We start from the raw sequence: 144,179 nt of genomic DNA, 5'->3' as shown, positions 1-144,179 counted from the left end.
TAACTACTAACTACTAACCAGTAACTACTAACTACTAACTACTAACAATAACTATTAACTACTACTTACTAACTACTAACCAGTAACTACTAACTACTAACTACTGACTACTGACTACAAGCTACAAACTACTAACTACTAACTACTATCTACTAACTACTAACTACTATCTACTATCTAAAAACTACTAACTACTAACTACTGGCTACTAACTACTAACTACTCACTACAATCTACTTTCTACTAACTACTAACTACTAACTGCTTACTACTAACTACTAAATACTAACTACTAACTACTAACTACTAACTAATAACTACTAACTACCAACTACTAACTACTAACTACTAACTACTAACTACTAACTACCAACTACCAACTACTAACTACTAACTACTAACTACAAACTACTAATTACTAACTATTATCTACTAACTACTATCTACTATCTAAAAACTACTAACTACTAACTACCAACTACTGACTACTAACTACCAACTACTAACTAATAACTACTAACTACTAACTACTAACCATAACTTATAACTACTAACTACTAACTACTAACTACTAACTACTAACCAGTAACTACTAACTACTAACTACTAACAATAACTATTAACTACTACTTACTAACTACTAACCAGTAACTACTAACTACTAACTACTGACTACTAACTACAAACTACTAACTACCAACTACTATCTACTAACTACTAACTACTATCTACTATCTAAAAACTACTAACTACTAACTACTGGCTACTAACTACTAACTACTCACTACAATCTACTTTCTACTAACTACTAACTACTAACTGCTTACTACTAACAAATAACTACTAACTACCAACTACTAACTACTAACTACTAACTACTAACTACTAACTACTAACTACTAACTACTAACTACCAACTACTAACTACTAACTACTAACTACAAACTACTAACTACTAACTATTATCTACTAACTACTATCTACTATCTAAAAACTACTAACTACTAACTACCAACTACTGACTACTAACTACCAACTACTAACTACCAACTACTAACTACTAACCATAACTAATAACTACTAACTACTAACTACTAACCAGTAACTACAAACTACTAACTACTAACTACAAACTACAAACTACTAACTACTAACTACTAACTACTAACTACTAACTACCAACTACTAACTACTAACTACTAACTACCAACTACTAACTACTAACTACTAACCATAACTAATAACTACTAACTACTAACTACTAACCAGTAACTACTAACTACTAACTACTAACTACTAACCATAACTAATAACTATTAACTACTAACTACTAACCAGTAACTACTAACTACTAACTACCAACTACTAACTACTAACTACAAACTACAAACTACTAACTACTAACTACTATCTACTAACTACTAACTACTATCTACTATCTAAAAACTACTAACTACTAACTACTGGCTACTAACTACTAACTACTAACTACTCACTACAATCTACTTTCCACTAACTACTAACTACTAACTACTTACTACTAACTACTAAATACTAACTACTAACTACTAACTAATAACTACTAACTACCAACTACTAACTACTAACTAATAACTACTAACTACTCGCTACCAATTACTAACTACTAACTACTAACTACAATCTACTAACTACTAACTACTATCTACTAACTACTAACTACTATCTACTATCTAAAAACTACTAACTACTAACTACTAACTACTAACTACTCACTACAATCTACTTTCTACTAACTACTAACTACTAACTAATAACTACTAACTACCAACTACTAACTACTAACTACTAACTACTAACTACAAACTACCAACTACTAACTACTAACTACTAACTACAAACTACTAACTACTAACTATTATCTACTAACTACTATCTACTATCTAAAAACTACTAACTACTAACTACCAACTACTGACTACTAACTACCAACTACTAACTACCAACTACTAACTACTAACCATAACTAATAACTACTAACTACTAACTACTAACCAGTAACTACAAACTACTAACTACTAACTACAAACTACAAACTACTAACTACTAACTACTAACTACTAACTACTAACTACCAACTACTAACTACCAACTACTAACTACTAACTACTAACCATAACTAATAACTACTAACTACTAACTACTAACCAGTAACTACTAACTACTAACTACTAACCAAAACTAATAACTACTAACTACTAACTACTAACCAGTAACTACTAACTACTAACTACTAACTACTAACTACAAACTACAAACTACTAACTACTAACTACTATCTACTAAGTACTAACTACTATCTACTATCTGAAAACTACTAACTACTAACTACTGGCTACTAACTACTAACTACTAACAACTCACTACAATCTACTTTCCACTAAATACTAACTACTAACTACTTACTACTAACTACTAAATACTAACTACTAACTACTAACTAATAACTACTAACTACCAACTACTAACTACTAACTACTAACTACTAACTACTCGCTACCAATTACTAACTACTAACTACTAACTACAAACTACTAACTACTAACTACTATCTACTAACTACTAACTACTATCTACTATCTAAAAACTACTAACTACTAACTACTGGCTACTAACTACTAACTACTAACTACTCACTACAATCTACTTTCTACTAACTACTAACTACTAACTACTTACTACTAACTACTAAATACTAACTACTAACTACTAACTAATAACTACTAACTACTAACTACTAACTAATATCTACTAACTACTAATTTCTAACTACTGTTTAGTAACTAATCACTACTAACTATTAACTGCTATCTACAAACTACTAACTACTAACTACTAACTAATTACTACTAACTACTAACTACCAACTACAAACTAAAAACTACTGGCTACTAATTAGTAACTACCAACTGCTAACTACTTACTAGTCACTACTAACTACTAACTACTAACTACTAACTACAATCTACTAACTACTAACTAATAACTACTAACTACTTACTTATATCTTCTAACTACTAACAACTAACTACTAAATACCAACTACTAACTACTAACTACTAACCATAACTAATAACTACTAACTACTAACCAGTAACTACTAACTACTAACTACTCACTACTAACTACTAAATACTAACTACTAACTACTAAATAATAACTACTAACTACTAACTACTAACTAATATCTACTAACTACTAATTTCTAACTACTGTTTAGTAACTAATCACTACTAACTATTAACTGCTATCTACAAACTACTAACTACTAACTACTAACTAATTACTACTAACTACTAACTACCAACTACAAACTAATAACTACTGGCTACTAACTAGTAACTACCAACTGCTAACTACTTACTAGTCACTACTAACTACTAACTACTAACTACTAACTACAATCTACTAACTACTAACTAATAACTACTAACTACTTACTCATATCTTCTAACTACTAACTACTAACTACTAAATACCAACTACTAACTACTAACTACTAACCATAACTAATAACTACTAACTACTAACTACTAAACAGTAACTACCAACTACTAACTACTAACTACTAACTACCAATTACTAACTACTAACCATAACTAATAACTACTAACTACTAACTACTAACCAGTAACTACTAACTACTAACTACTAACTACCAACTACTAACCATAACTAATAACTACTAACTACTAACTACTAACCAGTAACTACAAACTACTAACTACTAACTACAAACTACAAACTACTAACTACTAACTACTAACTACTAACTACCAACTACTAACTACTAACTACTAACTACCAACTACTAACTACTAACTACTAACCATAACTAATAACTACTAACTACTAACTACTAACCAGTAACTACTAACTACTAACTACTAACCATAACTAATAACTACTAACTACTAACTACTAACCAGTAACTACTAACTACTAACTACTAACTACAAACTACAAACTACTAACTACTAACTACTATCTACTAACTACTAACTACTATCTACTATCTAAAAACTACTAACTACTAACTACTGGCTACTAACTACTAACTACTAACTACTCACTACAATCTACTTTCTACTAACTACTAACTACTAACTACTTACTACTAACTACTAAATACTAACTACTAACTACTAACTAATAACTACTAACTACCAACTACTAACTACTAACTACTAACTACTAGCTACCAACTACTAACTACTAACTACTAACTACAAACTACTAACTACTAACTACTATCTACTAACTACTAACTACTATCTACTATCTAAAACTACTAACTACTAACTACTGGCTACTAACTACTAACTACTAACTACTCACTACAATCTACTTTCTACTAACTACTAACTACTTACTACTAACTACTAAATACTAACTACTAACTACTAACTAAATAGAAATGCTTGAGCAACGATCACTACAAGGGGGATCTGTGAAAGTGGACCTCCTCAGTGCTCCAAATGTTCGACAGACGTGAATGAGACTGACAACTCAATTCTTTGTGACAAGTGTGGATGCTGGATTCATGTGAGTTGTGCAAACATACCTGCCCAAACACTGAACATCCTTGAACTAGAAGGCGTCTTCTGGTTTTGTGAGCTATGCAGCAGGACTATGAAGAAACTGACAAAACTGAAGAACACATCAGACGCTGAATTTCGAGCAGACGTGGAAGCGGGCCTTGCCGAGATAAAGACTGCAATTGTCGAGTTAAAAGCTAAGTCACCTTCTTTACCTTTAGCCCCAGATAAAAATTAAGGTAATCAGTTAAACACTGATATGAATAGCAAATTGGATATGGAAATTACTATATCTGGAGTAAGTGAATTTACTAATCCCGACTCGAGTAAAAAGCCTAAATCAGATGATATTGTGACACAAGAAATTAGAAACGTAGCTTACATACTCAATTGCCTAGATGAAGATGATTCCTGCGTAACAAATATTCGTCGCCTAGGGAAATTCAATGCCGACAACAACAAACCACGATCTTTACTAGTTACATTCAATAATCCATGGGTCGTTCGAAAAACTTTAGCACGCACCTATCGATTGAAAAGACACAACGAGGAAAACAACACAAACATCTTTGTGAATCGCTCCTTGTCGAAAGAAGAGCAACAGAAGAGAAAAGGTTGTCTCACAAAAAGGTGGAAAATGATCTCCGAAGAGAATTACGACAAGACAAAATTCAAAATTATAAATCTGAAGTTATTCTACAACGGTAATGAAATCTCGACAAAAAACGATTCCCACGTCCTATGACTAAATAATTTAAAGTCAGACAATATAACATTCCTCGCATTTAACATTCGGAGCCTATTGAGTCGTGAGAGAAGGACTACATTTGCTAGCCACATAAATCTACTTGCACTCACTTTCTTTATGATTACAGAAACTTGGCTCTACAGCAATATTCTAGACACGGAACTATTTCTACCAAGGTTCACAACTTATCGATCAGAAAGAGACCCCAGTCACGGGAAATCAAAACATGGAGGTGTTTTGATTGGCGTACGATCTGATCTGGTATCTGAACAAATTTTTTTGGATGGTATACCTGCAGGTATGCTCGTAGCTTGTATAGTCACAATGGGAGAACACCGTGTTCTGATAGTCTGCTTATACAATCCGCCCAATGATAGCCCTTAGTTCATGGCACAGTCATTTTTGAATATTTTGCTTGAAGACGTTCTCAAACATTCATCTCAGGTTACTTCTATTATTATCTATGGTGACTTCAATTTACCTGACATTGATTGGAAAAGCTACTCCTCCGCTACTCCAGACAACCAAGCTTTTATTGATCTCATGTTGGATAACGATTTGATACAGATAATCGACTTTCCTACTGCAGCATCAGGTATCCTAGATCTTTTTTTATCAGCAAAGACCTCGATGTATCCTCCTGCAAAATCGGTGATGAGTCGTTTAACTTGCTGTCTAATCATTTCAGTAATTTAACTCAACTATCAATTCCCAATTTTAAGTCATTATACATGCGACCCGGAAAACCAAATGCTAGTTTAGTTATTGCAACGCCGATTTTGATAAACTCAATGCACTCATAGTAACTAAACCATTCTCAGGAATTTGTTGGAGCAACGTAAATGTTCTAATTGAACAATGGTATAATTGGATAAGACTATTCATATTTCAGACAGTTCCACGGAGAAAAAGGCACAGATCTCAATTATCACCTTGGGTAACCCAAGCTACTTCGAACCTGATCAAAAAACTTTATACTGTAAAACGCAATCAGCCTGCTAACTACGAGAAGATTAAATTAATGCAAAGATCTTGCGAACGAAGTACCGAACAAGACCGTGCTAACTTTGAAAGTCGGCTAGCAAATACAAGATCTACAAGCAAGCTTTTCAAATACTTTAGAACTTTCAAGTCAACATGTATTCCTGCTTCTGTCTCTTATATAAATGAAATTGCCACTGATTCGAAGTCGCAATGTCGTTTGTTCTCAAAATTCTTCGCATCTATATTCACTGTATCTAGCGATTTTGTACCTGTGGAAGAGTTCGAAGTTGAAAACCCCTTGCTTGATTTTGACGTATCTCAAAGTAAAATTCGTTCTATTTGTGAAAATCTTGATGTTACGAAAGCCGTGGGCCCAGACGGAATACCTCCAATCCTTTTTAAAATGTGTGCTAAAACCATCATTAAGTCCATGGCATCAGTGCTCTACAAAATAAAGCAAACGGGTGTTTTTCCTGTATGCTGGAAAAGCTCTATTGTCAGTCCAACTTTTAGAAAAGGTTCTAAAGCGAATGTAGAAAACTACAGGCAAATATCACTCCTTTGTATTATATCAAAAATTTTCGAGCGAACTTTGTTTGATTCTCTTTATAGATACGCATCACCCTATTTCAGTGATTCTCAATTCGGATTCTGGAAGCAACGCTCTTGTATCACTCAACTACTAATATATCTTGAGAAAATCTACAACTCCCTAGATTCTGACGACGAAATTCACGTCATTTACACTGACTACGAAAAAGCTTTCGACAATGTCGATCACGGGATTTTGTTACAGAAACTATATCAAATTGGGATTCGTGGCAGAGTTTTTAAATTGCTGCAATCATACTTAGCAAACAGAACTCAACGTGTGCGAATCAACGGAACCTTTTCCGAAGGAATTCCGGTTACCAGTGGGGTCCCACAAGGCTCAATCCTCGCCAGCCTTCTCTTTCTTCTTTATATAAATGACTTGCCTCTCAACTGTAAGAATTGCCAACCCCTGCTATGTGCCGACGATGCGAAATTCATCTCAATCAACAGCTCCTCATTGCTCTTTCAGCTGGACTTATCAAGAATTAAAAAGTGGAGTGATCATAGCAAACTACCACTTAACGTTAAGAAATGCACCCATCTTGACTTCGGCAATACAACCAAGGCGTTTTTCTTTTCAGGCAACGAGATACAAAAACATATTGTGCAAAAAGACTTGGGTTTGTTGATATCCCGAGATCTTAAATGGGCTGATCACATTAGAGCAGCATGTAATAAAGCGATAAGTGTTTTATGCCTGTTGAAAAGGAGCTCACCCCTTCTTACCATGTCTGTTAAACTGAATCTTTTCAAATCCATGATAATCCCTGATCTTATTTAAGGCAGTAGTTGCTGGTATGCCAATATCGACAATTTGAAACCATTAGAAAATGTCCAAAAACGGGCTCTTAAATGGGTTTGCTCGGACCGAATTAGTACTTACAAAGAGCTCCTGTTAAAAGCTGGAATACTTCCCCTGTCATTATACATGCAATTACAAGATCTGCTCACTCTATCCAAATGTATGACGGGATATTTTGATATCGATTTTAATCCATACTTTTGTTTGATGAAATGCAATCGTGACATCCGATCTTCACACGACGTTAGATTTGACCACCGCAAACCACGTAAAAGCCAAAGCGAGCAGAGTATTTTCTTCCGTACCGGTGCCCTCGTCAACAGACTGCCAGCAACGATCGACATCAATAACCCCCCTGGCCTAAAACAACGACTACTACGTGTTCTCTGGACTTTCTTCAACGCAAATTACAACGAAATTGTCAGTGCGACGTGGAGAGTGTAATTTGCCATCATTCACCATCACGAAAGAAAAAGGGAGACGATCCCCGTGCCAGCAGATGAAGATATCTCCTGGCCGAATCCCAATTACTACTACTACTACTACTACTACTACTACTACTACTACTACTACTACTACTACTACTACTACTACTACTACTACTACTACTACTACTACTACTACGACTACTACTACTACTACTACTACTACTACTACTACTACTACTACTACTACTACTACTACTACTACTACTACTAATAACTACTAACTACTAACTACTAACTAATATCTACTAACTACTAATTTCTAACTACTGTTTAGTAACTAATCACTACTAACTATTAACTACTATCTACAAACTACTAACTACTAACTACTAACTAATTACTACTAACTACTAACTACCAACTACAAACTATTAACTACTGGCTACTAACTAGTAACTACCAACTGCGAACTACTTACTACTCACTACTAACTACTAACTACTAACTACTAACTACAATCTACTAACTACTAACTACTAACTACTAAATACCAACTACTAACTACTAACTACTAACCATAACTAATAACTACTAACTACTAACTACTAACCAGTAACTACTAACTACTAACTACTAACTACAAACTACAAACTACAAACTACTAACTACTAACTACTAACTACTAACTACTAACTACTAACCATAACTAATAACTACTAACTACTAACTACTAACTACTAACTACTAACCAGTAACTACAAACTACTTACTACTAACTACTAACTACCAACTACAAACTACTAACTACTGGCTACTAACTAGTAACTACCAACTGCTAACTACTAACTACTAACCATAACTAATAACTAATAACTACTAACTACTAACCAGTAACTACAAACTACTTACTACTAACTACTAACTACCAACTACAAACTACTAACTACTAACTACTAACTACAATCTACTAACTACTAACTAATAACTACTAACTACTTACTTATATCTTCTAACTACTAACTACTAACTACTAAATACCAACTACTAACTACTAACTACAAACTACAAACTACTAACTACTAACTACTAACTACTAACTACTAACTACTAACTACTAACTACTAACTACTAACTACTAACCATAACTAATAATTACTAACTACTAACTACTAACCAGTAACTACAAACTACTTACTGCTAACTACTAACTACCAACTACAAACTACTAACTACTGGCTACTAACTAGTAACTACCAACTGCTAACTATTTACTACTAACTACTAACTAGTAACTACTCACTACTTATTACAATCTACTAACTACTAACTATTTACTTATATCTACTAACTACTAAATACTAACTACTATCTACTAACTACTAAATACCAACTACTAACTACTAACTACTAACTACTAACCATAACTATTAACTACTAACTACGAACTACTAACCAGTAACTACTAATTACTAACTAATAAATACAAACAACAAACTACTAACTACTAACTACTAACTACTAACTACTAACTACTAACTACTAACCATAACTAATAACTACTAACTACTAACTACTAACCAGTAACTACAAACTCTTAACTAATAACTACAAACTACTAACTACTAACTACTAACTACTAACTACTAACTACTAACCAGTAATTACAAACTACTAACTACTAACAATAAAAAAAACTACAAACTACTAACTACTAACCACAAACTACTAACTACCAACTACTAACTACTAACTACTAACTACCAACTACTAACTATAAACTACTAACCATAACTAATAACTACTAAATACTAACTACTAACCAGTAACTACTAACTACTAACTACTAACCATAACTAATAACTACTAACTACTAACCACTAACCAGTAACTACTAACTACTAACTACTAACTACTAACTACAAACTACTAACTACTAACTACTAACTACTAACTACTAACTACTAACTACTGAATACTAACTACTAACTACTAACTACTATCTACCAACTACTAACTACTAACTACTGGCTACTAACTACTAACTACTAACTACTAACTACTCACTACAATCTACTTACTACTAACTACAAACTACTAACTACTTACTACTAACTACTAAATACTAACTACTAACTACTAACTAATAACTACTAACTACCAACTACTAACTCCTAATTACTAACTACTAACTACTAACTACCAACTACTAATAACAACTACTAACTAATATCTACTAACTACTAATTTCTAACTACTGTTTAGTAACTGATCACTACTAACTATTAACTACTATCTACTAACTACTAACTACTAAATAATAACTAGTAACTACTAACTACTAGCTACTAACTACTAACTACTAACTACTTACTACAATCTACTAACTACTAACTACTAACCAGTAACTACTAACCACTAACTACTAACTACAAACTACAAACTACTAACTACTAACTACTAACTACTAACTACTAACTACTAACTACTAACTACTAACCATAACTAATAACTACTAAATACTAACTACTAACCAGTAACTACAAACTACTAACTACTAACTACTAACTACCAACTACTAACTACTAACTACTAATAACAACTACTGAATACTAACTACTAACTAATATCTACTAACTACTAATCTCTAACTACTGTTTAGTAACTAATCATTACTAACTATTAACTACTATCTACTAACTACTAACTACTAAATAATAACTACTAACTACTGGCTACTAACTACTAACTACTAACTACTAACTACTCACTACAATCTACTTACTACTAACTACAAACTACTAACTACTTACTACTAACTACTAAATACTAACTACTAACTACTAACTACTAACTAATAACTACTAACTACCAACTACTAACTCCTAATTACTAACTACTAACTACTAACTACCAACTACTAATAACAATTACTAACTAATATCTACTAACTACTAATTTCTAACTACTGTTTAGTAACTGATCACTACTAACTATTAACTACTATCTACTAACTACTAACTACTAAATAATAACTAGTAACTACTAACTACTAGCTACTAACTACTAACTACTAACTACTTACTACAATCTACTAACTACTAACTACTAACCAGTAACTACTAACCACTAACTACTAACTACAAACTACAAACTACTAACTACTAACTACTAACTACTAACTACTAACTACTAACTACTAACTACTAACCATAACTAATAACTACTAAATACTAACTACTAACCAGTAACTACAAACTACTAACTACTAACTACTAACTACCAACTACTAACTACTAACTACTAATAACAACTACTGAATACTAACTACTAACTAATATCTACTAACTACTAATCTCTAACTACTGTTTAGTAACTGATCACTACTAACTATTAACTACTATCTACTAACTACTAACTACTAAATAATAACTACTAACTACTAACTACTAGCTACTAACTACTAACTGCTAACTACTTACTACAATCTACTAACTACTAACTACTAACTACTAACCAGTAACTACTAACAACTAACTACTAACTACAAACTACAAACTACAAACTACTAACTACTAACTACTAACTACTAACTACTAACCACAACTAATAACTACTAACTACTAACTACTAACCAGTAACTACAAACTACTAACTACTAACTACAAACTACAAACTACTAATTACTAACTACTAACTACTAACTACCAACTACTGACTACTAACTACTAACTACTAACTACTAACTACCAACTACTAACTACTAACCAGTAACTACAAACTACTAACTACTAACTATAAAAAAAACTACAAACTACTACTTACTAACTACTAACTACCAAGTACTAACTACAAACTACTAACTACTAACTACCAACTACTAACTACTAATTACTAACCATAACTAATAACTACTAACTACTAACTACTAACCATAACCAATAACTACTAACTACTAACCAGTAACTACTAACTACTAACTACTAACTACAAACTACAAACTACCAACTACTAACTCCAAATTACTAACTACTAACTACTAACTACCAACTACTAATAACAACTACTAACTAATATCTACTAACTACTAATTTCTAACTACTGTTTAGTAACTGATCACTACTAACTATTAACTACTATCTACTAACTACTAACTACTAAATAATAACTACTAACTACTAACTACTAGCTACTAACTACTAACTGCTAACTACTTACTACAATCTACTAACTACTAACTACTAACCAGTAACTACTAACTACTAACTACTAACTACAAACTACAAACTACAAACTACTAACTACTAACTACTAACTACTAACTACTAACCACAACTAATAACTACTAACTACTAACTACTAACCAGTAACTACAAACTACTAACTACTAACTACAAACTACAAACTACTAATTACTAACTACTAACTACTAACTACCAACTACTGACTACTAACTACTAACTACTAAGTACTAACTACCAACTACTAACTACTAACCAGTAACTACAAACTACTAACTACTAACTATAAAAAAAACTACAAACTACTACTTACTAACTACTAACTACCAAGTACTAACTACTAACTACTAACTACTAACTACCAACTACTAACTACTAATTACTAACCATAACTAATAACTACTAACTACTAACTACTAACCATAACCAATAACTACTAACTACTAACCAGTAACTACTAACTACTAACTACTAACTACAAACTACAAACTACTAACTACTAACTACTATCTACTAACTACTAAATACTAACTACTAACTACTAACTACTATCTACCAACTACTAACTACTAACTACTGGCTACTAACTACTAACTACTAACTACTCACTACAATCTACTTTCTACTAACTACTAACTACTAACTACTTACTACTAACTACTAAATATTAACTACTAACTACTAACTACCAACTACTAACTACTAACTACTAACTAACAACTACTAACTACTAACTACTAACTACTAACTACTTACTACTAACTACTAAATACTAACTACTAACTACTAACTACCAACTACTAACTATTAACTACTAACTAAAAACTACTAACTACTAACTACTAACTACTATCTACTAACTACTAAATACTAACTACTAACTACTAACTACTATCTACCAACTACTAACTACTAACTACTGGCTACTAACTACTAACTACTAACTACTCACTACAATCTACTTTCTACTAACTACTAACTACTAACTACTTACTACTAACTACTAAATACTAACTACTAACTACTAACTACCAACTACTAACTACTAAATACTAACTACTAACTACTAACTACTATCTACCAACTACTAACTACTAACTACTGGCTACTAACTACTAACTACTAACTACTCACTACAATCTACTTTCTACTAACTACTAACTACAAACTACAAACTACTAACTACTAACTACTATCTACTAACTACTAAATACTAACTACTAACTACTAACTACTATCTACCAACTACTAACTACTAACTACTGGCTACTAACTACTAACTACTAACTACTCACTACAATCTACTTTCTACTAACTACTAACTACTAACTACTTACTACTAACTACTAAATACTAACTACTAAATACTAACTACTAACTACTAACTACCAACTACTAACTACTAACTACTAACTACCAACTACTAACTACTAACTACTAACTAACAACTACTAACTACTATCTACCAACTACTAACTACTAACTACTGGCTACTAACTACTAACTACTAACTACTTACTACAATCTACTTTCTACTAACTACTAACTACTAACTACTTACTACTAACTACTAAATACTAACTACTAACTACCAACTACTAACTAGTAACTACTAACTACTAACTACTAACTACTAACTACTAACTACTAACTACTAACTACTAACTACCAACTACTAACTACTAACTACTAACTAACAACTGCTAACTACTAACTACTAACTAATATCTACTAACTACTAATTTCTAACTACTGTTTAGTAACTAATGACTACTAATTATTAACTACTATCTACTAACTACAAACTACTAAATAGTAACTACTAACTACTAACTACTAGCTACTAACTACTAACTACTGACTACTTACTACAATCTACTAACCACTAACTACTAACTACCAACTACTAACTACTAACTACTAACTACTAACTACCAACTACTAACTACTAACTACTAACCATAACTAATAACTACTAACATCTAACTACTAACCAGTAACTACTAACTACTAACTACTAACCATAACTAATAACTACTAACTACTAACTACTAGCTACTAACTACCATCTACTAACTACTAACTACTAACTACCAACTCTAACTACTAACTACTGGCTACTAACTACTGACTACTAACTAATAACTACTAACTAGTAACTACTAACTACTAACTACTAACTACTAACTACTAACTACTAACTACTAACTACTAACTACTAACTACTAACTACTAACTACCAACTACTAACTACTAACTACTAACTAACAACTACTAACTACTAACTACTAACTACTAATTTCTAACTACTGTTTAGTAACTAATCACTACTAATTATTAACTACTATCTACTAACTACAAACTACTAAATAGTAACTACTAACTACTAACTACTAGCTACTAACTACTAACTACTACCTACTAACTACTAACTACTAACTACCAACTCTAACTACTAACTACTGGCTACTAACTACTGACTACTAACTAATAACTACTAACTAGTAACTACTATTTACTAACTACTAACTACTAACTACTAACTACTAACTACTAACTACTAACTACTAACTACCAACTACTAACTACTAACTACTAACTAACAACTACTAACTACTAACTACTAACTAATATCTACTAACTACTAATTTCTAACTACTGTTTAGTAACTAATCACTACTAATTATTAACTACTATCTACTAACTACAAACTACTAAATAGTAACAACTAACTACTAACTACTAACTACTAACTACTACCTACTAACTACTAACTACTAACTACCAACTCTAACTACTAACTACTGGCTACTAACTACTGACTACTAACTAATAACTACTAACTAGTAACTACTAACTACTAACTACTAACTACTAACTACTAACTACTAACTACTAACTACTAACTACTAACTACCAACTACTAACTACTAACTACTAACTAAGAACTACTAACTACTAACTACTAACTAATATCTACTAACTACTAATTTCTAACTACTGTTTAGTAACTAATCACTACTAATTATTAACTACTATCTACTAACTACAAACTACTAAATAGTAACTACTAACTACTAACTACTAGCTACTAACTACTAACTACTGACTACTTACTACAATCTACTAACTACTAACTACTAACTACCAACTACTAACTACTAACTACTAACTACCAACTACTAACTACTAACTACTAACCATAACTAATAACTACTAACTACTAACTACTAACCAGTAACTACTAACTACTAACTACTAACCATAACTAATAACTACTAACTACAAACCAGTAACTACTAACTGCTAACTATTAACTACTAACTACAAACTACAAACTACTAACTACTAACTACTATCTACTAAATACTAACTACTAACTACCAACTACTAACTACTAACTACTATCTACCAACTACTAACTACTAACTACCAACTACTAACTACTAACTACTAACTACTAACTAATATCTACTAACTACTAATTTCTAACTACTGTTTAGTAACTAATCACTACTAACTATTAACTACGATCTACTAACTACTAACTAACAAATAATAACTACTAACTACTAACTATTAGCTACTAACTACTAACTACCAACTACTAACTACTAACAACTAACTACTAACTACCAACTACTAACTACTAACTACTAACCATAACTAATAACTACTAACTACTAACTACTAACCAGTAACTACTAACTACTAACAACTAACCATAACTAATAACTACTAACTACTAACTACTAACTACTAACTACTAACTACTAACTACTAACTACTAACTACTAACTACCAACTACTAACTACTAACTACTAACTAACAACTACTAACTACTAACTACTAACTAATATCTACTAACTACTAATTTCTAACTACTGTTTAGTAACTAATCACTACTAATTATTAACTACTATCTACTAACTACAAACTACTAAATAGTAACTATTAACTACTAACTACTAGCTACTAACTACTAACTACTACCTACTAACTACTAACTACTAACTACCAACTCTAACTACTAACTACTGGCTACTAACTACTGACTACTAACTAATAACTACTAACTAGTAACTACTAACTACTAACTACTAACTACTAACTACTAACTACTAACTACTAACTACTAACTACTAACTACCAACTACTAACTACTAACTACTAACTAACAACTACTAACTACTAACTACTAACTAATATCTACTAACTACTAATTTCTAACTACTGTTTAGTAACTAATCACTACTAATTATTAACTACTATCTACTAACTACAAAGTACTAAATAGTAACTACTAACTACTAACTACTAACTACTAACTACTACCTACTAACTACTAACTACTAACTACCAACTCTAACTACTAACTACTGGCTACTAACTACTGACTACTAACTAATAACTACTAACTAGTAACTACTAACTACTAACTACTAACTACTAACTACTAACTACTAACTACTAACTACTAACTTCTAACTACCAACTACTAACTACTAACTACTAACTAACAACTACTAACTACTAACTACTAACTAATATCTACTAACTACTAATTTCTAACTACTGTTTAGTAACTAATCACTACTAATTATTAACTACTATCTACTAACTACAAACTACTAAATAGTAACTACTAACTACTAACTACTAGCTACTAACTACTAACTACTGACTACTTACTACAATCTACTAACTACTAACTACTAACTACCAACTACTAACTACTAACTACTAACTACTAACTACCAACTACTAACTACTAACTACTAACCATAACTAATAACTACTAACTACTAACTACTAACCAGTAACTACTAACTACTAACTACTAACCATAACTAATAACTACTAACTACAAACCAGTAACTACTAACTGCTAACTATTAACTACTAACTACAAACTACAAACTACTAACTACTAACTACTATCTACTAAATACTAACTACTAACTACCAACTACTAACTACTAACTACTATCTACCAACTACCAACTACTAACTACCAACTACTAACTACTAACTACTAACTACTAACTAATATCTACTAACTACTAATTTCTAACTACTGTTTAGTAACTAATCACTACTAACTATTAACTACGATCTACTAACTACTAACTAAAAAATACTAACTACTAACTACTAACTATTAGCTACTAACTACTAACTACTAACTACTTTCTACAATCTACTAACTACTAACTACTAACTACTAACTACTTACTATTAACTACTAACTACTAAATTCTAACTACAATCTACTAACTACTAACTACTCACTACTAACTACTAACTACTAAATAAAAACTACTAACTACTAACTACTAATTACTAAATACTAACTTGCACTGGAGCAATTGGACAGGGCAGAGCCCAGACGAAGGACAGGAGCAAGGAGTGTTCCGCATTTTTTGGAGAAATCATCCCATCTTGCAGCGACTGAGAGTGACTATGCGGAACCCAAAACACTCAACAAAGCCACATCATTCCGTAACGTCATACCGATTGAGAACAATGGCACCGGCCAATGAAGGACGAGATCAAGTCACTCCAAGACAACGAGACTTGCGATCTAGTGCTATTACCCACAAAAAGAACGCCATACCGGGCAAATGGGTCTACAAAGTGTTATAGGGAACCAGCTGTCATATCTACAGATAATAAACACGCAATGTGGCAAAGGGCTTCAAACAAGTTGCAGTATTGGACTATTTTGAGAATTTTGCGCCTATCTGTAAGCCAGAGACATTCAGGATTCATGAGAAATTAAGACAGGGATGTCAGCAAACTTGAACCCAAAGCACTGGAAGGAGACTTTGTGGGTTAGATTGAGGGTGCAAATGAAAACATTGTGTCCATACCCAGCGCAATCAAAGTGATGGCAGTTCGAGATGTCATCATATAGGAGTCTGAAGTGGGATTGAACTCTGACAACACACAGATGTCTGACCTACTGGATGAGGTGTCACAGCAACCTGCGATCTTGCATGCAGCTGTTGGTCATAAGGCCCATGGCAGCAAAGAGAGTTAGTGCACATCAACTGCAACAAAAAAGGACTGGCACGAAGCAGTGAGCGTGAAGACTCACATTAGGGCAGTGATACGACATGCTTCATATGTTGAGGAATCAGCACAAGATGAAAAATTTAGTGCAGCAGGAAGGAGATGAAGAATTTTTTGAAGTATGACGGATAACATCCAGTCACTCCAAGAGAACGAGACTTGGGACCTAGTGGGATCAACCACAGAAACGAACGTCACACCGGTCAAATGGGTCTACAAAGTGCTATCCGGACCCAGCTGCTAAATCTACAGATAATAAACACGCAATGTGGCAAAAGACTTCCAACAAGTGGAAGAACTGGACTATTTTGACAATTTTGCGCCTAACTGTAAGCCAGAGACATTCCGGATTCCACTTCTACTATCCGCAAAGCAGAGCCATGTGATGCAACAGTTTGATGTCAAGAGGGTTTTTCTGCACTCACAAAAAGAGTATGTGGAACAGTCAAAGGAGTCTGCGAAGCGAAAATCAGATAGAGAGAAGTAAGTATACCCATTGGTTAAATCAATTTACTGTGTGAGACAGGCTGCTAACAACTGGTACAAGGAATTGGTGAGCTTCCAACTGAGAAACTGAGACCGGGATTCACCAGAAGCATTTCCTGTTCACCAGAGCAGAGAAGAAAGGTCATACCTTCATTTTGGCCTCTCTTGACGACACCATAGCACCATCAAAAGGCATGACAGTAATCACCAATGTCAAGAGAGCACTGGAGACAATATTCCACATCCAAGCGCCTGCAGCTCAAGGACCCCTCAAGGACTGCAGCTGATTCAAACTTCTAACAGCATAGAACAGAGACTAAGAAGTGGATCAGAAGGTTTACAGACGCTTGCTTGGATCATGTTCAAAGTCAGTATTCTGTCACAACACAAAAATGCACCTACAAAGCAACACTGGTTATGCGGAAAACGACTTCTTAGACCTCTTGAATGTTAAAAAGTTGTAAAATGTTCTCACGCAAAAGATGTTAAATACTATATAGGGGGAAAGTGGTGCAGAATGCTCTAATGATGTAAACGACAGAAAATTAATGACAGGCTACTGATAGCAACTGCCGCTCCACTTTCAAAAGATTTAGATGCAACACAGCTGCAGATAAAAACGTTGTTATGCAAAGCTGACTATGTTCAAATAATCAAACAATAACATGAATCAACGGAATACTCAATAAATTCTATTCGGGCATTGGGTTATTCCATTAACCAGCAATAATTTTAGAATTGACTTCAACTAGGATAAATATATAACTGAAAACATCAATATTTATGAAGTGCAAATAGCGATTAAAAAAGCATGAAAACTTGAGCTTAGGAAGAACAAAGATGTGGACAAATGTAAAACCATCAAAAAGCGCCTAAAAAAACTAATGATGGTCTGAGGATGATGGAATTTTGATTCATCCTAACTAAAGTCATTAGCTTAGTTAGGATTAGAAAATTTAACTAATCATTCAAGTCATCATTCAACTAGTCATTCAAAATTCATTCAAGTCACCCAATTGATATAAATAATTCTTCGAGAAATGATGCTGTGAATCAATACTCGAATCAAGTTGGCGATTCTAGATAAAGTTATTAGTAGAGTTAGATTATGTGATGTAAAACTTTCACCACATATTGAAAGATTGTGATGCCACCGGAAGTGTGAAAGAAATCTTAGAAAAGTACAAATGCATTCTATATATGGTATCACTTGCGACTGATTTCTAGAAATTTTCGCAGAAGTAAACCATTTTGGGTAACTGTTGCGAGCCTCACTATTAATTTTGGTTCTAAGATAAGTTTTGTATCTTAACTTTTTCGCATTTATAATGGGTATATTTACAGCTGACTTTTGGGTCATTTTTATTCCAAAAACCAAATCACCAACTTGATCTATTTATCAGATCTCTCCTCTAATTCTCTCAACTCTACTGTAAAATATGTTTTGGCTATTCTCTGTTTTTGAGAATCTACTTCATTACTCTGTTAAATTTGATTTCTAAAACAAAAATAATTTGTTGACGACAGTCATAATCATTTTTTGCTTAATACTTTTTTGGTTTCACAACTATTTTCCTGCTCATTGTACGATGGATCAACAGACACTGAAGCTGCTGACCTAAAAAGAAAGGGCACATGACTTTTCAATCTGGAGCGCAAGATTTGTGGTGATGACGCATAAAAAGGGGCTCTACAAATAAATACTGGGAACCGAGGAGCAACCCATTGAGCCTGGCCAATGGGCAGGCAATGATGCGAAGAAGAACTACAAGGTGCTAAAGGATACAAATGCGAAGGAAGTTGCTGACATCAAGGAGAAGCGAAACATGATGTGGTCTCATCTGGCACTGACTCTAGATGCAACAACATTCATGCTGATGAAGCATGTCACTGTGGGAGATGACGGCATAGGAGATTGAGCAACGGCTTGGAAGTTTTTGCAAGAGAAGTTTAAGAGTGTGAAACACCGCCAATGGCGACTTTGGTGGCACAGCTGGCTCAATCGCCTTCGAGGATTTTGAGAGTTAAGAGACAGTTGGACAGCCCGTTCATCAGAGGACAGGAGCTGCTCACATGACTACAAGGAGCAGGGGGATCAATATCAGCAAACCTTTTCAACGCATTCGTCCTCAATGGCCTGCCAATGAGGTGAGAAAGTTCTGTTATACAGGAAAGCTTCAACCGGAACAAACTTCACAGAGTTGAGGAAAAGGCTACAAAAGGTTCAAGAACTTCCGCGAGAGCACAGCCCAGAAGCACAAGGGAAAAAGTGGCTCGGGTGCACTATCAATGAAACGTGACTTCAGGAAGGGACCCAGGAGAACAGAACCACCCATGCGGTTAGAAGGATCACCTAGAGAGCTCATGCGAGAGACAAAGAAGTGGAGGCAAACGTGACTCATTTCCAGATGGCTAATATTGGCCAGCTCATTCCTAATGGAAGACAGCAGGCATGCTAGTGAACAATGGTTGTACAGACCACACAGCGGCAAATAAATAAATCCAATTGAAGGATAACCCAAGCTTCAAAAATAGAAATTTTATTGATGAAAAGATCTCATAAAAATCAATTAAGGAAAAATTTAACAAGAAAATTTTGTCAAGTATGACAAAAATGGTTCAGGTGCTTCAGTGCAACATGAAACAAAAAATAGTACCTTTCCTATTAAAATACCAATTTTAAAAGGAAAAGATCAATGAAAAACAATTCATAAACCTCTGCCTTGTTGCTGGTCCACTGTATTGTCTCTTCACACTTGGCGTAATTTCTCTGCAAACAAACATGAATCTAACCAAGAATCTAGTGCAGGCGAGAAAAAAACTTTTGGCGTCATTTAGAGAATTCATGAGTTTCAATAAATTTTACGCTGTTCCATCAATTGAAACACATGAAACTCCCGAAAGTTTTTTATCATTTCTGACAGTTTCTGAGGCTTGCACATTTGAGGATGATTGACATCACTTCGTCAATTTTTTTGCCATCTGGCGCATAGCGTTCTACGTAAAGAATACGTCTACATTACTTTTGTAACTGAACGTTAAATTCAACATTGATGCTTTCTTATTTTTTTATTAACGTCAGATATTTTCTTTTCAACCATAAAATAGCAAATATTTTGAAAAACTCCAGTTGAAGGATAACCCAAGCTTCGGAAATAGAAGCTTTAATGATGAAAAGCTTTGATAAAGATGAATTAAGAAAAAAATTCAACGAAAAAATATTGTCAATTGCAACTTAGAACAAAATATAGTACCTTTCCTATTAAAAGACCAACTTTCAATAAGGAAAAGATCAATGAAAAACAGTTCATAAACTTCCTTACTTTTGCTGTTTGGCTGGTACACTGTATTGTCCTTTTACGCTTGGTATATTTTCTCTGCTGCAAACAAACTTGAATCTAAACATCAATCTAGTGTTTTTTATTCATTTTTGTCAACAAAGGTGCCATTTCATTTAGTTGTTTTTTGTCTGGTAGTAAGCAGGTATCTGCATTTTTCATTTTTTTACTGTCTGGAGGAGTTTAGGTTTTAGTGCAAAAAGCTCTATCAGAACTGCTTCAAAGGAAAAAACAGAAACTCCACAACGCAATTCAATCTTATTTAAGTAGCTCAACAATTGGGCAAGTAGACCGCTTCAGTAGATAGCGCGTATCAGGATGGGGCCACTAAAGACAATCGCTTTTCTTTTAGAATCTTTTGACTGTTTCAAGATCAGGCTTTTAAAGCGAATTTATATTCTCCTGTCAGCCATCATTGAAGTCTTTGACTGAATTGAAAGTTGTTAAAACTTTCGTAATACGGTTATTAAAAGAGGGATTGTACCTGGTTTCCCGGTAATCGAACCTATTTTGTTGTTTTTTGTTTGCCTGTTTGTAAGCAGTTATCTGTTGTTTTCCAGTTTTAGCATTTTTCTGTCAAATATTATTTCCGGAACGATTAGCCTGATGATTTGTTGGACATTGGCAACTTTTATTCTTAAAATATTTAAGCGAAAACATTCGTGCGTAAAAGCAAAAATGAAACACCCTAGTGAGTGTCGTGAAGATGTATTGGAAAAGGTCTCAAGGATTTCAATCCATGCGTCATGATACTCTGAGTAACTAATTTTCTTTTATTATGAACTTTTTTCCTATAATTCATCCTGAAAAAAAAATTCTACGTACTCATTAATCTATGCTTTTGAATTTAATCTTTTCTGCAACCAAAAAATGACGCCAACCCACGCAATCTCTTTTTGAGAAACCGAAAGATTTCATTGGCGTCAAACTCAGCAGGAAAAAAAACACAAAACTAGCGCAAACCATTCTAATTGTTTTGATTTTTGGTAAAGATCAATTGAGGAAAACGATCAAAGAAAAATATTGTCAAAATGGCAAGAAAAAAAGGCTCAGGTGCTTGAGAGCAGCATAAAACAAAATATTTTACCTTTCTCGTTGAAATACCAATTTTAAATAAGGAAGAGGTCAATGAAAAAAAATCCATAAACTTCAGCAGTTATTCCGTTGGTCGCATCCATTGTATTATAATTTTGCGCTGGCATATTTTCTCTGCAAACAGACATGGATCTAACCATCAATCTGGTGAAAGAGAGACCGCAACTTTTGGTATCATTTAATGATTTTCTGAGTTTCTATAAACTTTACGTTGATCCATCAATTGAAACACATGAGACTCCAAACGTAACTATGATCAATACTGATTGCTTCTGTGGCTGTAGATCGTTGTTTCTGGGACCATATTTGAGGATGATTGACATCACTTCGTCAAAACATTTTTGCCATCTGGCGCATCGCGTTCTACGTAAATAGTGCCTCTACTTTACTTTTGTAACTGACCTTTAAAATCAAGATCAGAACGACGCAATGATGCATTCTAGTTCTTTTGCTTACCGTCGGATATTTCCTTTGCAATCATTAATTCAATTAAAATTTTGAAAAACAAACCAATTGAAGGATAACCCAAGTTTCGAAAATAGGATCATTAATGATGAAAAGTTTTGGTAAAGATCAATTAAGGAAAAAAATCAAAGACAAATATTGTCAATATGACAAGAAAAAAGGCTCAGAGCAACATAAAATAAAATATATTACCTTTCTTATTGAAATACCAATTTTCAAAAAGGAAAAGATCAATGAAAAACAACTTCCGTACTCTTGCCGTTTGACTGGTCCACTGTATTGTCCTTTTACACTTGGCATATTTTCTCTGCAAACAAACATGGATCTAACCATCAATCTGGTGAAGGAGAGACCGCAACTTTTGGCATCATTTAATGATTTTCTGAGTTTCTATAAACTTTACGTTGATCCATCAATTGAAACACACGAGACTCCAAAACGTTACTATGATCAATATTGATTGCTTCTGTGGCTGTAGATTGTTGTTTCTGGGACAATATTTGAGGATGAGCGACACCAGTCTGTCAAAACCTTTTTTGCCATCCTTTACTTGCCATCTACATTACTTTTGTAACTGGACGTCAAATTTAGGTTCAGAACGAAGCAAGGATGAATTCTAATTCTTTTGATTATTGTAAACCTTTGCAACCATTAATTTAACTAATATTTTGAAATAAAATCCAATTGAAGGATTACCCAAGTTTCAAAAATAGGATCCTTAATAAAGAAAAGCTATGATAAATTATAGTTTATAATTTATGAAGTTTCAAATCAAACATATTTCATGTTCTGTTAATGGTAGAAGCAATTTGTTCAGCGCCTAAAACTTAGGTTTCAAATATTTGTTTTTTTGTATTGTTTTGATAAGTTGAATGGCATGTGTTGTAATTCTGTCCTTATTCTAATAGTGGGGTGAAGTGATAGCCCACTGGATGTAGTTCTCCCTGTAGTGAAGGTAGATCCTGAACATGGACCCGTCTGAGAAGGGAGGTGTGAACTCACTCACCCGGGCACATTTCGTCTCCCACTGTGACAGACGGGTTCCTTTGAACACTGCCCGACTGAACACCTGAGACCTGGATTTCACAAACAAACCTGGATTTCTTTCACAAATATTTACAGGTGTTTTGTTTCTTTCATTTTAGCGCTGGACGCCGGTAGAGCCGAACGGGCGTAGAGCAGAATGGCATATAATAAGATTTGAAGCCAAATATTTACCGAGCTTTAATTAGTTGATCCTAAACCGCGCATAACTTTCAAATCAAACAGTCGCTTTAAATTACGTCATCCAACGCAAATTCATGCATCATTCATGCATAAAGGTGTTCAACGACGAAAGAAAAAATCAATGTTCTTAACAGCACAAACAACAAAAGATCACAACACAATACAATATGGTACAAATAAGTATTTGAAAATAGAAAAACCTTCTAAAGAAAAAGCCAGCAAGCACGATAACTTAGCGCAACCGTGCATTGAAAATTTAATTGGGACAATATTGTTCTATGTTATATTCCACCTTTGCTGATCTAAACACCGAAAACACAGCAAAAAAATGAAAAAAAATCGACGAATTTAATAATACTGAACAACAACTATTCTAGTTCCAACGATAGCATATTTTCTGTCTTAAAACTGAATGAAATAATGAAAAAGAAAAAAAAGAGTGACCTCTTGTATCATGACAATAGTGTGATGAGTAATGTGTAGATAGAAAAATATTGAAAATTTTTCAAATTTTGCCATTTTTCAAATTTATCATTTGAGATTTTAAAAAAATATTGAAAGTTTTTCAAATTTTTGCCATTTTTTATGTTTTTATAAAACAAAATGTTACTAATTTTCTTATAAAAAATGAACTATGGTCTAGGACATGAACCTGGACGGTCTTGCATGATAACCTGTGACAGAGACGAGTGCTGCTGAACCAAGAGGGAACATGGGGGGAATCCACAGTGGGATGTTGCAACTTCCATGCCAGCTCACACCCCCCTCTTCTGCTGTCAGAGTGATCATGGTAGTAGGGCGTGAACTCATTCAGACCCACACACAACTCAGTGTAGCTCCCGTTGCCACACTGGAACTCGACTCCAGTTGGGAAGTATTTGAAGCAGAACTTGGTCTCTCGGAACCACTTGTCATCATCCGTCCACAACACATCCGATCCCTCGTCAACAAGTGTCAATACTTTTATCACACTGTTTCTTTTCAAACAACTTACAACTCAGCGCAAAAATTTAACATCACTTCAATTCATAATTAGAGTCCCAGTTGCCGCTCGTTGTATTTTTGTACAAGTATTTTGCTATTAATTTACTTCGAAACGAGTGACAGGGAAATTCGTCAAAACATTCACAGATCACTTTTAATAATTAAGTTTCTAATCCGGCTGTATCGGGTTAACATCTCCCCTCTCATGGGGCGAGAATGTTGTTGACGAGAGTATTGCCTCCACTTTGATAAGGTAAGAACACTTTTGGTATAGGTATACGAGAAGGAGATCTAAGCTGCGGTGAATGGGGAAAAGAAACAGGTGCCTTTTTGGTGTCCAACTGGTTCTGGTGGTTTGTAAACTTGTTCCCTTTTGGGTGTGAAGATTCCCCAAGATAACTGGCACCCTCCGGCACTTCTAGACCAGTCTTTGAATATTTGTGTGAAAGAGCCAATAGAAGCACAGGTAGGACTCTCCCCTGTACAGAATCTATCTTCTCTGTCAGGGATGAATTTGAAACAGAGTTCTGTTTTCTGCCACCAATTAGGAAGTTCTATGTGGAATTTAGCCAGGGACTCAAGTTCCGCCACTTTAGTTGCATTTGGGTACTCTTTGGATGTCTCCTGCTTGACCATTTTAAGCAAGTCCATTAGTTTCGCAGATTCACTTTGAAGCTCTGTCCCATTATCTGTAGTTTGTTCATTACTACTGTCCTCTGAAATTGGGATCGTCTTTATGACGTCAGCAACAATTGTTTCCAGCTCAGAGAGGTAAGCTTTGTCTAAGTATGACTGGACGGCTTTTTCAAGAGCCTCCCGCTTTGGGCTCTTTTTTTCTATCAAGTCAGAGAGAGTCCTGAGTTGCCCACTAAAGATCCAGGGGCTTTTAATAGCCTCATAAGCCCACGGAAAGAGGCCTTGTTCCATGAATGTTGATGTCTGTCCTCCGTAAATCAATTGCTCCTAAATAACGACAAAGGACCTGTAAATGCGACGACTAAACATTAGAAGAAAAACTGCCCAATAGAAACATAAAGATGCCTTTATTTACATTTTAGTGGCCCATATTTTTGACCCGTATTTTTAGGGAAGATGATTAAAAACGATCACGTCGTTCTTTTTGTTCTAAAATTACAAATGCAGTTAGGGAACAATATTATAGGCACAGAATCCTCATCCATCAGCAGAGAAACTTCGAATTCACCGAAGGAAACGAACTTTCTCAAAGACATCTAATTGAAAGTACAACTGCATGCACAATTTGTTAAATCCTTCAATCAGGAGTTTTTATTCTTACCTGACCAAAGTGGGGAGAATATAAAAGAACATTTCACGCGTGGAAATTTGAAATGGACTGTCGAATTTAGAATTATTGAACTGCTGACATGTTGAATTAATTACAATAGTTATGATAACCAAATTAAATATATTTTAAACGTCAAAATTGAAAAAAAATATTAAAGGCTCTATTTTTCTTCTCCGTCATAGAATCGATACATTTACTACGCATTCTAGAAAAATAAGATTGGCGCCATTTGAAAACTCATTAGAGGAACTTAAATCCATAAAAATATAAAATTCAACCTCCCTGTCACACACACACAAACACACACACACACACACACACACACACACGCACACCAAACACACACACACACACAAATGACCGCACACACGAACACATACACACACACGCAAGCACACACACAACACACACACACACACATACACACACACAAACACACACACACACACACACACACAAAAGCACACACACACACACACACACACGCACAAGCACACACAAGCACACGCAGGCAAAAACACACACGCACACGCACACAACCGCGCACACATACAAACACATACACACATAGAAAAACATACACACAAACACAGAGTAGTCACGCACACACACGAACACATACCCATACAAAAACACACACACACACAGGCACGCACGCACGTAGACACACACGCCCACACACACGGTTACACACACACACTCACACACACACACACCCACAGAAACACACACACTCACAAGTACACACGTACTTTCACACACACACACACACACACACACACACACACACACACACACACACACACACACACACGGTTACACACACGCGCACACACACACGCGCGCGCGCAAACACATATTTTTTGAGTAATTATTTTTGAGTAATTAATGTGTTTGTGAAATTTGAGTAATTACACAAACAAATTATTTTCTCAGTAATCTTGTTTGTAATTATTATTGAGATATTTGTATTGGTATTGGTGGTTGGTAAACTTAATAAAGAAAAGTTTTAGCAAACTTTGCAAAGATTTTTTTAATGTGAATTTTCGTGTTTTTTGAACTCAACGGACTTTTTAATCTTTTCCAAATCCTGCCAATGGCTTATTGACTTAATTTTATCAATACATTGGTGGTTTGGAAGACATTTTTACAAGAAATGTTATCTTTGAAAAAATTTTCCTAATTATTTTTAAGTTTTTAAGACTATATGTCCGATTTACATCTGTTTGTCTCCTATATGTAGCGAAAGGTTTGCGCTGGCATGCGATTTAGTTATTTCGTCGATTTTTAGCAGGAAGGAATGTGCTATGGCTTTCATTTATTAGCGGTTTGTTCTTTGTTTGGGCCTGAAGGGTTCACGAACATTTCTTGAGCTGCAAATTGTCTGTTGTCCAACATTAAATTGAGGTTTTGTCAATAGATTAAAACAACGCCAACAATTTTTTGGTAGTTTTCATTTTCTGTTCATTTTTCTATCTATTCTATTTATCTCTTTTTCTCACTCTTTGGTTATAACTGCTTGAAGCATGGATGTGACAGATGTCAAATGCTTCATTCTTTGCCCCTTTGATAAGACTAGTGTGCATTATTACAAAACGTTTCCTTGACTTAAATTTTATTACAGGAATGTAAAAATTTGCACATACATTCCTCGGTTTTTTTATTGTTTCCAGGTAATACATGAGGGAAAAATGCACTGAAAGCGTATGAAGGAAATTTTGTTTTTGGATCTAAAATTTTCTTTAATTATTGTTTTCTTTGTTATTTTTTCATTTCAGTGAAACAATGAAATATTTTGATTTTTACAGTTTGTTTAAGTTTGTTACTTTTTTTGTTAGCTACTGAAAATTAATACATTAGAAACAATGTTTACGGTATCCTTGAGAATAGTTATCTGCTGTTGCTGACAGATTCTTTCCTGTTTTTATCATTAAAATTTGTTGTTCTTCGGAAGTCGGAACTCAGTTGATTTGCTTTCCCAGGCGGAGATCTTTCAAATATTTCATTCATTTTATTCAATTTTATCTCAGGAATTATCCCGATATGTTTTTTGTAAATTGTATTTGGGCAATTTTCTGATTGCTTGGATTTCGAAACGAGACAAAAGCGATTGGATACCCTCAGCTAGCATTAGTGATCATGTAAATTTTTTGGAGCTAAAATTTTTGAGAGGGCTTAAATTTATGCTTTAAAGATAGTTATTTTACGTTTTGGCAGTGCGTTTCTTTGTTTCCAATTTTTGAGTTTTTAAAAAACTGGTGTTAAATTTACGTCAGTCACAGTTCAAAAAATATTTGTGCAGTTAAGATTTTAATTTTATAAAAGTATGTATATTTGTTGTATACAATATTTGTATGGCAATTGAGTATTCATAAAGAAATCAGTAAGTAGTACTGAATTTTCTTTTTTTGTGTTTCATATTTGACCATTTTTGAAGGCTTTTTGGATAAAAATATTGGAATATGCTGCGCTAATAATTAGACAAACTTGCAAGCTAGAAATACTGATTGATCCAACAGCACAAAATTAGGTTAAAATTTTGTGCCTGTCTAACAAAAACAGCAAACAAAATATTTCTTTTTTTCATTTCTAACAAAAAAATTAGCGGATACGATTTAAACTTTGCGATCAGTCAGATAAAATACAGAGGCGCGAATTATGAATTTTTGTAAACCAACCTTGAAAAAATAACTTGAAAATGCTAGAAAAGTTTGTTTGATTAGGAAAAAAAGAATTTAGCAACACTAAAAAGAGTTCGGGTTGTAGCAACGATTGTTAAAAACGAGCTGAGCTTAAGATGAACGAGTGCAAAAAATATAAGTAATGATGGTTTCTTGTTGACAATTTTTGCAAAAGTTGGAAAGTTGGCAAACAAGAAAAATGTTATCTGTAGAATTCGAAAAAGAATTGAAAATAGAAATTTCCGAACATGAGGTAGTTGAATTTCACGAATCGATTTCGAGAATCGACTTTTACAAGGACAAATTGAAAAATGTTTAACAATTGATAGAATGGCGCATTTTTCTATTGAGTAAAAACCAACACGTAAAAATCGAAAAAGAAAAATTTTTTTCAAAAAAATAAAAACTGGAGGAGCTGCATTTTGACGTACCCAAGAACATTATATAACACAAATGTGACTTTGGAGCTGTAAATTTTGTTAATAAGACCTAACCACATGGTTCATTATATATCCATAGCAAAAGTAAATGACAAATTGAAAAAAATATATATTTTCCAAGCCCTTTGATAAAACTGCAAAAATATGCTGACAGGAACAAAATCAACTGCGGTCAAAGGGACCTACTTAAGCTCTAATAGTTCTAAGATAAAAACTAGCACTACTATTTAATACATTGTACTACCATTTGGTAGATTTAAAAATTTTAGACAAAAACATGACCAAACGAGAAACGTACCATGTGGAAGAACGCTTATTATGTGATTCTGTCAATCTATCTTTGCAACTTCCTTCTAACTTTGGCGTTTAACAATTGTTTCTTTTTTTACAATTCAAAGAATTCGAATTGTATTGGTGCTCTCCCTTTTTTTAAGATCTATTTACATTTTTTTTAAATTTTTCTCGTCAATTGTCAAATTGGAGTAGTGATTTTATCACGCCGAAGTATTAAAAGGAGCAAATAACGAGTAGTTTTAAGGAGTGACTTCGTTTCGAACTGCTTTAAAGTTGATTGAGGAAAGGCTGTTTAAAAAATTTTTGGTTTTTGAAGAAAAAAATTTTACACTTGCGGCAATTCAATTTCTGGTTTTGCTGTTTTTTCGTCTTTTCGACTAATACTTTTGAAAGGCATAACATATGTTCTAATAGCGCATGGTTGAAGTTTTACCAAAGGCAACTAATTATTTTCAAGAGTTACACGCTATTTGTCTTCATATAATAAATGTGATTTTTTGTACTTTGCCAGTTTTTGTAGATCTCTTTGTTGTTTTGAATATATAATGAAGTGACCTGATGGCTCATTAATGAGGGGTCTCGATGAGTTTCGGTTCGGTTACTCAAACAAATTTAATGGCTTGAACAGAAATAGGACGGTTCTACCGAACTAGACACCATTTGCTTTCAAAAAAAACTAGTTTATTTGTGAGTTTTCCTCTTTATCGTTCCTTTTATTAGTCTATGACTCAGCCTCACTATGTAAAACTCTAAATCGCTCCTTTATGAGCCTCAAGTTGATCATTTTAATTGTTTTTAATGATATCTAATGGTTTTCACAACTTTGACACGACCTGCTGTCATAAAAAATTTCAAATTGATTTTGCCACTTTCTTCGTTTTATCTGTGTTCTATCAGTTGGTCTCATTAATGATACATCTCATTTACTTTTTTAAGGCAAAAAATCGTTAATTTCGAAGTTCTTAACGAATTTGACAATATTGGTTTCCAAAATCTATTCGTTATTTTTTAGATTTTGCAAGTTCTGGTTATTTTGTTACTTATTCTGATACTTATTCTGATACCTAAAGTCTTTAGGTTCTCTAGTTAGGCATACTTAGAATCCATCTAAGGGTTTAAGGTTAAGGCTAATAGTTTTTTTCACTTTGACAAAATTTGATTTGAAATATTTTTGAACTTCCGAATGTTGTTTGCATATGTTGATACTTTTGTTACGCCATCCCCAATTTCTTAATTGTTTAACTTCATATCGATAAATTCTTTCTGTCTAAAGATAGTGGGGGAAAAGTTGAAGAATTTAGTTTTTCTTGATTTATTTTCAATGACATTGTAAAAAAAAAATTTTTCTCCAAATGTCTGGTGTTCTTTTACTTCGTCTCTCATTGGTTTTCTACAAAGTTGGCCTTTTTATCACAGCTCTCATCGTATCGCAAATTTGATGATGTTGAACACAATAACTTCAATAACCCTGTTTTGCTTAAGAAAAATGAAAAAAATGCTGTCGAATTTTTTGCAGTGTTCTGTTTACTTTCATCAATGTTTTTTTTGTTCGTTATCGGAGGTTGTTCTTTTAGGGAGGCTGATAAAGTTGTCTTCTGCTGGTTCAACTCTTTGATATGTATTTCAGGACTGGTCCAGCTACGTTTTCTCATCTACTAGAAACACAGTCCTAAAATTGTCATATAAATTGTATATTTTTTACTGGTAGTTTTCACAATTCGGGAACGCTAGGAGTTCTAAGCAGTCGTAACTAATGTGTAAATGGAGCAAAACCTAATTTTAGAGTCCTTACGCACAGTTTTCTTAAAAATACACCAACTGGCCGTAAGTACTCGAACTTGGAATTCTTTTATAACCTATGGCTTCTATTGTTCCGACTCTATATGTGCGGAAGTGAACTACTCTTTTATTTTCAGTCAATTCTGGCCGATGAATAAATTTGTTGTAAAGTTGTGGGTGCTATCACTAGAAAGCCGATCCAGCGTAGAATGTTTTTTTTGAGCAGTTATTGATGTTTAAAGTATTTGGAAACATTTCACTGTACACAATGATTTTGTTCACATTTTTGGCATTTTTTTCAAACCTTTGATAGTTTTTGTCCAATTTATTACAATTGTCAAACTATGATTTTGCGAGCCTGGAAAGCTATTGAAGCTTTTTTTGTCTCAATGTCTTTTTTGGAAGAACACAAATTTGTAGATTTTCGGTTTTTAGATCCATTTTGTTGATTATTTTCTTCTGAACATTTCCCTTTTAAATTTTTTTCACAGAACTCCTGAAGAGATATAATAAATGCAAGGCATATGTTCCAATAAAGTATTAGTCCTTATTTAAAGTTGACTGTGGATGTTTACAGAATTTGTTGACTTTGGCACTAAATTTTTCGTTAAAAGTTTAGTAATAGTTTTTCTGTTCTTTATGTTGTATTGTTATTGGGCCTCAAAACTGACAGATCTTACACGAACTCTCAAAAAGTCTATTTCAATGTAAGTATTTCTCGCAGTTTATGGCTTGTGTAATTGATAACATTGATTAATTTGAAGCAAATTGATTCAGTAAAAGTTCGCTAAGTAGCTAAAATAGCTCATATTTAATAAGTCTCAAAACTCAGAAATCTCTTTGGTGTCTAATAAGTCTGAACAATGCCTCTCACTGAAAGCTTAAGCTATTAATTAATTTAACTAATTTTTTCAGTTAAAATTTTGAAATTTTTTCAGTTTCAAATTTGAATATTCTTTAGTAAATTTGTCACAATTTGAGCAATAAAAACTCTCATTGAAAAGTTTAATAAAATTGAATTTATCAACGATATCATTCCATGGTTTTCGGTTTTATCAATGACCACTAAGTGTTTTCAATAAATACAGGTTAATTTTGCGTTCTGAACGTTTTTAATTTTTTTCTGTCTTCTCATTCAATCTCATCTATTAAAGCCTTGATAAGTCAATGCGTAGGTACATCTGAATCCAAGTTTTTTTTCAATTGATATCTAATCATAGATATAAAAATGACGCTATTTGCTTTTGAAGATGTTTTGTAGAATTTTTTCTTTGTTTGGTTTTCCAATCTGTTGTTTTTTTGGTTGAATTTGATTGTTCTCAATGGCATTTATCAAGTGTTTGAAAGATCACTCGTCTTTCTCATGAAGTATTTATGAAACTTCTGAATGTGTCCATTTGACTGCGATTGGTTTTAAAATTATCCCAATTAACAAGAACTTCTTGCTGCTTCGTGTTTGGCTGTGTTGAGTTGGTTTTGTTTGGAAAATTTTAATCTATCTATTTTTTTTTCGTTAACTTAGGCACTACGCTTCTTCAAAAAAAAAACTTTTGTAAAATTAGTCTTTTTCTTTTGTTATAAATTACTATTACTCAATCCCAATACTGGGAGGCGTCTTCGATGTTTAATTAGCTCTGTGATAATCCTGAACAATTTCCCTTTGATAGTATAATGTATTAATAACTATTTAAATTAGAAACAAATTTTCTATGTTTTCGCGTTTTGATCCTTTGAAAAACTAGGTAATGGATTTCAGAGATTCCGTAAAAAATATTATGCGAATAGAGTTGATAACCCATAACTTTTAGGACATTTTTTTCTACAACTATTAGTGAAATTTGATTTCTGACCGTTTTTGTTGTTAATTTTATCGTCTGGCCCTTTAATCTTATTTATTAAAAGTTTCACAAGGCAACAATGAAGCAAATCTGAATTAAATTTTTCTTTTCAATTCGATTTTAACTTTTTTTTCAATCCTTTTCACTTCCCATTTCAGTAGATTTTTTTACGCAAATTATTTTATTACGCAAAAAGAAAAATGAACGTTTCCTTATTTTTTTTAAATATTTTTCTAATTTTTCTATTTTGGTTTCATTTTCTTGTTCTGGGTTTTTAGTAGTTTACACTTTGACTTCACTGTTAAACTGATTGCTAAAAAGTCCAATTAAAAATTCTGAGTGGCTTCATTTGACATCGCAGGGCTTATGACACAAATACACCAACAAGCAAATACAAAGGAAAACACCAAAAATCGTTTTATATAATTTTTTGACAACTTCTCAATACTAAAGGTTCGTGACTGTTCTTATTGATCTTCTTTATATTTTTCTTTACAAAACAAGATGTGGACTTTTTGGAGGCCATTTTGTCGGTGAATGTATTTTACACTCAACGTTGAAAGGTAAGGTTTCAAAGTTTTTTGTCAACTTCGATAATTCATGAGCACAATGTGATCATTAATTATTTCAACTCTCACAGATGTTTCATCAGCGAGTTTTAAAAAAGAACAATTTGATTTTGGACCTAGTTAAAAACGAAGTTGGCAGCAAATATAAAGTATTCTTTCTAATTTTGTCAGGTTTCCTGACACTCGGTGATTTCTGCTTCTATTTGTGTCTAACTTTTAAAAGAACCAACCCTTTCACACTCCACTCACAAACTAATTTTCTCTCCCTCTCTCTCACTCTCTTACAAACACATACCACACACACGTTGCACACACCCCCACACGCACATGCATACATTTACCCAAAAAGGCGACGGCACACACGCGCACACAAACATAAACACACAAATACAAAACCGACACCAAAAAAACTATGTTTTTCCGCATGATCTTTACTCAAGGTTGGTAACTATTCAATTTTCAATTTTGTCTAGATCGCTTTTTTTCTGGAAAACGTGGTGTGGACTTTTGAGGCAATTGCATCAGTAATCTTAAAAATGAAACTAAAATTGAGACAAACTTTTTGAGGTTTTTCCAAAAATTTTGTCAATCTGGAGATGGCATGAGTATAAGAGGACAATTAATTTTCAAAAATTCCTGCACACGTGTTACGACCACGTTGTAAACACACAGTTCCAGTATTAGAAGTCTTTAGAGCCTCATCTTGTTGCAAATTTTACTTACTTTAATGATTTCTGACTTCTTCTACACTCCTCTAACTAAGCCTCTAACATGATCTCCATCTTTCTACCTCTCGCATTTTTTCACACACAAACCAATTACAAACACGCACACCCATACGTACTCTAACTTAGGCGCTCACACAAACAAAAATACAAATATCGACACCAAAAAACATGTTTAAAGTTTTTTGTCATCTGATCTTACCTCAAAGTCTGCTACCGGTCATTTAAACCCTGACCGGTGTTTCTGGAAAAATATAGAAACTATATAGGCAATTTTACTGTTAATCGCAAATAAATTTGAATTTAGATTGCTGAAGTTTTTCGAATTATCTTGTCATTTTTGATCTTTCAAACGTATGATCGGTCTAGCCGTTTTTTGAGATCTCGCAGTTGTGTTACCAGCTAAACTTAATCTACATAACATGGTTTTGAATAAATTTAATGGCAAATATTAAGTTAGGTTTCTAATTTTTTTTTTAATTTGACAGTTTTTGCCTTTAATTGTGTCTAAAATCTGTTCTTAAATGTTCGTATTTAGTAGCATTTAAAAAATTGGCTATCAGTCCTTTTAACAGAAATGCTCAAAAAACCGTTTGTAAGGCCGTTCGAAGAGCACAAGTGATAACAAAATTCTGATTTCCGAAAAAATATCAATGATTGTATCAAATTTTCAATCTGGCCATCCTTAAACTAGCTAACTCAAATTTTTCTGTACTGCATTATACTAGAGAAGATTAGTTTGAACGATCGGCTCAAATGATAAAAAGAGTGCACATAAAATCAAAAAAAAAAAGATTTTACTTTTCCGAAATGAATAGTTGATTTGATGCCCATTTCATGAACCCGGCTTTCTACGCCTCCTGGTTTTTAAAAATCGTGAAATAGTTAGTTACAATCAAAGACATTAGAATAAATTTCTGCTAAAAACAACTTCTAGAATTTAGAAGAGAATACTTTTCTTCCGTTTTTTGCTTTACATTTTCATAGTTGTTTTTTACAGTTTTGTGAGCTCTAAAATGACAGAAACTTGTATTTTCTCCCAAAAAAATTTGGAACAGAGAAAGAGTAGTTCGTTCATTAGTTTTTAACTAGCAGAAGACAGAGATGGACAAAAATTTGTAAGCAAAACTTTGAGAAAAAAACGAGATGATTGATTTTTGTGGAAATTTGGTGTTAAATTTAATAAATTGTTATTCTTTGAGCTTGAAACCGAAAAGAAATACTAGTGAAATAACCTATTCATATTTAATTTTTATTATGAATTTTTTCTGTTGTTTTTTAACTTGAATGTCAACGCGATCTATGACCCTCCTTTTAATTTTATCGCTTGGGCATTTTCTTTTTCTTTTTTGTTCCTATCGGCTTCCGCTTTCTAGTAACTCAAGTCAACTTTTATGATGCACAATTTACATTAGTTGTTGTCTCTCAACTGTCTAACATGGAATCGTAATTTACAAGCTTGTCTTCCTGAGCTACTTATTAAAAAGCAGGTTCTGCACTAATAATTTGTATGAAAATTAGACAATAGCGTCATACCAATTTGAGGAAGCCCGTCGCACTGGTCACGTTTAGAAGAGAGAACCGTCTAATCGTAGTGTTGATATAGTAGTGTTGATAAGATTCAATACCCAATTGTAATCCTTTTAATAAATAAACGCATTTAATGAAAATAATATTAAAAATGAACATAGTTAACCAGCTTGGTAGTCCACCAATTAGGGGAAAATCAAGTTTCAGTAATTAAAGTTTCTCGAAAACTTTCCATCCTGAAGGGTAACTTTTATATTTTAATCTTTTCACTGCTTCCCCTTCCAAAAAATTTTTCACTTCTCTTCGAAACTGACTTGGATTTTTGTGTGGTGAATAGTTAGCAAAACTGTTAAGTTGAGACAATGAATTATTGAATCGGGCTACTCTGTTAGAGTAATTATCTTCAGAACAATTCCTTAAAGTTTTTTTGTCTTCAATAAAAAACTTTTCACTTGATCTGGTCTTTGCACAACCAGAAGTTATTGACCAGTCTGAGGCATTCATAGATGTTAAATGAAAAGGCCTGAAAGTGAAATTAAAATTGGTACTATGTTCTACCGACACCCCCCCCCCCTTTAGCAAATGTAATAATTAGGAAATTTTTTGAGTCTAAATATTTTAATAGCCAATTTTACCTACGAATGATTTACATCTACAGATGTACGCGATAACTCCCACTGTGAAATGTACCTGAGAAAGAGTGTACTTATTGAAGGCATCACTGGGACTCGCAACATCGAATGCACTGTCAGAGTCCATACTGCTGCGACTATAGTTGGCGTGGGTTCGAACCCAGGTGAGGAAACTCTTTTTTGCATCTTCTTTCAACTGTTCTTTTCCAAAGCGATCCATGTAAGGCCTTGAGGTGCGGTAGACGTGTTGTATAAATGGGCCCATTTTAGCAGATGTGAAATAGTGAGTGCCAAATGTCCGGATGAAGTCTGTGTACCTAGAAACAAACCAAAGGGATTTAAAGTTTCCACGCATCGGACAAATTTTTGAAAACATAATGCTTGTCAACACATACAACTGTTAGTTTTGAATAAACTGGATATCAAATATCATCATTTTCAGAGAACCTTTTTTGGAAGACCCAGCTTTAGTTGAGCGACTCAAGACCGCTCTGATCAGACCATTTCCCAGACTTTACCCTCTGATCAGACCATCGTGCTACCCAGATCCCCCTGATCAGACTATCGTGCGACACAAATTTTGCGCGACTTTCGAGCGACCCAAATTTTTGTCCAAATTTTGTGCGACCAAACATTTTATGCGACCTTCATTGCGATTTTCGTACGACAAACCATTGGAAATATATTAAACCGTAGGGAAGGGTTCGTGATGGGTGAAGCAAAGGACGAGCAAACAGCCTGAAAAATTTGGAGTAAAAGTTTGAATTGATTTGAACAACACTTTTAGACGCGATGCTTAAACTGTTTTTCAAAAGTGTTTTTTCGTTTATTTTTGAAAAAAAATCAAAATGGTTTAATCAAATAACTCGTTCCAAAACACCGAGAGACAAATTTTTTCCCAGACAAGCTAGACGAAACTTGCTGGGACGCTTCAAAACCTCTTACATGAAATAACTTTGGATAAGAGTTTGAAATGCATTAAACAACAATCCGAGTCGATGAAAAAAACTATTTGTCAGAAAAATTTATCCGCTTAATTCGTTCAAAAACAACTAGTGAATGATTTTTTTCTTGCTATACAAGCTAGTCCAAAAATCTACCATTGTCCAGACTTTTGTGCGACTTATTAAGCCAGTCCCTTGTTGGGCTACTTTCACAGCTTTAAAGTGTAAAGAGTTGTAGCTACTTATTTCTGCGCGAGAATTACCTAGTTCTCTCAGATGTACCGACTCTTTAAAACACTGAAGATAAACTTCAGTTTTTACAGTGAATTATATATATATATATATATATATATATATATATAAATATATATATATATATTAATAACAGCGGAATCAACATGGAAGATATAGACATAGTTTGTTCTGACGGTTCCATCACCTGGCTTTAAAGATCTCTGAAGAATTTGAGAAAGTCGTTGACTCGTGCCAAGCAAGCAGCAGGAGCCGGAAAAGATCAATCTGCATTGCAGTGTCCAGATCTCTTTATTCTCTTGAGGTGGCATCCTATTGGCCAAATTGTCCGTGATCCAGTCAAAATCGCGGATGTTTAAGGTATGGTCGTACTTATACTTCATGGCTCCTCCCTCTACATATTTGAGGTATTCGATTGGTGCCAATATCGGCCGGTGTGTCCTTGCGGAAAGTGGAATAAAGAGGTCATAGTTCCGAATAGGATCAAATTTCATAATGTTGCTTCGCTTGGGGTCGATCATATATGAGTTGTTTAAGTAAAATGGAAATGTTATCTTCGTATTCACGTTCTGGAGATGTAAGCTGACGTGCATTAGGCGGTTAGTTTTGTGAAATTGTTGTTGCTCAATGATATGGACTCCAAGTAAAAAAAAACTCTGATATCATTTTACTGTCACTGAAACAGAGCCTTACTGCAATAGGAATCCTGTAGACAAATTAGGGAGATGCGTTAAGTATTTTGAATCATGTCAGGACAGGCATGTGTTGTTTACTCCCCTTTCTTTCAGCGTTGATGACATGATGGCCTGAGAAACTAAAATTTTTCTGAGAAGACAAGCAGAAAGCTTGTCGTTAGTAAACCTAATGCAACATCAAAACCAGGCTTGGTTTGAAATAATATGTCACCCAATGAGAGGAGACTTTACTTTTTAATCGATTCTTTTAGAATCCCCAAGGAGCGATTGAAGAACAAATTGCTTGAGTTGACGGTAAAAAAGAAGGAAGGAATTGGTGAGATTATAAGGCAGACCCGATGTGGGCTCCTTTTACAGCATTAAGGTATAGAGAGCTAGGGCTACCTATTTCTGCGCGCGAAGTAGACTTACCTATATATCTCAGACTAACCGACTCTGTAAAACATGAGAGGTGTATAATGTTTATTATGGTGATTAATAAAAGTAGCACCGGAGTCAAAGGTATACACATGGTGTATCTAACTAAACTAATAGACTGATTATAGCAAGTTCAGTTCTCTTTATTTAAAAGAGAATAGTGTCTTCTCAGTCTCTGATTGGCTGAAGGTGTACGTTCAGTATTCCTACTGCTACATCCAGCCGGGGTTGAGAGTTTTCAGATCCGAAATTGTGGGTTGTAGTAGGAATATGCTGAACTAATTGTCCTTTGTTGATAGGTGGGTGATGTAAGTGTAGAGTTGTGTCCTCTCTGAAGTGGGTTGTGACTTGTGCCGTCGTCTGAAATCCCTGTCAGTGATAGTAGTGAATTGGGTCTTCAGTGAGTAGTTCGTCAAATGGAAGAACCAGTGAGAGTGCCAGTTACAGGGTGTGCTGGCCAGTAACTTCTGTACTGTTGAGAAGTATAGAGTATGCCCATTTGCTCTCACTGTCTTGTAGTGAGGATTTGTTCCCAGTTGGAGGATCGCTTGTAGTCTGCAGTCTCTGTTTGGTGGTACAAGGAGGTTTCTGATCATCTCCATCTGGTACGGGAGTTAATCCAGTCGGGGTTTACCAGCTTACCTTCTGGTGGAAAACCTACTTTTAGCTACTCTGTGAGCTACTATTCCCATTAATTTGGTTGTTTAAATTTAAAAACCTTTAGGTAGTTCCCGACCGGGGAGAAGGAAGAAAAGAACTGATCCTAATCTTCAGTTTTGTGGAAAAAAGTGACTGAATGTAGATTAAATTGTGAAGAGAAAAGAAAAAAGCAAATTAGAAAAGAAAAGGAAGAAAAGGAAAAATGAAACAGTTTATGGTGGAAGAAAGAACAGTGAGTCTTTATGAGTTTACAGAAGGACAGTGTGCCCGAATGGTGGTGTAGGTCTGTGGCCTACGTTCTATGTTCGAATTCGAAATCTGGGCCAGCATTGTCAGGTTGTTGGTTATGAACTATTGTAACCACGTTTTCTATTGATGATGCTTCCGGGGAGGTATTCGTATTCTCTGGAATATTTGTAGAAGTAAACGGACGTGTTTCCACGTTGTAATTTGTAGTTTCTACATTTTTGCGATTTAGTGATAGTGTCTGTATAGTTCCTGAAGGTACTTCTGTTATGTTCACAAAATTCTGTGGAAACCAGTTTTTATCATAATTATATTGTAGTGTTTCGGGTAATTTAGTTATTATTTGAGGGTAAACATCGGCAATTTGTTGCGTGGCTGTAAAAATGTGTCTTACTAGGTTTTTCCAAAATCTATGTATATACCAAGATAAAAGTGTAAGTGAATCAAGGAGGTCTTCTTCTGATAAATCTGCATCTTTTGCAGAGGTGATATAGACATCAAGGAGTTTATTAAATCCTTCAATTTCCTGTCTAGCGATTTTATGTACGCTTTCTTTACAAGATTGTAAGGCATTTGTGTTTAACGCCGGTGCAAGGCGTTTTAGGAATTTAAATGAAGCTTTCTTAAATAGTACCTCTCTGTCTAGAGGTTAAATTTCTGAGTATATTCCGCTAAGGAATTCAAACAACGTATCCGATAGTGGTTTAAATAGTGTATCATATATTGAAGAGGTATATTTGTTTGTAAGTGGGTCATAAATAAATAAAATTGAGCCTTTTGTGAGTTGTGCTCCGTGAATTTCTATCAAATATGAGAGAAAGGCGCTTCGTGAAACCTGTGATGCCTTCTCTGGTAAAGAGAGAAATGGTTGTTGTTCTAGTGCAAAATAGTGTGTTTTTAGTTGTTTTGCTATGTTTAATAGTATATTTAATTCGTCTTGGTGTTGGTAGTTTCCAACTGCAAAGGGTGAAATTTCTGGTATTAAGCGTCGGTTCTTTTATGTAAGAACTGCGAGCTGTAACTCTTCAGAGTGTGTCTGGTAGTTAGATGAAGATTGTTCAGGGTGTTGGTCCATGGTCGGTATTTCTATGTTTTGATGATTGTAATCCTACTTTTTGCGGAATAGTGTTTCCCTTTTTCTTATATTTTAAATAAAGAAGAATTAAGTAACTATTGAGTCTAATTCTAGGTTTCTTTCGAAGTAGAAAGAAGGGTGTTTTATGTGAGTTCTTTTTACAGTTAGAGTTTGTTAACTCACTGGTCGCACCAGTTAAGGCAAACCCGATGTGGGCTCCTTTTACAGCCTTAAGGTATAAAGAGCTAGGGCTACTTATTTCTGCGCGCGAAGTAGACTTACCTATATCTCTTAGACTAACCGACTCTGTAAAACATGAGAGGTGTTTAATGTTTATTACGGTGAGTAATACAAGTAGCACCGGAGTCAAAGGTATACACATGGTGTATCTAACTAAACTAATAGACTAACTATAGCAAGTTCAGTTCTCTCTATTTAAAATAGAATAGTGTCTTCTCAGTCTCTGATTGGCTGAAGGTGTACGTTCAGTATTCCTACTGCTACAATTAATGAAGAAGGAGGGATGCCAAGCTCAATTAGATGACTGTTGATATAAATTAGATGTAGTAGGAAAAAATTTCAAGCTGAGAAAAATTACTCCTGGTCTCAAAAAATTCAGCTTTACCTCTCTTTGTTTTGCTCGAAGCTATTTGGCAGATTGTTAAGTGCTGAAACAACTTCAGGGGTCAACTTTAGGTCTTCAGGGGAGGGAGAGAGATAGACTTGGGTGCTGTGGAGAAATGACGTCACAACTGTCACCACCTCCGATTTGTTCATCATCTCGGAGCCCAAAGACCTACAAGTTAACACATTGCATTGGTAGTAAATATTGAACTGTTTGAATGACAATTTGAACGTTTTGAACTTCAATATATCACCCCTGTCACAGAGGAAGTTAATTCTATTAGATAATATAATCATTACTACTTCCAATAGTTTATCCAAAGGAACCCAATTTGAACACGCAATGAGCATATTCGCCCTTCAGGTTTCCGCATTTGAAGGTAAGAAAGATGATTAAACTGAAAATCAGTATATGATCAAGTAGATTTAAGCAGAAACAGATAATCATAAAATTCCGAAAACCAAAAGCTCAAAATGTTCAAAACCACCATTATATTGTCTATGATCTCTGGGTATGCATCATAGATTTTTGCTAGATACACTTTCCTTAATGAAAAACTCGAATTTGGAATATTATAAGGAATCAAATTCAATTGTTTCAGCCAAGTGCATGTTTTCTTTAAAAATATGTGAAAACTCTCGTTGTCCTTCTCAGTTTAGAGGTCAAAGGTCAAACTAACAACATGTCGATAAAACAGATGACTTGGCTTACATGGGGAAAGTTTTGCATTCAATTGATCACATTGCTCAATTGTGACACTCATATGGCGTGATCAAAGTTATACCCCCTGTCAAATAATACATTTCTCTACTAAGCGCGGAAAACTGTTATAAGTTTTCGGAATTTTATGATTATCTGCTTTAAAAAAACAATTCCGATTGATTGTGCTGTACATCCATACAGGGGATCCACCACTAATGAAAAATTAAAGGTTGTAAGTGAGTATGAAGACAGAAAAATTGAGATGCTAATACTACAAGACGGCACGAACAATGTTCTTAAACATCATCAAAAAAGTGCGCAAGACCACTTTGCGGATCATGCCAAACTCGTTAAAAAATGTATTGAAAAGTTCCAACCAGAAGTATTTGTTATATGCGAAGTTCCTCCTCTAAAAAACTTACCGCAAAACATGGACAAAAACAATTGCATTGACGAGTTTAATGAGCTAATACATAGCACATACAGTAATCAAATTGGATTTAAAATCTTGAATGTGAACAAAAACATTAAAGAGGAAGGAACTAGTATCGATCAAACAGACGACAAAAACGTTGGATACAACTATTTATTCTTTGATAATGTGCACCATCGATTTGGAGTCCCATTGCTGAAAAATTGGATGCTCTCGCATTTGTTACTTAGCTCAAACGGTCGAATAGACAACAACGTTCCATCTAACAATAAAGTGCAAACACATTCACAGGGCCGTTCGAATGACGTGATATATGCAAAAGCAAACAAAATCCAATTCAACAGGCAACACCGATTTAATCCGTTATATGGCTCAAATGTTTGGCAACACCAATATAATCCAAATTATGCTTCAAATGCGTCACATGCTCAGTATTGCAACTCAAATGCCCGTAACCACTACAACTATTGATGACACTACGGAAATGAAAACAGTGTTTACGGAAGCGTAGTTAAAACAATTTCTTGTGATCATACTTATGCTGTATCTAGCCCAAAAAAAGTTTTTTGTCATCTTTCTTCTATTGACCTCAAGCTTTCCCGCGTCAATAGAGAAAGATAATTCAAAAAAATTGTGTTATAAAAAGACTGTATGCAAGGGCCTCTCTTTTAAATTTAATTATCGATTTTCTCAACTTGGCCAATACAAAGGACCGAAAGTTTACAGGTGACTTAGAGAGAAAAACAACCCTTCAAAACGATCATTCAGTTTCCGTTTTGTCACAGACAAGGAATTTCACGACGCCTTACGTCTTCTCAAGATAAGTAAACCACAAGGCCCTTCACCGATACCAGCATGGGCACTTAAAGATGCAGCGTCGGAACTTGTTCCACATCTGTCATTCATAATAAATCAATCCATCAAAGAACTAAGTTTTCCAAAATCTTTAAAGAAAGCCATTGAAATACCACTTTTCAAAATAGGAGACACAGAGGACCCAGACAACTTTAGACCAATTTCACTCGCACCATGTATATCAAAAAATTTTGAAAATTTCCTCAGAGACCAAATTGTAGATTACTTATGGAATGACAAGCTGATCACCAAAACTCAATATGGATTTACGAAAAGATTTTCAACCACAGATGAAATCACGTACTGTAATGAGTTAATACGATCAGAAACTGATAAAAATAAATATGTATCTGCTGCCCTACTGGATTTATCCAAGGCTTTTGACTCCATAAACCACAAAATTCTTGATGAAAAATTAGATATGCTAGGCTTTAATACACAGTCTAGGCTATTAATCAAAAATTTTCTGTCTCATCGCGAGCAGCAAGTAAAAATACAAAACATTCTATCAGATCCAGTTGAACTCACAAGAGGAGTTCCTCAAGGAACGGTCCTTGGGCCACTGCTGATCAATTTATACATAAATGACATGCATAAATACCTTGACAACGAAACAGAGCTTATTCAATATGCAGATGACACAATCGTTCTCACATCTCAATCGAAGATGGCAAAAAAAATTTAGAAATGGAAACACAAAAGTTAATTACCTTTTTCCAATCAAATGGGTTAAGTCTAAATGCCTCCAAAACAGAGTTCATAGTCTTTAGCAAAACAAAACGAAATACCAATACACAAATGGTTATCGACAATGTAGTCATTGATGAAAAAGAGACAATGAAATATTTAGGCGTCCACATTGATAGATTATTAACTTTCCAAGAAGAAACAAAACACATATTAAAAAAAATGGCTGCCGGTATTAAGACTATTTATACAATAAGAAGAACAATTCCATACAATATGAAAAAACTCATTCTCAACGCATTAGTTTTGAGTCACATACATTATTCAGCAACTATCATTCAGTCTATTAACCAAAATCTTGTTCTAACACTGGACAGACAACTTAACTGGGCAGTTAAAGCTAGCTTCTTTAGAAAAAAGTTTGATTCATCTAGAGATCTGAAACTCAAGCATAAAATTCTACCTATGCATTATTTTTTGAATTTAAAGCGAATTAATTACATCTGGAAGATTAAAGCCAACCAACTACCAGCATTTGATAAAAGCAGGGGCCGTGAACTTAAAACCTGGAAAATTAACAAAAATGAAAGAACTGGACTCGAGTTCTGGGGCTATAAATTCAAGAGCTCAAAACTTGAAAATTCATTCGTTAGAAAAGCTTTACAGGACTGGAATTCTTTACCTTGTCTCTTAAGAAAAAACGAAATTAAAAAAAAATTCAAAAAACAAATCTTTAATCATGTTTTTGAGGAATTTAAAAGAGACCCTTGCATGCAGTCATCGGATAGTTTTTCTTGGAAACATGTAAGGTTTAAAAACTAACTTTTCGTGGTTTCCAATTCAAATAAAAATTTTTTTAAGTAATGACATTGGTATTATTATTGATACTTTGCACTGCCATTTTGTTTTGCGCAATGTACTTATTTGTTTTTGCACAGCAATAATGGATTGAATTCAGTGTTCTTTTTTTTATAAGTGCTCAACTCTTCTCAAGAGACGAATCTGAAAATGCGTTGCTGATTGAGAGCATTTATAAGAAAAAAAATAAAACGCCTGTTTATCACTGTGTTACAGGTAAGCACTATCAAATTTATACGGAAAAAAATTGTCAATCTTCAATTCGGTTGAATCATTCATCATTCTGTCTTAATTCATTCTTAAACATGTTATAATATCCATGTAGACTCAATGGATATTTTCAACAATTGCCCCCCCCCCTTTGGTACCTAGCAGGGAACTGCCTCCCTCTTTAAAACTATACTCCATGTTGAATTACAAAATACTCACGATTTCCACGTACGTCTATGGCTCAGATAATTTCTGATGGGTCAATAAATTTCTCGCTTAAATTCTGTTCCAGAATTGCCTGCTCCCCTTTGGCAATTTAGGAACAGAGCGATTGAAAAGATGCGACTCGGTTGTCATCAATACATCATTGATGCCCGATTCATTAGAGATCATCTATGTACTATTATGGATCTTAACAGACCTTCAATGGTCAAGAGAAAGAAGTGAGAAAATCAAAAAGTATCAAAGAAAAGCAGTCGAAATCCAACACACAAACTAAAAAACTGAGAACTTGTTTATTTATCTTAAACGCTTGTATCCATTATTAATTCAAATAAGAAAAATGATTTTCTGAGTAGAGTTAAGGCGGTCAATGTGACATCGGTTGACAATATACGAGTAGAATGTAAAAATGGACGTGCCTGAGAGTGTGAGAATTGGAGAAGAATCCTGATTGGCTGTTGTGGTTGGGAACAGGAGCCACATTCACTCTCTCCTCAATCATATCTCTCACTTCATCCCTGCAAGTGACCACCTCTGCGATTATGTTGGGGAAGCCAGTCACCACCGAGTCTATTCCCCACACCTATTGTTATCCCGAGTTGACCAAACTTACCATAAAACGGACCATATATGGTCCATAAAAGTCATAAATTATTTTCCTTCTATGATCTTACTATGATTCTTAAGTTTCCTTATATGGCTTGTTTTATGGTAAGTAAGTTTCCATTAATTTTTTCCTTTTTATGGAGAAGCTGATAGTTTATGGGTAACATTTATGATAGAACATTTATTAAGATATTTCAATTTCTCTTATCTTTCTATCATACCTATCAATCAAGTTCCACTCCAAGCACAAAGTCAGAAAATCCCCGTACCTTTCCTTGTTAAACAGCCGGAACTAATTTAGCAGTTAGTGAGAAGCCGTAAAATAAGTACTTCAACATTTTGTTTTATTGCATCCACCATTCATAGAGTTTAAAACTAACGGGACATTTATGGGTGAATCCTTAGCTTGCAATTTTATTGGTCAAAAAGGAGACAATAGACAACTGTTAATCTAACAGTATATAACCTTAATTGACCACAACAATCAAATCATTTAAAAAAAATCTGAACCCCCCGTTGAATGTAAATACGGCTGCGAAGCAGAGAGACAGACTGGGATGTTTCTTAATGTAGTCATGGTCACACTGGCAAAAGTATTTATACTGCTATTTGTCTGGTACTGTAATGGTTACAATTGAAAGTCAATGGTACAACAATGAAACTCACTGCGGACCAAGGTCCGGGACTGTACCTGATCTGGACGTTGGTACAATTGACCATCGTGTACATTTCTCCACTGGGATCCCTCTCTACATGAGAACTCAATCACAGGCCCACCAGTGAACCCAATCTAAATTCATATCTGTCACCCATACACTAGGCACACACACATTGTCAACACTCACGTCGCATATTTCATTATGTAGATTCATCTCCAGGAATTACAGTAAATAAAGGAGGATGAAAATTGACAGCAACTGGAAGTTTTGCAAAGAACAGTTAATTTCTTCAATTGGCTGTTATGGTAACTCTCTAAGTGCAAGCTCCTAGGAGGGTTCCTCCTAATGTTAAGTCTCAAGTATGATCTTATGGTTACCCTTTTTACAAATATTTTCTAAGTTTTTTAGGTCCGTAAGCGTCCAGTATTCTGCTAAGATAAGAAAATTTTATAGGCTCTGAGGATGGTGAATAGTATTATGAGCATTACACGAATGATTTCTGCAATGAGAATTCTCCACTCAGAATTGAGTTCATTCTATTAATAGATAGTAAATATCTTCTTAGTTTTGTTTAAGTCTGAGCGTTCATGCTCGATCTGCAGTTATATTGCAGCTAGAGAAGCGTTTAGCATGGGTTGGGAAGCCTAATAAGCGATGTGTTTTATTCTCTATTTCAGTTTTAGTCAAGCATTTCAGTTGAGAAATGCTCAAGTTGGTCGCTTTCATTTGTGCATTCTTGTTTGCAAGCTATGCGTGTGAGAAAATGATACAAGTAGGGTGCCTTGAGTTGTGAACAGAATACAATATTTATTATCGAAGGCCCGAATGTTAGCTAAGCTCATTTATGGAATTCCTTTTGTGGTGTGAGTGGAGACCCCAGGAGACCCAAGGGTTAGATTCGCAATCTCGCCCTTCATATCCGTGGTGATAACTGGATTTATGTAGTGCAGGAAAAAACAACAAGGAAGTAGGGATAGCAGTAGTAGTAGAGTTTCTACAGAATCAAAATTATTTGCATTTGCTTTCATTTGAATTGTTCAGATGTATCCTGTATTTATAAAACAATTATAGAAGACCTCTGCTTAGCACGACCATCTCTCCTATTCGCTAGAAAATCAGGTTTCAATGAGGTCAAAAAACGCAGCTGCCGACATGTCACGTTCCCAAAAAAAATCATAAGTTACTTAATTTCATCTCAAAACAAAGAACATTTTTTTCTTGACCAGCAATGAAAAGCAATATCGATACATATCCGGATGTTGACCAAAGTGCTCACAAGTAGTTTTTCCACCAGTCACCGAGTCTGAAGTGCAGAAGTATATTGATAACATGAAAAACAAAACATCTTGTGGTTTTGATGAAATAAGTAATCGTTTTCTAAAAATAGTTTCGCATGTAATTGTTCCATATTTGGTAACCTTGATAAATGAGAGCTTTATTTTGGGAATTTTTCCTTCTTGTTTAAAAACAGCAAAAGTTATACCAATTTTTAAAGAAGGTGATAAAAATGGTTTTGGAAATTATGGGCCGATATCATTATTGTCAGCGTTGAGCAAGATAATTGAGAGAGCCATCCATGCTAGAATTGTTAACTTCTTTGACAAAAGTAAATTGTGGAATTCAATGCAATATGGTTTCAGGAGCAAAAGAGGAACAGTAGATGCAATAATAGAGCTTCTAGAACAAATAAGTAATGAAAAAACACACTGTGAAGCAATTTTACTGGATTTAACAAAAGCATTTGATACATAAAATATCTCTGCTTGTAGAAAAACTTGAAAGATATGGCATAAGGGGTATATGTTTGAAATTGTTACAATCGTATCTAGATTCAAGAAAACAATATTTACAAATTTTTGATGCTATCTCTGAAACGATTCCAATTTTGCATGGAGTACCTCAAGGTTCAGTTTTAGGCCCTTTGCTATTCATAATTTATATAAATGATTTACCCGAAGTTTTAAACGCTAGCCATACTTATTTATTTGCCGATGATACAGCATTGATAAAAAAGGGAAACAAAACGCATACTGACTTTCAGGATGACATTGGAAATATTGAAAATTGGACAAAAAATAACTATTTGGTTATTAATCCTAAAAAATCTAAGTATCTTTGTTTTTCGACAAATAAGGTGACTAACAAAACTGTGAATATATGTTGCAAGACTATAAAAAATGAAAAGTTTGCTAAACATTTAGGAGTTCTTATAGATGACAAGTTTACTTTTTTAGAACATGTGTCCTATGTATGTAAAAAAATATCAATACAAGGAGGGTTAATCGGACAAATGAAAGACATTCTTATAAGAGATCATATTTTACTTTTTTATAATGCGTAGATCAAATTAAGAATACAGTATGCTATATTGGCTTATGGCAATTGTAAATTTACTCAAATTGATGATATTGTAAAAATTCAAAAACGAATTATTCGAACCATTTTTTCGGTGAAAAAATTTGATTCTGTCAGCAAAATTATGATTAAAAATAAAATATATACAGCTCATGAGTTATATGTATACGAATTATTAAAAACAATTGTCAAAAACAAGACTAAGATCTGTCCAGGAACGTGTACTTCAAAGTTGCTAGAAGATGATAGTCAAAATACATACCAAACTAGGTACAAAACTAAAGGTCTGCTCTCTGAAAGTTCATGTCCGAATAAAAACTTTAGTGTTCTTAAATCTAGAATTCATAAATTATATAATATTTTAATTAAAAATGATCTATTGCCAGAAAACTTATATAATTTCACCAAAAATGAATTAAATAAGTTTTACCATAGGTTTAGGGACAACTATATACTAGGAAACTTCGGTTTGATCAAGTATATTTTCAAATAATTTTGATGCTTCTCTATTTGATAAACTTCATACATTTGAGTTTTCAGGGTATGCAGCTGTCGGTCTTTCTGACAGTTAAACAGATTTTATCTGTTATGCACTATCCTTTATGGTAATTTTACATATTTATATGATTTCAATTATATTGCAATGGAAAGCAATCTCCCTACTTATCCGGATGTTGACCAAAGGGCTCACAAATGAGAAAGAAGGATCAAATGGCTTTTTAGACTCTTTTAAGAAGGTGCTCCAGACAAAGAGTGGATACCAGGTTTGATTCTGTTCTTAAGAAAAACTCTGGAAAACCGCATTCTACAAAAACTTGCATATGCTTAATTATTAAATGAAAAGATTCATATTATTGCGTTGTTTTTTTAAAAACAACCTCATTAAAAAACCATCTCTTCCTGCTGATAAATTCCTCAAAGATTTTAGAAATTCAATCCTCAAAGTAACAGAACTAGCCAATACATTTTTGGACGGAACAAATGAACTTTCATTGAAACTACCCATTTTAAAATGTGTGTTATGGTCACAGTGCAAAAAAAAGGTTCTAAAAAATCCAGTTTTGGTGAGATTTGCTAGAAACCTTTGTTTTTGAAACCTTTCAGTTTTGAAACATTGTGAATCGTTGGACTTAGTCGAAAAACAGCTGGTTTTTTAAAAAATAACCTCTGGTTCATCTTTTACAAATTCTTTTTACGAAAAGTGATAAATTGTTAATTCAGTCGTTTTTCTTATTTTACATCTGCTATTTCACTTCTAATTTAGCTAATTTTCTCGTTATTTTCTTTCCAATTTTTTGCAAACAATTTTAATTTCTTTAATCGTTGACCGTGTTTGTTACCGTGTCATTATTTCTCATTGACTGTTTATTAGGACTTAATTGATTTCGTACAAAGACGTCCTTAAACAAATTATTTATTTTATGACTCTGATATTGTCGTTTCGTATAAACATTTCAAATTTTTAAGTTTTGCCCAAGTTCGTTGTTTTTTTGTGGTCTAAACAATACAAATCGGTACTTTCTGTAAAATTGCGCTTCAGCGAGCCTTTATTGTTCTATTATTCGATATAGTTATATCTATAGATATATCTTATAGTTTTATGGCTTCTTATAGTTTCTATATATCTTATAGTTTCGATATATCTTATAGTTTCTCGATATATCTTATAGTTTTATGGCTTCCTCGCGGTTTTAGTATACTGTTGGTGAATTTTTTCATTTTCGCCGGTGTTTGACGTTCATTTAGTTTTATCACTAAGTATCATTAATGACAGAACACGGTGAGCTTGCATCGGAGGCATGAGCAAATTTGCATTATTTTTTTCAGCCAGTAGCTTGTTATCTTTTTCAGTTATAGACTTTTGTAAAACTTTAGATAATTTGATTGTCTTGACTTGACTTTACTTTTTATTTCTTTGACGTCCTGTAACTAAATCTCATCAATTACAATCCAATTGGGCTATCTAAAGAGATGTAATTGAATTTTTACAGTGTTTCGGGCCAGTGACTTTTGGTTTTTTGTCTTTGACACAAAAGGTTTTGGAGAGAATTTTATACATACCCGAGCATTTTATACATGCTCTAGGAGCTTTATAATAAATTCTTTTGAGTATGTTAAAGGTTTCCTCCTAATGTTAAGTCTCAAATGTGATTTTAATGTTACACTTTTTACAAACACTTTCTAAGTTTTTTAGGTCCGTAAGCGTCCAGTATTCTGCTATGACAAGGAAATTTTATAGGCTCTGAGGATGGTGAATAGTATTATGAGCTTTACACGAATTATTTCTGCAATGAGAATTCTCCACTCAGAATTGAGTTCATTCTATTAATAGATAGTAAATATCTGCTTAGTTTTGTTTCAGTCTGAGCGTTCATGCTCAACCTGCAGTTATATTGCATCTAGAGAAGCGTTTAGTATGGGTTGGGAAGCCTAATAAGCGATGTGTTTTATCCTCTATTTCAGTTTTAGTCAAGCATTTCAGTTGAGAAATGCTCAAGTTGGTTGCTTTCATTTGTGCATTCTTGTTTGCAAGCTATGCGTGTGAGAAAATGATGCAAGTCGGGTGCCTTGAGTTGTGAACAGAATACACTATTTATTATCGAAGACCCGAATGTTAGCTAAGCTCAATTACGGAATTCCTTTTGTGGTGTGAGTGGAGACCCCAGGAGAACCAAGACTTATATTCGAAATCTCGCCTTTCATATCCGTGGTGATAACTGGATTTATGTAGTGCAGGAAAAAACACCAGGGCATTAGAGATAGCAGTAGTAGTAGAGTTTCTACAGAATCAAAATTACTTACATTTGATTTCATTTGCATTGTTTAGATGTATCCTGTATTCATAGAACAATTATAGATGACCTCTGCTTAGCACGAATATCTCTCCTATTCGATAGAAAATAAGGTTTCAATGAGGTCAAAGAACGCAGCTGCCGATATGTCACGTTCCCAAAAAAAAATCATAAGTTACTTAATTTCATCTCAAAACAAAGAACGTTTTTTCATGACCAGCAATGGAAAGCAATCTCCATACTTATCCGGATGTTGACCAAAGGGCTCACAAATGAGAAAGAAGGATCAAATGGCTTTTTAGACTCTTTTAAGAAGGTGCTCCAGACAAAGAGTGGATACCAGGTTTGATTCTGTTCTTAAGAAAAACTCTGGAAAACCGCATTCTACAAAAACTTGCATATGCTTAATTATTAAATGAAAAGATTCATATTATTTTGTTGTTTTTTTAAAAACAACCTCATTAAAAAACCATCTCTTCCTGCTGATAAATTCCTCAAAGATTTTAGAAGTTCAACACTCAAAGTAACAGAACTAGCCAATACATTTTTGGACGGAACAAATGAACTTTCATTGAAACTACCCATTTTAAAATGTGTGTTATGGTCACAGTGCAAAAAAAAAGGTTCAAAAAAATCCAGTTTTGGTGAAATTTGCTAGAAACCTTTGTTTTTGAAACCTTTCAGTTTTGAAACATTGTGAATCGTTGGACTTAGTCGAAAAACAGCTGGTTTATTAAAAAATAACCTCTGGTTCATCTTTTACAAATTCTTTTTACGAAAAGTGATAAATTATTAATTCAGTCGTTTTTCTTATTTTACTTCTGCTATTTCACTTCTAATTTAGCTAATTTTCTCGTTATTTTCTTTCCAATTTTTTGCAAACAATTTTAATTTCTTTAATCGTTGACCGTGTTTGTTACCGTGTCATTATTTCTCATTGACTGTTTATTAGGACTTAAGTGATTTCGTACAAAGACGTCCTTAAACAAATTATTTATTTTATGACTCTGATATTGTCGTTTCGTATAAACATTTCAAATTTTTAAGTTTTGCCCAAGTTCGTTGTTTTTTTGTGGTCTAAACAATACAAATCGGTACTTTCTGTAAAATTGCGCTTCAGCGAGCCTTTATTGTTCTATTATTCGATATCTTATAGTTTTATGGCTTCCTCGCGGTTTTAGTATACTGTTGGTGAATTTTTTCATTTTCGCCGGTGTTTGACGTTCATTTAGTTTTATCACTAAGTATCATTAATGACAGAACACGTTGAGCTTGCATCGGAGGCATGAGCAAATTTGCATTATTTTTTTCAGCCAGTAGCTTGTTATCTTTTTCAGTTATAGACTTTTGTAAAACTTTAGATAATTTGATTGTCTTGACTTGACTTTACTTTTTATTTCTTTGACGTCCTGTAACTAAATCTCATCAATTACAATCCAATTGGGCTATCTAAAGAGATGTAATTGAATTTTTACAGTGTTTCGGGCCAGTGACTTTTGGTTTTTTGTCTTTGACACAAAAGGTTTTGGAGAGAATTTTATACATACCCGAGCATTTTATACATGCTCTAGGAGCTTTATAATAAATTCTTTTGAGTATGTTAAAGGTTTCCTCCTAATGTTAAGTCTCAAATGTGATTTTAATGTTACACTTTTTACAAACACTTTCTAAGTTTTTTAGGTCCGTAAGCGTCCAGTATTCTGCTATGACAAGGAAATTTTATAGGCTCTGAGGATGGTGAATAGTATTATGAGCTTTACACAAATTATTTCTGCAATGAGAATTCTCCACTCAGAATTGAGTTCATTCTATTAATAGATAGTAAATATCTGCTTAGTTTTGTTTCAGTCTGAGCGTTCATGCTCAACCTGCAGTTATATTGCATCTAGAGAAGCGTTTAGTATGGGTTGGGAAGCCTAATAAGCGATGTGTTTTATCCTCTATTTCAGTTTTAGTCAAGCATTTCAGTTGAGAAATGCTCAAGTTGGTTGCTTTCATTTGTGCATTCTTGTTTGCAAGCTATGCGTGTGAGAAAATGATGCAAGTCGGGTGCCTTGAGTTGTGAACAGAATACACTATTTATTATCGAAGACCCGAATGTTAGCTAAGCTCAATTACGGAATTCCTTTTGTGGTGTGAGTGGAGACCCCAGGAGAACCAAGAGTTAGATTCGAAATCTCGCCTTTCATATCCGTGGTGATAACTGGATTTATGTAGTGCAGGAAAAAACACCAGGGCATTAGAGATAGCAGTAGTAGTAGAGTTTCTACAGAATCAAAATTACTTACATTTGATTTCATTTGCATTGTTTAGATGTATCCTGTATTCATAGAACAATTATAGATGACCTCTGCTTAGCACGAATATCTCTCCTATTCGATAGAAAATAAGGTTTCAATGAGGTCAAAGAACGCAGCTGCCGATATGTCACGTTCCCAAAAAAAATCATAAGTTACTTAATTTCATCTCAAAACAAAGAACGTTTTTTCATGACCAGCAATGGAAAGCAATCTCCATACTTATCCGGATGTTGACCAAAGGGCTCACAAATGAGAAAGAAGGATCAAATGGCTTTTTAGACTCTTTTAAGAAGGTGCTCCAGACAAAGAGTGGATACCAGGTTTGATTCTGTTCTTAAGAAAAACTCTGGAAAACCGCATTCTACAAAAACTTGCATATGCTTAATTATTAAATGAAAAGATTCATATTATTGTGTTGTTTTTTTAAAAACAACCTCATTAAAAAACCATCTCTTCCTGCTGATAAATTCCTCAAAGATTTTAGAAGTTCAACACTCAAAGTAACAGAACTAGCCAATACATTTTTGGACGGAACAAATGAACTTTCATTGAAACTACCCATTTTAAAATGTGTGTTATGGTCACAGTGCAAAAAAAAAGGTTCAAAAAAATCCAGTTTTGGTGAAATTTGCTAGAAACCTTTGTTTTTGAAACCTTTCAGTTTTGAAACATTGTGAATCGTTGGACTTAGTCGAAAAACAGCTGGTTTATTAAAAAATAATCTCTGGTTCATCTTTTACAAATTCTTTTTACGAAAAGTGATAAATTGTTAATTCAGTCGTTTTTCTTATTTTACTTCTGCTATTTCACTTCTAATTTAGCTAATTTTCTCGTTATTTTCTTTCCAATTTTTTGCAAACAATTTTAATTTCTTTAATCGTTGACCGTGTTTGTTACCGTGTCATTATTTCTCATTGACTGTTTATTAGGACTTAAGTGATTTCGTACAAAGACGTCCTTAAACAACTTATTTAATTTTATGACTCTGATATTGTCGTTTCGTATAAACATTTCATTTTTTTAAGTTTTGCCCAAATTCGTCGTTTTTTTGTGGTCTAAACAACACAACTCAGTACTTTCTGTAAAATTGCGCTTCAGCGAGCCTTTATTGTTCTATTATTCGATATCTTATAGTTTTATGGCTTCCTCGCGGTTTTAGTATACTGTTGGTGAATTTTTTCATTTTCGCCGGTGTTTGATGTTCATTTAGTTTCATCACTAAGTATCATTAATGACAGAACACATTGAGCTTGAATCGGAGGCATGAGCAAATTTGCATTATTTATTTCAGCCAGTAGCTTGTTATCTTTTTCAGTTAAAGACTTTTGTAAAACTTTAGATAATTTGATTGTCTTGACTTGACTTTACTTTTTATTTCTTTGACGTCCTGTAACTAAATCTCATCAATGACAATCCAATTGGGCTATCTAAAGAGGTGTAATTGAATTTTTATAGTGTTTTGGGCCAGTAAATTTTGGTTTTTCGTCTTTGACACAAAAGATTTTCGAGAGCATTTTATACGTGCCCGAGTTTTGACTCATTTGCTGTTGGCTATTTATTAAGTGACAGTAAAGTCCGGTCCTTTTGTTTTCTTAGTAGTCAAAATCAGTTTTCTATGTTTTCAGTCAAAATTATTGGACTGTTTATTTTTGCAAACATTTATATTTTTCTTCTTGAGTAATGATTTTTTATCAATGATAGTTCTCGTCTTATTTGTAGTAACTGCAATTGGGAAAAAATGCTTGAGGTTTTCAAATAATGAAGGGCCCGAAGTACTTAAAAATTTTAATGAGTGACTGCGTGTTTCAATGCGTGGGTTTATGTGTAGCTTGACGCCACTAACTTTCAAAAACCCTTTGATATTTCTTAATTTATGTATGCTATATCGTTTGTGCGTTCAATCTGTACATAAACTTTTGGAGTGAACATGACTCACGACTCAACAAATTGACTTCTGAACTAATCTAATAAACTTAAATTGTGAATGTGAAATCTAAATGAAATTAAATAGATCGAGGTCAATCGAGCTGGATAATTACCATGTCATATAATTACCAATCTGCTTCGTGATTGAGTTTTGGTTTGAAACAAAAACTATTTCACCATATATTGTTTCTCAGATCGCAAAAATCTTGTTGAAGTTCGTTTTTTTTCTAACCTAATATTAAATGTGTTGCTAAGTCCATTTTTTGTACATGCTAGTGAAAGAAAAATAACCAAACTGGTATTAACCTCACTGATGTGTTTGTTATTTTGAAAGTTTCCTATCTCTAATTAATTCGGTAAATAATTAAGCCAAGAATGTAGATGAGCGGCGTCGGAACATGATGTGCAAACGCTCATAACCGAGCCTCCTTATTTGCTTAAATTTCTTTTATTGGTCTTGGCTGACTTTGGAACGGAGATTAATCTGTCTCAAAGTATATTAGATAAAATTTGATTAAAATATTGTTTCAGTTAAGAACCTCAGAAGCCATTTGAAAGTTGGCAAGATCGAGGGTAGTGATGTCGACGCCCCTTGACACCTGAACCAGTCCCCCTGGTAGATTCAGGCCACATGATGCCTCCAACTCATCCGCTGTTATCACTGGATTAGCTGATCCCTTGTCACCAGATGACGACACCTTTGCTCCAGTCGCATGTGGGAGAGCAATCGTCAGAAAAACTACACAAACCCATACTGAAGTCCTCCCTCCTGATTGGAGGATTATCGACGTACGGGGGGGGGGGGGGGGGGTAAACTGTGTTTAACATTATATGGTCAAGCACCGCAGTCAAAATTTTCCGATCAATATAGACAGTAGCACCGCCGTATTTTAAGGAATTTTGATCCAAAAAGTTTTAAATTTGAACCGTAGGATTTCGACCTCAACCTCTAGAAAAATTGGACTAATTGGAGAAGCAACGTCTCTGTTAGGGTGTTAGGTCAGCTACAAAATACTGGCATACCTATAGACCTCATGGAAAAATTACGTAGTTAAACCTCTGAACTTTAACCTCAAATGGACGTATGTTCCCGAATAAGTTAGAGATTAAGAGAGGATGCTCCTATCTAGGTTTCAATTCTGTTCACTTTTACCCGTCTTTATTAAAAAAAATACTTCATGAGTCGCGCAGTACTTTGTCATTTTCTGATTCTTGAGGCCAGAAATGCTTTACCGATACGCAATGTCGATTTGGTTCATTGTTGGTCAAACCTCACCTATGAACGCAGGAATTTGAACCGAAACACTCAATGATTCCGGTTCGGATTTCTTCCGCCAAGCAAAAAAAAGTTGAATACTTCGGATTTTTCGTTGACGTTGGACAAAACGAAATTTTAGCTACATTGATAGCTAAAACGAAATTTAGCTACATAAATTGATTTTAGCTACATTTGTTAGAAAAGAAAAGATAGGTCAAAATGTTACAACTAAACGTCTTTGAGAATTAGTTGAAGTTAGACGAAACTACTGGAAAACAAAAATATGGAACCATCTATAAAAAGTCTCAAACGATATGAACTGGCTACAAGGATGTACACTTCAAAATACTATGTCATAGAATGAATTTTTTTTTTAACAAAATTTCTTTTTAATTAAATCTGAGTGGTCTCCATTATCAAATAATCTTGGTTTATATTGATCAAAAATTTAAATGTTTGCTGATTATTTTTTATTGCCAATCTTAAGGTTTTCTCCGATCTCTGACATTTCTTCCTCTCTCCCTCAGCCTTTTAACTCTCGTTTTTTTAATTTCCTCGCGTTAATGAATTGCGCTCAAGTACCCTCCTGTTGTATTACATTGCTTACGAAAATATTCCCCTCTCATTGGGTGAGTACAATAAAAATTCGGGCTTGTTTCTAATTCATCAAGAAATTGATTCAGCTCAACACAAGCGTCTAGGAAAAGTTATCTTCACATTGCGTCCCACACAATCGGGCCGCTGAATATCAGACAGTTCAACTACGGAGCTCGCGACAACAGCATATTAGCTGATCCTCGTATGATGACAACAGAAAGTGACTGAACTGCTCTGTCGAAGGCAATGGACTGTCCCAATGACTGATAATTTCTGCTATCAGCTAACAAGATGCGCAGTAAGGCTTTCTTCAGAGTCCTCGACAGAGCGCCCAAAACTTCAATTGCCAGCGGAACGAACATAATTCCTCGTTGAGCACAACTATTTTCATACTGAGCATATTTTGGATCTTCAGCAGCTTCAATTGCATAGCCTGACTTCTCTGCCGCATGAGAAATAATGTTCGGTTGCAGAGAAGAAGTCACGGTTTATGTCTAGAGCAGCAGATTGGCCAGATTTCCAACAAGGCAGATAGACGTCTGGGTGTGAGGGCGTGAGTTGTTTTCCGCAATGAGATTGCGTTTTTCAATTACTGGAGACAAATTAGCTGCTAAACAGGAAGAAGCTGTACGATCGCGAATTCTATCGTGCCTTGGAATCGCATCTCCCCTTCCATGGCAGGCAACTGCATGGTCACCAAATGTGTCCAATGTACCTGACTTACAATAAGGACATTTTATTTCTTGATCATAAACCGCGATCCCGAGCCTGTAGTTGACACTGACTTGAAATTTCTTAGCCGAAAGGTGTAGACCTATAGCGGGAATTGGAGGCGCGGCAAGCCATGCTCTGGAATGAGGCAGGCATAGTGATTGGAGTCTTGCTTTTTCCCTAGTTGACGTTTGATTTCTTATTAGGTCAACAAGTTTTTCTTTATCAAGTGCTTCTTGGATCTTCTTTTGCGTGTGCGAGTGTAGATTGAACTGTTCGAGACTTTGTTGTAACTCTTTAAAAGTGTCACTTTCTGAGGGACGCCTACTTGTTATTTTGTTCACCAGCTCGTCTGAGGCTAAAATTGAGCCCACAAACGCACTTTTGTATTGCTCTTGTGACTGTCTGACGCCTAGTCCCGACAAACTGATAGGTAAGGAAGACTGTTGCCATGCGTCATCATCAATGCGTCATCATCAATAATTGAGCCAATAATTTGATCCAACACTTCTCTTTGGCCGTCATCGAAACTTTTCAATACTTCGAGCATCTCGTTTGATGGAGTGTTAGTTCGTAAAGAGTATAATAGTTTCGGAGTTCCCAAACAGTGATGTAAATTATCCAGCATAGATAAAATTTTTTGAACTCTCCTCTTCAAACAAGAAGCAACAAACTCTTTTGAACCAACTGCAGCACCCAGAATTTCAAAACTGTTTCCCAAATTCCTTTTTACTGCCTGATCAACGGAGGGTAAATCTTTAATTGACCACAGCTCACATTTGTCTTTTCTCAAGATTAGGCCTCTCTCAGGGCCTTCATTGGCTAGGACTTCAAGCGTTTGTTTGATCTGATCTACAGAACCAGCAATAAACCCATCATCTAACTACCAAGTGTGCTGTACAAAATCCGGAACTGAAGTCTTGATCTTCTGTATGATCAGCCATAACGTCAAGGAGAACAATAACGGTCCCAGCGGATCACCCTGCTGAATACCCGATTCACTTTGAATGATTGCATTGTCATGAAAGAGGGGTGTGTGCTGGCAGTAGCAAAAATTGGTGAAGGCGTCAATCCCTGGAATAAGTTCATAAGTTGCTTTTAATAAGTGTGATCGCTTGACTGAGTTAAAAGCATTTTGGAATTCAATTTGAAGCACGCCTTCGTCCTTCTGAGCACTTACTATGTTATCGTATGTAATTTCTGACGAATGAATGATTGCCTCAGCGCCTCCGCTAATGCCGACTCCCAATTGCAAACTATCAAATAGCTCAATTGCTTCTGATTTAGCTTCACTTGCCAAGCATTTTGCTATGAGGCGTCGCAACACTTTGCCAACGGCTATCGGACGCACCCCACCTTTCTTTTTGGATAAAGCCGTGAGTGAAGCGCAGCAGAGTGCTTTGGAAATAAAAACAGGAAAGATACCCCTACTACCAAAGTTTACAAAGTTTTTTATCGCTTTCAGTGCAAACTCGGACCGATCAGGTGCAGTGCAGTCTACTGCGTGCTGAAGATGTTCTGGAAACATCTTAGAGGGACCGGCTGCAGTGTGCTTGCTGAATGTCTTTAGTTGTTCATAAACTGCGTTTTCACTAAATTGGAACGCATTGGATGCAATATCGTCAGGTAAACTGACATCAGGTATCGGTTCTTTCGGTTGTAACTTTTCGAGTGCTTTGAATGTAGCTTTGTTATCGGATGCGAGACCTTCAGAAGCTAAAACTTAGCAGCTCGGCCATATTGGCCTTGTAGGCACAACGTCTTCGCTCTGACCGATAATTCTTCAATGCTGTTAGTTCTCTGTCTTTTTGATTGTTTCAAGGAGACAGCTTCTGACCAAAGCTTCCCATATTCACCGGCGTTCCAACGATCAAAACGTTCTGCGAGACGTTGTTCTTGATTGCGCTTTTGCTTTTTGCCACCGCGGGTACAAGCACGTAGAATGCATTTTGAAACCGCAAAAAGTTTTTGCCAATTTGTCTCATTGTTTGGAGCTTCAACACATTCAAGAAGAATACCGGATAGCAATTGAGACCATCTTGCTCTGAATTTGATAGGAACAAAGCGACAGGTTGGCACGTATGAACTCAATATTGTCAACACCTCTGGCAATTTTTTACTTTCTGACTTTATTTAGATATCAACACGTTTTTACTAAATATATTTTACTAATATATTTAGTAATATATTTTACTAATATTTTACTAAATAAGGTTTTTGCTTTTGTATGCATTATACTTTTGAGCATAATCAGTCTAAATTTGGGTGTTTCTGGGGGCAATGGGGGAGCATTGCCGAAAGAGGGGCAGGTAAAGTTGCTCAAAACTATTTTATACAAATAAAATACTTTATGTGCAGACTTTTACTCTAATGGACTTGACTTCTGAGCTTCCAGAGCTAAAATTGTAAACGTAAAACAGAACGCGCAAACTATTCAAGAGTTATAGATATAGTTGATAACAACTCATCTAACAACAGACCTAGACTGCCTTTCTTTATCCAGTGATTTTTAAGTGCAGCTTTCAGGTTTTAATAGGTCTTCGCCAAATTTCCACAAAATGTTAGTTGAAATTATTCCCCCAGTTTCCAGGAAAATTCCTCCCGCCTAATCGCACTCTCGGCCAAAATCATACGCTCAAATCAACCAAATGTGTGACCAGATATATGAAAAATTTAAAGTCCAGGATAATTTAATTTCGAACTTTAGATGAAAGCAAAGAGAAATCAAGAGATAAAAAAACAAGAGAAATCTGATAATAACTCAGCTCAGCTATCGCTACTGAGGCTATTAATAAGGTACTAAATTTAGTTATGTACTCTTTTGCGGGAACATTCTTTAATGGAGATGAGTAGTCATGTTGCTGCTCCTCTCCAATCAGAAAGTTTTGCAGACAGGTCAAAATCTTCTTCCTGCTGCTAGCTTTGATTAGTGGGAGCTCAAATCATAACAGTATTAATGTCGTCCTTAATTCGGAAACCAATTTTTATGTTGTCAGAAACTAATTGTTTTAGTTATCTGTGCACTGTGCATCGCTATGTAAAAAGGTGAGCTTCGTCGAAGCGTTACGTGCAAACGCACACTACCGTTATTCCTTGGCCCCAATCTAATTTTTAAATGAGGATTATATCTGCAGCCTGAACTTACCTGCAACTGCTATCTTCATCATTGTATTCTGTCTCCTTGATGTTACAATTTATTGAACAACCGATATGAAAATATCAGACGTAGATCTACAAATAAATATGCCTAATTGCAAATGCTATCCAGTTGAACGCAGTAAGGTAATAAACAAACCTAACAAATCCAACTTAATTCGTTACATATTATTGCTTGTTTATTAACAACCTCAAGGTTAAGGATTCAGCAAATCAAATTTCTTGTCGGCAATAGGTTAGCAACCAGAGCAAAAAGTGACTGCAATGCGTGTTCCTCTTGAACACGAGATCCAAATTTCTGGGAAGACAAGACAGACCACTAATAAATTAAATTTGCAATTTTTATATCACTTTAGGATAAATTTCAACCGCAACAATTTACATCAAATACTGTACAATTTACAATAAAGTGAACATAGCCGGCAGATTGCCGGAATAGCTGCGAAAGAATATACTTGCGTGTCGTATAATAGAGATAGAAACAGATACAGATATAAGTTGAAAAAGTTATCGACGCCGCTCGAAAAGCTATGCAGAAACATTTAGCGACAAATTAATAAAGCTTGTTAAAATTCATTGCGCAGAAGCCTTTTTATTAGGGACCTTTATTACAAATGAGTTTCTTTGACGTTAAGCTAATTCAAATAAAACTTGAGTTCTCAAGTGCAAAAGAGTTCTATTGAGTAGGGTAAGTCACGTATGATCAAAACAATCACGCAAATGTGCTAAAAACGTTGGCTAAAGAGAGTAAGAAAGGGCGTCACGCGTGCAAATGCAGTTAATGAGAGGAAGAAGTCATTCAGAAAATTTGACTCTTTCAGCTTTGCTGTGTGAACAAATGTAAAAATAAAAAGAGCGTCAGATGACGAAACAAAAAAACCAAAACGCTAAAATGCCATTTCCCATCAATTATTTGACAAATAAACTCTGTTACTGGTTCTGTTCAGGCACCTAACCAACCAACACCTGGCAAAAACTCACTAAAAAACACCAAGAACGAAAAAAAACAACCAGCAAAAACTAAGAATTTCGTATTATTTAAGTCAGAGAAAAGGCCCTCTCTGACCTTCAAAAGCACCTTTTAGGAGCAAAACCTATGAAACATTGCCAAGCTGCGGACTGAAACATAAACGACTAACAACGGGCGAATTGCTCTCAAACGAACGGTGAGCGGTTGGCTTAGTCAGTAGCCAACCAACGTTTAGTGAGGCACGCTTAAGTTTACTTGAAGGGGCATGAGATGAGAGTAATAGATGATGACATCACGCCACAGAACAGCAGCTGAAGTGCGGCATCAACAAAAGAGTTAGGGAAAGAGAGTATGCGAGAGATAAAAACTGAACGAGACAGAAAAGTAAAGAAACAAAACCGACCGAGAGAGCAAGGGAGAGACAGAGAGCAAGGAAAATTTTCCATGATGAAATTTGAGTGTGCAACTTCTAGTTTTTAGCCTAGCCTTGTTAGTAATTAAATCATATAGAATACAAAGTGCAAAATTCCAACAAAAATCTTTCACAATTCGCAGCGAGAAAACGTTGCAAACCTTTTTTTTCTCAGGAGTTGTTCTATCATGTAACTCATCTGCAAGACTTAAAAAGTTTTGTTGCCCAGTAATGATAGTTAAACTCAGGACAAAAATTTAAAAATTTTCGAAAAAATTGAAAATTTTAAAATTTTGCGAAAATTCGAAAATTTAATATCTTCAGAACCATTTCATTGTCTCAAGAGAGTATCCAGTATCCCAATTTCAAGTTTCAAAGAGTTTCAATGGCTCATAAAGATCCATGAACTTCAAACATGATAAAAAATTTTCGAAAAATAAAAAACAAACAAACTTATACATCATCAAAAATTGCAAAAACGCGTGTCGGTAAAATATTGACAACAAATCCTTTAGCTCTTAAAACTATTCAACAGCTTATTATCAAACTTTGGAGGAGGTAGTGACCACTGAGGCTGAAAAAAACCTGAATAATGCCAAAAACATCCAAAAAAAAATGCGAGTTTTGTCAAAAAAATGCTAAAATTCGTGACGTTAAAATCTTAGAAAAAACATTCCGTTACATCTAGAAACTATACAACAACCTATTATCAAACCCTAGGGGAGGTTCTTTCGCTTTTGAGGCTAGAAAACTCCAAAAAATATTTTTAAAAACCTGAAAAAATTGCTAAAATTTGTGAAAATTTGAAAACTATTCCATGCCCAATAAAAGTTCTTCAGTAACTTATTTTCAAGCCCTTAAGGAGATTTTCGGACCCTTGAGAGTGAAAAAACATGAATGGCAAAAAATGTCAATAAATAGTAATTGCAAGTTTTGTAAAAAAAAAAATGCTAAAAATTGTGATGTGAAAACGTTGCAAACTATTCCATTATCACTAGAAACTTTGCAGTAATCTATTATCAAACTCGAGGAGGTTTCGTGACACCTAGGTTTAAAAAACTGAAAAAACGACAAAAATTTTCGGAAACAATAAAAAAATTGAAAATTAGTATAAAATTGTTTGTTTTTTTGGATTACCAAAACATATAGCTCTTAAAATAGTCATAAAGAGTACGTATGTCTTGCAAAAGATCTTTTTCAACTTTAACCAGCCTCAATTTTAGACTGGTCCAAAAAAATCAAAAAATGACATAATTCGAATTAAATCCTAAATAATTCGATCATTATATCCTAGGTTTTCAGTCCAAAGTGCCAAAGTTCCCCGGCACTTTGGACTGAAAACTCAAAGAATGACAAAGATCTTCAAAAAGCCTGAAAATTGTGGAAATTAGTATACATTTGCTTGTTTTTGTTTGGACTACCAAGACATATAGCTCTTAAAATAGTCATAAAAAGTACATATGTCTTGCAAAAGATCTTTTTCAACTTTATCCAGCCTCAATTTTAGACTGGTCCAACAAAAAATCGAAAAATGACAAAAAATTTTGGGCTGAAAAACTCCTAAAAATGAACTTTGACCATAAACTACAGCCTTCCCGGTAGTTTCATCACACTAAGCACTTGATGGACTACTAAACGCGGCTAGAGTTCTCTTTTGAAACTTAATGACCGCTGGGCGCTACATGTTTATCCCGTTTTTAGGACGAAAAGTCAAATGGTTCAGACGAACAATCGGTCGAGCGAAAAATCGGATTAACAAAAGGCCAACAGAATTAATATAATTACTAAAAACTTCGTTTGAGAGCAATTAACAAGAACAACTATAGCAAGAAGCTTGAAAAGTGAAAAAATTTTAAATAAAAAACAGACAAAAATTGGCCAAAATTTGCTTAAATTTACTCAATTATCTTTTTAAAAACAACTGAAAATCAGAAACAATGATGTCAAGAGCCAAACAATATCCCTAAAACCGATTTTTTTAACCACACAACTCATCAAACGCCATAAAAATTTGAAGAATACAAAAACTACACTAAAGGCGCGCAACAGCTTTTAAGTGGTAAAAAAAGCTCAAAATTTGATCTAAAACATCACTTTTTGAATCACATGGTCAAAAAACTTTAAAACACACTGTTACTAGCTTGGGTAAACGATACCAACATCTTTGACAGAAAAATACGAAGTTAAAAATTAAAAAGGCCGCACGCGATCAAAAAAAATTCACTCGCTCAGCGAAAATTTTTGTCACAACCTACTTTTCTCGCTCTCTCTCAAAAATATAGTATGAACAGAAAACCACTCTCTCTCTTCTCTCTGCTCTTCAGCCATTTGACCTAAACACTTTGTTTTCCAGCATTTCACTTCCTGTTTCAAATACACTCCAACAAAATTACCGATCAAAAAAAGACGGTCCACCAATACTCCTCTTCGAGTCGTAAAAAAAACAGCGCATTTCAAATTCTTTGAGTTGTAAAAAAATCAAGAGCACCTCAATATAGCTCCGCTCAGCTTACAGCTTCGCAGCTATAAAAACACACAAGCGAACCCGGCACTGAAACCCAATATCGAATCACAAGGGATTGTTTCTTAGTTTATATGCAGAAGCAAACTCAATCTGAGCTGCAAGAGAGTTGCACACTTGCAATTGATCATTAATGTCTTCCTCATTGTAGGTTGGAGAACTGTTCCGTTTGATGAGAGTTCTCAAGTGCAGAATGAGGCAATGCACATCCAAGTATAGCTGAAGGTAAATCTTTTCAGAGTCTGAAAGTGATTGGGGAGCAGATTGTGATGTGTCTTCTAACATTGCTTGGGAGGCCGAACCTTTCATTGATTTGGAACTTCGGATTTTCTTCAGACTGTGTTCTATCTTTTCTACACTGGCGCAAATATCGCTCACCTTAAAACAGTGAATACCATTGTTACCACTGAGACAGTATACCCTATACATTAACAGCCGGCAGATCGCCGGAATAGCTGCGAATTGGCCATCCGTGCCGGAAAATAGACAGAATCAGTTGGAAAAGTTATCGGCGCATCTAAAAAACCACGCACGTTTTTAACTAGCAAAAATAATTTTGATCAATCAGAATTAAGTCAAGACAGGCGGGACAGTTTAAGTCTTTTTGGGTGCAAAATATTTCGACACCTTGCTCTCCCGTATAACAATGCGCGTAGCGCACGAAGTGCAAGGTGGGTCAGGAACCCCCTTCACACCATGAATTTATGGCTTCACGGCGGTTTCGGTGAATCGCATAATTATATATAGTCTAGTAAGCCAAAAGGCTCTATGAGAAAATAATGCCCTCCGGGCGTTATCTGTTTATCCCGTTATTGAGGATAAAAAGTCAAAAGGGTTCAACAAAAAATCAGTCAAGCAAAAAACGCAAAAAAAAGACCGCTGCACAAACATAGTTGCAGCAAACTTCGTTGCAACTCACGCAAAAACCAAGAACTCAAGCGTAAAAAAAGCTGGTAAAAAGTTGAGGAAAAGAATATTCTAGAACAATGTAAAATAAATAATGTAACACAACCGAAGAATTGAACAAATTAAAAACCTGAAGTTCAGCTTCCATAGAAGAACAACTTTTAATTGACAAAATAGCATATACCAATACAAACACAGAAACAACTTAACACTTTTTGAAAACAGCTTTTTAAAACAAAAACTGTTGCCTAAGGGGTTGAAACAGTTCCCAAGATATTCAGATTTGCCCTTAATGAGCCTGCATAACAAGACAAAAAAACTTAGAAAAACTAAAATTACAAAATCACTGATATTTTAGAAAAAATCAATTATATTGTTTGAAATCAAGTTGTGACAAAGTAGTTAAAACCATCAGATATTAGTTAAAACTATTAAAGGCTTCTATTTCGCCTTAAATAAATGATTTGTACGTTAATAGAACTCGTGTATGAATATTTGAACCTCTTGGTTGAGAAAATTTGGAGAACAATTAAAATAGAAATCGAATTGCAGTACGGAAAAAAAATCGCTTTCCAAAACCGCAAAAACAAGTAGTGTCAAACTCCTTGAAACTGCCCGATTTCTCGTCAAATGAGATAGAATTTAAAATATACGTCAACAGAGAGCCATTAAAATTGATCATTAGTGAGACTCAAAAACAAAAATTAAAAAATTAAAAAAAAACATGCGAAATCCAAAAATATTACTTACATTTCATGAAGACAAAAAGCGTCTCAGTATTAAAAACCAATAGAGGACTTTTTGCGGCTCATCATTAAAACACATGTATGACCTTTTAAAAGTATTGGTACACAAAATCAAGAGAAAAACATAGACGGCAGATTACCGGAAAATATCCGCCGTTGACGCACATCGGGATTGAAACAGGAATAGAAAAAAACCAAGACAAAAATTGACAGACTTTTTCATCAGTTTCGAAAAGACTGTTCTGTGTCAGTTTCAGTTATATTCTTAAAACAATACTTAATTCAGCTTCTAAACAGAAAGCTATTAAGCTCAATATTAATGTCATCTAGCAATTCCTTTAATGAACTTTAATAACCTAATACACTATGACTTAATGACCGGGCTTAATCGGTTCAGCCCGTTTCATTTGCTTTTGCTCTTTTGACTTCGACTGTTTTCACTACATTGCGTAATTCAACGCGTGAAAGAATTTAAAATCTATTTAGTTGAAACAGTGGGTGAGGTAAGTCAAAGTCAAGCGTGAAAATCGTGACTTATGAAAAACGGAAAATGTGATCAAAGGTAAAGCGAATTAAAAAAGGACAGCGCCTAAATAATAGCCGTTGAGAGATTAACGGCGGCTATTAAACAGCTAACACAAGTCAAACTGCCGCACGCAAAAACAAATTTGCTCAAAATCAAAAATCTGTTCAAGCTGTTCATTTACCCACTTCACTATAAAAGCAGTTTGAGAATTGTCACGCCTTAAAACAACTAGCTGATAGCTCCTCTTACCACTCCAGCATGATTAGATCACTACTCCAATTTGACTTCTCATTAACAAGAAAAGGTCGAAAAAAGTGTGAAGAGCTTAAAGAAAGCTCACCAATACAAATCAAATTCTTTGAATTGTAAAAACTAAGGGCGAACAATATCCCCACCTATCATTTTGCCGCTATTAGAAAGATTTTGTGTTTGTATTATTCTGTAGACATATTAATGTATAATTAGTTCGGATTACGGTTCGTAAACGCCTTGAGATCAGCATCTGTTACTATTTTAATTGCGTGTAAAATTGTGCATGTGTGTTTATAAACATACCCGGCAGATTGCCGGAAAATAGCCGCCGTTGATTCCAAAAAGCATGATTGGGATTGAAAGAATGGAAGATATTGAAAAAAAAAGATTTTTTGTACAAAAACATTTTTTAAGTCCGATTTATTTTGATGGCATTTCGTAGTTGAACATACTTCTGTTTCCTAGAGAGAGGCTACAGGGTTACTATCAATACTAATAAGCATTAGAGATGGTAACTAAGACTTATAGGAACGATGTTCAAATAGCGGGCATCTAAAATTTGGCTTTATGGGTTTATCCCGTTTCTACTTCTGACTTCAATATTTTATACAGACTCTGTTCATTTCGAATTGCTTTGCTGAGCAACTGATGTTCAAAATAACTTTTAGCAGAATGAGAGAAGAGAGAAACTAGCCTAGAGAAGTCAAAAAGATTTCACGCAAAATGTTGAAAAAGAGGCAAACTGAGGTAAAGCGAAACATTTTTTCATTCGACGAAGCAAAAAAACATAGCAGGGCAAGTCCTGACGTACAATTCAAAGAATTTTAATTGACTAAACCATAAACGACTTATAACGGACTATGAGTGAAATGGGAAAACCATTTCTAAAAAAAATCCAAACATAGCCGGCAGATTGCCGGAATAGCTGCGAAAGAATAGACCTGCGTGCCATATAATAGAGATCGAAACAGATACAGATCTAAATTGAAAAAAAAAAATCGAGGCCGCTCAAAAAAGTTGGTAAAAAACATTCAGCGATAAAAAAAAATGAAGCTTATTAAAATTCATTCCGCAGAAGCCTCTTATTAGGGACCTTTACTGCACATATGAGTTCCTTTGACATTGAACTAATTCAAATTAAACTTAAGTTTTAAAGTGCAAAAGTCATTTTATTGAGTGAGTAAGTCACGTATGATCAAAATCTAATCACGCAAATAACTTTTGCTAAAGCGAGTGAGAAATGACGTCACGCGCGCAAAGGCCGTTAGTGAGACGAAGAAGTCATTCAGAAAATTTGACTTTTTCAGCTTTGCTGTGTGAACAAATGTAAAACGAAAAAAGAGCGTCAGACGACGAAACAAAAAAAACCAAGAGCACCGCAATATAGCTTCGCTCAGCTTACAGCTTCGCAGCTATAATAAAAAAAATTCAAAAAAAAACAAAAAAATCGGTGTCAAAATGCCGCATGTGAACTTTCAAACAAAAAAACTAGGCCTAGAATGAGCTGTGAATGGATTGGAAAACCATTTAGAAAAAAAAATCCGATCCAAAAAAACAAAAAAAAAACAGTAAAAATCAGAGTGAAATTGCCGCATGTGAACAAAAAACCACTACCGAGAAACCGAATTTTTGTTCGAACACCATTTTCTCACTCTGCTTTAAAACTAGAGCGAAAATTCACGCCGCAAAACCACTCGCTTTTTCGCTCCATTTCCTGTTTCAGCGTGACCAAAATCACTACTCCAATTTGACTTCAAAAATCATGAAAATGTGTGAACAGATCTTTAAAAAAGACAGCGCCCCAATACAATTCAAATTCTTTGAATTGGAAAAAAATAGGAGCGCTATAATAGCCGGCTGAGAAGATGAGGGCGGCTATTAATAATTAAGTCAAATCAACAAGTTTATGTGTTACCCATTAGTACTCTTTTTACTGTTTTATTATGATTATTATAATGTTCAAAATAGTTCACTTAAAGCTTATTTTTAGTGTGTCTTGTCCTCAAGACAGCCAAGTACACAACAGTACGTGTTATACATTTGATCGTCAAACCAAATCAGCTCAAATGCAAATAATAGTCACCTGTTTACGCATGTACTCGCACAATTGCATTGCTACTTCCGTTAGAATCGAACTCTTTGACTCCATACTTAGTCTGGTCCACAGTTTGCATCCTACAGTTAGGGCATCCAACTTCGACACCACGTTAACCATGTAAGGCGATTCCTTCTCCGGAGCACCCCGATTCGTTTTCCTGAACAACCTGGGCGTTTCTGAGATGGGTTTCATCACCTTTTTCAACTGTTCAACGGATGCAGCAACAGCTTGCTTGGTCAAATTATCCAATTGCTGCTTGATCAAGTTTTTGATGCTTTGAAAAGGTGTTCCAACAGAGTTTGTGTGGACTGTTGCACTGGTGGACAATTGTTGAACTTGTTTAATCTCTCTGTATATTCTCAAATCCCACAGGGTCTGTAAGTGACTCAGGACAAATCCACAGTCGGCCATTAAACACATGATTAATGTGTCCAAACACTCTACCTCTCTCGACGTCTGAAAGATAAAAACTGGATTGAGTTTCATATATCTATTTATTATATATAGATACGGCATCTTTTTTCAACGGTCCACTTTTTGTTTGCGCGTCGTGGAGGAAAAAAAGAGAAACATCATTATGTAGCCCCCTTAGACTAATTTTGATTTTTAAATATAATTTTTATAACAAGTTGGAGAGGGGAGCTGTTTAGAAAAAAGAAAAACCAAAACCGATTTAAAGTCGGATGAATCACTCTCGAACGACAAATGGGGGCAATTTAATTTTAGAGTGCACGTAGCTTAGAAATGTTTAAGGGGTGCAAAAAACGTACACCACTAGGGTTCCCACCCAGACCTCCAAGTCGTTAGGCTGACATCTTAAACACCCAGTTACAACGGCTTTGATTTTCGTTCACTCGCAATCTCTAACTTTATCTCAGAACAAGCGCTCAAAGATGAACTTAAATCACTCAAAAATGAACTTAAGTGTGGAAAGGTCACTCAAGAAGTAATAGAATATTCTAGAATAAAAGCGCAAAAGCGTCGCGGAAGTTTTGCATAGACACACGCGTTTACAGTAATTGCTTCAAACTTCATTCGAGGGCAATGCATTGGGGCAGGTTGGAAAAGTGGAGCTGTTGAAAAAACAACAAAAACAGGAAAAATGAAAAGCATTGGAAGGGGGGAGGGGTGTTAAAAGTGGAGATATTAACTAATAGTAACAATGTAATATAATTTTTTTAAAAACGTTGCTGATGTACATAATCATAATTAAATTTTATTATACAAATTTAAGTGAATAATTCATTTAAAAAACAAGTACTCAAAAGATAACAATATGAAAATACAAAAAAAAACTAAAGACTAGTAGAAGTTCTATTCTCTTTTCCGTCTTGTTTTCCGACTGTTTCTCGTCTTGGTATTAATACTCTTGATGTACAAGAGAAGTATAGAAAAGAATTTTGCTAGAGAAGGAGAAAGTTAAAAGAACTTTGCAATATTTTATTCATTTTCTGCAACAAGAGCAGAAAAAATTATCATTTGAGAAAAAAACAAAGAAAAATGTTATCTTTTTGAACAATGCAACGTTTGTTTCAATTTATGTTAGGTTGACTTCAAAAATTACTTTCTCTATTTGACTCAAATACTATTGAATCATCGAATAACAATCCACAAGCGTGAACTAAATAATATCCAAAACATGAGTAGTTCAGTTGTAAAAGCTTTAACTTGGCAGTTTTTCTTCAATTTGTCAAGTAAACATTTTAAATTGTGTTTGATTCAAATTGTACGAAACTAGAAATTGTCCTAAAAATAGACACATGCCTTAAAAATTAATTCGAAAAAAACTCAAAGACAAAAACCAACAGCTCTACTTTTCGATGACTTCTTGTCTCCCGGGAACATTTTTCCCACTCGATCTTGATATGAATTGATTAGTACAGACAGATTCAATCAGTCGAGTACTTTTTAAAGCAAAAATAAGTAGATCCGAAAAAAACACAGTCAGTTGAACATTTGCTAGTTCTAGCGTGTGAACTTGCCACTGTCATTTCTTTAGGCAAATTACTGTCTGTATTTGCCTAAGACCAGCTTTCTACATAGCAGCTTTATTTTGCAATAATTGAAAACGCATGTTTTTACTTGTTTTCGCATTATATTTAAATAAAGGCTCCGAGTTCTCATATTAAAGAAAGTTGTGATCAATGTTGATCCGATAAAGTCTTCAATTTTCTGAGATCAAAGAAAAGCTTTTGAAACAATTGAGAGGTATGTTGAAACAATCTGATCTAATCAAATTCTCACAAGAGCTGTCTTGTAAATTCTAGACGCTCGGTTAAAGCAGCTCGTTATATGAATGAAAATCTTAGCAGAAAAAGGAACATTTTTTTAATCGTACCAGTGCACCGCAAAATTATCTTATCTTGTTCAACAAAAGCATCTTTAGACAATTTACCAACGTACGTAAGAACAGAAAGAGTTATCACAACAGAATTTCTATTGTGATTTAGTGCTAGTTCATTATCTCGGAGCTCTCTTAATAGTCTCTACAACTCGCCTAATTGGGTGGTCCTCGTTTGTTGTGTGAAACAAGAAAAAAAACAGAGCCAGCACATTGCCGGAATAGCTGCGAAATCGAATTGCGTGCCGTAGAACACAGATAGAAACAGAAATGAGTTGAAAAAAGTTATGGCCTCCACCTAAAAAACAAATTAAAACCAAAAGGAGTATCATTTATGGGTGAAAAACGATTGGACAATGAAGAAGTTCGAACCCCCGATCTCCTCGGTAATTACCCCTCGGCTTTCAGTCACCTGCTTTCGATAATCTTACAATCGAATTTGTTTTAGCTATAGACAAAATTTCTCAGTAAGCGCAATTTAGGTCACGCAAAAACCAAGAAATCAAGCGTGAAAAACTCAACCGAAACAATGTTCTAGAACAACAGTAAAACAAAAAAATAGTCAGACGGCGAAACAAAAAACATAGCCCGCATCCAGAGTTCCTGAAGCGACTCGAAGCGTCAAACTTGTGGTAACGTTGGTAACATTTGGTAATGTTGAAAAATGACCAAAAATCTAAGGATGATCAAATATTGACAAGTTCAAGAAACTGACAGGGCTACAAATTGTTGTCAAATAACTCATGATAGCAGACTTAAAAAGCTAGAACTCCTACAACTCTGCAACCCAAAAGACACATTGTCAAAGCACAAGGCGGATAATATTCTTAGCAACTAAACTGAATTCTTAAAAAGAAAAACACTGGTACCAATTTCCGAGGGTTATATTTCAATATAGCACTGAATAAAAAATATTTGCACAAAAAGAACAAATTACAAGCAAGAAAAAAAACCGGGCCAACTGGACGAAAAACGGCTAAAAACGGTTATCTATATGCACCATTCTGTCAAAAACTCTTCCGAAAGTCGAAAAGTCAATCACTGAACGCAATCAAAAAAACATCTCTAGCTCACACGGCAATTTTACTCACTTTCACTTTTAGGTCAAAACGCCATCTGGACGAATAGTACTTCCGGTTTAAAAAACCTCAAAACCAATACTCCTCTTCCAGCTGTAAAAAAAACCAAGAGCACCGCAATGTACAACCGCTCAGCCTACAGCTATAAAAAAGTAACGTATTAAAATCCCCGCGTCTTAGAGTAGCTTAAATTTCAAATTACACATTTTTGTAAGATTGTAGAAGTGGTATGACTTGTTTTTTGACCTAAAAGACAAGCGGTTCATTATCGATCATTGAACCCATTAAGACTTCCTAATGGCTACCACCGCAATATTGACCATTTGTCTCGGACATTATGTTTGAGTACAGTCTTATGATTATTCTAGTACTATCCGTTCGCGTACAACGAAGATTTTTTTGTTGATGTCTCCGTTCTCCATTCAAACTTTCATATATATAAAAGCTGACACCACTGTCCCTTGGAACTTACTTTCTCTTTACTATGTTGTCCAACGCTGTTCAAAGAAGACGTAGTAATCATATTCGTATTCTGCTGCACTTGCTCGGAAGAGCCAATCGCATCGGAGGACAAAGTGGCTGCTGATAACAACTCAACCTCCTGCTGCTTCTTGAACTTCTCAAAATCGGAGGGCGCACTTTCAACCCACGTCACAAACCTAAAACATAGTTGGGAAATTGTCGGAAAATAGCCGTTGATTCGCTTGACGCACATCGGGATTGAAACAGAAAAAAAAGTGAGAAATTGACTGGATTTTGGTGCGCAAATTCTGCAATGCGGCTAGATTCTAAAATTATACTTAATTCAGCTCATAAACTGAAGGCCATTAAGCTTAATATACTGAACGACAAACGTAAGTTAGCGCCCCCCATTTTCACCAATAAAATTTCAATTTTTGAGGTAGTATTATTCCAATTTGAAATCACATTTCGAAGACAATTTTTACACCATTGGTCCCCTACTCTAGTAATCTCGTCTACCTATTACCTATTAAATTCAGATAAAACAACGTTCACTTACTAGAAATCCCAATGTAAATTTGATGAACTTCATCCAAGTTTCTCAGTCAAAAGGAAGTTGTCTCAAAATGTGATATTTTCACGTTTGTTCACTATGATTGAGATCGCATTAGCGTTAACATTACAGGCAGCAAAGATGTAATTAAAATGTCATAACGTGACAACTTTCTTTTTCTTGTGAGACTCTGATGGAGTTCATCAAATTTACATTGCGATTTCTAGTAAGTGAACGTTGTGGTTCATCTGAATTTAATAGGTAGAAGAGAAAACCAGTGTAGGGGATAAATGGTATAAAAATTGTCTTCGAAATGTAATTGCTTCAAAAATGTCTTCGCCGTTCAGTATACTAATGCGAGCTAGCAAACAATTTAATCAACCTTGATAATCCAACGCACTATGACTTAATGAAAGGCTCTATATGTGTACCCCGTTTTTTGATTTTGTGAGTTTGCTCCATTGACATTCACCGTAGTCATTACATTAGTCGATTCGACCAGTGCAAGAATCTGAAATCCATTTAGTTGAAACAGTGAGAGGTACGTCAGAAATCAAGCGTGAAACTTTTTGACTTATATAAAACAAAAAACGTGAGAAGGGTAAAGCGAATTCAAAAAGATAGGACATCTCCTGAATGACAGTCCAACAAATTATTATAACTAATGACATGACAATAAAATTCTTCAGAGAAAATCAAACAAAAACAGGCAAAAAATGACCCTATATTCGCAAAAATGAACAAACGGGTACAAACATAACCGACTAACGTCGGGCGAATTGCTCTCAAACGACCGGCGAGCGGTTGGCTTCGTCAGTAACTAGCCACTGTTTAGTGAGATTAGCTTTAGCTTGATTGAAAGGGCCTGAGATTAGGGTAATGGGCAATGACATCACGCCACATAAAAGCCGCTGAAGTGCGGCATCAACAAGAGTTAAGGAGAGAGAGAGAGAGAATGCGAGATTAAACGTGAGCGAGAAAGAGAAGGAAAGAAACGCCCGCCAACACAGAGAGAGCGAGGGAGAGCTAGGAATTTTTTCAACGATGAGATTCGCCTCTACAACTTCAAGTTTTCTAGACTTGTTAGTAACTAAATCATATAGAAAAAAAACTGTGCAAAACTCAAAAGAAAAAGTTTCCACATTTCGCAGTAAAGAAAAGGTTCAAAAACAGTTTTTGACGCTTGATAATTGTCATGTAACCCATCTGAAAGACTTAAAAAGCTTCGTTGGCCAGTAATGATCGTTAAACTCAAACGGACAAAAAAATTCAAAAATTTTAAAAACAATTGCAATATTTCACAATATCTTGCCAAAATTCGTGATGTTAAAATCCTCAGAACACCATTCCATTGTCCCAAGAAACTATCCGGTATGCCTATTTCAAGCCTTAAACAGTTTCAGTGGTTCATAATGATCAATACACTTGGAACATGATAATTTTTGAAAATTTTTTATAAATTAAAATTTATCAAAAAATTGCTGAAACTCGAGTTATTAAAATAATGATAATAATTCCATTAATTCCAGACACTAGACAGCAGCTTAGTATCAAACCTCGAAGGAGGTCTCTTGCCTCTTGGGGCTGGATAAACATAAAAGAAATGACAAACAATTTAAAAACATGAAGATTGCCAAAAATTTTTCAAAAAATGCTAAAACTCTTTAAATGTTAATTTCTTTAAAAACACTCCATGGCATCTAGAAAAGATACAATAACTTGGTATGTTAAGGCTCGATAAACCTATAAAATGACAAAATATTTCAAAAAAAAAATTGAAAATATTGCAAGTTTATATAAAAAAATCGATAAAATTTGTTTTATTAAAAAATTAAAAACCATTCCATTACCCCTAAAACTATGCAAACACATATTATCAAACCCTTAAGCAGATTTTCTGAACTCAGAGGCTGAAAAAAACTTGAATGACAATAAATGTTTAAAAAAATTAAATGCTTTTTTTCAAAAAAATGCTGAAATTCGTGATGTTAAGATCTTGAAAAAAATTCCATTACTTCTAGAAACTATACACTGACCTATTATCAAACCCTAGAGGAGGCTCCTTGGCTCTTGACGCTGGAGAAACGTAAAAAAACGACAAAAATTTTCAAAAACCTTGGAAAATTTTGCAAGTTTTAAAAAAAAGCAAAAATTCGCAATGTTGAAATGTTAAAACATTTCTATTACAGCGAAACTGTACAGTAACCTATTATCAAACCAGAGATTGGGTTGCTTGACATCTAGGGTTGATAAAACTCAAAAAATGACAAAAATTTTCAAAAAGCTTGAAAAAATTTGCAAGTTTTTAAAAAAAAAAACGCAAAAATTCGCAATATTGAAATGTTAAAACCATTCTATTACCACTAGAAGATGCACAGTAACCTATTATCAAACCATAGAGTGGGTTGCTTGACATCTAGGGTTGATAAAACTCAAAAAATGACAAACGTTTTCAAAAAGCTTGAAAAAATTTGCAAGTTTTTTTCAAAAATATGCAAAAATTCGCAATGTTTAAATGTTAAAACTATTCTATTACCACTAGAAACTGTGCAGTAAAATATAATCAAACCATAGAGTGGGTTACTTGACATGTAGGTTTGATAACACTCAAAAATTGTGAAAATTTTCAAAAAGCTTGAAAAAAATTGTGAAAATTTGTATAAATTTGCGTGCTTTTAGCGAGCGGTTGTTCGTCAGTAGCTAGCCACGGGGGGGGGGGGGGGGGGGGGGGTAGCAACAGTTGGTTGGGGGGCAACAGCGCGGTGGGGGGGCAATAGTGGGGGGGTGTGGGGTTAATAGTGGGGGGGGGTCTTCAACCTCTAAGAACCGCTCTTCACACCATAAACCATATGTATAAGTCTCTAAAACAGTTTGAGGTGAAACAGAGCTGAAAGGCTCTAAGAGCACTTATTGCCCGCTGGGCGCTACCTGTTTATCCCGTTTTTGAGGACGAAAAGTCAAAAGCGTCAGACGAAAAATCGGTCAAGCGAAAAATCGCATAAAAAAAAGACCGACAGGACTAATATAATTGCTACAAACTTCGTTTGAGAGCAATTAATCAGTTGGAAAATTTAGTTTTTCCGCAATCTAGTGTTTTGAGAAACAATTAATGTCAAGACTTTATGAAAATATTAACTCGACGCATCCAAATGAATACACGATAAATCAACACAGCACAAGACAATAACAAAAATACACAATACAATAGTGTGAATCAATGGCAGGCAAAGCAAAAAAGAACCAAAAACTAAGGAAATAGGAAGAATTTAGAAACTGTTCAAAATCAGTGGAGTTTAAAAAAACAGATAATTGATAGCCCTGATCGCAGCACACCGTAAAAAACAGAAGTCGTGGTCGTGAAACTTCTTTTTAACAGTTCTAAGGCTGAAAAAAGGAGAATATAACAACAAAAGAAGGCAAGCTACACAAGTAAACCGAAAAAAACGCTATCTCAGTCAGAGCAATAGTTAATTAAAAATATGATATGTTTGCTGAAAAAAAGGAAAGACCAATAAACCAAATTACAATTTTAAAAAGAGCTGCAGAAACCAAACATACCCGGCAGATTGTCGGAAAATAGCCTCCGTTGATACCCATAACCCATTGGGATTGAAAGAAGAGAAAAAAACTGCTGAAAAAAAAAGATTTTTTAGACTAAACAATTTTGTTCACAAACAACATTTGCAAACTATCTTGATGTCATTTTGGAGCTGAACATACTCCTGTTTCGTAGTAAGATGATACAGTGGCTAGTATCAATACCAATAAGCACTAGAGATGGCAAATCAGAACAAAGTTTGAGTAACGGGCATCTAGAATTGGACTTTATGGGTTTATCCCGTATCTAATTCTGATTTCGTTTCTTGATACTGACCCTTTTCATTTTGAACTGCTTTGCTGAGCAACTTCTATCTAGAAACACTTCTAGCCGAATCAGACAAGAGTGAAACTAGCCTACAGAAAGCGAAAAGATTTCACTCAAAATGTTGAACAAGCTGTGAAGTAAGGTAAAGCGAAAATTTTAGTACGAAGCTAGCCTACAGAAATGGAAAAGATTTCACTCAAAATGTTGAACAAGCTGTGAAGTAAGGTAAAGCGAAAACTTTAGTACGACAAAGTAAGAAAAAAGAGGAGCGCTATAATAGCCGGCTGAGAAGCTGAGGCCACTATTAAAAATCGAGTTCTATGAATTGAAGATCCTAATTTGATTTTCTTATTCCTCGCCCGCAACCAATGAAATCCGTCCTAAATGAGACTAAAAAAATAAGAACATAGCCGGCAGATTGCTGGAAAATAGCCGCGATAGACGCTCGTGGCCTTCCATAAATTGAAACTAAAGAAATAAGATAGACAGATCGACCACCAGTCCTTTAATAGACCACTAGACTTTTTGGGTTAGCTTCGGACTGTCAATTTTTTTGACACATACGTTCTACAAGGAAAAAGCCCTTAAAGAGCTATTTCAAAATTGATATTCGAAATAAAAAACTCAAGACTAATAATCACGAATTAAGGCATATAAGATTGGCACTACTTAGATGCACACTATTAACTAGTAAATCTTCATAAAAAATTGAAGTTCCATTAGTGAGTTCAGAAGTCATTTTTTTGAGTGAGGTAAGTCACGCAATTGACCTAAAAGCAGAAACGAGTCACGTACATAAATTTTGACTGCAAAGCAATAGAAGTCACTGAAGTCAATTCCAAGAAGTCAATTCCAAGAAGTCAGGTCGTAAGAATCATCGATGGAGACGACGAATTAAAAAAAAACCACGATGTCCCCAATAATAGCCGCTAGCGCTTCGCGGCTATTAACAACAAAAATGCAACTAATTATCGCGAAAACTAAAGAACAGACTGATACTTTGAACAGAAAACCAATCTGCTTTCTCTCCCATCTTCAGCTATTTGACCTAAAACTTTGTTTTCAAGCATTTCACCTGCTGTTTTAAAAGCACTCCAACACAGTTACCGATCAAAAAACGCTGCAGCAATACTCCTCTTCGAGAGTCGTAAAAACAGAAAACCATAACGCCTCTTCGAGTCGTAAAAACAAAAAATCTTAACTCCTCTTCGAGTCGTAAAAAAATTAAGAGAACACCAATATTATTTCGTAAAAGCCCTAATTGGCATAACCTAGATGATCCTATTACAAGAGAGACTCGAAAAGGATCTCAGGTATCAATTTTAGGTAGCTTAGAACTCTTGTCGATAGACAACGCCTTCGAAAAATTGCACGAAATGCTCACTGAAGCATTAAAGTCACCTCCCTGAAAATTATCGTACATGAAAAAAGACCAAACATTAGATTGACAAGTAGGTTAAAAATTTAACCACAAAAAACGTAGTCTGAGGAAACTGGCAGATGCAACTGGATGTCCACAAACTAACGAAAATTTTCAAATAACTTGCAATCTTAAATCGATCATCAGATATAAAAACCAAACTTTTTATCAAAGCCTACTTAAAACCAAATCGGTAAAAAACAGGAAAAGTTTTTTTCCGGTCTATATTTCTATAGCCTGCAATTCAGAGTCCTCTAAATTTTTTTGATCAGAAAATAAAGTAGAAGAATTTAACGAGTTCTTCAGGAAAATTGGGAAAAAAATTAAATGCAGAATTTTTATGAAAAGCTGCTACTATAGAAAACCAGTGTCAAAGTATGTATTAAACTCAATATCTGAAACCCACGTAAAATACGCTATCAAGAACTCTAAAAACAAATTTAGCCTTGATTGCTATAACTTGACCTACTTTTTATTTCAAAATTTCTGACTGTTTAACAGCTCCTTTACAACTATTGTTTAACAGATGCAGAGAAACGGACAATATCCAGAAAGTCTGAAAATTACAGAAGATATACCGTTCTTCAAAAGTGGAAATAAAGATGACCTATCAAATTTCAGGCCAATCTCGTTGCTACCAATTATAGGGAAAACATTCGAATTCAAAACTGTCTACACGTTTTTGAGATTCTCTCAGATTCACAATTTGGCTTCAGGCACGGGAAGAGCAGTGTCGATCAACATCCTACTGCAAAAGTGTTATAGATATGGTCTTCGCGGTCCAATATACAAAATTAAAATCATATTTGTCCAAACAAACTAAAAATACATAAATTGGAGATAAAAAGTCCAAACTGAAGCTTGTAGAACTAGGAGCGCCACAGGGTTCAGTTCTTGGCCCTCGTGTTTTTTATTTTCTAAATGAAAAAAATCAAATTTTATTTTATACGCCGATGACACTGTTGTGAAGAGCAGAAGTTCTGCATCGAAAATTGACGAAGATCACGACAAAGCACTAGATAACGTTAATGATTGGCTCACAAAAAACAAACTAACGCTGAACAAGAAGCATGCTTTTTGTAAAAAAATTTTTAAAATGCGGTTTCAAGAACATACATAAAAAGCACCTTCTAATACATGGGTATCACAATAGACAATGAACTACGTTTCTCAAAGCACACAAGGCACGTGGTCACAGAACTTTTTTCGAACTGCTCATCTTTTATAAACTGAGAAATGTTTTGAGAGAATCACAGATGATAAGAGCATTGAGAACATACATACAACCAATAGTACATTATGGAGTATTGGTATACGGGTCAACGACAATCACAACAATTAGGGAAACAAAATTGTCAAACGTATCCTGCGGCTAATTTTTCATCGAAAAATGTTTGAAAGCACTTACGAGGAAAGATTAAAACAGGATCTATTTAGCATCAGAGTTACATGCCTATGAAGTACTCAAGCAAAAACTTAAAAACATAAGCGGACAATGTAATATTCAACAGAGCCGAAACAAAAAATTTCTTGTCATCAATTTCTAGATAATTATATTTTGGGTAATGAGGACAATCAGAATGTTGCTGAGTTAATATCACAACTCAAAGGCGTTCCAAAACTAGAAAAACGTTTTTTTTTGTTAGGTTTAACGGTACCTAGACAAAGCCCTTCCTCTTTTTTTCATTTTGAATAAATTTCATCCAGATAAACTGCGATCATCCAAAAATGCGATTGTATTTGTAAAGGTAACTGTTAAGCTACTTATTGACTGATGGAAAGAATTTTTTATTTATTATTATTTGTTCCGTTCAGCTATCGCAGCTATTAAAGTGTTGTGTATTTTACATACCTGATACAGAGTTGGAGAGTGAGTTTGACAAACTTGTGACAGAGTGCGGAGAGATATGCCTCCTGTTCACTCCAGCACAGCGAGAGACAGTCGGACACCTCTTGAGATACAACAAGCACACAACTGCTACTGCCATTGCTAAATAACACACATTAGTCAACTTCTTATAACAAAACTGATATAAAGTCTGAAAACAGCCGCGAAAGAGAAATATTTCAAAAAAGCACAAACAATCTGCTTCATTTTTTAAAAAAAACTCGGCTTTTAGAAAGAATAGAATGCCATTAAAAACTTAAGTCTTCCACATATGTACAAAACTGATCTGCAATTAGAGTTTTTTCACACTATTTAAACTTCAGGTCATTTTTAGTGAGGTAAGTCTCAGAAATGGCCGCTATCGCTTCGCGGCTAATAAAGACATTTTTACAAATATTATATTAATCAAATCAAAAGGTCGCCTGAATTAACCAATCAGATATGAGATACGGAATCGATGTCAGTTATAGATTTCTTTGCTGAGCAACTGCTCTTAAAACGCGATTCGAGTGTAATATAGGAAATTTGAAAACAGGTCCAAATATTTCAGAGATATTTGATCAAACCTAGAAGAGGATTGAGAATCTTCTGAGTTTCGAGTTTCTGCATCATTGTATAGAAAAGGGGACACCTTTCGTTGGTTGTTGTGAGAAATTGGAGGTGGTTCAATGACCTGTTCCACTCTGGATACGACTTCCTGGAATACTAGCTGGAAGTAAACAGGAAGACTCCATTTGTCACTCAGTCTTCTGTAGTGACTGCTCTGTCTCAAATGCCTCACTTGTTCTCCACTGTGCAATACTGTCCTCTCTAACTCACCCAGAAATTCTAGACAGGATCTGTGGCACATAGCCATTTGTCTCCAGTTCACTGGCATAAACAGCTGCGAACAGCCCTTCACTAGTTGCTCCACAACCTGGACAATAAAGAATGACTCCGTTCAAAAACTGCTCAATAAACTGTTCAACTCTACACGAAAAAAATTCTGAAATTGATCTAATTTGTAACCCCTATTCAAGTAGCTTCTCTAGATCGACATATTAATTATCCAGTACGTTTTTTGGTACATCTCTCAAAACCACATCTTTTGACATCCCCATATTGTAAAAATTGGAACGCAAGGCTCCCTTTGCGCATGCCTTTTCCTAAAAAAAACATGTGGAAAGAAAAATAGACTCAAAGCTGTTGGATATTCTCCAATTCTACGTCTTCAAAAGAAGTTTATTGGAAATTCTAGTACTCTACATACATGTTTTCATGAAAATTACCTTTATCAGCTGAATTCTGACGTTTATCAACACTTAAATGTATTCAAATAACGTTGCTGATGCAAAGAGCTCAAAAATCAGTAAACAAATTCATTGACTTATCCTCCAAAACTATTTACAAACTTGTTCAAATTTCAAAATAAAGTTGTAGCAAGAAATATTGACGAACTTATCAAAAGCTCATATATCGGAAACATTTGCCGACTTGAACCAATAATTCAAAAAAAATTAAAAAAGATTATGACTTAACGATGACGAGGACAGTTCTGGGAACCTTAAAAGTGGAAGCTCGCTGACATCATCATCTCCACATTCAACATGTTTGGCTGGATGAGTGTTTGAAAAAACCTTTAGAGCAAAATAATGACCACTTAATTCTTGGGAGTAGTATCGTAGCAAAATAAGAGACTCAACACTTTAAGACATAAGAGTACTATCATATCGCGGTTCAACAATCAAGGAAAAGACCAAAGTCCTGCGAGAGTAGGAATCGAAAAATTTGAAACATTGGTAATACAGGATGGAACCAATATTAAAAAGTCATATAAAATAGAGGACGAAACTATTCAAAAATATGAACAATTAAATGAGTTAGGTGCTAACAAGTTTGTCACGCCCCTATTTCGTCCCTCATAGTTACGCGATGTTTTTCCTTTAAATATCCATAAATAAGTGCTATAATTTAGTTCATATTCAGATAGATCTCAAGGCCATATATAGCCAGTATTTCCATCTAGGCTTGTAACCTCTAATTTGTTATGTTTACGAAAAACAACCGCAGAGTGACAGTTTTATCAGCAAACATATCAAGTGCCTAAAAGCCTCAATATTTACTTTTTTTGAGTTTCTTGAAGATAAATTCACATAATTAGTAAATAACTTCATGAGAGATTATGTACTTGGTGAAGTAATTATTCTGATAAAGTAGGTGCTAATACGGAATTTGTATATGTACTTAACAAACATCAAGAGACGTACAAAAGCCAGAAATTGCCCAACTTAAAAATCAGTAAAAATTTGCGAAGGACCAATACAACTCCAGGCACAGTCCAGCGGAACGACGATCACCAGAACACCGGAGAACCAGCCTGACGATCAGTTGCTTGACATCTTGTAAAACTTGATAAAACTTGCGAAACTTCTTGTTAAAGTTATTGAATAATTATTGCTTAAATAATTAAAGATTGAACTGGAAATTCTCTTGAAAACTGCCAAGTTTGACAGACTTTGTTAAAGCAGAAATTGAGACTAACAGGACGCTAAAATACAAGGCAAACTAGTGGATATATTACGCATCTGAACCGCTCAATAAAAGGCTATTACTAGCTAATTTTATTCAAATTATATCCGCTAAAAATCGCACTGTGAAACACCAAAATAAGTCCTTGTAAAATGCCAATTATTCAAGTTAATTACTCCTAATATAAACCTGAATAACACCACGAGGAACATTATTAAAATCAGTGCGTAACATGGTGACAGGAGTTATTAACTGTTTCCCAGTTTAACGGACCGAAAATCCGAATAATTCTTTGATAAATTCAACATTTTCTTTCTTCTTTTGACATTTTCTTTATTTTCTTCCACTTCATTACCTTAAGAGCCTTCAATCAGCCACCAGCACTTCTTTTCCGAGCAAGATAATAATGCAAAGAGCAGTAACAAAGGAAAGAATGGGTGGAAACTTTGTGTCTTTGTGGACTAAGTGTAACAACAATTCAAAAGTGTTTGAGTGGACAATAACTGGAACAAACTCAACCACAGCCGCCACAAAGGACAAAAACAACACAGGGTATTTACAAACGAGGATATTGTGAGTAAATGAATTTGTAAAATTAATTTTGGCGCTTATTTATGTCAATTTATAAAGAACAAATTCTCCCCGCTATTAATAATTGTCGCTCTTCCCCCAATTTTGTTGAACATATCGAAGGAAATAACATTAACTACACACAAAACAACAGCAAAACACAAGCTCAGATAATAAGCGCTTTCTCCTCTTCTCTTTATAAATCCATCGTTATGTGCTAGATAAAGATGATAAACGTGTAGCAATTTATTGGACAGCAAAATTTAAATCAGAAATCTCGCAAATTTGGCCTTATTCGTAGCAAACTTCAATCTGATAGAGATATTAACCTTGACAACATCATTACTGATTACCAGATAACATCAGAAAAAGCTAAATTACTGAAACCATAACTTAATTATTAACTAAAGGAGGGCAAAAAAAGTTAAACAAAAATAAAAACAATTATATTTTATTTCCCCGCCCAGCTCCGGAGGTTAATGAATCAAACAGTGACTTCGGTCATTATGCTGTTGCCTATCTGAGTGCAGCTTCCACAAGGCCTGTGCGTTCGTGGTCCCCACAAATTTTCCTAGACTAAGGGGCACTCTTTAGAGGTGAGACTTCGGCGGCCCATACGGCTTCAACAATATAAGTCTGACGATTCGACCGGAGCTTTAGGAATAGATTTATAAGTGGCCCTTCTTTATTATTTTCTGAACGAATGGTTTCAGTAGTTTCTTTTCTGATATTCTTGTGCTATTCATTTAACTGTTTTCATCTCTTAAAACCACTTAATCTCTCCATTAAGTTAAGTTAAGTGTGCTATTTAATACTTTAGAACGAAAGTAAGACTGATTGAACGAAAAGTATATAATCTAATCGGGTAAAAAGCAAAATTGCACACGCAAAGATCAACATCACGCCCTTTTCTGGATCAGAAACGGATAACTTTAACGAGTTCGAACAACTAATAACAGGTGCAGTCGGAGTAGCAGCAATCGCAAACGCGCAACAAGCGAACTTTTTCCAGTTACATTTAAAAGGAGACGCTTTACGATACTTGCTAACCTTACCAGAGGCTACCAGACTAGTTTTTGCAGACAGTATAACAGCTCTAAGAAACAGATTCACGCAAGATGACTTGAGAGAGATCAGAATAATAAAGTTAGAGAACCAAAAGTTCAATCCAAAAACAGATACAGTTAAAAATTTCCTAGTAAAGTTAAGAACAGAAGCCAATAAAGCATATCCACCACCTGAAATAGTAGTAGCGCCAGCTGGGCATGGTGATGCTGAAGCCCGTAGATTCGAAAGAGACAGCAGCAAGAGATTCTGCACTTGAAACATCAGAAAACAGAAAAACGAACAAATAAAACGCTTCTTTATTAAGTCCATGCCAAACTGGCTTAAGCCTAAGCTCTTAGAAAAGATACAGATACCATTGATCAATTATGCACCTTAGCTAGCCAACAGATTGCAATAAGGGAGATTTGTATTAGAGAAGAGTACTTTGATGACGGATTTAATGAAATAACTGAGTCAACAACAGATAAAATGTTAAAAGCAATAACTACTATTTCAAATTATCAGAAAGAACTTGAGCAGAAACTCGAACAGAAAGCAGCACCTAAAAATGAGCCACCAGAACAAGGCCCAGTAAACGTATTCACACCACATTACCCTCAACAAGTCTACAGACAAAGTTATAGACAAAATTTCCGGCCCCAATATCAAAATTATCGACCAAATTACACTCAATATCAGCCTAATTATCGTCCAGTTCAGCAAAACTATCGGCCCCAGCAACAGTATACCCCTCGTGCTAATAATTACCGAGAGTTTAGACCGCAATTTAATGCCCCTAGACCATTTTATCATAATGAACAGCCTCAAACTCGGAATTATTGGACTGAACCTTCAGATAGCCCTCCATTTGTTCACCCAGCTTATGTTAATAGACCTATTTACCGGTTCCCAACAAAAAATAACCCTCAAAATCTCCTCCAACAGGGTACAGTTTATGATAGTCCAGCCCCGGTACAAAACCGATATGGTACTCAGCAATCAAATCAGTTTATTAGTGCAAGTAATTCTCAAAGTAGAAATATGAGAGGTATGAATTACCCATTTAATCAACAAAAAAACTAATAAAGCCACCCAACTTTAAAAAACAAAATAAAAATTATAAAAACTCAGTTAATTATTATAACGAAAGCACAGAAAAAGCAAGTCTTACAGCCAAATCAACAAGCAGTATTAGAATGCAAGCTTTACGATAAACTAGAATCATTCACTGACCTTTGTGGAGTAATAATTCCAAATGAAATCTTTGAAAAAGATAGCGAAGTAATATTAACATCCTCTTTAAGTAAAGTTGCTGAAAATAATATTCTTTATATTTACGTCCTGAACATTACTGACCATCCAATTACCATAAGTAAAGGCGAAGAAATAGCCAAATTCTCATTCTTAACATCAGACCAAGCTGAAAAGTTGTTAGAAGTAGATCCTCAATTAATTAATGTTGCAAAAATGAGCGAAAATTACTTAACAGAAATAAATCAATTAATTCAAGTTACGGACACCCCGAAAAGAAAAGCTCAACCAGCGCCAGAATATGAAAAACAATGGTTCCCAACGCCTGAAACGTGCCCAGATCCGATAAATTTGTCGCCCTTGCAGAGAGAAATCTTTGAGCAACTGCTAAAACTGCAAGAAATGGAGAAATTAGATCCAAAGGGTAACCATGAGGACAAAATAACCTTTTTGAGCAAATTTCCGTGGGAAAAATCAGCCCTTAATGATGAGCAAAAAGCAGTAGTAGGCGAATTATTAGTTGAATTCAGTGACATTTTTGCAAAACAGATTTGACGTCGGATATAATACAGATTTGAAAATAAAGTTAACTCCAGAAAGAAGCATACCAATTTACGAACAAGGTCCTCCAACGCCTGTCCATTTGAGAAATGAGTTACAAGTAGAACTAGCGTTAATGCATTATTACGGACTGATAACAACTTTGTCTCAATCAAGATATAGTAGTCCACTTTTCGCACAACGAAAGAATTCAGGAAGACTTAGACTATTAATTGACTTGAGAAAAGTTAACCATTTGCTGAAAAATGACTATGTGAATACAATCTTCCCGATTTCGAATATGAGCGACGCAATAAATTACTTTGCCGGGAAAAAACTTCACAAAACTTGAATGTTCTCAAGCATATCACTGCGTGCAAATGGCAGACGATGTATCAGTGCAACTGCTAGCATTTAACTTTGCTTCGAGAACTTATGCCTATAAATGCCTTGCACAAGGATTAAATAAGTCAGTAACTGGATTTAGCTCCTCTATTAGACATTACTTGGACCCATGCTTAGCCTCAGGAAATTGTACCCAGTTCATGGATGATATCGGAAATGCAGTGACTCATTTTGAACAATTGGTACCCTCTTTACGAGAAATCTTTACGCGTATACGTCAATCAGGACTAAAATTGTCACCTGAAAAGTGTGAAATAGCAACTGACACAATGAAATTCCTTGGAAATAACATCAGCGCAGATGGAATATCACCAGAATAGGCGAAAATAACTAAAATCCTAGATAAATTCAAAATGCCAAAAACAACAAAACAAGTAAAGCGATTAATCGGCTTCACACAATTCTTCCGTAATTACATACCTAATCTAGGCGAGAAACTAATGTCATTTTACAAGCTCCTGAAGAAGGATGCAGTAATAGAAACCACTGAAGAACATGTAAAGGCATTAGAAATAATAAAGAAGGATTTAATGGAAGCAACAAATGTAACTTTGCGATTACCAAAACCAGGCTTGCAGTATGTAATTCTTTGCGACGCTAGTTACCACGGTGCAGGTTTTGTACTAATGGTGGAAGAATACGTAAATGAAACAGGAAAGAAAGAAAAGAAAACATACGCTCCCGTATCGTTTGGATCGCATTTGTTTAACGCCGCACAATTAAAGTTCTCAATTTACTACAAAGAAATCCTAGCTTTGTACTATGCGCTGGACTACTTTTCGCACTACATTTGGGGATCAAGCAAACAAGTAATTATACTCACTGACAACAAAAGCCTTACACAATTCTTTCAGTCAAAAGTAATACCGCCATCACTTTGGAATTGTTTAGACAGAATACTCGCATTTAACATAAAAATTGCTCACATTCCTGGACGCGCTAATTACGCAGCAGATTTCCTCTCCCGAATGGAGAATGACAAAACAGCAACAATGTCTTTAAAGTTAACAGATAGAATTCCTGTCAGAGAAATAGAAATAGATACTGAAGCACAAAACCCTGATATTGAACTAAATGTACTATTTGATACTGAAAACCTTAGTGACGAAATTAATAGCGATGAACTTGATGTACTTAAAAAACTTGGCTTCTATGATGAATACAAAAAACGACAAACTAATTTACCAATAACAGAAATTCAAGGGCTATTTAAACTAAAAAGAAAAACAGAAATAAATTCAATTGAGTACCCAAACCCATTAGATGAGTTCCCAGACCTTACAGATAACTTAATTAGCCTTAACTTAGCAGAAGAGCAGCAAAAAGACACAGATATTAGAACAGTAATAAGCTGGATTCAACAAAATAATCAACAACCAGATTTAAAGTACGCTTCAACTAATTTAAAAAAGTATCACAAACACTTGAATAGATTACTTCTTGAAGGGAATGTCTTATACCGGAATTTTTATGATGATACTGGAAAAGTACTTCATAAACAATTCTGTGTACCTAAGCATTTGTGGAAAGAGACTATATACAGGCTTCATAATTCACAAACAGCAGGTCACTTAGGCATTAAAGCAACAATTCAAGAATTCAGAAAGCGATTCTATTACCCAAGCTTCACCGAACATTTCATTAGTTTCATTAAAAACTGCCTCACTTGTCTTCAACTTAACAGAGTACCAAAAAGCCACATCACACCAAAGTTACAACCAGTCAGTTCCCTACAATCATATCCAGGAGATATGCTCCAAATAGATTTAATAGGCCCCCTAAAGTCATCGCACTTTAAGTATGTTTTGAGTGGAATAATGTCTTCACAAAGTACCTATTCGCAGTTCCATTAACGAATGGATACGCCGATACAGTAGCCCGAGAACTAGTAAAGGTGTTCTTCCAACACAGCTACATTCCTCAAACGATACATTCCTCAAACGATACATTCCTCAAAAGTGACTTAGGAACAAACTTTACTTCTGAATTAATGTCAGAATTAGCAAGTTTATTAGAAGTAAAGTTAAAACATGCCTCACTGAAGCACCCTCAGACCATTGGAGCAGTAGAACGATCTCACGGACCACTGAAACGAATATTAAAGCTGAATACTGAAGAACAATGGAAAGATTGGCATAAATATGTACCATTAGCAACATTCATCCATAATACTTCTTATCATTCAGCGACAAATTGTTGTCCTTCAACTTTATTCCATGGCAGAGAACCCATTAAACCTCTTGACATTAGGTTCTCTAGAAAAGTAATGGATGCAGTAGCAGTAAACTCGGACTTTGTAAATGAACTGCAAGATGCCATGATGCAAAAGTTCGGAGAAAACAAAGAAAAACTGACGACTGCATACCTGAAGTACAAAAAGTATTATGAACAAAAAGCTTCAGCAAAACCGATTCCGGAGAAATTATTCTGTTTACTTTTGAATCCCAAGCTACTAGAGCAATCGAAAGTAATAGCTTCTCAGAAATGGCTACCACTTTATAGAGTGGAAAAAGTCATTACTGACTCTAATTACATAGTTCGGAAAGTAAATACGAATTACACCCAATGTGTTCATCGCATCAGATTGAAACCAATTAAACCGAGTGAAACTCCTGAAGACCTCGATGTTATTAACCCTGCAAACTTTCAACCTGATCCATCTAGAAGACAACACATGGAGCCAGATCTTTTTGATAAACATCTTCCGGAGCTGATAAACGAACAAGAAAAGGAGATAAAACAAGCTACTAAGGAGAAACAAGATCCAGTCAGAGTGACCATAAATGTTCCCCTAGGTGGACCATTAGCAGGATCAGCAGTAGCAGCATCTCCAGCAGCACCACCGGCCCCACCAAGGGTAATAGCACCAGCAGTTAGACCACGAACAGCGCCAGTCCATCATCCAGTATCTGATTCTTCAAGCTCAGATGAAGCACTCCCAAACTTATTTGGTGAAAATAGCAGTTCAGACGAGAACCTAGCTGACCTGAACCTAAACGCTGAACAAATAGCTAGAATACCAATTGATCCGCTAATTGCTGATGAAATTAGACAGCAAGAACCAGAATTTCGTGTCCCTCTCGTACCATCCTCATCAGATGAAGAAAAGTTCCTACCAGCTCAACAACCCCAGCCGTCAATAGAACCATTCGATAGTGACTCGCCTCCAGAAACACGTGGAGAACAATTTGCGTTAACTGATAGAAAATTAAGAGCCCGACCTTATCACCCTAAACGAAAACCAGAAAAAAGTGCTTTCAAATCACCAGAATACCAACAGAAGAAAAATGTCCAAGGATTTAAAATAACTAGACAAATATGGTTACACGATGAAGATAGGACAAACCCTTACCTAACCAACCAAGTTAGAAGATCAGGCAGTCCTAGACCAAAAAATGCACGTGCCAGACTGGAACAAGAAGAAAAACGTGAAGCAGTAAAAGCATCAGCACAGGCATCAAAACAATCAAATACACCAAGTAGCGAGACAAAACTAGACCAAGTTAGAGCTAGTATAGCGAAATATTCAGGTAAAAAGTCCAGCAGTTCAACAAACAAACCAGTAACCAGATCTCAAACAAAAAACTCTTCACCAAGCTCTTCAAATCAAAACTTAAATCATTTTAGTCAAGAAATAAATGCAACATATCTAAGTTCACCAACAGATATCTTATACTCTCCACATCCACAAGATATTGGCTCAGTTTTAATCTACTTCGACCCCATTTCCGAACGTTATATCTTCAGTTCAGTTACCAAATTCAGGTATTACCATAAACCCACATACGAATCTGTATTGGCAAGTCTCTATGAACTAAGAGAAATAGTAATAGATGCAGGAATTACACACTTAAGTCTTCCAAAACGCGCCAGTGGCTATGATAAATTGGATTTTAACATCATTTTTGAGCTTATATGTCAAGTCTTCGTCCCTCTACCCATAACCATCTATATCCATTAGCATGTACAGACCCAGTACAGTCTAGCAGTACCCTTCATTTGCCCCAAAAGCCCAACAAGCCTGAGCAACATAGCCCTAGAGCCCAAAAATCGCCAAAAATTCTAAAAATTCTGACCTCAAATCTTAGTTATTTTGTTATATCTCCACAACTACTTGTCTGAACCTGGATTAACCTATTGTTCTGAAAAACCCTCATCCAGTAGAAGCCATTCCAGCTATTATTGACCCCATTCGACCTGTTCTAAGTACCAAAAACTTAGCCTAAAATTGACCCTTCCGAAAATCCAAGGTTCATGTCAGGAAAGTAGTCATAAAATTGTGAAAAATGCCCCGATCATCCCAAATGTTTGCGCTGCAGCATTTTTCAAGCCGAGGAACCGACATGCAAATTTTAAAGCAATTTGGAGAACTTTAAAAATCGAGTGACGCTGGAGCTCTCAATTTTTGACACTTTTCGAATCCGCTCGAATTCAATGATAACTCCCACAAAAAAACCCCAATTGACCCAGTCTATAGCCCTAGACCATCCTACTGCTCACGCTTGACATCCCAGTACCCAAAAATCCCGTCAAAAATCAATAAAAATTGAGTTATGACAAAAAATACCAAACCCTACCAAAATGCGTTAAAATTGATAAAAATGTAGTGTAAATTATACCCCATAAATATGCCAAAAACTGTCCCAAATGCCCCAGCAGCTAGTCCCAACTGCCACCCACATGGTACAACCTCAAACAACCGTTAAAACCCAAAATATCCAAGTATACGTTGAAAAATAACGAAAAAACGAAAATTGCGCTTCTGCTTCAATTCACTGCTTCAAAAATTTTGTCAATTTATTCTCCATCTGACCCGATAAAAGCCACCTATACCCCCTACAACCCTATTGCGACCCCCCACTAGCCTTGTAGTATCATAAAAACCAGTCCCAGCTCATCCCAGTATCAACCCTGAAGACTTAAACCCAAATAAGCTCTGAAATTACCACAATTTTGTCAGGAAAAATTCAGTTATTTCCCACTAGAGTCAAAATCTTCTGACAGCAATTAACCACATCATCAGCACTCCCACATCTATAGCTCTCAGAATATGCACTCCCAGCCCCCTAGTGCCAATACAAGCTGAGAAAAGACAACCAAAGTAACGAAAATCAAAAAAATCGAGTGTTATTCCCGACAAAAGTGATCAAAAATGCATCTTAATACCTAAATATGCCCAATTTTATTGTTAATTCAATTAGCCCTACTCATGAGCAGTCCAACCATAGCAATATTACTCATTTTGAACAAGTTTTTCATAGCCTCATAGCCAATAACCTATCCCCTATGAGCCTTTTCAAAAAACCCAGGTTCACTGCAGCAAAAACGTTATAACTCGTGAAAAATAGTCAAAACCGCCCAAATTTTTGCGCTGCAGGGTTTTTTGAGCCGATAAAGCGATTCACCAATTTTGAGCTCGATCGAAGCATTTTAAAAATTGAGTGACGCTGGGCCCCTCAATTTTGGAGACTTTTTGAAAATTTACGAACATGTTCATAAAAGCCGAAATATTGATCTTAAACTCGATATTATTAGCTTAAAACATCCGCATGCTCAAGCTCTACACGCTCATATCAAAAATATCGAAAATTGTTAGGTAAAATGTTGAAATAATAGCAAAAAACTGAAGCCTACCAGACTCTTCTCAAATTCGCCAAAATAGAGCCAGATTTAGACCAGAAAAATAGTACCAAATAGCCGACCTATGAGCCCATATCCAATATTCAGTCTCCCTAGTAGTTGTCCAAGCCCAATAAACCCATACAATCGCACAGAAATTCATAAATGTTGGAAAAAGTGAAAAAATCGAAAATTGCACATATTTGATCAAACTTAGTCCAAAATTCTAAAGTGAAAAACTCTACATAATAAAGTCAAATCATGCACCAAACTGCACCAATAGCTGCTACCAACATAGTATTCACTAGTATGACCCACAATTACTCTCAAAAATCAATTATCTCCAATCTATGTCAACTTATACACCAAACATGACGTTCCACAAGTAAAAATCTAGTAAATTTCACAGAAAAAACCGGTACAAAACACAAGTTAATCAACTTCAAAGCTACCAAAATGCTACCCCTGATAGCCACAAATATCAGTACTAACAATTAGCACCTGATTTAGGCCACTAAACACCAGACTGACACATGTCTCGAAGAAGCTCAATTAGTGGAAAAATCATGCCTGAAAATTAGCATTTTGGACGTAAAAATCAATGTTCTGACCCGATAAATAGCTTCAAACCCTATAATTCACTAATATACATTAGTACCAAGCACAGGCAGTACCATTTTAACCATTCGATACCGATAATGTATGAACAGTGATGACTTGTTCAGACCGAAATTTCAGATTGAAACCAATTAAACCGAGTGAAACTCCTGAAGACCTCGATGTTATTAACCCTGCAAACTTTCAACCTGATCCATCTAGAAGACAACACATGGAGCCAGATCTTTTTGATAAACATCTTCCGGAGCTGATAAACGAACAAGAAAAGGAGACAAAACAAGCTACTAAGGAGAAACAAGATCCAGTCAGAGTGACCATAAATGTTCCCCTAGGTGGACCATTAGCAGGATCAGCAGTAGCAGCACCTCCAGCAGCACCATCGGCCCCACCAAGGGTAATAGCACCAGCAGTTAGACCACGAACAGCGCCAGTCCATCATCCAGTATCTGATTCTTCAAGCTCAGATGAAGCACTCCCAAACTTATTTGGTGAAAATAGCAGTTCAGACGAGAACCTAGCTGACCTGAACCTAAACGCTGAACAAATAGCTAGAATACCAATTGATCCGCTAATTGCTGATGAAATTAGACAGCAAGAACCAGAATTTCGTGTCCCTCTCGTATCATCCTCATCAGATGACGAAAAGTTCCTACCAGCTCAACAACCCCAGCCGTCAATAGAACCATTCGATAGTGACTCGCCTCCAGAAACACGTGGAGAACAATTTGCGTTAACTGATAGAAAATTAAGAGCCCGACCTTATCACCCTAAACGAAAACCAGAAAAAAGTGCTTTCAAATCACCAGAATACCAACAGAAGAAAAATGTCCAAGGATTTAAAATAACTAGACAAATATGGTTACACGATGAAGATAGGACAAACCCTTACCTAACCAACCAAGTTAGAAGATCAGGCAGTCCTAGACCAAAAAATGCACGTGCCAGACTGGAACAAGAAGAAAAACGTGAAGCAATAAAAGCATCAGCACAGGCATCAAAACAATCAAATACACCAAGTAGCGAGACAAAACTAGACCAAGTTAGAGCTAGTATAGCGAAATATTCAGGTAAAAAGTCCAGCAGTTCAACAAACAAACCAGTAACCAGATCTCAAACAAAAAACTCTTCACCAAGCTCTTCAAATCAAAACTTAAATCATTTTAGTCAAGAAATAAATGCAACATATCTAAGTTCACCAACAGATATCTTATACTCTCCACATCCACAAGATATTGGCTCAGTTTTAATCTACTTCGACCCCATTTCCGAACGTTATATCTTCAGTTCAGTTACCAAATTCAGGTATTACCATAAACCCACATACGAATCTGTATTGGCAAGTCTCTATGAACTAAGAGAAATAGTAATAGATGCAGGAATTACACACTTAAGTCTTCCAAAACTCGCCAGTGGCTATGATAAATTGGATTTTAACATCATTTTTGAGCTTATATGTCAAGTCTTCGTCCCTCTACCCATAACCATCTATATCCATTAGCATGTACAGACCCAGTACAGTCTAGCAGTACCCTTCATTTGCCCCAAAAGCCCAACAAGCCTGAGCAACATAGCCCTAGAGCCCAAAAATCGCCAAAAATTCTAAAAATTCTGACCTCAAATCTTAGTTATTTTGTTATATCTCCACAACTACTTGTCTGAACCTGGATTAACCTATTGTTCTGAAAAACCCTCATCCAGTAGAAGCCATTCCAGCTATTATTGACCCCATTCGACCTGTTCTAAGTACCAAAAACTTAGCCTAAAATTGACCCTTCCGAAAATCCAAGGTTCATGTCAGGAAAGTAGTCATAAAATTGTGAAAAATGCCCCGATCATCCCAAATTTTTGCGCTGCAGCATTTTTCAAGCCGAGGAACCGACATGCAAATTTTGAAGCAATTTGGAGAACATTAAAAATCGAGTGACGCTGGAGCCCTCAATTTTTGACACTTTTCGAATCCGCTCGAATTCAATGATAACTCCCACAAAAAAACCCCAATTGACCCAGTCTATAGCCCTAGACCATCCTACTGCTCACGCTTGACATCCCAGTACCCAAAAATCCCGTCAAAAATCAATAAAAATTGAGTTATGACAAAAATACCAAACCCTACCAAAATGCGTTAAAATTGATAAAAATGTAGTGTAAATTATACCCCATAAATATGCCAAAAACTGTCCCAAATGCCCCAGCAGCTAGTCCCAACTGCCACCCACATGGTACAACCTCAAACAACCGTTAAAACCCAAAATATCCAAGTATACGTTGAAAAATGACGAAAAAACGAAAATTGCGCTTCTGCTTCAATTCACTGCTTCAAAAATTTTGTCACTTTATTCTCCATCTGACCCGATAAAAGCCACCTATACCCCCTACAACCCTAGTGCGACCCCCCACTAGCCTTGTAGTACCATAAAAACCAGTCCCAGCTCATCCCAGTATCAACCCTGAAGACTTAAACCCAAATAAGCTCTGAAATTACCACAATTTTGTCAGGAAAAATTCAGTTATTTCCCACTAGAGTCAAAATCTTCTGACAGCAATTAACCACACCATCAGCAGTCCCACATCTATAGCTCTCAGAATATGCACTCCCAGCCCCCTAGTGCCAATACAAGCTGAGAAAAGACAGCCAAAGTAACGAAAATCAAAAAAATCGAGTGTTATTCCCAACAAAAGTGATCAAAAATGCATCTTAATACCTGAATATGCCCAATTTTATTGTTAATTCAATTAGCCCTACTCATGAGCAGTCCAACCATAGCAATATTACTCATTTTGAACAAGTTTTTCATAGCCTCATAGCCAATAACCTATCCCCTATGAGCCTTTTCAAAAAACCCAGGTTCACTGCAGCAAAAACGTTATAACTCGTGAAAAATAGTCAAAACCGCCCAAATTTTTGCGCTGCAGGGTTTTTTGAGCCGATAAAGCGATTCACCAATTTTGAGCTCGATCGAAGCATTTTAAAAATTGAGTGACGCTGGGCCCCTCAATTTTGGAGACTTTTTGAAAATTTACGAACATGTTCATAAAAGCCGAAATATTGATCTTAAACTCGATATTATTAGCTTAAAACATCCGCATGCTCAAGCTCTACACGCTCATATCAAAAATATCGAAAATTGTTAGGTAAAATGTTGAAATAATAGCAAAAAACTGAAGCCTACCAGACTCTTCTCAAATTCGCCAAAATAGAGCCAGATTTAGACCAGAAAAATAGTACCAAATAGCCGACCTATGAGCCCATATCCAATATTCAGTCTCCCTAGTAGTTGTCCAAGCCCAATAAACCCATACAATCGCACAGAAATTCATAAATGTTGAAAAAAGTGAAAAAATCGAAAATTGCACATATTTGATCAAATTTAGTCCAAAATTCTAAAGTGAAAAACTCTACATAAAGTCAAATCATGCACCAAACTGCACCAATAGCTGCTACCAACATAGTATTCACTAGTATGACCCACAATTACTCTCAAAAATCAATTATCTCCAATCTATGTCAACTTATACACCAAACATGACGTTCCACAAGTAAAAATCTAGTAAATTTCACAGAAAAACCGGTACAAAACACAAGTTAATTAACTTCAAAGCTACCAAAATGCTACCCCTGATAGCCACAAATATCAGTACTAACAATTAGCACCTGATTTAGGCCACTAATCACCAGACTGACACATGTCTCGAAGAAGCTCAATTAGTGAAAAAATCATGCCTGAAAATTAGCATTTTGGACGTAAAAATCAATGTTCTGACCCGATAAATAGCTTCAAACCCTATAATTCAATAATATACATTAGTACCAAGCACAGGCAGTACCATTTTAACCATTCGATACCGATAATGTATGAACAGTGATGACTTATTCAGACCGAAATTTCATGATTCAAAAATAGCCAGGTTCAGATCACGAAAACAGTCATAACTTTGCGAAAAATGCTCAAATTGCGCCAAATTTTTGCGCTGCAGGGTTTTTTGAGCGACAGAAGCGACCTGCCAATTTTGAGCCCGATTGGAGCAATTTAAAAATTGAGTGACGCTGGCGCCCTCAATTTTTCGCATTTTTCGTTTTCTCATACATTAGTGAAAAAGTTGACAAAAAGTGCCCAAAAACCAGAATTTATAGCATAGTTATTCCCCACTGAGGACGTCTACTGAGTGGGCTAAGCCAAAAAATTTGCCCAAAGTTCAATAAAAATCGAAAAATTTACATATAAGCAACACCAGCTCTGATGCGGAAAAATCGCCAAAATTACGAAAAAATTTCATGTAAAAATTAGTAGCAAATACTCTTCTAAACCAGTTCAAATTACACACAAGTGTTGCTAACAACCAGTACAAGTATCTAGAACCATTAGAACCAGTCTATGATCAATAATTTACAAGTAAATTAAAGTTAATGCTCAAACATCAATAAAGTCGTTATGTCACCAAAATTTCACTTTCACTAATATGTCATTATAAAGTCACACACCGAAATTAAACTGTTATCACATGCTCACACACACCACATCTCCTAGTTCCAACAGTAAAAACCAACTATCAAAGCTACAATTGCCAAATAATAAGTAAAAACTCACCTATAGATGAAACTAAACTACATGATGAATACAATTGCACCGACACTAGTCATTTCTCATCGGCACTATCCTCAGCTACGGTACCACCACCACTAGTACTCTGACCGGACTGACCCCTTGTCCTAATAGAACGAGTCACGTAGCGCTCAACATCATCCAAACTGAATAAATGCTATCAAAATGAGTAAACTGCCTCAAAATTGCACTAAAATTCGATTAATTTGGCACAACAACAGTTAAAATACTCATTGCTATAATGACCGCTAAAAGTTAACAACACATGACGTAAAACACACATTATCACTCTGAACACACACTTACACCCTTCACTAACATTTACTTATTCACTACGCCTCACTAATTCTTCTTTTTATCCCCTACTTATATCCTCAACCCCCCCCCCACAAAACAAGTCTTGCTATATTAATTACTACCATATTACTAGCACCATGTGCGAAGTATATTAGTAGCACCAGTCAATATTACATCTAAAACTACAATATTAAAGTCAGTCCCAATAGTCCTTACACAGTATTAGTATAAATATTAATATTACACAATATTACAGCTATTAATATAGTTAAATAAAATAAAAATAAATAATAAGTCACACTGAATCTTCCCCGACAGCCTCCTCTGATCTTTCCACTTCCCTCCTCCTCCTCCTTCGATTTGCCCACAATCCCAAAAACCCAGATACTAATGATAATAATAAAAAGAATACTAATATAATAATAATCCACCACTCAGTCCCACCACCACTCCCACTGTCAATAACTATATTATCTACTGCTGTCATATTGCATTTTTGATGGATCAATCTTGACCAGTGAACAGCTTTCCTTCCGACAAACCTGGTCCAATTTGTACAACATTCGTACAACATCCAATAATTAGGCCAGAAACAGTGATATTAAAGCACATGGTGCAATATTGTGGGCAAAATAATCTGAAAAACTCGAAAAAACATGTAAAGACTGCATAATTCGACCCCCCCAACCACTATCCCCATCATCACACACCCATCATTCAATCAAATAAACACACTTCAACATGTTTAAACACCATATTTAGTAGTAATATCAATAAACACACACAACACACATGATCACAAAATAAAGTACACCTGAAATGAACAAACATCACATAAACAAGTGCCATATTGAGAAAACTAGAACTAGAAGCCCGAGTACAGTAACTAAATGAACAAATAAACACCGGAAGACCAAATAGAACCAGTTGAAACACCCAGAAGAGCCACATCAGTAGAAGATTGTCCTGAAACATAGTTGATATTATTGAAATACGAAAATGTTACTAAGAATTGTGTTGAATCTCGTACTTTTCGGCCCCACTTTTGAGACTCCGATTAACACAGAAGCAGCTCTGGCTAAAGGAATAATCTTACATAAGGAAGGGAAGATATTAATCACTGAGAAGTTCATCAACGTGGAATTTTTAGTACCGTTTCCTCGTTATAATTTCACGATACGACAACAAGTAGAGACTCTACTTAACGAACTCTCAACGAAATGGATAACACAGTCAGAGTTTTGTAATAAGATATACAGTACCACGTATCAGAATAAGACAAAGGCCTTCAATGTCGACTGGCTTTACACGAAGATCCTAAATGAAACAATCGAAGCTGAAATTGAAGTTCTTAAGCTACGTAACGAGACCGAAAAACTCCTCACCAGAGTCGAACAGGACCCTCAAAATCGACAGAAACGAGCCGCCCCGCTTGCTATAGCAGCCGCAGTCGCTGGAATTGGACTCTTTTATCCAGGAATAGCAATGAGCAGCGGAGGATGCGGTGGAATAACAGGAATTTTCGGATCTTGTCAGCGAACGTCTCAAAATGCTGAAAATATCGATCGATTAGCTAACAGTTTTAATAGCCTTAACGACTATGTCATGGAAATCAGTGCACAAACCGATGAGAAATTCTTCCTAGTTGCTGACGAACTTGCAAAGGTTTATAAAGTTCAAAACGAAATGCAAGAAAACCAGAACAGAAACTGGAAACTAGTTGAGGAACAATTTGCAATTGTAGACCATAATCTGAACGCAATAGCAACCTGCATGGAAATTCAAATATCACAGCAACAATTGAACTTTAACTTTGACACAGCAGCCTCATTACTTCTTACTCTTTATGCAGATATCAAAAGTTATAGAGCAGCCTTATATTCTTTTCGAATTAATGTTATAAATGCAATCCCTACTTTACTTGACAAACGTCTTCCAATCTCTTTAGTACCTCGTAAATCTTTGATAAAGATCCTTGATGCAGTCCATTATAGCCAAAAGAACGCCCCAGATCGTCTAACTTTGGCAATACCCATGACTGACATACTTTCGTACTACGATGCGAAACTAGTCCAAGAGATTTCGACAGTTGAAGACGGACTTTTACTGACATTAGCCATTCCCCTAGCCTCTAGCCAGACAGTGTTTGAAGTTTATCGTGCAATAGTAATCCCTATGCCTCAGAAGGACTCTGTAGATGCCTTACGATATGTGATAGAGGGAGAATACTTAGCAATCTCAGAAGGACAGATGGAAACTACAGTACTGAACAAAGCTCAGTATGACAACTGTCTTGGATCGCCACGATACCGAATCTGTCATGAGACAATGGAAACCCACCTTGGCTTCTCCTCGTGTCTAGCAACCCTCAAGTTTCACCACTCAATCTCAGCATTGAAAGTATGTGACACAGAGAAGGTTGTGTTACCCAACCCCGAACGATCACAGAACCTTGGATATGGAATTTGGCTCCTAACATCAGCTTCAAGTGATTATACCCTTAGTGAGATTGTTATGGATGAAAATGGCCGACACATCAATGTTCCTCATAAAGGTTGCAACATCTGTTTAATCACATTAAAATGTGGACATACAATGTTCAGTGACCACATTAAAATTCGAGCTGATTTACAAAGTCGTCAGTACCTTCCAGCAACCCGAATTAATGTAAAATTACCAGATCCACTTGCACATTTAATCGACTCAGTACCCAACATAAACGACCTTCCGAAATATGATTCCAGCACTGAAGCAAATCTAGCTTTATTGAAGAAAGTTAAAACAGAATTTATTTACTCGAATCGAAAGTTATCAACAGAGTCACTAGATGCCATAGCAAAGCCAATTACCACTGAAATGAACCAGCACTAATTGACAAACTTGAATCTTACGTTCCAATCAAACTTTCTTTTTCGTTAACCATCATTGTCTTTATCGGAAATCTAGCCCTACATATTCTCTTCATGTTCTTATACCATAAAATAGCCTTTGTACGACGAATGGTACCAAATTTCATGAAACTTAACGGAACCAATGTACCGCTAAACCCAGTAGTTTCCGTACCTAAACATCTGAAAGAAGAAGTAGTTAATAATCTCGCAAAGCAACTCAAGCAACCGCCAACAGTCATCTCTCCAGAAGAACTGGGAACCATCAAGAGACAACGACGAAATTCCATGCCAGCAACTTCAACACTATCATTTAACACCCTTGACAGATTCAATACAGATGATGAACCGGACAACCAAGCTCAACCCCGAGATGAGAGTATTCTTTAAGTTCTTGAAAGTCTTATATAAGTTCGACAACTATTATCCTTATAACAAATTAAGTACCCCTTCACTCAATAAGCTTAACTAATCAGTGCTCAATCCATGATAATAAACAGTGCTTTAAACCCTTCATTTAACCAGTATTCTTCTTAATCTCCTTCTAAACGTTTAGAGCCATTATTCAGAGAAATAACCATGATTATTTCCAGTGCTAATTCCCGCTATTCCTTTAACCTTCACTTAAACTTATGTCTTCACACTTAAATCTGAAATTAGCGCACTTTCCCACCATTAATGTTCCTTTAAAGCTCTTAATCTTGTCTTAACTTTCCTCACTTTAACCTTTATTTCCATTTGTCTTAACTTAAACTTTACTTCTTTAAACTTCTTTAATTGTCTTTAATGCTTTCGTTCCAAAAACTCTTTTCTAAGAAAACATAAATTGGGTGGCTCCAACAAAAATATGTGTTTATCCTTATACTCGTGCAGATTATATGTTCTATAGAAAAAATTGTAAAAACTCAGTTCCTTCTCAAAATTTTCATGGAAAATTTTCATAAAGTCGGGTAGTGTCACGCCCCTATTTCGTCCCTCATAGTTACGTGATGTTTTTCCTTTAAATATCCATAAATAAGTGCTATAATTTAGTTCATATTCAGATAGATCTCAAGGCCATATATAGCCAGTATTTCCATCTAGGCTTGTAACCTCTAATTTGTTTATGTTTACGAAAAACAACCGCAGAGTGACAGTTTTATCAGCAAACATATCAAGTGCCTAAAAGCCTCAATATTTACTTTTTTGAGTTTCTTGAAGATAAATTCACATAATTAGTAAATAACTTCATGAGAGATTATGTACTTGGTGAAGTAATTATTCTGATAAAGTAGGTGCTAATACGGAATTTGTATATGTACTTAACAAACATCAAGAGACGTACAAAAGCCGGAAATTGCCCAACTTAAAAATCAGTAAATATTTGCGAAGGACCAATACAACTCGAGGCACAGTCCTGCGGAACGACGATCACCGGAACACCGGAGAACCAGCCTGACGATCAGTTGCTTGACATCTTGTAAAACTTGATAAAACTTGCGAACCTTCTTGTTAAAGTTATTGAATAATTATTGCTTAAATAATTAACGATTGAACTGGAAATTCTCTTGAAAACTGCCAAGTTTGACAGACTTTGTTAAAGCAGAAATTGAGACTAACAGGACGCTAAAATACAAGGCAAACTAGTGGATATATCACGCATCTGAACCGCTCAATAAAAGGCTATTACTAGCTAATTTTATTCAAATTATATCCGCTAAAAATCGCACTGTGAAACACCAAAATAAGTCCTTGTAAAATGCCAATTATTCAAGTTAATTACTCCTAATATAAACCTCAATAACACCACGAGGAACATTATTAAAATCAGTGCGTAGCAAAGTTCGATCCTGACGTATTAGAACTATGCAAGATTTAAAAAAAGCACTGCACAACCGACCGGAAAACGATGCGGAAAACAAAACAATTGAGGAATTTAACAAGCTACTCAATGGTCTTGAACAACAATCAGACTACAAAGTGCTTCCCGTGAACCAACTCAAAATCCATTTCAAAAATCAGCTGCTGTCAATAATTCTGCCTTATTCTTTTGGCATTATATACATAAATCCGAAAGTCCAAAAACATTTGCTACCTATCGTAACCAGCAGCAATAGCACATTTGCATTATCAACCGTAATGATTGATACTTAGGCCAAGAAATTTCCACACAAAATAGCTATGCCTATTTCAAATCATTACACATAGCAGCGTAATTGCCATTTATTTGAGACTTATATAACTCGACAATCAAACATTTCTAAACCTTTTCTAAACTTTTTCAGACATTCTAAACTAGTAAATGTTCTTCTACTGATTTCTCTGGCCTTTCGAATTCCGGTGTCAGAGCCATAAACTATGAGCTGGAATTTATTCAAGAAAATTGCAACCTTTCTCTCCATGACAGGTCTCTTATACAGCTACTAAAATTTTTCTCTTATGAAAAGATCTACTTTTCTGACAAACAGCTGATCCTGCAGCATTCAAAATCATTTGAAAACTCCCCAGATGTTGAAAAGATTCCCGTCCACAAACTCGTGTACTGCGGAACCCAAAAATTTTTTCCCTTCAATTGTCGACGCAATAAAAAAGCAGCCAAACATAGCTGGCCATAAAATAACCGCAATAGCTTTTGTAGATCAGAAGTCTCAAAAAGATAGTAACAGAAAGAAGAGCTATTAATTTCTTTTCATTAAATGCTGAGATGATAGATTTTGATTAGGAATCTGTATATCTGATTGATCCCTCTATTAGCTGCTCTCAAATAAACTTGATCAGAGTGTTACACATTCAATTGACCTTACCTCTTTGAATTATAGTAGAGAAAAGTCAATTTCAAGAGTGATGAAGTCATTTTAGAGAGGGAGGTAAGTCACTTGCTATCAAAACCTTAACCACGCAAACAAACACAAGATTGGCTCCACAAAGATTGAAAAATGATGTCACACGCAATTTAGTTGAAATTGCATGAAGGAATGAACAAAAAGCAGATTTGAATTGGTTGCGACAAAATATGGTCTAATATGGTCTAAACAAAAATTTCGACAAAATCCCAGAAGGTCAAAAATAGCCCCAGCTTTCCCCGTGCTGCCATTAATTCAACTTCAGAAAGATTTTTCGGAAATATAATTTATGGTTTTAGCGAAAATATTGGCAACGAAAAATTAACTTCAAAAACATGAAGCAAAGGCTGAAGGAATCAAATAGGTTTCAAAACATTTAAATCGAAAGCACAATTTATTCAATGCAATCTTTTTGTGTTGAAATAAGCCATCACCATTATAAAAACCTTAGCACTTGTCTCCAAGAGAGCTTGTCAATCAGCAATGAAAAAACAGCTACTGAAAATAAGAACTTGCTTCTTATTGGAGATTTTAATATCGATTCTACAATTAAAAAGAGAACTTCTCGACTGAACTTCGACTCCATACTACCTAGAGCCTGTATAATCACCATTGCCAATTACAACAAAAGCAATCAGCTTATTGATAACATAATTACTGATAGTGCAGTTATGGCTGAACCTTCTGTACGAATGTTTGAACCCAGTGTTAAAACCGATCATTTAGCACTCTTAGTTCTGAGAGAATTTAAAAGAAAAAATGTACCATAAAAAGTATGAAAAAATCACATCGCAGCTTGAAAAATTTTAAAATAAAAAGCTAATTCGTTAAAATTTTATCAATCCAAGCAACCAACTCAAATGCATCTGGAATTTAACAAGAATGTCAATGAAGCCATTGTAAAATGTGCGCGACGAAATAAGTATTTTGTGCAAAATGACAAATCAAGTTTGTCTTCATTAAAAGATAGTGTCATATCCGAGCTATTCAAAAAGGCAACTATTGATCAAAAGGAATAGAAAATATTATATGACACGAGAAACAAAAAGGAAAGCGATCGAACAATTTCATTCTCGCAAAACTCTTTTAGAATACCTGTCAAACTCACGGCAAACCCTCAAAACTTGATAGATAAAAGAAACTACCTCAAATATGCGCCAGAATAAAGTTGCTTTTTCGTTTCATTTTGTTAGTGAGCAGGGTCCTCTAAAGCCGACAAGCCCATATTGTTCCTCATTTTACAGTGATCTTGAACAACTGTACTGATCAATGTTTTTCCCTCCATCTGAACAGAAAAAAAGGGTTCGTTACTAATCGCGTCAGGAAAAAAAAGATAACAGATCAACAGAAATATATATCTACATATTAAGCACTTGACTCAATCAAACATGAGTGGCACAGAAAAATTGGGATCGACAGGATTTGACAAATCGATACAAGTTACTTTACGATAGTGTTTTTACGAAGGCAAAGGCGTCAAAAAGTTTTAATCATTAACACTCAGGGTGGTATAGAGGGTGATCCTCGGCGAGGGTGATCCTCGGCGAGGAGTTTTTGACCAACTGCTCTTTAATATTTACAAAAACGATCTTTAAGGTCCTATTAACGAGCACTGTAAACTGTCCAATACCTGTCTGATACCTTAGGACTTTCAGGGGACAAAAACCTATCAAATTGACTGCATCAGGAAACACCATTTTGGCTTGTGTCTCTAATTTAACGAGAAAGTGCTCAGGAGTGTGTTTATGGATCGAACTCGATTCCTAATTCAATCAATTGAATTGCCCCGGATTGAGGAAACGTTCACGAAAAGCAGTAAGAGTGTTTTCTCTTTGCTCTCTTGTGGTGTCAAGGTCTGTAAAGTTGCATCTTTCAAGTGAATTTTCAAGAAGAATTTAATTTCTCTAACGCTTAAGATTCAAATTCATTCAAACTTTCGTTTGCAGCTCCCCCCAAAATTTTGTTCAATGTAATGCTCTATAAGGCGTGCGCCATGTTAAATACCTTAATTATAACAAAACTTGTAACTCAAGTTTCCAATTTACTCATATAACGCTGTGTTTATTTCAGCTAACTCTTCTCTGGTGTTGCTCCCCAGTGAGTGATATTTTCTGGCCCAGTCTGGAAAGAGGAAACAGCAGTAAAAGGTAAAAAAAATGTTCAAAAATTTTTAAAAAATAAGAAGTTCAGTGTTTGAATGGCGGTCGATCAAGCTTCGAAGCAAGTCTCACAGCTCAGAATTGTATTGGACAACAAAGAAAGAAAGAATATATTTCTTTGATCAGGTAATACAAATCTACATCTAATAATAAACAAAATAATTCTTTACCGCAACCAAAGAGGACAGGTAACGGGGTACTAGTACCCGCAAATTCTGCCCCAGTGAGACTCTCTAATCTTGCAATCAAGAATTAAATAAGCTTAAAAAAAAACGTGAATGTTCTCGGGGAAAAAAACTATAACTATTTATTTGAAATTCCGATCGACCTCAACTTTTCAAGGACTTCATTCCTCTTATGGTACTGCCTGCTAGGATTTAAACCTGGAGATCGAAAACTTTAAAAGTTAATGAAAATTTTTCTTAAGTATTTTCAATTCCTAAAATGCTAAAAAAACACAAAAAATGCAATATCTCGTAAACTACGGGGTTTTAGATGTTCATATTTTTACACAAGAAAGCCAACTCTCAAATAAACCTCTGGTAGCATTTATCCAATGGAATAGAGAAGAGAAGAAAAAAATCAGGCAAAGAGGCTTTTGACAATGTCATCGTTGTTGACTAATAAATTTCTTTGAAATTGTGGTAAAAATTAATTATTTTCTTTGCACAACCGCAAATAATATTTTCAGGAAAAACGTCTGCATTTGAGAGAGCATTGAAGAGCTTAGAGGCCCTTGCCTTAATTGATCTTTTTTCAATTTGCCTTCTACAAATAGGTTCATTTAGCAGCGGTTTTTCCGAACTGCGGGTTATCCGCCTCTCAACAAAAGTAAACATGTCATTGAGTTGTGGCTCCTGGTGGAGCTTACTTAATGATTTGAGAACAAACTTAAGAAGTTCGTATATATGAAGTTGATACAAGTTCAAAATTTTATGCTTCATAAAGAGATCTGAAGAACTATCACTATACTTCCTAAAATGAATTAGCTTCAAAATTTTCTTTTGGAGCATAAACATAGGCTCCAACATTGAATAGCTTGTACAACCGTAAATCAGAACACCGTATTGGATAATAGAGTTAACGTTGGTTTTGTAGTATTCTATTAAATTAGATCGGGGGCAAAGTGCCTAAGTTTTGCCATTATGCCACACTGCTTAGAGAGTCTCGATGTTACGTATTGTACATGTGAAACAAAAGATAGCTTATTGTCTACAAAGACACCAAGATACTTGCACACAGGTTGGACATTTATGGTTGAGTTATCAATCAGGAACACATTATCAATAGCATTTTGCTTAACATTCATCTGAACTGTTTTATTAACATTAAGAGACAATTTATTCGCTGCAAGCCAATCTTTTACTTCACTCAATTCTTTTTGAACGACCTCACTTTCAACATCAATGAAAGTAAGGTTCGTATCATCAGCAAACAACAAACTTTTTGAGTTAGTGCACCGCAACGGTAAATCATTAATGTATATTAAGAAGAGGAGCGGACCAAGAATAGAACCCTGTGGAACACCGTACTTAACGCTTTGCCATTTAGATATTACACCATTAACTTCAACCCGTTGCTGGCGATTCGTTAAGTACGACTTGAAGCAATCTAGTGCTTTTGACCTGACACCATAAGAGTCCAACTTCTGAAGTAATATAATATGATCAATAGTATCAAATGCCTTACGGAGGTCAAGGAAGAAACAATGTATAGATTTGACATTACACTTTTGCCTTACATTTTCGGTTAATTCTACAAGTGCGTCGATGGTACAATGCTTGCTTCTGAAGCCAACTTGACAGTTGCTTAGCAGATTACAGCTTTCAAAAAAGTTGTACACTCTTTTAGACATGGCACGTTCATAAATTTTACTCCATATAACAAGGAGTGATATTGGTCGATAATTATTCTCTTCAAGTTTTGAACCTCCTTTATGCAGCGGTAAAACTTTTGCGTATTTTAGTTTTTCAGGAAAGATGCCTGCAGCGAATGAAATGTTTATCAAATGTTTGAGGAAGCGAACTACCACTGTTGCTGAGAGTTTAACGAGTATATTATTTATACCATCAATACAATTCAAGACAATTTCCTGTATTGTAATAATGTCTACAAGTTGAAACTATAGCTGTCTTCCACGTGTCACCATGTCACCAACAAAAAGTAATAGTGGCTTAAATTCTGACTTAAATTTATACTTTTCATATCACCTTTATTGTAATAAAAATTTATATCTCTCAGGAAATCTGCTATGTTATCTTCTTCTCCTATATCATCCAGCTTCACACTATTACTAGATAAAATTTCCAAATACTTGTGTCAATACACATTAATTACCTCTTACTATGAATCCATTTTCTTTCAGTTCAGCACCAACACTAATGTTTTTAACTTTACCTTCAATATCTTTTGTAGGTGATAACCTCAATTGTGAGTTTCCTTGTGCATTTGCGTTTACGAAAATTATCCTTGTTTCATGAGGTATCTTAATTATATTACCATCAGCCTCTTTTATCTGTACAGGATCGTTAAAAGCCAATGCATATGTTGCATCAGCGCTTGACTATAAAAAAGCTTCATATAATTTTCTATTATTTTCTATTAGTGCATCAGTTCATGAATTTGATGCTTTTGTTAATGGATCAAATAACTGTTCCGTGTTACCATAATATTTCTGTTGTATTAATATATCTTCCAATCTGTTTCTGTTTTTTTTTTCTAGATTTTTAATTGTATTAGTGTTACCAGTTTGCCCAAATTTTTATTAGATTAAATTCTTTTTACCATATTATTTCTGATAAAACCAAAATGTTTTTGAGTAGCGTATTAAAAATATAACCATTCACCAAAATTATATTCTCATCGTAAGAAGAAATTCACAACTTTGTTTCAGTCAACGGAGCTTCAACACATAACTGGTAAATGGTTTTTTGTTTTAAGGTTATCAAAACAGTTAAAACTCTGTTTTTAGCGTATTTTATTATTGATGGCAAAAGTGCATCAAAAATGAACGACATAATTTTCCATATTCTCTCCTCTTTTTACCGCTGCAGATACCATCTACCCATTACTTTAAAATTATCTCACCCAATAAGAGGTGAGATTGATGAAAATAAATTGAAAACTGAGAACGTAAAAGCCACAAAGCACATGAGACGTTTCAGCAAACAATCTCCGCATTGATGATAGGAATTCAGTGTGAAATATTGATCAAATTCCATTAAACAATGATACGCTTCGAGAACCCGGCTGTGTGGGTTTTACCCGTAGATTAAAAATGACCATATCTTTTGATACTGACAATGAACAATCAGACAATTGCTAATTTAATCTTCTACCTCGGCAAAGACTGCCTCCACTTCGTAGTGGAACCTGCCTCTCCACTCAGGTTGTGCATTCAGTGCCTGTGCCACAAAGAGTGCCCTCTGTGGGAAGAAGTCCAGAATTTGCAGGAACAGCTTGCTCACATTCTCTTGTGACACAGAAAGTGCCACCGAAGATGCTATCGCTTCCTTCACATATGGCTCCACAAATTTAGAACGGAACACCTACCAAAAGGATACTGATACAACAACAAGAATTAGTTTCAAATTATTTGGTTTAATTTGCTTGCCGATATAACTGCCAAAGAGACTTCTGAATGTAGAATATAAACCAATTTAGCAGAAAATTTACATTCTTTAGCAAAAAAATAAATCAAACTCTGTTGGCGATAAGTTACGTTGTAACACTATGCATGCTAAATGTGAGAAAAACGCCCACAATTCTAAAAACTAGAAGGCAAAGGAATATTGACGAAATCAACATTATTTTACAAATCTTAAATTACTCAAATTTCTCAAAACTCTCAAATTTCTGCTACCGAAATTACCAAATATACCACAAATAATGATGAAAGGGCTTTTGACCACTCTTTCTGTTCCCAAGAGTGGTTGTTGTTGGAGATCAATGTCATAGTTTCAGAAAGCTTGGCAGAACAAATGGGTTTTCAGGCACTTTTTGAAAGCCGAATAGTCTATCGTCTGTCGTAGATATTCAGGTAGCTCGTTCCATTGTTTCGCTCCTTGGTAGCTAAAGCTTCTTTTTGTAATTTCACTCTTGCATTTCGGTAGTCTGAACAATTCTTTCCTTTTGGGATGTGATGATGTGACGTTTCGAGAAAAAAAACTCCAAAAGGTACGAGGGTGCTGTTGTGCTATTCACCTTGTGCATCATGCATAGGATCTTATATGATATTCGGAAATCTACGGGTAACCAATGTAATTTTTTCAACAGCTCAGTGGCGCTTTTGGAACTTGTGTATCCACATACGAACCTTGCTGCAGAATTCTGGATTCTTTGCAGTTTTCGTAGGAGGCCTTTATCAAGTTTGATATAAATTGAATTGCAGTAGTCCAGGGCTGACAAGAGATAAAGCATGTAGCAAGTTCTTTCCGCTGTTCATATTTGACATGCTTTCTGATAGAGTATAGTTTTCGAAGCTGTATGTAGCATTGTTTACAAACTTTATTCACTTGAGTTGCATAGTTGAAATTACCATCCAGTGTAATCCCTAGTAGCCGAATTTCCGCACAGACCTTCACTTTAGTGTCATTAATGTCAATTTCAGAAGGAACTCGAAAAGTTGATCTCTTGCTTTTAAGAAAAATAACTTCTGTTTTTTCTTGGTTGATTTTTAATTTCAAGGACTCAAAGACTGAGCTGATTTTTCGAACTATATCGCTAATTTCAGATTGATTGTTGTTAAACTCGAACAATAACTGGCTGTCATCTGCATAAAAGTGATAGTAAATGTTCAAACCATCCAAAAAATCAAACAACGGAATTAAATAAACGGTAAATAAAACGGGTCCGAGTATCGAACTTTGTGGTACGCCAGTGTGCGTTGTGATGCTTCCAGACCATTTATCTTCAATTACTACACGTGTCTTTCTGTTGTGCAGGTAAGTAGTAAAAAACTTCAGTACGGTGCCTTTTATTCCAAGACGATGTTCTAAAATTGAAAGTAAGATAGTAAAGTCGACAGTATCAAATGCTGAGCTCAAATCAAGCGCTATCAGGAGCACAATTTTACCCTCACTTAGTAATTTCGCAATGATTTCAAAACAGAAAAGAACTCCAGATTCCGTTGAATAGCCCTTGCGGTATGCCGATTGATGGACAGGCCACAAAATGTTTATCGTAAGATGGGACATTAGTTGTTTTAGAATAATTCTCTCGGCCAATTTCGAGACAGTTTTTAAATTTGTTACTGGTCTGTAATTGTTTATCTCGTTAACGTCGCCTTTTTTGTGGAGAGGCCTGACTATGCCTTCCTTGAGAGACGTTGGGAAAATGCCACTTAATAAAATGCTGTTTATCAGTGAGGCAAAAAACTCCGGATACGAGCATATCATGTGTTTGAGAATATTGGTTGGCACTATGTCATTATTGGATGTAGAGTTAGAAATTTCCGTGCACGTTTGTTTGATTTCAAGACTAGTTACTTGGTTAAACTCTTCCCATACAAATGCATTTGTAGTCACTGGTTTCCACGTTTTTGACCCAAACGTTGCTGATATCGTTTTAACCTTTTCAGCGAAAAAAATGTTGAAATTATCAGCCAATTTCTGAGCGTCATCGAATTCTGGGAGTACTGCAGTTTTCCGTTTGAAAATTTCATCAAATGTTAGATATCGTATTTTGCTAGCCGAGTCATTCAGTCGTTGAGATAGGAAGTTGCATCGTTTTAGGTTTAAAATTTCGTAGTATTCACTCAGACAGCTTTCAAACTTCACTTCATTTTCCGTTGTGGGGTACTTTCTCAGTTTTCGTTCTAAAACTCTTTTCCGTCTCTTCATTTTCAGGCATTCAGTATCAAAATACCTTGGTTTGCCTTAACATTGCAAATGTCTTCCTGTGGTAACTTGCTGATCTCTAACTTTCACTAACGTAAAGTAAAGTTGATTAAAAACATCATTAATTAAAAGTTCTTCCGACTCATATGAGTCTAAGTTAAGTTTAAGAATCTCCAATTCAAGCTGTTCGAAGCAGTTATGAACGAAAAAGTCTGTGTTTACTTTTGCCCATTTGAAAACTTTTGCTTCCTTTTTCTTGTGGATGTACTTCTCAGTGGTGAAGGAAAAAATGACACAGTAATGATCTGAGACAAAGTTCTTATCAACTCTACACCGAACATGATTCTCTTCATTCGTAGCGACGAGATCAAGAATATTGCCCGAAATTATAGTGGGCTCAAAAACCTGGTTCGCCAATCCAAATTCTTTGAGCATTGATTCCAGTTTTCTTTTGTGAGAGTCATCTTTGTTGAAGGGGATATTAAAATCTCCAAGAACAAAAAATGTATCATATTTTGCGCAGTATTTGGCTAGTAGGTCACCAACGTCTTCAATGAAAGAATTGAAAGATCCACTTGGCGGCCTGTAACCAATAAAAATAAAAATTTCAGTTTGATTGATCTTCAATAAAACGCCCATCAATTCAGCGTGCACAAGTCATTTGTTGAAACAGCAATGCAGCCTTAAATTTTGTTTTGTAAAACAGTGCTATTCCTCCACCATGACTAAGTGTACTATCGGCGTGTAAAAATCTATAACTTTTTCCTGCTATCATTTTCAGTACGAATTCATTGTTAGTTGAAATCCAGGTCTCGGTAATTGCGAAAAACGAAAACGAATTTCCATACAGATAATCAATTGTTTTTTCTACTTTATTAGAAAGGGATCTCGCATTCCACAGAGCACAGTTTACAACACTTCCATTTAGTCAGGTATTATTCAACTGTTCAACATTCAGCGTATTCAGCCATATCCTCGCTTCCTCATTCAGAAAGTATCGCCGTAAGATGATGTCCTCTGGCCACGTATCTGCACATTCTATCATATCCGTGTTTTCTTCTGGAAAAACGATATGAAACGATCTAAGGTTCTTGTTCCTACTTGGAAGTTCACGGCAAGCAATTGGATCGAGATTCTGTGAGTGACAAGAATCCATCACGGCTGATTTATCAATCGAGGGCGGAACCCTACTGAGGAAATAGTGTTTCCTGGGAGGTTTTCTCGGAGCAGGTTTCACTCCTTTAAAGACAGTGTCACTTCTTTTCCCTTGCACCACCGCTACTTCCGTCACGGTAGTTCGTCTTCGCTTCCTTGAAGCATCACTACTTATTGAGTTGGTGCTCTCACGTCTGGGTTTGTTGCTTTTCTCAAACATTTGTTTTGCAGGATTCAGAGTCATTGACGTTTTTACAGCTCCGGAATACGATCCAATTGTAGGCATTGCCGAATGATTAGACAGTGGTCCGGAAAATCCTCTGGTATAAGATCCATTCGTGGGCATTATCATATGATTAGACAGTTGTTCCGGTTCGGTGGCGGCATCTATGGTTTGTTTTAGCGATTGCTTAATTTCAGTCACGTCCGTCTCAATTTTTTCAAGCTTACTGAGTTTCGAGGAGATTAGACAGAGGTATTCAGTCAGATTCAGCTTGGAGCAGGCAGAGCAACACCATTTCAGTGTACCGCAAACATAAGGTAAAGCACTCGGGTCAAGGCACTTTTTGCATAGGCCAGTTCTGCTGCACCATATGCATATGGTAAGCTTTCCGGAGGATTCCGAACACGATCCACAATTAAGCAAAATGCTTTCATCATTTTCATCATCAAACATGTCGTCAGTTTATTCCGGTGGTACCTAAATAGGTGCCGTTGGAATAAAAAAAAATACTGGGGGATATTGGAAAGTAAAGTAAGGCTCTGAAGTAAAGTAAGGTTCTGTAGTACCTAATTAGGTGCTGTTGAACCTTTCCATAAAGAGCAGCTACAGGTCTGCTTGCAGATAATCACAGCTGTGTGTCCTTCTTTGTCAGTCCTCGGGCAATGCTTCTTGTGCAAGATCTTGTTCTTCAGAATAGAAGCAATTCCGCTGAGAGCAGTTTGCGACAGGTGTATTTCGTCTCCCTCCAAGAATTTGTCCTCCCGAGCGGGTACAGGTTCGCGACTTTAACTAGCACAACCAGGGTTTCTATTGGAGTAGATCTTCTCCTATATACCTCTGTAATCCCAGGCTTTGTCTTTCTGCAAGGTGTTTAACAAAGAATTTACCGCCTGGGTTCTCTCTGGATAATCCAATCGATGAGGTAGTCCAAGAATATAGGTCTTCCTAGATAGGGCCGCTAACCTCTGTCCCAATTGGTCTAGTTCCCTGGCAACACTGTGAGGCTGCGCACGTGAGGGTTCTCTAGCGTTTGTAAACAGATCGTTCGCTCCCAAAAACACAACTACAATGTCGTATTCGTTCCTCTCTGGAAGGAAATCTAACGCGTGGCAGACTGGCACCAGGGATGGAAACGATATTGAAGTTGGGAAAAGTACAATCCTTGAGTTGAGAATCGGCTATGATAAGGTTCTTCTTGGGTGACGTCTTAGCAATATGGTATCTCATCAACTCTGTTTCTAAAATCCCTCCATTGAGGGTCTTCCACACAGAGTTCGTCGAAACATATTCACATATTCTATTTAATGGATCCATTAGTGTCAAAACAATAGTGTCTAAATAAGTGATCAAAATATGCAAGCCATTCATATGCAATACGCAGCATGAAGAAAAAAAAGCTTTTATTGTAGGTCTAGAAAATCAGCCGTACAATTAACACCATTCAAATTTTCCTTGCGCATGGTGCCAACGACGCTATTGCATCAATGGTCAGCGGCTTAAATTGGAATCCAACCGGTTTTCTTCATACAGTATTGAATTTTTTGAGAAACTGAAAGCATCTATTGAACATTGCTTTTCAATGTTGTTTAACTCAAAGACAGCATAAAGGATATATGCCGATAATTGTTCACATCCGATGTTAATCCTTGTTTATGAAGCGGAAGCAATCGCTGTGTTTAAACCAGACGATAATCTTTGTCGAAAGCCTGATTTAGGAGATCAGTGATGGATGGTGCAGCAAATGTCTTGAGAAACTTATTAGAGCTTCACCAAGCGATGTGGAAGATTGAAGACGTTTAATTTCCCCCCTCACTTCTGATAAAATTGTTTCCGTCAAAAACATTGCCCGATCCTCTCATCACCTGAGCTAAAATTTTCGAGTACCCGGACTTTTTAGGAAAAAAACTTGTCAACTACTCTGCGCACACACATTTATCGGCAATAAATATGGTCAATAAAACTCAAGTGGATAAAATTTAAAACACATGTGGATAAAAACCACCAAAAATTGAGTGAAACTATGCTTACTTTCGAAATTAAGCAATGTCATTCCACTATCTGTATGGCACACTTACAGGTTAGTTTTAGATTTTAGATTAAAAACGAGATCTCTCGATTCTGACTAAAAAAGGATTAAGATTTTTCAATTTCGAAACAATTTTTATCAAACTCAAAAATTGCAAAGGTTTTCTCCACCTTCCGGGAATATTTAAAAAGTTTTTGCAACCCCCCCCCCCCTACAAATTAGACCAAAATATGAGTTTTCCCACCGCACAACATTGGCGAAAAGTTTTTTGCCGAGCACAAAATTAAGAAAAATTTACAGGTTTTGTCACCACCAAAATTGAAAAATTTTACAAGGTTTTTGTTACCGCCGAAATGCACCCCGGGATCCGTAACAGGTGGTGAGGACCTCCCCACCCGCCACAAAACGCTATGCACGACAATTCCTCAAGGGGACGTCCCCCCGTGACAATACGTGCATCGCTCCAGGTACCTTTCGATCAACTTTATAATAATAATAATAATAATAATAATAATAATAATAATAATAATAATAATAATAATAATAATAATAATAATAATGAATTTAACTAAACTTGGTTGCACCAAGCTTAGTACGTCCCTAACGGGGCTTGAATTTGGTTTCCCTCAAACACTGTCCATCCATATGGGTACAATTTGTAATTAAAATTCTTCTTAGCTAAATCAAATAGATATTCTTTGACTTCTTTTTTGAATTTGTGAGGACTTGAATATGGGTTATAGTTGGGAAAATCACGCGCCAGTGACATCGAATTGTTGAAGTTTGTAACTCGTTGGAAAAAATTTGATCGGCAACGCTGGCGATTACATTCGTTTGAGTATAAAAATATTTTCTCGTTTGATCGTGTTTTCGGATGTCCATTCCTTATTTGCCAAAATTGCTCTGCCTCAAGTGGAAGTTTTCTTGTCAAAATTCTGTTCAAAACTACGAGATCCAAAAAGACAAGTTGATATGTGATCGGAAGTAAATTTACTGATCGAAGACAATCATTGTATTCTTTATCACTATAATGACTGTTTGATTGTATCCATTTTAAACTTTTTCTCTGAAGCCTTTCCATTTGCCTGACGATAGTTTTACTGGCATACCAAACATTTGATCCATAAAACAAGATTGATAATGTAAGTTTTGACTAGGTTGCATTTAACTGACAATTTTGTTTCACTTGGAATTGATCTCTTAGATAAGCAAGCTTCTGATTGACTTTTCGTAGAACAAAACTTAAATGATAGTCCCATGACAAACTTTCGGAAAAATATATGCCCAGGTCTTTGAAGTGTATTTCCTGTGGGATGTTTCTATGGCTAGGAAGACGCAAAATTTGCTTGTTTTGATTTTTACGTAAGGAAGATTGCACGTTTTTAAATTTATCGAAATTGAAGTTTAACCGATTCTCCTTGCTCCACACAATAACATTTTCAATATCTTTTTCCAGCTGCATTTTATTGTCTACAGTGCTGACGATTTTTGTGTCATCCGCGTATAAAAAGCACTCATTGACAATTATTTCGGGTAGGTCATTTATATAAACGGAAAAAAGAACCACAGTGAAAATTGACCCTTGAGGCCCACCGCTAGTGATCGGTCGAAAGTCCAATTTTCCGCAAGATATTACAACTCTCTGTTGTCGATCTGTTAAATATGACGCAAAAAATCTCAAGAAAGCACTATCAAATCCCATTCGACATAATTTTACAAGTATGATGTTATAATTGATGGTGTCAAAGGCTTTTGCTATGTCTAGATACACTGTCATTGGCATTTTGTTGGCTTCAAGTAACTCATACAACCTGTTGCAGTAGACAAGTAATTGAGTGATGGTTGAACGATTTTTCCTAAAACCATGTTGTTCTACGCAAAGCTTTTGTTGCAGAAAGATTGAGAACTGTTTATACACCATACGCTCAAATAGTAGTGACAAGGAGCTAAGCATGGCAATTGGTCGGTAGTTTTTGATATCTAATTTGCTACCACTTTTGAAATGGGGTCGTACATGCACTTTTTTCCACAAACTGGGAAACTCACATTTGCTAACACAGCAACTGAAGATAAACAAAAGTTGATTCGAAATGTACGGTAAAGCAGATTTCAGAAATTTTGGGCTGATTCCATCAGAAGAGTTAGCACCACTACGTATGTTTTTGACTTCCTCGCTCATAGCCGCTTTGCTAAACTGAATGTCATCAAGAAATATTTCTGGACTTTGATTAAATGGAATAACAACTTCAGTATCGTCTTGAATAAAAACAGAAGCGAAATAATTGTTAAAACAATCTGCAATGCTCTTGTACCCAAAGACTTCTTTTTCCATGTACACCATTTTCTCTGGAAGAGCTGGTTGTTTTTTATTTGTCTCATCAATTTATATGCATCGTTTGTTGACCAGACCTTGCTTTTTTCAACGAAATTTTTCTTGTCATTATTTAGAGAAATGGATAATTCTTCTCTAAGTCGTTCTTCTAGATGTTTTGAGTGGAATTGCAATAGAAGACGCTACTTCTAATTTATGGTAAAAGGAGTCGACAATATTATCAACTGAGTCAAATGAAGACATTGGAAAATTAAAATTGATCGTAAATTCGTTCCAATTAGCTTTGCCAATATTTAAACGTTTCATTTTAGGCAACGGTTCTAACTGATAAAACCAATTTTCAGAGTAACTTACTTGCATTCAACAATACCTAGGCTCTCAGTAAAATTTTGAAAATTAGGGTTATGTTGAGCAATTATATAATTCAGTTTTTCTGTCAAATCATTAAAATTTTTAGCCACTTGTAGGAAGAATTTACAGAAATCACTCAATCGAAACGTTATTCAACAAACAAACTACTAACGTCAGACGAATTGCTCTCAAACGACAGATGAGCGGTTGACTTCGGTAGTAGCCAGTGGGGGCTTACGGCTGCTTAGAAGGGTTAGTTAAGTTTTTTTTCTAAAAAGCCACAGAACTAACAATTGCTACACTTCGTTTGAGGGCAATTAAAAACGGTCAAGCAAAATATTTGCATAAACTCAAAACGACACACATGACCACAATAATTGCTTGAATCTTCGTTCGAGAGCATCTTCTGTTGAATAAAAGCTACTAAAACCAAATTATTTTAAAGATATATTTTTGGGGAAGATATCGTTAACCTGCCTCTTGATTTTTGTTCAGCAGATTGATTGAAACTATTTTTTGTCAAATGCATTTCCTGTTTCAAATACACTCCAAAAAACTATTCATTTGGAATACGCTCCTGTTGGAGCTGTAAGCATAGATTGCCCTATCTCCTGTTCTAATCTTGCTGTAGGTCGCCATATTTTTCTTAAGTCTTTTAAAAGACAGAGTAGCATTACACTGCAACTCTTGGATTGTACCAAAGGCCACGATTAGATTAATAACAGCCTCAGCCTCCGGCTCGCCGTTATAAATAACACAATTTTAAATCGCCCAAATTGCAACCTTATAAAGCAGAAGGGAAGAAATTGACCTGGTAAGCAGCTGGCATCTTTTCAACAGTGGAATAGATCTGGAGGAGAGAAAGGAAGGCCTGTTGGTCTTGTGAAGAGACACTTAAACAGAGACAGAGTCCCAGTTGGTCTAGGAAGTGTTGCTGGACTAGGTCTACTCGTTTCAGTACAGTCTCACTAACTGTCCCCATGTCACACCCAGCTAGTTGTGAGTTGAGACTGCTCAACTGGAGGGATACCCTCTTGACACTCCCCAGTTGATCCAAAGACAGCGTCTGCTTCTTTCCTACTCATAAATATTGCCAAAATATTATGGTTTCCTCCCTTTTCCTGAATTCATTGAAACAAAACAACCGTACTTCGTAGGTCACTAAAAAAATTGGAATCATCAAAAATTATAAATACGTACGACTTTAGCAAAGCGTTCTGCGGGCTGAATGATAGAGACGCGAAGTGTTGTTGAAAATGCGGTGTTAAATGAATCGAGGTGAAAAGAAGTAAAACCATTTAACTCAGCTGCCCTAAATTCCATGTGTACAAATTAATAAGAATGTCAAAAGTTGCAAGTCGGTTGCATGATTTTTTTGCAGCACACACAGCTTTATAACTTTACTCATTTTTCTCACAGCCGAAAACATTCAATATATTGTCCAGGTATTCCATATCGTCACGTGACATTCAATACATTTTTCATTAACCAACACACATTCAATTTCAGATCCATTTTCTTACACAAACAAAATTCACATGAGTGGATCAAAAGTTAGTCTCTGGACAATTTCTCTGAGGAAATTAAAAATCAAAGCAACCTAAGCATAAAAAGTCGGTTGCATGGATTTTTTTAACAGAACACATCAAACAGCTTTTTCAACTCCATTTTTTTCAATACACGACAACATTGGATATATTACTGGCTGGGTATTCTATCGTCATACTAGCTGGGTATTCTATTCTTGATGAGAATCCATTTTCTTACTAACATACACATTCAGTTTCAGCTCCATATTTTTCTTAATTTTGCAACTCAAACATCAATTTTTACGTGAGGGGAACAAAAGTTGGTATCGGTATGTTTTTTTGAAGAACTAAAAACATAATCGCCAGAGGCATAAGATATCAAGATGACTGATACTACAAATTTATCGAAATGGACAAAAGAAAAGCTGGTAGACGAGGTAATGCAACTCAGAATTCAAAAAAAGAGTCGAGTCGCTAACTGTCGCAACAAATAAGTTAAACGCAACAGATATTAAACCTCATCAAAGACAAAACACCGGACAAAAACAGATCAACCAAAACTTAACTGGCAATTTCACACAAAGTTTGTCCCGCGATTTACGAAACAACTTCTATTTTCTGATAGCCCATTAGTCCGGCGAAATGACATTAGCAATGAGGCAGCTGTCCATTCGTATCCGTCATCTAAAATTCAAGACCTGGTTAACAACGTTAACAAGTATGCGCCATTAACTAAAGCAGGATGTCTGATGGTTCACACTGGACATAATTTAATTGATCAGGTTCTGCCAAGCGAAGAGGCAGCAAAAGAGTTAGAAGCTGTTCTATCAAAATGTTGCAGAAAATTAAAACCATACAGACCAGCTATTTGCAAATTGAAAAAAGTAAAGAATGATACATTTGGGAAAGAAACAAACATGAAATTGAAAAGTTTAATTGTCAGTTAAATGACATTGCAGATGGACTAAACGTCGAAATCCAAAACACACCCGGCATATTGCCGGAAAATAGCCGCCGTTGATTCCCATAAACAAGATTGCGATTTGAAGAAAAACTATTAAAATGATTTTTGTACAATTTTAAAGTGCGAACTATTTTGATGTAGTGAGACAACACAGGGGCTAGTATCAATACCAATAAGCATTAGAAATGGTAACTACGAAAAAGTTCGAGTAACGGGTATCTAAAATCGGGCTTTATGGCTTTATCCCGTTTCTACTTCTGATTTCGTTTTTTTATACTGACTCTGCTCATTTTGAATTCCTTTGCTGAGCAACTGCTGTCTAAAAACACTTTCAGCAGATCGCGAGAAGAGTGAAACTAACCTAGAGAAGTCAAAAGATTTCACGCAAAATGTCGAAAAGGCGGCAAAGTGAGGTAAAGCAAAAAAATTTTATCCGACGAAGTAAAAAACATGAGCGCTATAATAGACGGCTGAGAAGCTGAGGCGGCTATTAAAGTTCTGAACTATACTTTGGATCAAGCAGATATTCGAAGGCAACCATCCAAACCAAAACGGAATCCAAAAATAGTGTTCACCCTCTAAAATTATCAAGTGTGGGATCAGCCTGCTGGGTGCAATGTGTCTGTGAGCCAAATTAAAAAGGAAACAAAAATGGAAACGTTATGAGCAACTGGAAAAGCAATGGTGATATAGGATATAATGCGATTGGGTGACTAGGTTTTTGGAAAATGATTTCCAAATGGATATTTTTTCTCTTTTCAACTTAATCTTTTTGGAAACTCAATATAAAAACCTCGCTCAACTACATAATTCAAAAACAAACAATAAACTCTACAAAAAGCTTCCTATGTGCGTATTTTAGCATCCTCATTTAGTTGCCGCTTTGCAAATAAAACCCGAGATTAAAAAATCATTCTAAAGACATAGGAGCAGTTTCTACACCAAAGAAATACACTTTACCATCAAATGTTTCTCTACTTATATCTAAAACCCTATATGTTCCCTCATTTAGATGTCATTCTTCACGAACTTTGTTGTAAAATTAGGATTTGTTAATTTGTTGAATTTTCGATGGTGGGTACGATATTATGTTTCTAAATAATAAATAGAAAATTAAGTAAATGGAAACATATCTGCAAAATATTCCAACGGAGTTGTTTTTCAACTGCATAGATTGCCAGAGGAGTTTGGTTACACCAAGCCAAGTATCATTTTTTCCTTTTCAAATTCTATTTTTTGGACAAGTTTTTGACATTGTTGAAGTTGGTAAACTTGATGAAAAAACGGTGAAAGATGGTAGTTTTGTTAAAATTAACTTGGTGACCTGTGATGGAACAGTGTTTAACTTTTTGGATACCTGTAAAAAAAAGTACCGTATGGCACATTCTCGTTGAAAAACTTGTTGGTTTTTGATTGTTTTATTTTTTCTTTCTATTTATGCCTCAATTTTAGCACCTTTTAGCAGCCGTCTTCTATTTACCTTGTAATTTACCAAATTTAATAAATTTATACGCTATCTTATTCTCTACTACACCTGCGATAGGAGTAGGAGGTAGGTGAAAACTGAAGTCAAGTTTTGAAAATTAGGTAAATGTTCGAAAAGAAAGGAGTCAAAATTCACAGTTCATTATACGGAGCATACTATTCGCCTGTCGATAGAGATTCTTATAATGCAAAGGCTTAAAGAAATTTTTTCGTTACAGTTATAATATTTGAAATTAAATGTTGAAATTAGATTTGAAATATAGATTTCAATAATAATCTCGAAAAAGTAAAATCAGACGCAAAGATGTATAAAAATAATTGCTACTAATTTCAGTAACACAACAGCTAATGTAATGATTAAACATTACTTCGGCATGAAAGGACCAATTCCATGTGAGATTATAAAATGGCCTCCATAACTGACCTGACGCGTCGAAGAGTGCGCTCTCAAGGAATGCCAGAGTGGTGTGCAATGCTTTTAAAGCAAGCAACTGCTGTTTCCTCGCAGAGAGACCTCTCTTCTCCAATAAAAGGGATTGCGCCCTCGAATCCAACTGCGTCATCTGACTCTTCATGGTACCCAGCTGGGAGTTCCACTTTGTTAAAGGTGCCTCCACCCTTTGTCAAAACAAAATAAAACTGGATAGAAGTTAGAAACATAACCGACTAACGTCGGGAGAATTGATATCTAACTAATGTCGCGCGCTTGGGTAAAGTTGAGTCTTCATTGTTACGGGTGAAATGAGGTGGAGGGGTAGAGAGGGAGTAGGGCGCGAATAGAGGGGCCAAACTCCATGCCTTCACAAAATACTCTTGACACCATAAATTTATATCTCCTAAACAGATTCGAAGAACCGCATAATTAGAGACTAGTAAGCCGGAAGGCTCTGAGAGAACTTAATGACATCCTGGTGCTAACTCTATCCCGTTTTTGAGGACAATTCAAAAGTGTCAGACAAAAAATTTGTCAAGCAAAAAATCGCATAAAAACAGCAGGAAGAATTCCGGTAACGAATCGAAGTAGAAAATTGACCAATCTCACTGCCCTGATAAACATTTGACTAAATTATATTGAGCATTTCAAAAAAACCATAGGAAAAAGAACAAGAACATGAGAAAAATAACTGGCCATTAAAGATTGCTAATGATCCATTTGATGATAGAGGTACAAAAGAGATGTTGTGTTTAAGTTTATTATTGATTTGTTTATTGTTTTATACATAAATCTGCAAAGCAGTTTCACTGATCATTAATAATTAACTGATCTTTATAAATCATCTATCTTTTAGTGTAATTTATTCGCCATTTTTTTATTAAAATCACAATCATGAAAAATTCTATAAGTGTAATGTATAATTAAATCATTATTGACGTGTAAGAAGTATGATCATTGTCGCAATTTTCTTCTCAAACCACATGACATGTTCTACAGGCTTAATTAATTATTTCGAAGTTCACTCTAATGGAACTTCAGATTTGAGTCAGTGGGGTACATCATAAACTTCTAAAAATGTGCAAACCGCTTACACTTACAGAACAAACGGACAAAACAACCCACTAACGTCGGGTGAATTGCTCTCAAACGACCGGCTGGCATTGGAAGTAGCCAGCTGGGGCTTAGGGGTGCTAACATTAGGGGGCTGATCGGAGTGCGTGGGGGGTCAAGCGATGGGTTACGAAGGCTGGATGACAGGGGGTAAAAATCGGCATTTGCAGGAGGGTTGACACTGGGTGTTAAGGGGGAGGGGGTAATGGTGGGTGCTGCTGGCAGAGAGGACTCAGGGGGGTCAAACTATAAGATTAAGAACCGCCTTTCCCACCATGAAATTTTGTCTCCTCAAAACAGTGTTGGTGAATCGCATTCTTTGAGTATGGTAAAGTTAAGGGCTCTAAAGGAGCTTAATATCATCCGAGCTCTGCCTGTTCATCCCGTTTTTGAGGACAAAAAGTCAAATGCGTCAGACGAAAAATCGGTCAAGCAAAACATCGCATAAAAAAAGAACAGGACTAATACAATTGCTACAAAGTCCGTCAGAGAGAAATTAAACAGCTGGAAATAAAAACGCAAGATCATATTGAGCAGAGTAAATCCAAAAGTGGAATAAGATACCTTTTAATATAAGAACGAAGGGAAAATTTCTCTTCAGAAGAACTTTAAGAGAGTTCTTACAATGTCAGCATGAAAATATACCAATAGACAGACAAAACACATTTTATTTTTCTATATATGAACGAACAGCGTACTGGGTATTATCAATCAATAACCAGAAAATCAATAACAGATTAATCTAAAGTTTTGATTATTTCAACAAATAATTTGGAAAAAAAGAGATGTGAAACATTCTCATTTTAATGAGCCACATGAAATTATCATCTTTTTATGAAATACTCATATGGCACAAATTGTGGCAAAGATAGTCTTATTTATTACAGTAATGCTTTTATTAAAATCGTGAATAAATAAAGACATATAGTGTACCTCTATACTCTTCAGGCTCCATAATAGCCATATACACATTTTTGATATGCGGGGTAAGTGAATCGGAGTGAACAGAATTCAACCCTTTTTTCTTTCAATTTATTTTTGTTGCAATTTTTTTGTTACAAAAACATCAAGAATCCATTCAGGTTTTCAGGAGCTTCTCAATGATACCACTCTTGCATGTCTTTGGGCCAACATTAACTAAACTCAGGCTTCAAAAAATCCCAGGCTAGAATGGAGTTCCTAGTAGTCAAATCGATTGGGAGGTTTAGAGCATATATTGACTCAAAGGTTATGTTTTCCAATAAAATAAAATTTCACAAAAATGAAAAAAATTTAGGAAAATATTCAATATTCTAACAAGCAAGAGGAACAAAAAGAAATTGAATGTATTTAGAGATATTACGCACCTGTCCACAATTGGCTGAACACTTCCGAGTGTCTGTGAGAGCGATACAAAGTCAGAGTAATCCGAGTTGATCAACTCGATCAACGACTGTTTCGTCTTATGGTGGAAACTCCGCAAATCATCTAGGCAATTGAAACTTTTCCCAGCACATGGTGCTATAATCAGTGTGACGTGATGTTTCAGAAAAATAATCAATTCTAAAGCCTTGTATATATAACAAAGCTCCAAAGTATATATAACATAACCGACTAACGTCGGTCGAATTGCTCTGAAACGACCGGCGAGCGATTGGCTTCGTCAGTAGCTAGCCATTTTTTAGTGATGCTAGCTTTAGCTTAACTGAAGGGGCGTCAGGTGAGCGCAGCGGGGGTGCACCGCAGTGGGAGTGCAAAAGTAGATTGGGGGGACTGATGTGGGGGCGGTGAGTGGGGGTGTGGGATCAATTTCTAAGAATCGCTCTTCACACCGTAAGTATAAGTCTCCAAAACCGTTTCTGTGAATCGCATACTTGTAGACTAATGAGCTGAAAGGTTCTAGGAGAACTTAATGCCCACTAGGCGCTACCTCTATAACCCGTTTCTGAAGAGGAAAAGTCATATGGGTCAAATCAAAAATCGTTCAAACGAAAAATTGCAAAAAAGAGACAAACAGGATTAATGTATTTGCTACAGCTAATATATCTGCTTTTCAGAGCAATTAACAATCATTTCCTAAAAACTGCTTGTAAGTTATTTATGATATAAACATTTGTACTATAACTCAGCGTTAATGATGATAATAGATGTTTCAGAAAAATAATCAATTCTAAAGCCTTGTATATATAACAAAGTTCCAAAGTATATATAACATAACCGACTAACGTCGGTCGAATTGCTCTGAAACGACCGGCGAGCGATTGGCTTCGTCAGTAGCTAGCCATTTTTTAGTGAAGCTAGCTTTAGCTTAACTGAAGGGAGCTGAAGTGCGGCATCAACAAAAACATAGAAAAAATCGGGAACGAGAAAGAGTAGGAAAGAAACCTTAACCGACAGAGAGAGAGAGAGATAAAGAGAGCTAGGAATATTTTCCATGATGGGACTCTACTCTGCAACTTCTAGTTTTCTACCCTTGGTAGTAAAAAAATAAGTCATATAAAAAAACTGAAAAGGCAAAATTTAAGTTCCCAGATTTCGTAGAAAAAAGGTTCAAAACCATTTTTGTCTCTGCAGGTCTGTCAAGTAACCCATCTGCAAGACTTGAAAAGTTTCGTTGGCCAGTAATGATTGTTATACACAGAAAAGGACAAAAAATATTCAAAAAATTGAAAACAATTGCAAATTTTAACAAAATCTTGATGAAGTAAAAATATTATTATATTCACAACCATTTCATTGTCTCAAGAGACCATCCTTGTTTCAAGATTGAAATAGTTTCACTGGCTTAAAGATCCAAACTTGAAATGATTTTCGAAAAATTTGAAAATAAAAAATTTTATCAAAAATTACTAAAACTGGAGTCATACAAAAACTGATAACCATTCTATTAAATCTCGCAACCATGCAACATCCTATCGAACCTTGGAGGCAGTCACAGAGCCCCTGGTGCTGGAAAATAATTAAGGATTCAAAAAAACTTGAAAAAATTATAAATTTTATTCAAAAAATTGGTAAAACTTGTTATACTAAAAAGTTGAAAATTAATCCATGGCCAACCAAAATTTTCCAGTACATTACTTTTCAATCATAACGTAGGTTTTCTGATCCCCTGAGGCTCAAAAAATTCTTTATGACTGCGAATGTCCAAAAAAATGAAAATTGCAAGTTTGTAAATGAAGTTGTAAAAAATTCGTGATGTAAAAATCTTGAAAAACATTCCATTACATCTATAAACTAAACAGTAACCTATTGTGAAACCCTAGAAGGCTTTGAGGCTATTAGGAACCTAACAAACGACAAAAACGTGATATTAAAAAGTTGAAAACTATTCCATTGCCAATAAAAATTTGCCAGTCAATCCCCTACGGTGATTTTCAAGTCCCTGGGTCTGGCAGGACCTAAAAAATAATTAATAAAATATTTTTAATATTTTAATAACACCTAGAGTAGGTTCCTATTATTAAAGCCTAGCGGAGGTTCCTTGACACCCAGGGCGGATAAAACTCAAAACATGTCAAAATTTTTAAAAAGCTTGAGCAAATCGGTATCAATTTGCGTTTTTTTAGCAAGCGGTTGTTCGTCAGTAGCTAGACACGGGGGGGGGGGGGGGGGTGAATCGGGGGTTGATGGGGGGCAACAGTGTGTTGCGAGGGAGGTAACAGCGCGGGGGGGTCAACAGTGGAGGGTCTTCAACCTCTAAGAACCACTTTTCACACCATAAGTATAATTCTCCAAAACAGTGAGCTGAAACAGATCTGAAAGTCTCTAAGAGCACTTAATGCCCGCTGGGCGCTATGTTTATCCCGTTTTTGAGTACGAAAAGTCAAATGGGTCAGACGAAAAATCGGCCAAGCGAAAAATCGCATAAGAAAGACCGACAGGATTAGTATAATTGCTACAAACTTCGTTTGAGAGCAATAAATAATTTGTAAGTATTATAATAAAAATCAAAGACAACAAGCGAGTTTTTTTTTTAAATATGAAAATTACAACATCCGAATATATGCATACGTAATATGAAGAAAAACATAAAATACTTACGCTCAAGTATTTGTCCAGTGCAAAGAAAGAATATAGTTAAATACAGAATTATCACTTAGAAAAACTAGTGGGGTCACATTCAAAACACTTGAGCGTAAGCTTAAAAAAAGAAAGAAAAACACTAGAAACCGTTCAGCCGTCCCTTGTGAACAATGACTGAAGAATTTTCCGTGGTGTCGTTTTTCGCAACGACAGACATCCTCTGAGACAGCGGACGCAGCTTCGAAAAACGAAACTGATCTTTTAAATTTACTGCAAAACGCATTGTATTTTTAACTAAAGTAGCCATATTTGTAACTAAATTTTTGGGTGCAAGCTCATGGGTAAATTTTTAATCCCTTAAGTCTTCTACTACTACTCCGATCGGGTCTACATGCCACGAACAGATTAACTGTCTATTTGTACGCGATTCAATTTTGCCACTCGGTCATATTGCAGGGAACATAAAACGTCAAATAGGCGTGGTCGCTCCTTGAGATTAACCGTTGCTCCATGGTTTTTAAATACATTTCATTACTATTATTCACCATTACTACGTTCATTGTAACGTCAAGCGTTCATGTGCAAAAAAAAGTAACCTAATAGGGAGTCCAAGTCCATAAGGCGTCCATGTGATGACACAAAGGCATCTGCATCAAACGATTCCCTCTCAAAGTCAACAGAATTGAAGCAGAGAGAGCTCTCCCTTTCAAACATTCCACGCGATGCTACAATCCCATTAACTCCACCACTTTCAACATTCGATGGTATCATAGGTGACATCAATCAATAGGCATGCAAAACAACTTTATCTGAAAATCAAAAGACCAGCTTGAGATCACATAACATTCACTGTTTAAACATAAAAAATTTCGCGGCTTAGGAGAGCTGTCAAAAATCCAGGGTCTTTCCCATTATAGCCCCCCCATCATTGTAAATATACCATAATGGGTCAAAAAAAGAAACCCCTGATACCTCCTCTTTATCCCGGGAAGTTGCTACCATAAACTTAACAAGTTTCTAACACCCTTTTTCCAAAAAGCCGCTTAGGACAATCCAATGGATGAGTAGAGATCTCCTACTATGATACATCACTGCATCGTATATAATTTTAAAGACAAGGCACGACAGCTCTTTTAGAGCTGCGTCATGAGAGATATAAACATAAACATCACTGCATCGTATATAATTTTTTCCAAACTTTTCTAAACACCCTTTTTCCAAAAGATTGCAGGAGGAAACATAGAAACTAACACCAATGACGCATGAAAGACTCTGGAGCAAATAAAACTTGAAAAAGATGAACAAATCCTATCATTAGATGTGCACCTCCCCTTTGGCCGGAGCCTCAGGTATTTAGTCATCAGACCTTTAAAGGAATAAATTCCAAGACATAAGACTAGAGCTTCGGTGCAAAGACCATCTGGGGTTCCGCTATTTGAGGAGTTGAGTCCCGTGAGCCTGAAGTCTTCTTAGTAGTAGTAGTAGTAGTAGTAGTAGTAGTATAAGACTTAATTGCTTCATGAGGCATTATATATCAAAGGAAATCAGAATAAACAAATAAACACCTAAAATGATCATTATCAAAATTGTCATTAATAAAAGCAAGTAAAAGAGATTTAAAATTACTTTTAAAAAGACAGGAATCCATAAAAAATATTGAGACTCGTGCAAGTTTGAACTAAATTTCCCAGTCTCACAGCTTTAAACAGAATTTCTTATCACATATGGATTTCTTTGATCTATTCAATATCAAAATTGGTTTGGACGAGCTTCGCAAGCGTTGATTAAATTGAATTTGAATGAGTTGCATCGCACTTGAATCATATTTGCCCGTCAAGATTCTATTCAGCACCGTAAGATCTTTGAACTGCAGCATGAAACAAATCGGCAGTAATTTACACTTCAAAAGTCTGTCTCGATACGAGCTTGCTGAGTTAACAATTTGTACATTGTTACCTTGGTCTGAAGAGGTAAGTCAAAACGTAGATTTCTTTTCAGTGATGTCAGAAGAGAAACATAGGCCAAGTCTTCTCAATATATGGACGTTCCATTTAAGATTTTCAGAAGCAAATATACCTAAATCTTTGACTGTATTCGCGGGGTGAACTACTTCACCCCCAATATATAAAGAGCAGTGGTCCTTGGTCTTTCCAACCGAGAGAAATTGAGTTTTGGAAACATTAAACAGCATTGAGTTTCTCGTGGCCCAATTTAAATAGGACTGCACGTCGTTTTGTAAAATCTGCAAATCATTATTCAATGCTTTCCCATTGTCGGCGAAGAGGTAAAAACTTGACACACCAGCAGAAGTTAGGTCTTTAATGAATTCTAGAAAAAGCAATGGTATCAAAATTGAACCCTGTGGAACTCCGCTTGAAACGGAAGCCCATGAAGATAAACAACTTTCAGCCTTGACACACTGTTCTCTGTTCGTTAGATAGGAAGCTAGCAAACGTAATGAATTTCCACCAATTCCAAAGCCTCTCAATTTCTCAATTTGTTTAGAAGTATTGAGTGCTGAACACAATCAAAAGCTTTGCTGGAATCTAGATATATGCAAAAAACATAATCATCCTTGTCATGAGCTTTGTAAATTTCATCAAGATACAACATATGTTGAATTATTGTTGAGCGTCCTTTCAAAAATCCGAATTGGCAATGAGATATTTTTTTCTGATAAAAGGATATAGAGCATTAAAAATAATTCGTTCAAACACTAGGGATAATTTTTCAAGTTACTAATTGGACGATAAGACTGAATACAGATTTTGGAGCCCGTTTTAAAAGTTGGTATGATCATTGCATTTTTCCATAATGTTGGATATGTTGACGTTTCAGCAATGCTTTGAAAGAGTTTCATGACTTGATATGTTAAACCATCTGTAGCCATCCGAATAAAATCACCTCGAATTTAGTCAAAACCTTTACCGAGGAAAGCTTGAGATAAGGGGGCTCGAATATCATCCATCGTAAAACACAGCTCATTTAAGGTCCATTGTTCAAAGTCGTCGAAAAAACCAACGGCAGGCTGATAGACTGTCATAAAATAAGCATTAAAAGTATTCGCAATGGACGGATACCCATTATGAATTGTGAAGAGATCACTCTTGATTCTCCTTGAAAAACGAAAACAACTTGACGCGCCAGTATTATTTGAGGCAAACTGATCAAGATAAACTGCAGTGTCAAGTTCTATTGACACATCTACATCCCTGCTAAGATCTTCCAACAACGCAGAAAGAAACTTCCATGGATTTTTAACAACATTGTTGCGTTTATTCAAAGCCTGAATAGTGTGAGACGAATAGAACCATGGTAAATTATTCCTTTTCGATCGTTTCAAAGTTGTATTACTGCTAAGAAAATCAACCAGATATTTCAAAAAGAAGGGTACAAAGTCCAGCGATTTTGTATCTAATGCTAAAGAAAACATACTAGAAGACAAAATATGACTGATAGACGAATAGCAGTCACGAGACAGAAATTCAAAGCTAGGCTATTTTTGAGAATTGAGCTCTGGCAGGTCAATGCAAGTTTTAACGTCAAAATGATCACTAAAATCAGTTTTTATAATGTAGTTAAATCGTAGATAAAGGTCGTAAAAATTCAAAAAACTAAGTCCAAGATATAACCACCCTCAAGTGTGCCATCCTGAACTATCTGTAGAAAATTATTTTGTATTAAGAGGTCGTAGAAACTTTCAATATCATTATGAGATGTTGATGTGAAGCAGATCCAGTCAACAGTTGGCTCAATGAAATCGCCAGTAATAATTGTTCTACCATTGAATTGTTGCAACAACCTTCCCAATGAGTCAGATATTTGTTTCCATGGTGGACGATAATTGCCTGTTTTTGGTGGAATATACAAACATTTTACAAGAATGGGACAAGTAGCGGTCTTTACTTCAACAGCACAAATAAAATTATCCGAGGAGCATTTTTTGACATTGCTAATTACATTATTGCTTCGAAGAATGGCAACACCAGCATGAGCACCTTTCTCTCTGTTGGCCATGGCTGCTACAGTGTAATTAGTATCGACGACAACTTCGAGTCAAAATCAGAATCAAGCCAAGTTTCTGTGAGGCAAACATTCTGCGGAAAATGTTTAGATAAAAAATTAGTCAGCTGTATTCGTTTCTTAGCAGAAGCAATGCCCCGAACGTTGATCGTAATGAATGAGAATTGTAGTCAACCAAGAGCTACTTCTTGATTGTCGTAAAATAGCTTTAACTTGTGTATCTTGAACTTATTTCTGATGTAACCACTTAGTATCATTTCGAACTTTTTCTTCAACAGCTTTTTCTCTTTTTCTTTATCAGCAGCAGATAACTCCGGTATGCCTTATGACTAAAAAGTTCTTACGTCCATGTAACTTGCTTTCAATGGCTTTACTTAAGCATAACCTAGCACCCCAAATAGATGGACACGTCACCAAAGTTGGACGTCGCTTCGTAGAATCATACTTTCCTAATCGAAGGCAATCTTCAATAGCTAACTGAACGCCCATTTCTTCAGCTAGATTTTGTGTTGATTGTTTGTCCTTCAACAGACGTTCATTAGAAAAGTTTTCGTTGTTTTAAGGTATACCAATAAATTTCAGTTGTCGCAAAAATTTGTTATCGTTTACGGCTGGCTCAACAATATGTCTCTCATTTGTCTTGTATGTTTCCATTGTTTTGATATTAAACTCAGTTAACTTCTGTTTTATATCCTCACTAACCATTTTTTGTTCATCAAGAATTCCATTCAAAGTGTTCATTCGTCTATCAACAAGATTCAATGTTTTTGAATATGACTTAGCTTCTTTTAAATGCAGTAGAGTGTCTTTCAGCAAGCAATGTAGCCAGTCCTTTGTGAGCTTCCCAGTGAGAGCCCTGTAGTCAACATCCTTGTTCATCGCAACAAGGAGTTCTTCCACACTTGGATAGTATCAAGAAGTTCAGTTGACTCTTGAGGCCACCCGGTTGCTCGCATCATCAGTAGTCATCATTCAAAATATGAAACTATTTTTAAGTTTATCACAACAATTAAGCTAACTTTCTGCTATGTCCCAAACCATCTTTCGGGACATAGCAGAGCATGTGTTCTCTGTACCAAACATGTAGTGTAGTCACTCTATTTTTTGGCTCTGCGATCACAGTTGCAACACTACTCTGTGATGTTATTTCTGTGACTATCGCTACATCTTCCTTGACTGGACCATAAACAGTATTTCCTACTGGAAGACTTTCATTTCAGGTACTAATTGTGGGCTGGGATCACAGTTAGTACCTAGTTCTCTTTCACTACTCATCAATTTTCAATGAAAACAGTTTATCTACTGGTCTTGATTTCACTTTTGGTACTTTGTTGACTTTCGAATCAGTTAACTTTGATCATCTTTCGATCATTGGAGACAATTCCAACAGTTGAAGTTGGCGAGACATGACTACCAGAGCCTGTTTTGAACACAGGGTTCCACCAACAACCACTTTTGCTCCCTTCTTTCAAGAGCGTTAATCCAAGCTCTGCCGCAGCTCCTTCATCTCAGAATCTTGCCTACGCTGATGAGTATCGGATTGGCAACGAATTCACAGCAAGTTTTATCTCTTTTAAGTCCGGGGTGGCTTGCTTAGGGCACACTCCTCAGACTGCCATCTTGGCTAACTTCCACTAACAGTGCTAGCGGTATTTACCCAGGGAGAACCACGAGTAGGTTATTGACCAAGGTGTAATGAGCAAACAATTCCCCCCGAAACGATGTAAAAAAATTATACACCAACGTTCCCGTAAAAAAAACCACTAACATTGCGCTGCTATTGCTTTATGCTAGGGAAAATTAACCAGACATACCTAGAACAACTATGAAAAATCTGCTTGAACTAATGTAATATCTGTGCACTGCGTACGGTTACGGTTTGTGTTGGGTGTTATTCTTAAGCACTTCAAACCTCGGGTTTACTGATGAAAATTTTCTATAGAATATTCTAAAAATGGGTTCCACGTATCTAAGTCTTTCTGAACTATTGTCAGAAGACACCCTAATTGGTACTTCCTCGGTACAAAACTGATTTTCGACAATATGTACGATAATTTTAGCGCACCTGTGGACATCAGGTATTCCTCCCGCTCTTTTTGCGTGTTAATCCAGAGCATTTTGTTGACTTAGGAATCAACGATTGACGCCAAACCCATGGGTAGTCTCTTCCATTTGTAGAGTCCAATTGGAGCTACAAAAGCTGTCACGTTCTGCGACTTCTCATCCATCGCCATTTGAAAATATCCCGATGTCATAACTATTGTTAAGATATTTGGTTTTTTTGTCTTGGTCGAACAAATATTGTACTGAATCTATTTCAAATGTGTCTCCTTGATATAACAAGGTCTGCTACTGTTTCACAGGGTCTTTAAAATGTAACCATGTTTCTTCATTTGCTTCCCTAGTTTAAATGAACAAAGTCGCCATGAAAATTTCAGCATTTATCGTGATATTACTTTTCTGTGTTTCATCTTTTGGATTGATCCAATTTACGGGGTAGACATAATTCACTCCTTTTTCGTCTCCGCCTTTCATGAATGTTTTTGATACCTCCTGAACAAACTCTCCGTCGGTTCGGACAACATTCATCTCTTTAAGGACTTCTTTAGGAGCATTGAATTCAAAATAACCAAGACCCGGTAACCGCGCTTTGTGTCTCTGCCATAGATTTTGGCAGACTGACTCTTTAATTGGGTAAAACGTTGGCATTATTTGTCTTTTTTCGCTTATGTAAGTTGCGTCGTCATACCAACTAATTTTTTTTCAGCACAGTTTCCGTATATCCAGCCCTGTACATGCAGTATTTTAGTCTACTCATGCTGCTTTTGGCGTAGATGAGTCCTCCTTTGTTTACCTGCTCCTCATTTATATGTGACGTTTCACATTTTGTCGGTTCCGTCATGGCAAATTTTTGCGTCTGCAGAACGTTCTCAAAATCATACCCACAATCTCCAAGGATTGTGAAAAACCTACTATGCTAACCAACTGAAGAAGTTTCGAGTTCAGCTGCTCGATCCAATGTGGGTTCCACGCCCTCTGCATTTTGTCGTATCAGTTTTTTAATAAAAATACATCGTTATCAAATTTTTCATCTGAATCGTTATCCTTGAATGAAAAACAGTCTTTCAGTTTCCGTGGTCTTGGTATTCCCGACGCACTTCTTGTTTCGCGACGTCGTTCGGTGACATTTTGCGAAGTAGAAGCCGTGCTTCTATTTGGAAATTTTTCGCCTTCACTCTTTTCGGATGTTGCAACCAGGCTATCCCGCTTCTGCTGTGTGGCTACTTTGGGCGCAGGTATCTTTGTGCTTCTGCTCTTATTGTTTGTGTTAGTATTTATTGATTCTCTTGTACTCCCACCCATTGCTGTTTGAAACAATTCGTCCTTGACTGTCTCATTGTGAGTTTCAGTATTAGGGTTAACTTGACAAATATTCCCTTCAGGATGAACTTCTCTTCTTTCTGTGTCACTCAATTTTGGAGTCACCAACTCAATTTCCATGAAATCATTGTCCTCCGTAAAGTAGTTTTGTCTGATTTTTGTCGGTTCAACCTTTCCCTTCTTAAATTCTTTTTTATCAGTGGTAGCACTTCTACTGTTAAAACGTTTGAGTCGATCGTAGTGGACCTTTTATTGTTTTTTGTTTTCACATCCTCAATAACAAAGTTCAGATCGTCGATTATTTCACATATTACCTGCGGTCCACTGTAAAAGGATTTAAATTTTTTTGTCCGGCCAGTTTTTTGGGGTTGAACACATTACTAAATCACCTACTTCATATTGTGGTTCAAATGTGCTACGGTCATAGTAGGTTTTTGTCTTTCTTGCTCCACATCCACGCTTTCCCGTACCAGCTAATGGCACGTTTGTAGTTCCTTTTTCAAGCAACCAACGTAATCACTCAAGGTCGGGTAGATTTCGGTTTGTTTTGTTTGATACATGCAATCAATCGGCAGCGCGCATGATCGTCCAAAAAGAGGTAAAAGGCGCTGTACTTCGTAACAGAGTGAATTGATGTTCTGTACGCCATCATTTCTAGCTGAAGGTAGTCGCTCCAGGTGTTGTAATGTTCGCCCATATATTTTGCAAGACTCTCTTTGATTGTGCGATTGGTGCGCTCTATCATTGCGTTTCCTTGAGGGTGATAAGCTGTTGTAGATGTCCTGTTAATTCGCAGCCCCTTACACATGTTCTTGAATAGATTCGACATAAAATTACTGCCCTTGTCGCTATGAAGATTTGCAGGACAACCAAATCTTGAAACCCATACGTTTACAAAGGCCTTAGCTACCGTTGAAGCTTCTTGGTTCCTCATGTCAATTGCTTCATACCGTTTTGTAAACTGATCTCCAATTAACAGAATGTGTTTGTTTCCGCTTGACTCGGGTAAAGGTCCCATAATGTCTAAAGCAACTTGCCAAAACGGATGACTTGATTTTCACGTTGTCAGGCTTTGTATGTGTTTCTGGTGTGGAGATTTCTTCTGACATCATACTTCGCAAGAACTTACCCACTCGTGAACATATTTTTTCCATCCCGGGCCAGTAGAATTGTTCTCAAACCCAATCAAATTTCTTGGCCATACCAAAATGTCTGCAATGTTCATGAAAGAAAGGTAGAATTTTTTTTAAAAGTGATCTCTGAATGATTATTTGTGTTAAGTTATTAAACTCGTCAGTACGTTTCTGTCTCTTGATTAGATCATTTTCAATTCGTAAGTTTCTGAAATCAGTCCAGAGTTTCCACAGTGCCCTAGACGATCCTGCCATGTGTTTTCCTTGAGGGCATTTTGCGTTCTCAATCCAGTTTCTTTGTATAATGAGGTCCGCTGAATTCTTCTGATGTTCAACTAGTTGTTCATTATATTTCCCTAGACCAATGGACCAGATATTTTTGTCTTCCGTACTTATTTGATTCACTTGATTGCAGTCTTTGACTTGGTCTTCAGTCTGTGGAACTCTCAACAGACAGTCCGTGTGAGAGATCTTTTTTCCCGCTTCGTGTTTCATTTCAAAGTAAAACTGTCCGAGCTTTTCTATCCACCTGGCCAAAAATCCGTCTGGTTCCCTAAAACTATATAACCACGTGAGGGCCCTACGGTTGGTAACAGTTAAAAACTTTTGTCCCAGAAGATAATTTCTAAAGTGTTGAGTGAAATAACCTATTGCAAAAGTTCTCGTTTTGACGCAGAATAGTTTTGTTGACTTTTGCTGAGCGTTTTGCTTGCGTACGCAATAACTCTTTCACCCCATTGTTGTCTTTGGGAAATAATTGGGCCAATGCCAAACAAAGAGGCGTCGGTGGTTAACGTATAAGGAAGCGTGTCATTCGGATAACCCAAAATTGGTGCTTTCCTTAAGGCTTGTTTTAGTTTTTTAACTGCTGATTCACACTCTTTGCTCCAAGAAAAACGTTCTTTTTTGTTTAATAGCTTATAAAGCGGCTCTGCTATTTTTCCAAAATCTTGTATGAATCTTCTGTAAATACTAACTAGTCCTAATATAGCTCTCAATTCTTCTATTGTTCGTGGGCCTTTCATTTTTCTGACTGCCGCTACTTTCTCCGGATCCACTTGAACGCCTTTATTTGATACAATGTGTCCCATGAAATGAATTTTTTCGTAGAAAGACCTACATTTTGAGCCTTTTATTTTCAATCCAGCGTCTTTAAGTCGTCCAAGTACGAGATCTAGGTGGTTGAGATTCTCCTCAAGTTATCTACCGAAGATGATTATGTCATCCAGGTATACTACAGCCACTTCATAGGAGAGTCCCGCCATGATCAATTCCATTAAATTTTGGAAAGCTCCTGGCGCTGACGCCAAACCCATGGGTAGTCTCTTCCACTTGTAGAGTCCAATTGGAGCTACAAAAGCCTTCACGTTCTGCGACTCCTCATCCATCGCCATTCGAAAATATCCCTATGTCAAATCGATATTGGAAAAGTAACTATTTCCGTCTAGAAAATCAACAATGTCAATTATTCTTGGTAGCGGCCTACTGGTTTTCTCGGTTTGTTTGTACAAACCTCTACAACCAGTGTGCAGCTGCCATCTTTTTTTCACCAATATTAATGGTGCTGCCCAATACGAATGGGTTGGTTCAATTAATTTTGCATCCTCTAGATCTTCGACAATTTTTTTCATTGCTTTTCTTTTATCAAAGCTCATACTGCAATAACTTCTTCTGAATGGCTGTGCATCTTTGTTGAGTTTAGTTTGGTCTTTATTTTTGTCACAATATCCTAAGTCATTCGAGTTTCGTGAGAAAACTTGATGATGTCTCATGAACAATTCCTTTACATTCTCTTTTTGCTGGTCATTTAGATTAGAACCTTCCAAATTTGCGTGTTTTCCCATTTGAAAAGTTTTCAATGTTTTTGACATACCTAGAACAACAATGAAAAATCTGCTTGAACTAGTGTAATATCCGTGCACTGCGTACGGATACGGTTTGTGTTGGGTGTTATTCTTAAGCACTTCAAACCTCGGGGTTACTGATGAAAATTTTCTATAGAATATCCTAAAAATGGGGTCCATGTATCTAATTCTTTCTGAACTAGTGTCAGAAGACACCCTAATTGGTACTTCCTCGGTACAAAACTGATTTTCGACAATATGTACGATAATTTTAGCGCACCTGTGGACATCAGGTATTCCTCCCGCTCTTTTTGCGTGTTTATCCAGAGCATTTTGTTGACTTAGGAAAATTTGGTGTGAACTTCCGTTAGTTGGTTTCGTTAAAATCATAGCTCTGTATAGTTTTTCTATGTGACATTTTAAAAAGTCTATTTGTATTAGATTTTCAAACATGCCTCGAAAATCCCAAACAAAAAGTTGATCGAGTTTTATGTCCCTGAGATCTGTCTCAGATATATCTTGTGTTGAAAAAAAATTTTTCAGTGGCCGTCAACTTTTCCTTTGTGTAAAACAAATTTCTGTGGTTTGTTTCAAAAAGCAGAAAATTGTCTATCTGTTTTGTCTTGTTTTCAACTGAACAACTAAATTTCTTTTTCTGTCTAATTTGCTCGTCAATTATTGTTTGTTTCCAGCGCGGACTATTTTTGCTGTTATCGAGTCTGAAAATTTTACTATTGTAAAGATATTTGGTTTTTTGTCTTGGTCGAACAAATTTTGTACTGAATCTATTTCAAATGTGTCTCCTTGATATAACAAGGTCTGCTACTGTTTCACAGGGTCTTTAAAATATATCCATGTTTCTTCATTTGCTTCCCTAGTTTAAATGAACAAAGTCGCCATGAAAATTTCAGCATTTATCATGATATTGCTTTTCTGTGTTTCATCTTTTGGATTGATCCAATTCACGGGACATTCATCCAATTCACGGGAAATAGACATAATTCACTCCTTTTTCGTCTCCGCCTTTCATGAATGTTTTTGATACCTTCTGAACAAACTCTCCGTCGGTTCGGTCAACATTCATCTCATTAAGGATTTCTTTAGGAGCATTGAATTCAAAATAACCAAGACCCGGTAACCGCGGTTTGTGTCCCTGCCATAGAGTTTGGCAGAATGACTCTTTAATTGGGTAAAACGTTGAAATTATTTGTGTTTTTTCGTTTATGTAAGTTGCGTCGTCATACCAACTAATTTTTTTCAGCACAGTTACCGTATATCCAGCCCTGTACATGCAGTATTTTAGTCTACTCATGCTGTTTTTGGCGTAGATAAGTCCTCCTTTGTTTATCTGCTCCTCATTTATATGTGACGTTTCACATTTTGTCGGTTCCGTCATGGCAAATTTTTGCGTCTGCAGAACGTTCTCAAAATCATACCCACAATTTCTAAGGATTGTGAAAAACCTACTATGCTAACCTACTGAAGAAGTTTCGAGTTCAGCTGCTTGATTCAATGTGGGTTCCACGCCCTCTGCACTTTGTCGTATCACTTTTTTAATAAAAATACATCGTTATCAAGTTTTTCATCTGAATCGTTATCCTTGAATGAAAAACAGTCTTTCATTTTCCGTGGTCTTGGTATTCCCGACGCACTTCTTGTTTCACGACGTCGTTCGGCGACATTTTGCGAAGTAGAAGCCGTGCTTCTATTTGGAAATTCTTCGCCTTCACTCTTTTCGGATGTTGCAACCAGGCTATCCCGCTTCTGCTGTGTGGCTACTTTGGGCGCAGGTATCTTTGTGCTTCTGCTCTTATTGTTTGTGTTAGCATTTATTGATTCTCTTGTACTCCCACCCATTGCTGTTTGAAACAATTCATCCTTGACTGTCTCATTGTGAGTTTCAGTATTAGGGTTAACTTGACAAATATTCCCTTCAAGAAGAATCTCTCTTCTTTCTGTGTTTTTCAACTTTGGAGTCACGACTTCAATTTCCATGAAAACATTGTCCTTCGTAAGGCCGTTTTGTGTTATTCTTGGTTCAATCTTTCCCTTCTTAGGTTCTTTTTTAACAGTGGTAGAACTTCTACTGTTAAAACGTTTGAGTCGATCATAGTGGACCTTTTATTGTTTTTTGTTTTCACATCTTCAATAACAAAGTTCAGATCGTTGATTATTTCACGTATTACCTGCGGTCCACTGTAAAAGGATTTAAATCTTTTTGTCCGGCCAGTTTTATGGGTTGAACACCATTACTAAATCACCTACTTCATATTGTGGTCCAAATGTGCTACGGTCATAGTAGGTTTTTTGTCTTTCTTGCTCCACATCCACGCTTTCCCGTACCAGCTAATGGCACGTTTGTAGTTCGTCTTTCAAGCAACCAACGTAATCACTCAAGTTCGGGTAGATTTTGGTTTGTATTGTTTGATACATGCAATCAATCGGCAGCGCGCATGGTCGTCCAAAAAGGAAGTAAAAGGTGCTGTACTTCAAAACAGAGTGAATTGATGATCTGTACGCCATCATTACTAGCGGAAGGTAGTCGCTCCAGGTGTTGTGATGTTCGCCCACATATTTTGCAAGACTCTCTTCGATTGTGCGATTGGTACGCTCTATCATTGCGTTTCCTTGAGGGTGATAAGCTGTTGTTGATGTCCTGTTAATTCCCAGCCCCTTACACATGTTCTTGAATAGATTCGACATTAATTACTGCCCTTGTCGCTATGAAGATTTGTCGGACAACCAAATCTTGAAACCCATACGTTTACAAAGGCCTTAGCTACCGTTGAAGCTTCTTGGTTCCTCATGTCAATTGCTTCATACCGTTTTGTAAACTGATCTCCAATTAACAGAATTTGTTTGTTTCCGCTTGACTCGGGTAAAGGTCCCATAATGTCTAAGGCAACTTGCCAAAACGGATGACTTGATTTTCACGTTGTCAGGCTGTGTATGTGTTTCTGGTGTGGAGATTTCTTCTGACAGCATACTTTGCAAGAACTCACCCACTCGTGAACATATTTTTTTCATCCCGGGCCAGTAGAATTGTTCTCAAACCCGATCAAATGTCTTGGCCATACCAAAATGTCCGCAATGTTCATGAAGGAAAGGTACAATTTCTTTTAAAAATGATCTCTGAATGATTATTTGTGTTAAGTTATTAAATTCGTCAGTACGTTTCTGTCTCTTGATTAGATCATTTTCAATTCGTAAGTTTCTGAAATCAGTCCAGAGTTTCCACAGTGCCCTAGAGGATCCTGCCAGGTGTTTTCCTTGAGGGCATTTCGCGTTCTCAATCCAGTTTCTTAGTATAATGAGGTGCGCTGAATTTTTCTGATGTTCATCTGGGTGTTCAACAGATTTCCCTAGTCCAATGGACCAGATATTTTTGCCTTCCGTATTTACTTGTTTCACTTGATCGCAGTCTTTGAGTTGGTCTTCAGTCTGTGAATCTCTCGACAGACAGTCCGTGTGAGAGATCTTTTTTCCCGCTTCGTGTTTGGTTTCAAAGTAAAACTGTCCGAGCTTTTCTATCCACCTGGCCAAAAATCCGTCTGGTTCCCTAAAACTATATAACCACGTGAGGGCCCTATGGTTGGTAACAGTTAAAAACTTTTGTCCCAGAAGATAATTTCTAAAGCGTTGAGTGAAATAACCTATTGCAAAAGTTCTCGTTTTGACGCAGAATAGTTTTGTTGACTTTTGCTGAGCGTTTTGCTTGCGTACGCAATAACTCTTTCACCCCATTGTTGTCTTTGGGAAATAATTGGGCCAATGCCAAACAAAGATGCGTCGGTGGTTAACGTATAAGGAAGCGTGTCAATCGGATAACCCAAAATTGGTGCTTTCCTTAAGGCTTGTTTTAGTTTTTTAACTGCTGATTCACACTCTTTGCTCCAAGAAAAACGTT

General features: G+C 35.5%; 2 protein-coding genes across 3 annotated transcripts; both read right to left on the bottom strand.

Moving 5' to 3' along the window:
* Positions 1-24,511: 24,511 nt before the first annotated feature.
* On the bottom strand, positions 24,512-63,229 carry LOC142349256 (perivitellin-2 67 kDa subunit-like). Of its 2 annotated transcripts, none has more exons than XM_075400697.1 (9): positions 63,067-63,229; positions 57,895-58,094; positions 48,015-48,113; positions 47,137-47,300; positions 42,751-42,921; positions 37,895-38,153; positions 26,363-27,005; positions 25,733-26,018; positions 24,512-24,907 (listed from the first exon to the last, which is right to left on the bottom strand). In XM_075400697.1, exons 1-9 carry the CDS (start codon positions 63,086-63,088, stop codon positions 24,733-24,735), a joined length of 2,019 nt encoding a protein of 672 aa, XP_075256812.1. In that variant the 5' UTR covers positions 63,089-63,229; the 3' UTR covers positions 24,512-24,732. The 2 variants fall into 2 exon arrangements, with proteins under 2 accessions (XP_075256812.1, XP_075256813.1); XM_075400698.1 differs by having other exon boundaries at positions 24,513-24,907; positions 26,369-27,005.
* Positions 63,230-66,948: 3,719 nt separating this feature from the next.
* Positions 66,949-130,696, bottom strand: LOC142349265 (conserved oligomeric Golgi complex subunit 2-like). Its single transcript, XM_075400708.1, has 10 exons — positions 130,488-130,696; positions 127,236-127,356; positions 124,768-124,961; positions 121,177-121,442; positions 111,780-111,989; positions 83,683-84,032; positions 83,081-83,218; positions 75,401-75,587; positions 71,494-71,964; positions 66,949-67,358 (listed from the first exon to the last, which is right to left on the bottom strand). Exons 1-10 carry the CDS (start codon positions 130,669-130,671, stop codon positions 67,029-67,031), a joined length of 2,451 nt encoding a protein of 816 aa, XP_075256823.1. The 5' UTR covers positions 130,672-130,696; the 3' UTR covers positions 66,949-67,028.
* Positions 130,697-144,179: the final 13,483 nt, after the last annotated feature.

This window comes from Convolutriloba macropyga, chromosome 11 (assembly GCF_964194025.1).
Source record: "Convolutriloba macropyga chromosome 11, txConMacr16.3, whole genome shotgun sequence".
Lineage (NCBI taxonomy): Eukaryota > Metazoa > Xenacoelomorpha > Acoela > Convolutidae > Convolutriloba > Convolutriloba macropyga.
Note: the sequence above shows the minus strand (reverse complement) of the source record. Positions and strands in the feature narration are given on the sequence as shown.

Bases quoted from the DNA above. Each gene is read 5' to 3' on its own strand.
- LOC142349256 (XM_075400697.1), bottom strand. From the start codon at position 63,088: ATGATGAAGATAGCAGTTGCAG. The intron at 58,095-63,066 runs GTAAGTTCAGGC...GGGTTTGTGTAG, and splicing joins GATGAAGATAGCAGTTGCAG to TTTTTCTGACGATTGCTCTC. The intron at 38,154-42,750 runs GTAAAGCTGAAT...GTTTGTTTCTAG, and splicing joins TTCGAGCAAAACAAAGAGAG to GTACACAGACTTCATCCGGA.
- LOC142349265 (XM_075400708.1), bottom strand. From the start codon at position 130,671: ATGTCACCTATGATACCATCGAATGTTGAAAGTGGTGGAGTTAATGGG. The intron at 75,588-83,080 runs GTATGTAAAATA...ACTATGTTTTAG, and splicing joins ACTCTCCAACTCTGTATCAG to GTTTGTGACGTGGGTTGAAA. The intron at 71,965-75,400 runs GTAAGTTCCAAG...TTTATCTTTCAG, and splicing joins GACAACATAGTAAAGAGAAA to ACGTCGAGAGAGGTAGAGTG.